The sequence below is a fragment of the Ailuropoda melanoleuca genome, chromosome 13 (genome assembly GCF_002007445.2).
Source record: "Ailuropoda melanoleuca isolate Jingjing chromosome 13, ASM200744v2, whole genome shotgun sequence".
Lineage (NCBI taxonomy): Eukaryota > Metazoa > Chordata > Mammalia > Carnivora > Ursidae > Ailuropoda > Ailuropoda melanoleuca.
The window spans coordinates 13,336,962-13,481,140 of NC_048230.1; the positions used below are offsets into that span (position 1 = coordinate 13,336,962).

At 43.8% G+C, this 144,179-nt stretch overlaps 2 protein-coding genes across 4 annotated transcripts in view; both read right to left on the reverse strand.

The window, feature by feature from the left end:
• Nucleotides 1-39,456: 39,456 nt before the first annotated feature.
• Nucleotides 39,457-99,745, reverse strand: YPEL2 (yippee like 2). The gene is made up of 5 exons (XM_034639909.1): nucleotides 99,522-99,745; nucleotides 79,635-79,948; nucleotides 48,270-48,313; nucleotides 47,187-47,295; nucleotides 39,457-43,263 (listed from the first exon to the last, which is right to left on the reverse strand). The coding sequence occupies exons 2-5, from the start codon at nucleotides 79,749-79,751 to the stop codon at nucleotides 43,174-43,176; spliced, it is 360 nt and encodes a 119-aa protein (XP_034495800.1). The 5' UTR covers nucleotides 79,752-79,948; nucleotides 99,522-99,745; the 3' UTR covers nucleotides 39,457-43,173.
• Nucleotides 99,746-142,551: 42,806 nt separating this feature from the next.
• GDPD1 (glycerophosphodiester phosphodiesterase domain containing 1) overlaps nucleotides 142,552-144,179 on the reverse strand; it is a 50,409-nt gene continuing 48,781 nt past the window's right edge. For 2 of the 3 annotated variants that reach the window (XM_034641014.1, XM_034641013.1), the window contains one exon: nucleotides 142,552-143,877. In XM_034641014.1, the coding sequence (XP_034496905.1) occupies nucleotides 143,755-143,877 (123 nt within the window). In that variant the 3' untranslated portion in view covers nucleotides 142,552-143,754. The remainder of the gene's footprint in view (nucleotides 143,878-144,179) is intronic. The other variant, XR_004619754.1, reaches the window with a different exon arrangement.

Here is a 144,179-nt window from a genome sequence, read left to right on the forward strand (position 1 = left end):
AGTCCTTTCTGTTTCTGTTTCTTGATTATATGAACATTATGCCTATACAACAATACAAATTTTAAAAGAAAGCAAACACTATCTTGTAAATGGTGGGTATTTTATGGTAAAGACATCTCTGTACTTTTCATGTCTCTGTTTAGAAACTCCTTGCTTGGATCAACTCTAAGATTGGTTAAATACACGTAACTGTAACATGTGCAGTTTTCAGTGAATTTCCCAGATAACCGACTCTGAAATTTGATGGCGTATCTCGTGATTCTCTATCCTCCCCCCAATCCATCCTCATTCCAGAAGTCCTAGAAGTGACTGGGATATAGAACAGAAATGCCTACCATTTAATTACTGTCGTGGATGCTGTGACTTGCTGCCTGCCTCGATTCCCTGCTTCAGGACTGAGGAGAGTCAACTGATAGCTCTCCGATGATCATCTCTCCAAGAATTGCCCTTCCTCAGGTGAAGAAAGCGGCCTTGCCCTGGGGTCATGCCCCTCTTCTTGGTGGCAACCACTTCCGATGACTGGCCAATGATGGGTGGCGGTGGGAGAGAACCCAAGTGTTTGGGTGCTCAGTGTGCAGACTGAGCCTGGGACATGTGGGCTCCGGGTTCCAAAGTAGCTAAAGGTGCTAGGACAGGTCAAACTCCGTCCCCCTGGTGGCCCCACCAGCAATTCCAGGCATTCCAGCCCCCTTGCTTAGCCTTCCTCCGAAGAGACACTGTGCCCAGGAGCGTGGGAGCCAGGTGTGGGGTCCCCAGCAAGGCTGGGAGGGAGGAAGAGGACCTCACTGACTTTAGAGAGTTGGGTGGATACCGGTTAGAATCGTTTGCCTTCATCTCGAGCTGATGAAGCAGCATCTGCAGGAAGAGTTCTTTTATGACGTGTGGCTGTGTGCCAGGAACAGTCCTCCTGAGCCATTAAGATGGAGAACAACACAGTTTTACAGGATGTTTTAGGCTTTGTTTTTTATTGCAGCTTTCTTACTAAGTGCCAGACACTGTGCCAAAAGTTAGGCGTGCACTATCTCATTTGTGCCCTATCTCACCGAATCTTTACAAGAGCCCTTTGACACCAGGCTGGTATGAACTGATTAGAAAACTGAATTCAGAGAGATTAAGGAATTGCCCCTGGAATTCACCATAATAAAGAACATCTAGCAAGTGGAAGGCAGGTCTATCAGGAGGAATTTCAGAGTCTTGACTGCTGCTCTCCGCTGACTTCCCATGACGTTGTAGCCCACCAGAATGACTATTCAAAGAGCTCGTGTGACAAGCTTAAAAAGATCCAGCTACAATCTTCCTATCAGCAGCAGTGCCTTGCTTAGTGTTTCTTACATAGAATCGAAATGGAATTAAAAGGTGCTAACAGGGGCGCCTGGGTGGCATAGCGGTTAAGCGTCTGCCTTTGGCTCGGGGCGTGATCCCGGTGTTGTGGGATCAAGCCCCACATCAGGCTCCCCTGTTAGAAGCCTGCTTCTTCCTCTCCCACTCCCCCTGCTTGTGTTCCCTCTCTCGCTGGCTGACTCTGTCTCTGTCAAATAAATAAATAAAAACTCTTTAAAAAAAAAAGGTGCTAACATCTCTTTAACAATAGATGTCAATGCGATAGACCACAAAAAGGCAGAGTTGACTTTTTATTCACACTGTGGAAAAGGACTGAAGTCCCATTCTCATTCATCAGGGTCTAGTTCCTGTAATAAAGCAGAACTCGCAAAACAGGATCTCAAGGTGATGTGTTTTTCTCTAAATAAAAGTACAAATGAATCAAATGTTGTCATTGCTGTCTGAGACAAGTGGTTAGGTGGGCACATGCACCTGCGGGAACAGCCTCCTTCTGAGCAGTTCCCTTCCGCTGCCTGCTGCCCGCTTTGGCTCCCCACCGAGTCCCCAGCTGCTGACACGCTTCCTGGCACACAGGAGACTCTGGATAAATCTGTGCTGAAGGTCAGTGTGCTGTTCTGAGCAGAGTCTCCAGGTACCGGGTTTGGGAAAGAGAACACCCCCCTGAGCACTGGTACTATGCTAAATGCTGGGGGTACAAAGGTGGATTCGATACAGCCACAAAATGTGCAGGGCCCGGTGCACATTTCTGAATTTCATTCAGAAATTAAGAATTTCAAGACAGTGATAGCAGAGTGTTAAACCAAATGTGGGGCTCTTCCAAGTAGGGGGTCTTGTGTGACTGCGTAGTTTCCATCTGCAGGAAACTGGCCCTCCTAGGGGTGCCTGGGTGGCTCAGTTGTTTAAATGTCTGCCTTCGGCTCTGGTCATGATTCCAGGGTCCTGGGATCGAGTCCCACAGCAAGTCTGCATTGGGCTCTTTGCTCATCGGGGAGCCTGCTTCTCCCTCTGCCACTCCCTCTGCTTGTGCTCTCTCTCTCTCTCTCCCCCCACCCCGCCCCCACCCTGCTCTTGATCTCTCTCTCTCTCTCAAATAAATAAATAAAATCTTAAACTGTACCATTCAATAGTTTTTAGTATACTGACAGTGATGCGTAACCATTACCACAATCAATTCTGGAACATTTTCATCCCTCCAAAAAGAAACCCCATTCCCAGGAGCAGTCACTCCCCATTTTCCTCCACTCCCCCCAGCCCAAGGTCATTGCTAATTTTGTTTCTGTCTCTATAGATCTGCCTATTCCTAAGAGTGGAATTGTTGGTTGTACAGTGACGCTGTGTTACTGAATTTTTTAAATAACAGCTTTATTGAGATATAATTCATATACCATAAAATTTGCCCTCTTAAAATGTACAATTTAGTGGCTTTTTAGTATATGCACAGATCTGTACAACTGCTACTAATTCTAGAACATTTTCATCACCCCAAAAAGCAATCTCATACCCCTTAGCCGTCATACCCTACTTCCCCCTCCCTCCAGGCCCTGGCAGCCACTAATCTGCTGTCTCCATGGATTTGCCTATCCTGGAAATTTCATATAAATGGAATCATCATACAATATATGAAGTTTGTGTCTGGCTTTTCTCACTTCGCATAGTATTTTCAAGGTTCATCCATTCTGTAGCACATATATAATCTCCTTCTTATAGATGAGGAAACCAAGACTCTGAGAAGCTCAATGATTTGCTCGAGGTCACACAAGTGTTAAGCAGCAATATCAGGGTGACCAACCATGTCAGTTTGCCCAGGACTGTCCCAATTTCAGCACTGAATGTCCCATTCTTGGGAAATCCCTTGGTCAAACCAGGACAGGTGATCACCCTAGGTGGGATTCAGCCTAGTCTGCCTGCAATACAACTCAAATGGCTTCGTGGGATAAAGAGGGACAGGATTCTTCAAGTGAAACCAAACCAGTATATCCTAGAATAGTGTAGAGAATTTGGACATCATCTCAATATCCCTTAAATCAATCTTCGCACTCCTTTCATTTATGTATCTAAGTCTCCACTTTAATATTCCCCAACTTCTCCCCAACCCCTCCTCTACTATTTTTTTCCATAGTACTGCACAATTTACTTACTTACTATGTTTATTATTTCTGTCTGCACCCGCCTCCCCACCCCCCACCTCTCTGAATAGAAGCTCTACAGGACAGGAGATTGCTGTTTTGTTCATTTAAGTATCCCAGTTGCCTAAAATAGTGTCTGACTTGTACCAGCGCTAAAAATTTTTTTTTTTACTGATAATCCTTATGTGACACCTAGACCTTGCACCAGGATGTCTAGTTAGCATATCTTAGTATCTACCAGAAGGTGACTGTGACAATTGGTCATGACAACACTCTTGAAATGCCAAGGTATAATATGAAGTCCAAGATGTTTTTTTTTCTTTTTTTGAAAAGTTTTGAACCTCCAAAGAAGTTAAAAGAATAGTTTCATAAGCATCCTAAATCCTTTACATAAATTTACCAATTATTAACATTTTGCCACACTTGCCTCTACACACACACACACACACACACATACTTTTTTAAAAAGAAGGGGCGCCTGGGTGGCTCAGTCGTCAGGCGTCTGCCTTTGGCTCAGGGCGTGATCCCGGCGTTCTGGGATCGAGCCCCACGTCAGGCTCCTCCACTGGAAGCCTGCTTCTTCCTCTCCCACTCCCCCTGCTTGTGTTCCCTCTCTCGCTGGCTGTCTCTATCTCTGTCAAATAAATAAATAAAATCTTGAAAAAAAAAAAAGGATGCAGGGGTGCCTGGCTAGCTCAGTTGGTAGAGCATACAACTCTTTTTTTTAAGATTTTATTTACTTATTTGAGAGAGAGAGAGAGAGAGAGAGCGAGAGAGCACGCACACACCAGAGAGGGGGCAGAGGGGGAGGGAGAGGGAGAAAGAATCCAAAGCAGGCTCTGTTTAGCACAGAGCCTGAGGGGGTCTCAATTCTACCACTGTGAGATCATGACCTGAGCCAAAAACCAAGAGTCTGACGCTTAACTGGCTGAGCCACCCAGGTACCCCAGAGCATACGACTCTTGACCTCAGGGCTGTTAAGTTCGAGCTCCATGTTGGGTGTAGAGATTATTTTAAAGATTAAATCTTTAAAAAAAAGATTTTATTTATTCATCTGAAAGAGAGAGACACACACAAAGAAAGCACAAGCAGGGAGAGAGGCAGAGGGAGAGGGAGAAGCAGACAAGCAGACTCCCTGCTGATCTGGGAGCCCGACATGGGACTCGATCCCAGGACCTGGAGAGCATGACCTGAGCTGAAGGCAGATCCTTAACCATCTGAGCCACCCAGGTGCCCCTAAAAATAAAATGTTAAAAAAGAAAGTAGGATGCAGTCATCATGACACTTCACCCCTAAATGCCTAAAATATGGATCTTCTAGAAAAAGAACATTCTAATAAATAGCCACAATACCACTACTATCACACCTAAAAAAATTAACATTAATTCAATAATACAATTGAATATAATACAATTGAATATAATATAATATATTCTTTATATAATACAATTGAATATAATATAATATATTCTTTATATTCAAATTTCTCCAATGGTCTAAAAACTTTTTTTTTTATATAAAAGATTTTATTTATTTATTTGACAGAGAGAGAGCACAAGCAGAGGGAGCAGGAGGCAGAGGGAGAGGGAGAAGCAGGCTCCCCACTGAGCAGGGCGCCCAATGCCAGGGCTTGATCCCTGCGATCATGACCTGAGCTGAAGGCAGACACTTAATGGACTGAGCCACCCAGGCATTCCCCCCTTTTTATTTTAAGATTTTAAAAATGTCTTTTATAAGCAGACTTTTTTCTCCTCTAACGTGCTGTCTAATGAAGATTTACACATCACATTTGGTTATTACCTGCTCACTCCCTCTTAGTCAAGAAAAAGGGGGCAGGGGCAATTCCTTAATCTCTCTGAACTTCAGTTTTCTAATCAGTTCATACCAGCCTTTTGGTGCTTTCCATGACATTTTAAGCTAGTTGTCTTACAGGTTTTTTCCCCCCAAATTCTGGATTTGCCTATTTCCTTGTTTAGATTCGGCAAGAATTCTGCATAGGGGGTGTTGTGTACCTCTTAGTGCATAGGATCAGAAGGCTGCCCATTGTCTTACCACTGGTGATGCCAAAGTTGGATTGCTTGGTCAGGAGATACATTTTCCTTTTGGAATTAAAAACTGATCTCTGAGATGCTACTTTGAAGCCATGTGATTATCTTGTTCCCTAACATCCTTTCACTTAATAGCGTTAGCATCTGTTAATGATGGTACCCTGAAGCAATTACTATATTGGCAGCTGCAAACTCCATTATTCATCTGCATTTACTAGCTGGCATGCTTTTGAATCACTGTGAACTCATAGATTTTTTTACATTTCATTTAGTGTGTTATAATCCATTATCATCAATAATTTTTTTGATGCCCAAATTGCCCAAAATTTGGCAACTGGGTCCTCCTAAAATTCAAGATTTGTAAGGTCTTTATAAGCCAATGTATATGGCCCAAAATATGATGGTTTAGGGGCCATGAAACTCTAAAAAGTAGACCATACTCACATATTATTAAATACTTTTTGGATAGTTTGTTGGCATAAAGCGTTTGCTACCGAAAACAAGTTCAGAAATAATCTGTTGACAATACCTTTGATATTCTTAGAAGCTATGTTGTAGAACATTTTCTTTGAACTTGATGTATTGTAATAAGACTTCTTCCTAAGAATACAAACCAATTTTGATCTTTATAAATTATTTCGAGTTTTGTAACATGATCTTAAATGTCTTTAACCCAACTTTTCACAACGCAACAGGAAGAGTCGGAAAATTAATACAACTAAATTGGGTGCCGGAAATTTCATTTTCCGAGCAACGTTGATGGAGTATAAGAATAGAAGGAAACTCTAAGCAACCCCCAAATAGATAGAATTGGGTTGGGTTGCAAGTAACAGAAAGCCAGACAATGACTCTACCCCACGGGGACTATATTTCTTCTCATGTAATAAACCCAAATGTGGTCAGTTCAGGGCTAATGAAGCTGCTCAATGACATTGCTTTTGTCCCCATGTTACAAGATGGCTACTGAACTTCTAAGGTATTGTATCTATGTTCTAGGTCAGGAAGAAGAGGGAAGGGATAAGAGGTCAAACTGAATCAGTCCCTATCAGGAAATGTTCTCAGAAGCCCCAAGCGATACTTACGTTTGTATCTTGTTGGCCAGAATTGGAACACGTGGTCCCTTTCCCTGCAAGGCAGTCTATAGTAGAAGAAGGTGAGGGAGAAGGGAGCTACCAATAAGCTTTTGGCACCCGATACAGAGTATCTACAGGTGTGTGAATAGCTAGGTATCTTTAGTTAATATTTCACAAAAGTAACATCTAAAGAAGTGACCATGGCCAACAGAAGTCTGTTGCCTTCCATTCATTAGGCAAAACTTTTTGTGCATCTTCTATGTACTATTACTTCACTGAGAATATAAAGATAAAAGTGATATATCGCTTCATTTGTTCTCTTTATAACACCTTTTGGAAAGTTCCACGTAGTTAGTAAGTCCCATAGGACTGGGGACAAGCAGGTGTGGTCAGCTTTATGTTATCTCTTCACAACAGTTATACATGCAGTCAAAACAGGAATTGAATCACTCCATTAAGATAACTAGCTCAGTCAACTATTCAATATTCTCTCATGTAAATGGTTCCCTTTCTGAAAAATTATCCTAAATTAAATTCATATTCAGACAGTTTTGCCAAACTAACTTTAGTAGCTTGGTTGGACCAGCATTATTTCCAACGTTTAGGGTCACTTGTTTATGTTTATAGAATAATTATGATAGCTTGTATTACACTAAATGATAATAGAGAAATATTTGGGGTAAACTACTTACAAATACAACTTAAAAACCATAGCGATATCACCCCAATTCCTTGTCTGAGAGGCAAAGCATAAACATGTAGATTTCCTTAAAGAAAACTGTTGCGTTAGGCTTCAAATTCACTAAGATTTTCTAGATCAGAGAGAAGCATACCATAGCCAATGGGCCAAATCTGGACTGCTGCCTGTTGTAAATAAAGTTTTATTGGGACACAGCTACACCCATCTGTTTATGTATTGCCCTGGGCTGCTTTGTAACTACAACTGGCAGAACCGAGTAGCTGTGATAGAGACGATTTGGCCCTCAAAACCTAAAATATTTGCAATCTGGCCCTTTACAGAAAAGGTGTAACTTATCATTACTTAGCATCTACTAGGTGCTCAATCAATGCTATTTGATTTATTGAATGAATATATCCAAGGCTTTCGGCTGGATATGATAAATCAACAAACCAATAAATCCGAATGCAAAGCATTTTGTACTCCCCCAATTTATCCGATATTTACTTGTTTGATTGTAGTTTGCTATTGTTGATAGACCATGTGCCTCACGAGGAGCTTATTAATGCTTTGAGATTCCAGAATACAAACTGCTCCAGGTCCAAGTCTTCAAAAGAGTTGGCCTTTGGGCTAAATATGTCTCATTGACATGTTTTATTTGGCCCACACAATGTTGCCGCTGTTTGTTTTAAAAGTAGCATTAGTTGCCAACATTTAAAAATAAGGACGCTTCACATAATCATCTAAATTTCCAGCTTCTCTTAAAGATTCAAAAGATCAGGCAATGTGAGCACACGGTTTGGTTGGGGCCATAACCACCTAGGGCTGAGCAGCTGTTGCCTCCCCAGACGGGGTAAGTGCTCCCCAGGTCCCCGCGGTCCTCCACTCACGATCGTCTTACCCGGGGCCGACCGCAGCCGGGCACCTTATCCAGCTGGCCCTTTTGTAGACATTGCATTTGGGAGCTTCACTCTGGGGGTATCATTTCCTACAAAGGCCCCTGAACTAGAACACTAGCCGACAGCTATCCACTTGCTTCATCTTCTTGGATTGAAAATAGACTGGTACATCTGAAGACAAAACAGGAAAGAATGACAAGGTTATTAAGAATGTTACCTTCATTCCTACTAGAACACAACTTTATTCCACCCCCTCTTTCCTTTTTCAAATGAGCCTGAGGACTCAACCTGCTTTCCTTCCAGCTATTCAGCTCTTTCCACCCACTCCATCCCCTGGAGTTGTTGACCCCAACCCCCGGAGTGCTGTCTCCCCCAGTTCCTTGCTTCGTTGCTGCCCTTGAAAACAAACACCTTGGCCCTTTTTGTTTTTAGAGTTTTACTGTTAATCATTACAGGGAAACAGGAAATAACAAGGAGGAAATCACCAAGTTTAAAAAAAAAAAGGTTATGGTTCTTACAGTCACAGCCCCTGATTCCCGGGATGAAGTGGCACCTGCAAGTATCCTATGTTTATTCTCTCCTCTGAGGTTCTCATTGCTGTTGGATTCTGTTTTATAAAAGGCCTAGAGATTCTGTAATAGCCAAATGGTGCTGAAGAATCGCCTTGAGAGAACTGGAGCCATTAGGTGGCAGCACAGGGCATGTCTTTTCAAGTGTTTCTATACCAGGCTGGCGGGTGCGAGGCACCGAATTGTCTAGGAAAGGATAACTTAGCGCCTGGTCAGGACAAGCACCGGGGCTGAGACCGGCAAGAGGATACGAGTGAGCCAAGAGGTTCCCAGTCACACTGTGCTGTCACGTAGCCAAGTGCGGAATTCTTGTCTCCTGGGCCTTTCCCTGATATGGTGACCAGAAGCACAGACTCTTAGCACTGATAAGAAGCTTCCAGTCCAACACCTTGATTTTACCGATAACCACACGGAGGTCCTCAGAGGTTGGACTGGCCTCCTATCCGTGCCAGGCCATGAGACCAGTCAGACATGTCTGCAGCTCCTCTTGTGCCCTCCAATGCTTCCAGTCTGAACCTCCTGGGTCAAAAGCATTTATTGAGGTCTGCTTAGTATAGAGACTGATGTTCCTAGTTCTACAGGTAAAACTAAGGTGGGGTTCTTTGCTTCTGACTGAGCAGGACTTATAGGAAACAGAGACCTTACTGGACACAGGTCAACAAAAGTAAGCTTGGTTTCTGCCTCCACCTACTTAGCCCATCTGGGAGAAAAGCGAGGGCCCCTTATGCAGAAGGGGAGTTATGGCTCTCTACACTCTATGCAGGCTAGCGTGTGCTTTCAGTTATGCGATCAGCTAATCGTAGCCCTTATCAAGAGTGGCCCAGTGTTTCAGGGCTGGGCCATGCACACCCAAATAATTCACCAGTCCTCTCAAATGGCATTAGTAAAGCCACTCATACTCCTCGAATTTAGACACAAATTCAAACAATTGCATTATAACAAAATCACGTCCTCAGGCTTCAGTTAGAGGGCAGTGTCATGACCGAAGGGAAGAGGACTTACCTTCGACCGCGAGGTAGCATTTCCTTGGAGCTGTCAGGGCCTCACAAGGGGAATTTGGTTGGGAACTACTACCAACACAGAGTTGTACTTGTTTCCATTGAGGCACCGTCCTGGGTGTTTTAGGGTCTTGCTTCTCTAATGGTGGTCTTCCAACCAGCAGCAACACCGGGCAGCTGATCAGAAATGCAGAATCTCAGGCCCAGCCCATTCCTGCTGAATCAGCGTGTTCATTTTAGCCAGATCCCCTATGATGCCCACGCATACTGAAGTTTGAGGAGCCCTGCTTTAGGACAGCCTAGAGATATACACCTTCAAGCAGCCCGTACCTCAAAGAACTTACAGTCTAGTTTAGGAGCGGAAACCCTACATGTGAAAAATGTCTTGAAAGTGACCACTAAGAAATGTGTCATTAATGCCAGGTAGGCTGCCCTAGGACATATAAAATACACACATTTTGGTGTTTTTATTTTTTATTTTTATTTTTTTAAAGTTTTATTTATTTGTGAGAGAGAGAGAGAGAGAGAACACGTGCTGGGGGAGCGGCAGGTTGAAGGAGAAACGAACTCCCTCTGAGCAGGGAGCCCGATGCGGGACTCAATCCCAGGACACTGAGATCATGACCTGAGCCGAAGGCAGATGCTTAACTGACTGAGCCACCCAGGCGTCCAAAACACACACATTTTGAAAGGGTGCAAAAGAGCGATTATGGCTAAGAGGTGTCAGTCTGTGAGGTGTCGGGTGGAGAGATTTTGATAAGCATGTATTAACGGAGAGGGAAAAGGACAGGGAAAGGCATTTCAAGTGGAGCGATCAGGATAAAAGCAGGGAGGAGGCAAAGTGTAAATTCTAGGCAGTGGCCTACAGATATTTTATGATCTTCTGCAGGTCCCCAGACTTTCCTTGGAAAGGACATCACATGCTGCTGTGACCCCACATGCATATAACCTCATCACATGTTATGTCTTTTGGTTTCGGCAGTGGTTCTCATGGGAAGTCTTCAGTGAAATGTGCTTACCAACATGCAAACTTTTTTCCTTTGGAGTCAGACAGGCCAGTCCTCACCCTTTCCTTTCGTGTGCAGTTGGCTATGATTTCTAGCTCTTCTTTCATAATCGGGTAAAAGGAAATTCCTTACATGTGCACTCTCCTAAAATGCTTGAGCCTTTCTAATGTGGTGCAAATCCTCGCTGTAAAGCTCTTAATCAGATCCCATAAAAGATTAGCCCAAATGTGTTTTCAGTTTCTAGATAAAGTTAATCATCCTCTAGGGCCAGGAATTAACATGAAAATTGGAAACTTGTGTTGTTCCCGTCTTTGTCTTTACATCTAGATTTAGTTTCAAAGCAAAAGTGATTGCACAGAAAATGAAATCCAGAGTTGCAGTGTTTATTTTCCAAATGAGCTGGTGTGATCGTAACCCTCTCTTCTTCACACACATCTCTGATAACCCAAAGAGTTGACCCAGGGGTGAAACACAGTGGGCCTGAAATGGATAGTGTAAGAGCACCCCCACTGGATGTCTGAGGGAAAGGTGTCCCACCAGCTCCCTGACGCAGCTCAAGGCAACTGGGGACTCCAGAAAAGGAATATGATTAATCTGAGGAGAAAACGCGCCTTTATCTAATGCTTTAGAATAAATCCACCATAAGCTCAGGGCCTCTTCCTCTTCTCTGAGCGCTGTTGGGGGTCAAGGAAATCAGGCTGGAGCCCTGAGCCTGTCCAAGTGGGTGTCTGTCCGCCTCTTGGCTTCAGGGCTGCCAATTCCTTTGACCAGCCACACTGGCAGGGAGGACCTTGATGGCCCAGCAGCAGCTGACTGCTCATCTCTGTCACAGCCCATCAGCAAGCAGCTTGTCACCAGCTGCCCAGTGCACCTAGAAAAAAAATGGTTCCTATATTCACAGAGATAATTTGAGTTGATAGGAATAGCATCGGGGGAGAGAATGGCGTCACCAAATCATTACTTGAGATTCACAGATTAATGTCTTGGTTCTGGCTCGGAGTTTATATTCAGGAGGCCATTGCTCCCAGACGGAGACACTAAACGAAACAGACATTTCATTCCCAACAACAGCAAATTCCCTTTTCCTAATGAGGAGTCAACTAGAGACTTGATATGTTAAAGAAAATTCATTAAGAACATCCATTAACTGTGAATTTTATGTTTATTGTGGCACACCTCTAGGAAATAACGTGGAGATGCTGGGAGAGGGGAGCTGCGTGCCTGGTATGAATGCTGATAACAGGAATGCAGCTTTCCATACCCGTATTCACAGCGGCATTATGCACGATAGATAAAACAGAAGTAATCCAAGTGTCCATTGATGGATGAATGGTAAAAAAAGAAAATGTGGTAGATACATACAATGGAATGTCATGAAGGCTTTTTTAAGGAAGGAAAACTCTGATACAAGCACAACATGGATGAACCTTGAAGACATTATGCTACGTGAAATAAACCAGACACTAAAAGGACAAATACCGTACGATTCCATTTATATGAAGCACCTTGAGTTCAGTTCAGAGACAGATAGTAGAATGGTGGTTTCCAGGGCCTGGGGCAAGGGGGCAATGGGATTTATGATTTAATGGGCACAGAGTTTCAGTTTAAGATGAGAGAGCTCTAGAGATGGATGGTTGTGATGGTTGCACAACAATGTGAATGTACTTATTGCTACCGAACGGCACACTTAAAAATAGTTAGAATGATAAATTTACGTTATGTATATTTTGTCACAATAAGGGAAAAATGAATCTTTTATCCAACAGTCAGAGAGCAAACCCTTTATTTAAAAGAATCTCAACGTCATTGGTTCCAACGAGATTTCTTGGAAATGTTCAGTGGAGCACAAGTGGTTTAACCCCTGATTGAGCTTACTTTGGGAGATAAATTTATAATCATAGAGCTTGACAAACTGATTACATATCAATCAGCCATGCAAAACAGCACAGATTGCAACATGGTGACATAAGATTTACCAGATAAGCAGTTTTCCTATCTTGTAGGCCAGGGTTTTATGTACTTGAATGTGTATGGGAATCACCTAGGCATCTTGTTAAAAATACAGATTCTGGTTTCGTAGGCTTGGGCTGTAGCTTGAAATTCCACTTGTCTAACCAGCTCCAGGTGCTGCTGCTGACTGTGCTGGTCCAGGGACCCCATTTTAAGTAGCAGGAGTGTAGATCTCTCGTCAGTTAAGATTCCTGTCCACACCTTGCAGGTAATGGCCCCCTCCTCAAAACTGAACGTAGGCATCTCCAGGTTTGGGCAAAAGGAGAGTCTCTGGGCGGTATTAATTATTTCTGGGATCCTCTCACTTTGCTTATTACTACCATCAAAATTCAGGCCTCTGGGATCTACAACCCCTTCTTTTTCTTCAGCCCAAGCATGGACAAAACATAAATAAATCACTTGCCCTTTAGGTATAGGCCAGATCAGCTGCAATTTCCAAAATAATGCTTACAGGAAAGAAGGAGGAAGGGAGGCAGGAAGGAAGGAAGGAAGACAAGCTGTCAAAACAGAGAGACGGACGGAGGGAGAATGGGAAATAAGGCAAAAACTAAAACCACAAGAGTTCTGAAGTTCTCCATAAGAATCCTTTAGTGACTATCCACTGCTTTCAGGCTAAAAGTTCAGACTCCATAGAGGGGCTTATCAGGGCCTGATGAGGTCCCTCTCCACCTCTCCTAGCTCATCTCTTGCCATTCCCCTCCATGTTCAGCCACAATGAATTCTATTCTTCCTTGCCTTTACAGTTGCTCTCTTTTTTTTAAATAAAGATTTTATTTATTCATTTGACAGAGAGAGACAGCCAGCGAGAGAGGGAACACAAGCTGGGGGAGCAGGAGAGGAAGAAGCAGGCTCCCAGTGGAAGAGCCTGACATGGGGCTCGATCCCAGAACTCCAGGACCATGCCCTGAGCTGAAGGCAGACGCTTAACGACTGAGCCACCCAGGCGCCCCTACAGTTGCTCTCTTCTTGATCTAGAACCCCATCCCCTCCTTGCATCACCTCGCTCAGGCATTGTCTCTTCTGAAAAGACTTCTCTAACCATGTTGCCACCCTCATTTCCTCCCCTCTGTGCCTGGTTGTCTCTCTCTGCCTTCAGCTGCACTCAGAGCTTACCTATCTTAATACTTCACAGTATGGTTTAATTGTATTGGACTGTGAACTCTTTGAGGGGTGAGAAGATGTCCTTTGTCCCCAGCACAATGTCTAGAATATATGAAGTGCTCAAACAATGTTTGTTGAAAGAATGAGCAAATGCGAAAGAACTGTATCATTGTGTGACATTTGAAGACGACTTTGCTTGGATCCTAAAACACCATGACGTGGCCCTCAGAATGACTTTCCCAAAGGTCAAACACACTGACACCAGTTTCTGTGTTCCAGCAACAGCAACTAAACTCCCCTAATTCTGATAAGCTGTATTACCCCAGCTTCCTTATTTTATAGTATCCTTTGGAAGACCAAATGCAAAGAAATACACATGGTGATAACAGTAGTTTTTTTTTTTTTAAAGATTTTATTTATTTATTCGACAGAGATAGAGACAGCCAGCGAGAAACAGAACACAAGCAGGGGGAGTGGGAGAGGAAGAGGCAGGCTCACAAGAGGAGCCCGATGTGGGGCTCGATCCCATAACGCCAGGATCACGCCCTGAGCCGAAGGCAGAAGCCCAACCGCTGTGCCACCCAGGCGCCCCAGTAGTTTTTTTTTTTTAATGGAATTTAGTGGAAGGCTAGAATCTCTTTGAATATTAGCATGCTGGCTGCATTCTTCTTATTGCCAGTTTTGCCCTAAAATAAGTCTGTAAAATTACAGAGGCTCCAAATTGGAGGTCTCAGGGTATCTAGGTGTTACTAGCAACCTCCAAATTGGTATACTTATGTATCTGTAGACTTTTACATAGTTTCTGCCTGCTTTATGCAAAGTACCATTCCAGGGGCTGTACGGATGGTCAAACTCCTACTGACCTCAAAATCTTTGCCCTTTAGTGGCCTGGTCTGTGCTATTTAATTTCATGGTCTCAGCGCCCACCTATCCCTGGTCAACCTCTAGTCTCCATTTCTCCTGTCCACCCCAGAGAGATGTTTCTAATAGCGGAGCTTGCCCACGTGAATGTCATGCACACATCTTAAAGGCAACATGTTCTTATCTTTCCTCCCAAACCTGTTCTTCTTCTACTAGCTACTCTGGTTAATGGAACCCTCATTTCCTTATCGACCCAGGCTATTGATTCCTAAGTCAGTCTTAACTTTTTCCTTTCTGACGTCATCCCCTATCAATTATCAAGTCTTATTGGTTCAATGTCTCCAGTCTTCTTGAACCCATTCTGTTCCCTCTTTTTCAACCATCAAGACTTTGTCACTACTCATCTACATTATTGAAAGAACCTTCCCATTGCTTTCTTTGCCTCCAGTCCTTCCCTAGGATAACCCGTCCTGCAGACTGCTGCTAGAATGTCTTTCTAAAGCCCAAACCTAATATTGTCTTTCATTTACTTAGTCCTTCAACCACAAATCCCTTTTATCTATAAAATAAAGTCCAAAGCCCACATTGAGAGCTACAAAGCTCTATGTGACTTATCATTTACCCCACTTCTCTTCTGACACTCTCCCTACATACCTTAAGATCCTTCCAGGCCAAACTCCTTAGCATTTCCTCAGCACACCACACTGGCTCCTCCTGCAGGGACTTTCCAGATACTCTAAAATTTCAGCCTAGAAAATTCCTGTTATCTTTAGATCAATTCAAGTATCATCTCCTTTGTGAAAACTTCACCTCAAAGCACTCAGTGTATGCTTCTGTGAGCGCTTCTCACAGAGTATTATCATTATTTTTTTATATGCCTCCTCCTCTCCAGGACTGAGCTCCTAGAATACAGTGACCATGTCTCACTCTGTTTTGTATGTTGGCCTTTGACACAGTAGTTGGTGTATATCGAGCGTGCCCTAAATGTCCAATGAGTGACTGACCAAATAATTGAATGAATAGCTGACTGTGATAGAAGTCAGAATAAGAGCAGTAAGAAAGGTCCAAATAGGGGCACCTGGGTGACTCAGTCTTTAAGTGTCTGCCTTCGGCTCAGGATGTGATCCCGGAGTCCTGGGATCGAGCCCCTCATTGGGCTCCCTGCTCCCCTGGGAGCCTGCTTCTTCCTCTCCCACTCCCCCTGCTTGTGTTCCCTCTCTCACTGGCTGTCTTTCTCTCTGTCAAATAAATAAATAGAAAGAAAGAAAGAAAGAAAGAAAGAAAGAAAGAAAGAAAGAAAGAAAGGAAGGAAGGAAGGAAGGTGCACATAAACTGCTGTTCAGGAGACTGGGTCATATTTATTTGGGAGACAAAAAAAAAAAGTCTGTGTAATTGACTGTAATCTTTCAATTTAATCGTATACATTTGTTTATGCCTTAAAGCAGGACACACTTGTCGTGGCCCACTCCTCCTCCTCCTTCCACCCCCAAATGACACTAATTTTACCTTCTGCCTCTGGTGTAATAGACCTTTAGTTCACATACTATATATGATATTGCATATAATAATCTGGACTCATAATAATTGACTTATTTATAAATGGAGAGCCTTTCTTTTTCTAAGGGGGATCAAAGGGGCGACCTCACAGCTGCTTATGTGCTCCTACTGTAGATTCTTGTACAGAAGGTGCCCACATGTCTGCCGAATGAAGACCTAAAGCACTGCCCGGGCCCCACTGGTACTTTTGAGTTGCTTGGCAAACACTCCTACCTCTTGAGAACTACCTCTGGTACTAAAGCCAAAGCAGCCTCTCTACCCGGCATGTCTGACTGCACTTCTGTCCATTTTCAGTTCACTTGGATTGCATCTTGTTTCACATAGAGCTTTTGAACTTAGAACACTGAAGGCCTGTGTATCTTCATGGCTCATAGCTCCCGCAGTGCTCATCTGCCCCAGTGTGGTTAATGTTTAGCCCTAAACCACTGGTTGAATATCCTTAAGACTTATTTAGCGACTTTGTGGACAGCACCTCAACGATCAGTTTCGCGTTCCCCTCAGACACATGTCATTCTCCTTTCCAAAAAGAGAAAAGGAATCACAGAGCTGGAGAATCCAACCCAAGCACAGTTCCTAAGGGGCCTGATCAAGAAGCAAAGTCTACTACCCTCCAGAACTTTCCTACGGGTCTGTTGTATATAGGGTTCCGGCACAGAATCTGGAACCCAAATCTCTGAATTCCCAGACCTGTACTTGACTCACCAGGTAGTAATGTAATGTCTACGTTTTCTGCAGGTTGAATTTTTCCCTCACAGCAGAATTATCCTTTATTTATTGTCTTTTCCTTTTGTCATGGACAATTATTGGTTACTTCCCCTCCTCTCTTCCTAATAGGTCTGCAAATTTCTGAGCCACGTGGGAAGGGCCCAACTTTCTTTCATCTGGGGATGAGTTCCACTGGCTATCAGCTCATCCATGTATCCTCTCACACTGAGCCCGGTTGTGGCTTTAGGGATGGCCCATGACCTAAAATGGTATAATCAGAGTGGACCTTGGGAGTTTGCAGGGAATGTTGGGACTTGGACTCTTTTCAGCCTGGTAAATGGTAGGTCTTATTTCTGCTGCAGCCATAGTGAAGAGCTTGAAGCTGGCAGGAGAGAGGAGGGGTTGCATCATGCGGCGACAAAAGAATAAAGCCACCCAGAGGAAGCAGAACCAAGAAATGGATCTCTGTTGTTCGAGTCCTGGATCAAATTGTGTCTGGATCCCCAGTGAGCCGATAAATCCTCTTTCTGGTTAAGCCTGTTGGAGGTTGTTTTACTTCACTACTTGGAACATTAAACTTTCTTTTTCCTTTTATTTTTTTTTTAAGATTTTATTTATTTGAGAGAGAGAGTGTGAAAGAATGAGCAGGGAGAATGGCAGAGGGAGAGAGAGAAGCAGACTCCGCATTGAGCAGGGAGTCCGATGTGGGGCTTGATCCCAGGACTCCAGGATCATGACCTGAGCCGAAGGCAAATGCTTAACGACTGAGCCACCCAGGCGCCCTGGAACATTAAACTTTCTAATTGATATACCCTAGTTAGATGATAAACTGTGACAGCAGAGACTGTATCTATCTTGATCATTGTAACCCTGGACACATAGTAGGCATTCAATAAATAAGTTTTGAATGGAGACATTCCGGCTGGGAGGGACACCTTCTAGAAACTCCCCTTACTCATTTGACTGCTGAAGAAGCCCTTGTTCTTTTTTGTTTGTTTTTTAATTTTAATTTATTTATTTGAGAGAGAGCACACGCAGGGTGGTGGGGTGGCAGGCGGAGGGAGAGGGAGAAGCATGCTCCCCGTTGAGCAAGAAGCCCAATGTGGGACTTGATCCCAGGACCCTGGGATCATGACCTGAGCTGAAGGTAGACACTTGACCAACTGAGCCACCCAGGCGCCCCTAAAGAAGCTAATGTCCTACAGGAAAGTAGTGACATGGACCTGGAAGCCAGGGTCTTACCTCAACACTAGGCTTTTTCTAGCCAAAAGGAAGTCTCTCAGTCTTTTTAGAGGCCCCAGCATAACAGCCCCCCCACTTCTCTCCGAGTTTTGAACTGAAGTAGAGGGCCAGATGAGGAGCAAAAATAACCTTTATTAGTAATAAAGCTGATATTAGGGGATGTGGCTGATACTGTCAGACAAATGAGCTTTCCAACATTGAAGCTCAGAATTGGACAGATGGGGCCACTCAGTGATAGGCAGATGGGCCAGAAGGGCCTTCCCTTCTTACCCTGGGGGAGCAGTGTTGACCCCCAAGAAGAAAGGAAGAGAAGAAAGTATAAGACACAGTTTCTCCTTGCAAGCTCACCGGCCACATGAAACCATTCCTCCTTCCCAGGGAAAAATGAGGGGATGGAGAGAAGCCAGGAGTGTTATGCTAACTGGGCTCCTTTCACAAGGATGAAAACAGCTAGAGTAGGAAGACCAAGTCTCCCTAGCCCTTGTCAGGTCTGATTTGGTCAGGTCAGTTGATTCTGCCTTGTTTTCAATCAAAACAGTTTATTTTTCAAAGTAGAGGAATTAGCTGTCTAAAGTACCATTCTCCACAGAATAACTTGCACAGTACGATAATATCAAGCTCCAGAAGGAGTCAGAGATCTTCATTTAAAAATCATGCAAAATTCACAGGAAGAAATAAAAATTCATGTTAAAATCACACAATCAGGGGCACTAGGTGGCAAACATCCTTGTGCTTCCTCACCATGCCCATCAAAGGCATTTCAAGAGCACTGACACCTCACACACTTCCCACACTGACTGTCAGTTTCTCGCTGATCTCAGAGCCACACGGTACCTATTAGTCACCAGGAGAGCAGAGCCAAAGTTTAACTCCTTGGTGACACAGGGGAAACGGTACTTCAAATTGGATTCCAGGAAATCTGGGGAAATACTAGACAGGAAGTCTCTTACCGTGTTCCAAATTTCCCCAATGTCAAGGCTGGGGCTGGGAGCATTTTTCAAAACAAACGGTCAGTCTAGCAAATGATTGTCTGCCACTTGCTTTTGGTTTCACTCACCAGGGCACTTTTTCCTTTCTCTGTTTTTTGGGCTGTTTTTGTTTTTGTTTTTAAGGTAAACATTTACCATCAAGGCTCCAAGAGGATTTCCCCAAAACCCATTGTTTGTAAATTTGAAGTTTGGTGGACAGATGAATTACCAGATCAACTAGACATTTGCTACATATGGTACATTTAAAATTCAACAAGTTTTACTGAAAACTGTAGTGTTGGCTGTTTAATGTGACTCTGAGCACAGCGAGAACCAGGATACCCTGAACCCTGCACGGATCTCCTCTGACTGCTAAGACAAAGCTTTGATCTCATCCTGCCCAGCTCCCTGGTGGACTTTTTGCTAGAGGTCACACTAAGTAGGTTTTGCTGGCCAGTTCTGGGAGAGAACCCAAGCTAACAGTGGAAACCCACAACACAGCAGAGTGAGACAGTATGTTTCCATCTTCTCTTCTCAAATGCAAAGCTATTTTCTCATCTGTTACCTGCCCCTATTTTTACCACCAGAGGCTCTCCGATGCCACTTTAGCTATTGATAACTGTCAGTGAGTTTTGCAATTTAACAGCTGCCCACAATCAATTCCAAGGAGCTGCACAGAAACCACTTCCAAAAAAGCAAATTTGGGGGCTACTCAGCCACTTACCTGCCCTCCAATCCCTTTCTTAGCCCACACATCATCGGCTGGAAGAACCTGAAACTTGAACCGCGTGCCTAAACGCCCAGTTCTGAGTATGCGGTAGATACTTGAGAAATTCTCTTATTGATTGATGATTGACTGCTGTGTGCCTACAGGAAGGGAATGGGCAATTCCATGAAGAGCTGCTGTGTAATCCAGAATGAAGGGCATTCCTGCTGACTCACAGCTCCTTTCTAATTTCAGTCCAAAGGCCCCAGGGAAAGATTTGGGTAAGAAAATTGGCCTCAGGAAAAAGCCAGTGAAGTATGTTTGTTCCCCAGAAGAGAAACAATAGGGAATTGCCAACTGTGATGAGCTCACCTCCATCTTTGATGGTTTACCCCGCTCATCAACAGTACCAATGAGGGGTCCTCTGCGAAACTGAACTTCCCAGCCCACCCAAGCCAGTTGGAGACATAACCCAAGGCTCTGGTTAGCTTCTCACAGCTTCTGCTCATATGCAGCATGGAGGGAGCCAGTCCTCTCACTATGACATCTAAATGACACTTCCTAATACTCAAGCAGGTGGGGTCTCCAGTCACTTGAGAAACGGGAGGCATCTATTTTTAGAGACATTCTGTCATCTGGACAACCTTGAGGAGGTGTTTTTTTCTGTCTTTCCTCAGCTCCTAACCTGGTGTGTTTGGGGCAACCTTGGAAGAAACGCTTGCTAATGCAGGAGGGAGGGCAAGGGGGACAGCCAGATGGAGCCTAGAGCTGCTCAAGCTCCCGGAACCCTCAGCGCGCTCAGGCCGAGATTGATGGGCCTGCCTTTCCCTCGTGATTCCACATCGTGCTTCTTTAAACCGGCCTCAGCTGAGGAGCTATCACGGGGCCTGGAGTTTACAGTGGTGCCTGGGACGGCACAACCATGGCGATGCCAGCCCTATTTGTATACTAACCTAATGGTCAAGGATCATTCCCTGGGCCCAAGAGCAACCTCTGTTCTGTTTCCTTTGTGCAAAATGCCAGGATGCCTCTGCCTTGAAGAGGTTGACTCTGTTGTCAGCTGTGGGAAAAAACAGCCAGAGTTGCTATTTACACCCTGAATTGCAAGCTGGGTAAAAATAGCATTAGCAGCTTGGTCCAGCTTCAAACCCCACTACAGAAAGAGATTATTTTTGGAAGAGAAGCTTTTCCTCCCCACCCACAGATCTGAAAATGGTCACCTCCCGGGAGGAGAACAGGAGAGACAATCCCACGCAAAGGTGAAAAATACCCCCTTTTCCACCCGCCTGCCCAAGACAGCACACCAAGAGCCAGGCTAGAAATGCCTTCCCCTGACAGCCAGGTCAGGCCTCAGCACAGACCTGCAGGTGACCTACTTCCAGGTACAGTGGGAATTAACTTTGACTACAGCGAGAGGAGGCAGCTGTCTGCACCTGGATGCAGCCACCTGTCTTCTGACCGTTATTACTGTTAAGCTATCTCTTTGCCTTTCCAAAAAGGAAGAAAAAAGAATTGACCAGGGGCGCCTGGGTGGCTCAGTTGGTTAAGCGTCCACTTTCAGCTCAGGTCAAGATCCCAGGGTCCTGGGTTCAAGCCCCCACATCGGGCTCCCTTCCCTCATGAACTTGCTAGAGTTTAGGAGCTGGGGTCTGGTGTCCTGAGGGTCTCTCTCAGGTTCAGGAAGTGACCCATATGATAATCAGTGGAAGGATTTTCCATGAAAAAGTATTTGATGGATACACCTGAGTGTCTGAGGTATTTATTATGACACCTGTGTAATTGAAGAGATCTACCCCTGTGGATTGTCCCTAGGATTTGTGAAAAATAGTACAGAAAAAGGCCACATCAATAGTGTCTTTAAATTATTCTATAGTCTGAAAGTGCCCAAGCCATGCAGAGCTGAGCCGAATAGGTGCTCAGTAAATATTTTTAGAAGGGACAGGAACAAATCTTCCACATCCGTTCTCCACCTGACTTTCTTTCCTCAGAGATCCAGAAACCAAAATGCATCTCCCGGGGCGCCTGAGTGGCACAGCGGTTAAGCGTCTGACTTCGGCTCAGGGCGTGATCCCGGCGTTATGGGATCGAGTCCCACATCAGGCTCCTCGGCTATGAGCCTGCTTCTTCCTCTCCCACTCCCCCTGCTTGTGTTCCCTCTCTCGCTGGCTGTCTCTATCTCTGTTAAATAAATAAATCAAATCTTTAAAAAAAAATGCATCTCCCACCTTGAGGAAACACACCTAGACATGCCTAACCAACTGAAAGAACAGTGAGAAGACTACAGCACCTCCCAGCAACACACTGCCCTCACCGGACTTGGTGTGAACACCAGCGTAGCGCCAGAGGCAGGGACGGCTGGGTCTATGTAGAAAGAAAAGATGGGGACGTGCCGTGGGCACAAAGGCAGCTTACTGCAGCCTGGCTCTTCCTCAGGCTGCAGACAGACCTGGGTTTTAGTCCTATCTGCCACCTTCTAGCCCTGGGACTGTCACTGTACCTTTCTGAATCTCACTTGTTCCCTCTGAGAAGAGGGGTGATAATATGCACCTGCTGGGCTGGTGAGGACTAACTGAAGCAACATACAAAGCGTGTTTCCACGCCAGGTATGGAGTCAGGGGTAATCTGAACCCAGCGTCTGGGAGCAGCTCTGTTCCACAGTTCCTGTGGCACAGCATGGGCCAGATGGGGGGGATCTCTCCTGCTTCCAGCTGCTAGGTGATGGCACGTCTACCGAAAGGCTGAAGCCTTAACCCCCTGAGAAAGGCACCACATTAACTGAAATGACGGAAACTTTCTGCCACGTTATCAGGCCTGTCTGCACCATGCCGTTCATTCGCTGTGGACCTTCACCTCTTGCCTGCACCTTTCTGTAACACCCACTTCCCGGAGCCTTATCAAGAAGCCAGAAATAGAATCTCCCTCCTCTGACATCCCTGCCAATGGGGAGCTCTGGCCGGCTACCTGTCAGGGAAGAGTTACAGCTCTGCGCATCGTAGCTAGTTAAGTTCTTTGTGTTCAGGGCTTGGAGACTCCGCAAGGACCCGGGAAAGACGGCTGCATATCCCTTTGACCAGGACCGCCTCAGGTTTCTATTCCCAAAGTTGAGAAATCCAGATCGTGCTGACTCCAGCCCAGGAGCAAAATGAGCTCAGGTCTGTCTCTCTCGCTGACCTCTCGCTGAGGATTGTAGGCCAAGGTGGCCAGGCTCTCCCCTCCAGCCTAAGTCAGCCTCCTCCTGAGTCAGCTTTCTTCACCTCCCTATTAATAGCCACTGCTTTGGCTGGCTCCACTCACAGTATGATTACAGTTTAGTAATACATCTCAAATAAGGAAGCAGCAAACTTCCTGGAGCTGGGTTGCCGAGGGCTGGGAGAGCTCACACTCGGTCCCAGAAGGCAGAGCTAGGGGCTTGTTTTCTGCAGAAGGGGAAGCTGGATAAAAGTTGGGGTGACTACGTCATTGGCCTCCAGGACAAGTCACTGCTTTGGGATTTCTGTTGTGCCAAGCTGCCCTGGTTTAGGGTAGGAGACAAGCATGCAGGGTACTTTCATTTTATTGGAGGCTTGATTCCTGTAGATATTCCTGGACAGGGCTGCAAAAATGTGGCTCTTATGCAATAAAAAAGAGTCAGCTACCCAGGACGGAAGTTCTGGTCCAAGCTGGGGTTTGGTCCAAGCTACCGACCGAGGTCACCTTTTCTTTGACATAATAATAACACGGTGGCTTTTTTAGAGAGGCTCTAATTAGATGGAACGAGGTGCTGAGAGCAGGCTGAACCCCAGGAAAGAAATTGTTTTCAGGCTACCCCCCTCTCCCTCCTCTGTGTCTCCCCACTAAAAGCAGATGTGCGCAACAATGTTTAGTGTTAGATTCATACTATTTACAATGTAGTCAGGTCACCCTGTTATGTGTTCCAGCATTTTTGTTCTTTGTGAACCCAGGATGGGAAGAACACACAAGGTTAGGGGTGAGATGCCCCAGGTTCAAATTATGACTCAGCCTCTTGGCTGAGAGGTCTTAATAAATTTATTCTACTTTTCTGAACCTCCATCTTCTCATGCATATAAAGCGGATAATAATCTCTCCCCAAATGGTTCTAATACAAGTGAAATGAGGCAACTTTGGAAAAGATGCCTAGTTCAGTACCGGGACACAGTAGGTGATTACTAAACTCTTAATTTTCTTTCCAGAAAAATAAAAGGCAGGAAACATGAGGGCAAACCAAGGCCATCCAAGCCTCTCAGAGTAGTGGACAAAAATGACCAACATCTCTAACTGTGCAGGCCCATGACGTAAACATCTCTGATATGAAGGCTCACAGGAACAAGCCAAACTCCACTTCCCTTCTCTAGATTCATACCACTTAGAAGTCCCACACTGAGGCCCAGTGTGGCCTGTAGTGCATCTTGCTGAGGCCACAGTGAGGAGTCTCCTGGCTCCATTTATCTTCCCTAGGAACAATGGTCACAGTTCATAAACGAAGGATGGCATCAGGAAGAACCGGTAGGCGACGGACAGGGAGCGGCATATGTCTGTTCCACTCTCGTGTGCTTATCTATATTTCAAGGTCTCCCTGAAAAGAATCAGGTCAACCAAACCTCACGAATGAACTCTGCTATCAGCAAGGCCAAAGGAGAAACAAAATATCATGCACGCCCTGTTTTCCAAGCTGCTGAGAAAAAATCTGCCGGCACCCCCCTGAACACTTGTTATTAGGTGGCAAATAATGGTCTCTTCAGCCTGGTACCAGCTGGCTTCCCTCAGCCGATGGCTTTGAGTCTGGGGGGGAGGGAGTGGACTTCGTTCCTGCTACAGCTTGCTTCCTTCCTTCTTGCCAACAGCCGGCATATATCTGATGGGAGCCAGCCAGAGCTCCCGCCAGCACGAAATGGGGCAAGCCTTAGCATGACCTGCCCCACCACAGTCTGCCCCCAACTGGGCACTGACTGGGGACTGGTGTGGGGGTGGAGAGAGCTGGGGCTAAATTGACTTAGGCTCTTTCCATAAAAGCAGCCCAGAATTCCCTTCACCTCAGTAGGCCAAGGAGCAAGACCTCCCCTGACACCTCTTGGATAGCGATCCTTAATTCCGCTTTGAACCTATCCTTGGTGTTAACTCTAATCTGATTTTACCTACATGCACCTGTTGAGGGGGACGGGTACACCATGATTTATTCACATGCCACAAAGACCACCAGATTTAAGGATCAGCCACCTGTACAACATTCACCCCTTCAGCTGAACAAAGAATAGTTCTTAAATATTTCCCTCACACCATTCTAGGTTCTGACTAGACACTGGTGAATAAAACAAAGAGGGTCTCTGCCCAAGGGCGACAGCCTGACAATGATTATGAGAATTAATAAATACGTGATTACAAATTGTGAGAAATGCTATTGAAAGAAGTGTCAGGTACAGTAATAGAGAGTCATGGGGGGAGGGGTGTCTCATTTAGATGAAGGAAGGCCTCTCTGAGGTGGTGACATTTAAGGACTTGGGGTTTCAGTGGCAGTTGCCCATGAAGGTCTTCCCTCGCTGCTCAGCTGAGCTCCCTTGTCTCTTAGTGAAAGGCTCTAATAAGAACGAAGTGTATCTCAGCCAGGGATGCAGGGAAGAGCGCCCTGGGAGAAGGGCAGGGGCTACAGACCCTTCGTCCAAGTCTCCTGCTGTGGATGCATTTTCTTCTCTTCCCTTTCTCCCCCACCCCCACACCCATCTGTCTTCTGTCCAGGGCCTTTCTAGTAACACTTTTTGCTTCCCTACAACCTCTTCCTTGTTCCTGTCCCCCAGCATGTGCTCATCACTCTGAGCACACTACCTCCCTGACACAGCCCAGGGAAGCCCTTCCTGTCTTTGAAAACAGTTTTCTCTATAGGCCCTATAGTCCTGTCCTTGAGTCCCCAGATGCCAAATTGCTCTGACCTACAGGAGATAAAACTCGCCATTCCTGTGGAGCCAGCAGGCTCACAAGAGAGACTTCATTCTAGAACTCTTTATGTCAGATTGTTCTCCTAAATTAGCATTAGCTAGGTCCATATCCACATCATCCACTCCCCACTTCAAGGAGCTTGACCCTCTGGACTGTTGTGGAACCAGCCTAGACATCAGAGCCAGACAGACCAGGGTTTGAATCCCAGCCCCCCTTATTACCAGTTTTGTGACCTTAGACAAGTAAGGATTCCTCTCTGGGCCTCAGGTTCTGCACATGCAAGATGAGAAGGATAATATCTACTCTGCAGAGTCGGTATAAGAATTAGTCAAGAAGTACGCTAGATGAACGGTTATGTACTAGGTGCACTACCAGTAGGAGTCTGTTATTTTATCAGCTATAAAATAACCTGTGTAGAATTTTGGCATTGCCTCTTTTAGGAAGGGAATTGATTGCTCTGTTAAGAATGATGGCCAGGTCTTCCTTTCACCAACCACTTGGCCACGGTAGCTTTTTCATCTGTGTATTGCTAAGAACCAGGTGAAAGGACACTTCAGGACATGGTGAAGGGCATGGATCCCAGAATCTCAGATTGGAAGAAATCCTGAGAAAATTCTAGTCCAAGTTCTTGCTATCAGGCAGGACTGAATTTAACTCTCAGACAGATGGGAATCTTTTCTAATACATCGTTGAGCAGCTGTCACCATGCTGCCCCAGCAGTATTGTTCTTATGATCACACATTTTTTACTGGAATTACTTCATTCAATCATTAATTTAAAAAATATTTACGGAGCACCTACTATGTGCTAAGTACTCCTCAAGGCACATGGGTATGGTGGTGAGAAGACAAAGTCCTGTCCCTCATGAGACCAGCTATATGTAGAAATTGAAGACAGAAAGAAAAATAGAAGAGGGAGGGAAGGAGAGGGGGAGGGAAAGAGGGAGGAGGAAAGGGAGGGAGGGAAGGGAGGACAGAGAGAGAGAGAGAGAAATGATATGAAGAAAATAAAACAAGGTTAGAGAATAGAGTGATGGGGGGACAGGGGTGATGAGGTGTGGTTGCCAGAGCTGAGCCAGAGACCGACATCTGACCGGAGACTGATGGGCGAGAAGCAGCCAGGCATGGGAGGATGTGGAGAAGAGCATCCTAAACAGTGGAGCCCTCAGTGCAAAGTCCCTGAGCAGAAACAAGCTTGATGCATTCAAGGTACAGAAAGAATTTCCACGTGGTTGTGGGCAACGGTGCTGCACGTGCAGAGTATGTAGGACTTTGAAGGTTGACTTTCATTCTCATTGCAGCATTTAGGTGGAAGACCAGCAAAGTCTGATTTATGCTTTGAAAGGATCCTTGTGGCTGTTCTTGGAAATACATTGTTAAGGGGCATGAGTGCAAGTAGGGAGACCAGCTAAGGAAGTTGTCGTAGGAGTCCAGGGAAAGGTAGATGAATGCTCGCACCAGGTCATAGCCTAGGAGATGGTGAAAACGGGCCAGATTTGAGATATGTTTTAGGGGTAGAGCTAGAAAGACTTCCCTATGGGTTAGATATGGGGGTGGAAGTTGATAGAAAAGAGAGGAATCAAAGATGATGCCTCAATTATGAACCTGATAAACTGGGAGGAGAGTAGTGCTGTATAATGAGATGGAATTGTTTGGGAGAAATTACTTATTCATAGCTTTCTCCTCCTCTAGACTGAAAGTTCCATGGGGCCAGGGCCCCTCTTGCTCACTGCTGTATGCTCAGTGCCTGGCATGGTGCTTGGCTTGCAGAATACTCAAACGAGCGACCAGTAATCAAGTGGTGGTACATGCACGGTGCTGTGCTCCATACTTTACAGTGTCTCATTTCAGCCTCACAGGAGAATTCTGAGGAGATACTTGGTGGGGTTGTTTGTTTGCTTTTAAAGTAGACTCCATGCCCAACATGGGGCCTGAACTCAGGACCCTGAGATCAAGAGTCACAAGCTCTACCGACTGAGCTAGCCAGGCACCCCCGGAGATACTTGTTTGAATCCTCAGTTTACAAACAAGGAACTGGGTTCAGAGAGGTGACAGGACAGCTTCAAGGTCTCAGTGCTACTAGGTAGTAAAGCTTAATAGTGGTGTGCCCGGCTCCAAATTCTATGTTACTCATCAGTATATCACATGGTGTGGATGGGTAGATGGAGGGGTGAGTGGATGGAGGGTTGGGTGGGTGGATAAATGGACCAATGGGTGGGGATGGATGGATGGGGATGGATGGAAGGCAACATACTTATTGAAAATCTTTTATACTAAAGTGTCTAGGGGAAAAACATAGAAAGTTCTAGAAAGCTTTGTTAAATTTATATATATACATATATATACATACATACATATACACACACACATACATATGTAAACTTATAGAAATTATCTTCTCAGAGAGCATTTCCAGTACCTTTTTCAATGACCTGGGATGACTTTCAGAGCATTGGGATCACACGAAATATTTTTGATGTTTGAAAAATATCTTTGGGGAAACGTGATCAGAATAAAGGCAGAAAATATTGCTGTGAGTCAGGCAGCCCGGAACCTGGTGCTACTCAGAAGTGTCACTTTTTATTTCCACGGCTAAACAAACACAGCAAATCTTGGTTGTGGCCTATTAGGTTCAGTTCCACAGTGTTTCTAGTAGGTGCTCTGTTAGACTACGGCTTTCTCAAGGACAGTATCCTACACTTACTTCGTGTTGGCACAGTGACACAGGTCAGGAACATGGGGCCCAGCCTAGTTCCTTCCCTTCTTATCACTAACATAATGAAAAGAAAAAATTTGTTGAGCACTTACTATGCCAGACACTGTTCTAGGCACATGGATCTCATTTGATCTTCACCATAACCCTATGCTATAAACACTATTATTGTCCTCATTTTATTGCTAAGGAGGCTGAGGCAGATGGCTTAAGTAACTTGGCCAAGTCACACTGCTAGGAAGCTGTCTGAGACCACAGCCTGTGTACTTAACCCCCATGCCACCTCACCGAACAATGCTCAAGTCCTGTGGATTCGGCCTTAGTCATACTCTCATTCATCTCATCCTCTCTATCCCCACAGTCACTTCCCTTGGCTAGGCACTGCATCCTTTCTCATCGGCACTATTACTACGTCCTCCTAAATTACCTCCATGTTCCCATCTAGCCTCTCTGCCTTTCTCTCGTCCTTCCTTCTGTAACTGACCAAGTTGGAATTTGATGCCCACCTGGTTGTCATGTGTCTGTTCCAGACCTGGCCTCACCCACCTTATTATGCAGCCTCTTCCTCCTCTCCTGCTGTTTACCTTGAACTCTGTTCTGCAGGCATCAGCGAACATGTGTTCTCTCAGGTTGGAACAGTGGGGCTGGACTGCCCTCTCTACTCACAATGCTTCTTCCTTGTCTCCTGGGTGCAACACTGCGCCCTCCCTTATGCACTTGGATGCACACATACCTTTCCATTTGTGATTCCTCTTTATTCTTTGAGACTCAGCTCCTAAGATGCCTCCTCTATGAAGCATTTTCTCACTCTCACAGCCAGATTCAGGCACCTCTTCCTCTTCTCTGGCATTGCCCCTTCATCTCTCTGATGAAATCCATCTTTTTTTTAATTGCAATCTTCTCTTTACAAACTCTCTCTTCATGGTGGTAAGGTCCGTGTGGGCAGGAACCATAATTATCCTGTACTGTTGTATCCCCAGCATTTATACATATTCAAAAATCATTGTTAAAGGAATAAATGAACAACTTGTTGGAATGAATTGATTTTCCAAGTAGATTTTAAAATCTGGAAAACATTTTGTTCTCACACTTTCCCATTGTCACACTGATCTACCTGGGGATTTTTACTGCAATGGGGCTCTAATGGTAGTTATACTATAGAGTGGTTAAGAATGAAGACTCTGGAATCACATTACTTAGGTTTAAAACTTGGATCTATCATCTGCTAGGTGGGGGCCCTTAGGAAGTCACCATCTCACTAAGCCTCAGGGTGTTTTTGATTTTCTTTTTTTTTTTAGATTTTTTTATTTTTAAGTAATCTCTATACCCATTGTGGGGCTCAAACTCACAACCCTGAGATCAAGAGTCACATGCCCCACGGACTGAGCCAGGTAGGCATCCCAGTTTTTTGTTTTGTTTTACTTTAAAACTAAGTTAATAATAGGACCTACATTATAGGGTTAATTGGAGGGCTAATGAAAAAAAGAACATGTGGAGCATTTGATGATTGGTACAGAGATAATGCTCAATACATATGAGCTATTATTAGTAGCTATTTTCCCGACAGCTTCACCTGACCCCATTGTGTCACCATCACTCTTTGAACCAAATGTCTGGAGTCTGGTTCTCAAACATGGACACTCAATTTCAGCAGGTTTTGCATTTACTATAGTACTGGGTCACCCTGGAGACAGGGCCTTGGGGAATATGGATCCAGATGGTAGCTGAAACCAGGAGTGGCCTTTTGCTTGTAAGATATGATTTATTGCCTAGAAACCAAAAGTAAGCATTGCCAACCAGTCAGCAGATTACCTCAATTCTTCAAAATTCCCATCCTTCTCCCTTCTTGCTCTCTCTTGCATTTGGAAAAAGAGAGGTCACTGGTATAGGCAGTTCTAGATACAAACAGCAAAAGGAAGGAAGGAGGAAAAGCAGCAGGATGTAGAGACTCTTGGGGTAGACGACTCAGGGTGTTTTGTTCCTCCTATTGGCACACAGAGGAGTGTAAGGAGCAACTTCTGGGTAAATAGATACCCTGGTGTGTATTCCATACACACCTGGAAGAAATGCCTTCTTTCGATTCTTATGCAGAAGGAAGGGGTTGTACTCACCATTTCAGTTTTCTAGATGCTGATTCTAGCAGCCTCTTTTAGAGGTCATTAGAGTTTCACTGGGGCCTTGACCTAAATGGCCACGATTATAAATTGCAAGATTATCTTGAAAATGTGTGTGCCAATGAAGCGAATGAGGAGTAACAAGGAAAAGAACAAGATGATTCCTCAAAAGGTTTCAAAGGCTTCATGGCAAATCACTTTCCAAAGAACTAACATAATTTGGGATCAAGGGTGAGGTTTTCCTTTGAATGTGCAATCCTTCCTTATTATTTTACATATGGCTATTTTAGCAATGCTGTCACCCCAGCTGTCTTTCTTCAAAAGCTCCCATTTCTGGTTTAAAGGAGACTAGGTTAGAACACAAGAGTTATGCCCAGAGCAGAAGTGGATTTTTCTAAACGAATTCATTAGAAAATTTGGCCAAACTGTTTCCTACCTAGATGGATGACTAAAAGGAGTCACTCTGGAGAGCTTATGAGACCCTATACCTGGGTCCCCCTTTCCAACACCTGCTTCCTTACTTCTTCCATTTTTTCTTTCTTGTCTTTATGTTTTCTTACAAAGTAAAAGATATTTTTGTTTAATATATAAAGCCACTTTTAAATTTCTTCCTTGCTCTTTTCCTTGTTTGGTCAGATAGGAATTTCTGTACATTTATCCCATGGAAGGAATGTGGCAGTAGAAATCAGGGGAAAAAAAGAGAGTGAGAGAGAGTATACAAATGTATCAGAATGACTAAATTGAAAAATAAACAAAGAGAATTTTCATGGACTGCTAGTAGATATGCAAAATAACACAACCTTTTTAGAAAAAGTTTTGTTAGTTACTTCTAAATTTAAACAGCCACTTGCCATATAACTCAGCAATCTGATTTTTTCCAAGAGAAGTAAAAATATATACATAATATGCACAAAAACTTGTCCACAGATGTTTATAGCAGCTTTTTCCTAATAGCCAGAAACTGAAAACAACACAAACGTCCATCACTGGTAAACATACTGTGGTATATCCATACAAAGGAACACTATTCAGCAATAAAATGGAATGACCTACTGATTCATGCAATAACATGGAAGAATCTCTAAGTATTATGTTAAAGCATTATGAAAGAGGACAGTTTGGGGTGTCTGGGAGGCTCAGTTGGTTAAGTGGCTGCCTTTGGCTCAGGTCATGATCCCAGGGTCCTCGGATCGAGCCCCACATCAGGTTCTCTGCTCAGCGAGGAGTCTGCTTCTCCTTCTTCCTCTGCCCCTTCTCCTTGCTTGTGCACGCTCTCGCTCTCTCTCAAATAAATAAATAAAATCTTTTAAAAAAAACCAGATTGAATGGGTTACATATTATATGACATTCTGGGGGAGGCAAAACTACATTAATGGAAAATAGATCAGTGATGGTTGGAAGCTGGAGATAGGAGGGGGCTCATTAGAAAAGGGACATGAAGGAACTTTTGGAAATGATTTAACTATTCTGTATCTTATCTGTGATGGTTAGTTACATGACTGTATGCATTTGTTAAAACTCGGAACTCTACATCTCAAGAGGGTGAATTTTACAGTCTGTAAATTATATGTGACTTGAAAAACTATTTGTATTTCTTTGGCTTTGAGTTTCAAAATCCTAGGCCATCAAAGGTAAGAAAAAAAGATTCTAGGCAAGAACAAAGCATTTGGGAATAAATACCATAAATGAAAGCAAGATGTGCCCACCTCTATCCCTCACTTGGAAGGGATTCCCTAAAGAGATAGGGATGAGAGAGGGAAAGAAAATGATCAGAGAGATTAGTGAGGTCTGGAGACAAAAAGGTTAAACCTAGAGACCCCATGGAAAGGGTCAGAGCCCACGTTCACTGACTGCCCAACCTGTGACTGAGCGAGTCCATATATGGCCTCACTGCTGAGGACTTTCCATGGACAGCAGATTGCACATCACCCTCTGACCAGCCAGATGAAATGACTCATGTCTGTGCCCCCAAAACCTTGCTCAGCTCTCTGTCCAACATATCCCATGTAGAGAGACCCTTTTCCTTGCTATTACATGAATGACTGCCAGCCATCCCAAGCTGCCCACCCCTTGTACTCAGGTTGGACTGAACAAAACCATTTGAGAACCTTCACTCCCACCGTGAGATGTGAAACACTCCTGCTTTAGTGACCTTTCCTATCTTCTAAACTTCTCTCTCATTTGCCTTATTGTTTCCAATGGAATGAAGGTAAAAGCTAAAATAATCTTTCTTTCCCCCCACAACAGTCAATAAATATTACTAGTTTCCTCTTGGGTTGGAGTGGAAAGGAGTAATTCTTTTGTTCAATGACAATCCTTACATGCACATGAATATTTGTTCATCAAACATTCACTGAGCTGCTAGTGTGATCAACTGTGAGGAGTCTGGGTTCCAGCCCCGGAAGGAGTCAGACAATTCAATCTGGCAAGGACCACAGGACAGGCCTGGGTCAAGAGCTGGAGGGACCTACTGGAAGACAGACAGTAAGGGACCTCTGGGAAGTCTTTCTGTAACTGTACTTTCCAGTCCAAACCAGTAATTGCAGTAGTGGCTCTGACCTTCACTTCACTGGACAACTACCCACTCCCCCTCATTAAACAAGTACTTCCCGAAGGGACTGAGAAGACTCCCTGAGGGCAGGATCCTGTCCATCTCTAGCACCGAGTCTGGCTCATAAAGACTCGTTGAAAGAATGTGTAAGTTATTGTCTTTGGGGATATTTACTATTTGCCAAATAAGAAGAAATATAAACTAAAATATGCTTAGAAAAAGCATGCAAAGAAAAAGGATAGTTGTAAATCACCCTACTAGGATTCTTCTCATTTGTCCCGTGATTCACATACATCTTCCCGTTTGCTTCACCACGACCATGGCAACAATCACCTACATTTCTTTAGCTCTAGGGTGCCAGGCTCCATCTCAGCACTCGATGCACATTGTCATACTTAGTTCTTACCGCAACTTTTACAGGGCAGTCCACGGAGCCTCAAAAGTTACGCAACCTATCCAAGGTCACAGAGCTCAGGCGACCCCGGAAGCCTGCATTTTACTGCCCACCTGCCCGTTAGTGTCCTGGCCACAGGCAGAAACATCTTTACAGTCATTCTCAATGTTGAGTTCTGCCTGCCTCATGGCATAGCTTTTTCGGGCAGGTCTCCCTCAGGCTAAACCTGGGTTCACCCCAGGCAAGATGAAATATCTGATGCATTGGACACAACAGGTCCAAACCAGTTATCTCTGTGGTAACTCTGACTTCTCCTTTGCAAGATGACTACCCACACCCCCTTGTTAAACAGAAACTCCCACAGGAGTTCTTCTGATAGGCAGGGTCCCAGAAGGTCAGTGGCTCTTCCTTTCTTCAATCCTCCTCCCTGAGATGGCTGGCATTCTCACTGGTGCTATTTCTTTACAAGATCATTGAGATCTAAAATGAAATGAAACCAGAGTCTTGGGTCTGTCTCGTCACCATGGAAACAACTTCCAGCCTGAGTGCCTCCAGGAGAAGTGGGTGCTGTTCTTCCAGTGGCCGTGGAAATCAGGGACGGGGAACCGGACGAAGCTAAAAGAAGCTCCTGCTGGGTTGGTGGCAGTTTTGGTCATAAACACAGCATGTTCAACATAGGATTATGTCATCAGCAGCATTATCAACCTATATTCTGAATTTTTGACACAGTGCTGGTTTGGTACAGAACATACCAGGCAGAGGAAGGACAGCTCAAATTATCCTACTTTTGTGAAGGGACACGTTAAAGTCTATTAAGGTGGCTCAAAGAATGTGGCAGGAAAAAAACAAACATTCTTAAATTTTAAGAACATTCTGTGGATGAATTTTTGCTTCTGGGAATAGGAAACCAAAATTTTCCCAAGAGACTCCATTATTAAAGCCATAAATAAAACACCCCTGCTTGCTGGCTGTGCAGGCGGGGTCTTGCTCTGGAGAACTAGTTAGAGGCAGGCAGTCCATCCAGGAGAGGCTGGGCAGGTGAGACTGGAGAGCATTCTCCTTCCACACGGTGCCCGTGTCTCAAGGCCAGACTGCAAGAACAGAGAGCACATGATGCTTGACTGAAGACCAACGATGGTTACTATAAAAATTCTCAAACAAGATTCTAAAACTCAAGCATGCTTTTCTAGCTGATGCCCTTCCTTTTTCCTTTCCATCGATCTTCAGCCCCTAGAGCTAAAAGCAAGTAATGTGGTTCAGGGACCACTGGCCTGATCACCTGGGGGCCGGGTTCTAATGTCAGTCCACTACTTCCCAGGCCCATGACCAGGTGTTGACTTAGCCTCCTCTCCTCCGTTGTAGAGGTGGGTTAGAGGGATGAATTCTGTATCCTAACTACCCTATGTGCTAACAGCGCTCAGCAGTGGAGGGAGGCAGTGACACTTGGAAAGGCCCATTTGATCCAGGCACTTTATGGCTATCACTTGATCCTGACAATAACTTAGAGTGTAGTTGCTGGTATCCCCGATTTACAGATGACAGAAACTAGTCCCGAGAATTGCAGGGACTTCCTCGAAGTGATCAATATATGAGCATGCAGTCAGGCTTCAAATCCCCATCTGTCCGACTCCAAAGCCAACCTTCTTTCTACTTGACCCTGGTAATTTCTGAGCTTGGAATAAACCATTAGCATGATTTTAATTCAAAATAAATATAACTCACTAGTTCTGTCACAGTTTTCAAATGATTTGCTAACGCCTTGAAAAATTCAGCTTTCCCTGCCATCCTGTCTCTCATTAAAATGATCCCATTATCACCTCGGTGGGGGAGGGGAGAGATTAGAACTATCTTCCTGCCACGTGAACTTTTATTAATGTTTGGCTTGTTCCAAGCTGGCCTGGAGAGTTACCCCCAAACATCCCCACAGAGATGGTGTTGTATGTTAGGGTACTTTAGTCACTTCCACACGGGCATGGTTTTCCTTTCCATCTTTTCTATCACTCTGAACAACTGAAAGCAACGCTTTCTCCTCTTAAAATCATAGCCCTGCCATCTCAACAGGTCTGAAACCCTATAAAAATAAAAGGTATGATACAACTCAACCCTTCATCAGTTCTGAGCTCCTGGCTTCCAATGGAAAAGCCAGACTTTCTATTTCATGAAAAAAGAATAAAACGGGAGTCAACACGACAGCCATGACAGTTTGGGTGTGTGCTTGGTCTGATCTGCCCGCAAGTTTCCTACTTGGTGATTATTCCTGCTTCCTGAATGGCAGGCTGGGGCCACAGAATGGAGGGGGCCTGTGGTGGTGGTGGCGGGGGGCTTCGAATCAGAACAAGAGTTTAAAAATCCCAGCTCCTCCATGAATATGTTATTTACGCTCTGAACCTCAGTTTTGTCTTCTGTAAAACGGGAGTACTTGCTTCACAGGAATGTTGCAAAATTAAGCAAATAATGTACATAAAGATCAAATATAATAGCCTACTTCATCCCACTCCCAATTCGAAATAGCACTGTGTAATCATAACAACCACTTTATTACTGACTCCTTACTATGTGCCGGGCACTGGGCTAAGCCCTTTCCGTAGTAGATTACCTTTTTTATAAGTGAAACCAGTATTTGAAACCAGGTGCACTAACGCCAGAGACTGCCCTTGCCCTGTTCTAGGTTCAGATGAAAGGATTTATGAGCAATTGCTTCTGCAGGAAACAGCTGCTGGTGAGGGCGGTGGCTGATGTGGCTGGAGATTTGGCCAACAGGGAGGGCCATGCATAACCCTTTGTTCTCCCACTCAGCACAATTAATACCACTGATTTTCTGCTCCCTGGGGTTAGTTTCCTGACTAGACTAGGCACACAACAGACGTCCAATAGAAATGCTTGTTGAAAAAATGCATGCAAATAGTAAACTGTTCCTGATGTAACCGTTTACCTTATGCAGGAAACATTCAATGCTAATGTCCTCTCTTCTCCTCTTAGGGATACTAACATATTAAACAGATTTTGAATCCACATTAATTCAACATTCACCAAGCAGTTGTTAAAACACCTACTATTAATCAAGGGGCCAAGGATTACACATATGATCTACTGCAGAGTATTAAAAAACCAACAAAGCCCAGCTTACATTCAGCTAAGGAATATACAATACATTTCAGGTAGCAGTGACCTTTGTGGCTCTGCTTATGTTAATTTGCTAATTCACATTCCCTGACTCCTTAAATATTAAGCAGTCACGATAGGCAGACTGAGAAAAGTGTCCTGTGAAGCCACACAAGAATTAAAAAGGCTGGAGGGAGAGAGAGGCTGACATTTGGAACACAGTGCAGGGAAAGAACACAGGGCAGTGAAGCCAGGCTATATGATTCCTGACCCTGTCATTCCCATGAAACCTTCCTGATCTCAACTGCTTCGTCTATAAAATGGGAATAATTGGCATCTGTCATTGCTTTCCCATACAGTGGTGAGGACTCCTGGGATGACGTGAGGAAGTGCCTCATGATCTTAATTGAGGATCTTAAGTGAGGTCACGTAGGCAAAGCACCCTACCCAGGGTCTGACCTGAACCTCTGGACAGCTACGGGGGTGTTAAGAGCTTGGAAGGGTGAGGACCCAAGGATTGCTGGTTTGGAACTGGTTGTCTTCCGCACGTGTTATCTTTTCTCTCCTCCCGGGCTGCCAAAGGCAAACAAGAATGAAATGATAACAGACACATCCACTGAAGCAAAACAGGTCAGAGGAGTAAGATAATATGCTCAAGGACAAATCAAAGTCAATTGCAGCTCGGCCCAGAATGGGTAGGTGAAAATTCATGGGAAGAAAAAAAGGTATTTCTTATTTTAGAGAGAATAGGCTTCATTTTTTTAATTTTTAATTTATTTATTTAAAAGAGTGAGGGACAGCCAGCGAGAGAGGGAACACAAGCAGGGGGAGTGGGAGAGGAAGAAGCAGGCTCCCAGCGGAGGAGCCTGATGTGGGGCTCAATCCCAGAATGCCAGGATCACGCCCTGAGCCAAAGGCAGACGCTTAACCATTAAGCCACCCAGGCGCCCCTAGAGAACAGGCTTTTAAAATACTTTCACCAATGTGAAAACACACAAATACACACATTTGTGTGGTTTTAATATCCTCTTTCTTCACTATTTAAGTTACCTATACAAAGTGAGAACGCTGTAAGTTGTGGAGGCAAGCTTTTGAAAAAAGTTGATGTCTAGGCAAAAATATTAGTTTGGCTTGTTCCAAACTGTTAACCGAAGGCACCAGAACACAAAAGTGCATATGCTGACTGGCTATGCAAGGTATGCATATGGAAGATACTGGAGGAAAAGAAAAACAGCCAATTTATTAGAACAGTTGAACTGCCTCACCCAGTGCCTGGAACCTAACAGATGTTTAATAAATATTTGTTCGGTGAGTGAGAAGACTTGATTTTCCATATACTAGAACTGTGACTACTTCTTTCCCTTTGTTACCAGTTATTCCGAGATAATGCTGCCTCTTTGTGACCTAATTTTGTGGTTTTACAATTCTTTTATCTCTTCGCTTGGTGCAATCCGATTTCCCCAAAAGAAATTGGTATAAACAAAGTTTGCAGGTTTAAGAATATGGGGTTTAGTAGACAGAAATCCTAAAGGTCACTCAGGCATTTCTGACATCTAAAGATAAGAGAAACATTTCCAGATAAGCAGGAGACCTGATTTTTATTCATTAATTGGCCACCTGTCCTTGGAGCAAACAACCCTGCAGGATCGCAGGGTCTCAGTCAAGAGCTCTGTGAACGGGGTTAGGGGTTAGACAGATGACCTCCTACAGGCTTTCAGTTACTTTCAATGTTAAAAGTCAAGATAAAACATGCTAGGTCAATTAAGACAGATGAGCCCTCCGACGAATACTTGAAAACTTTATTTTCTCAAATGAGCACCAACACAGATTGGAAATATGACAGAAACAATGCACTTTTCTCTAATACTGACTCGCTATGTACAAATACAGGAAAAGGTGAAGACAAATTATTTGAAAATAATTATCTTTGTTATTGAAGCAAAGTGATCTGAAAAATGTCACACACACAAAAAAAGATAGGGAAAATAACAAAACCCAAACCCAACAAACACAGTTTGTAAACACAAGCATAAATAGACAGATTCCATATTGAAAGATCGTCTCTGCAGGTTGGAAAAGGGAACCGACTCTCACTTTCACCAAATGTTATATAAAAACATACAGGCAGATCGAAGTTGGTGATGGGAATAGCTTGTTTCTTCTTGGCTTTACCTTTCACTGCTGGCAGATTTCATGACTGTATTTTGCTTAAGAAAATAAAACATCTCTTTCCTCTACCTTAACCACTAGCATGTTTTCTCACTCGAGGCAGACTCTTTGTTAAAATATCTAAGTTGATTGTGTTCAAGATTTGATTTCCCAGCCTCTCCTGAACCTGAGGCAATCTGACCTTAAAATAAAATAAACTATTTACCTATAAGGTATGTGTATTATTTTACTGATGTTCTTTCAACCCAAACCAGTGAACGATGTGGCTTCTACAACAACTAGAACCCTGGGGTACGCAAGGAGTACACGCACATCTCAGAAACACACAGACTTGACTTTGCTTGATCTTCACAAACAACAGATTTCCTTTACAATCTGGGAAAGTTGAGCACACAAAGAAAAAGGAGCAAAGTAGCAACAGCTCCACGCTCAGAAAAATAAATTCCTCATGGTTTGTGCTGTTGGTCCACTCAGAAACAAAACAACCAGAGAGAAAGAGAAGAAAGCCTTATGTCCCCAAGGTGTAAACTGTAGGTATAGTGTCCCCAATAAAAAAGAAAAAAGGAGGCACGGTCCAAAGTGCTTTTTACACACACACACACACACACACACACACACACACACACGCAGGCATACACGCACACACACGCATTAAAAACAAGATTCCGATTTGTTGGAAATTCTTCCAACAAGAGGAATCACTAAGTTGTTACTAAATCTGATTTTATTTATTTTCTTTTCTAGCCAATATTGGTGCAAGAAAATATTTCAATTATCAACCTGGTAACGTACTGCAGAGTCTGTTCCATCGGGGAAAAAAATGCAGAGAGCCATTTCTTTATTGCCTCTATCCAGACTAAAGTGATACAGACCTCTTTTTTTTTTTTTTAAAGAGTATATTGGTGATCACCATTTCCCTTAAAATATACTTCAAGAAATGCAGAGGAAACCACAGAATTTAAAAATGAAAATAAAAAGTGCTCTCAGGGGATCTGAGAAAACAGCACCAAATATATTATTTAAAAAATTAAATATTATTTACAAAAGTATATTTCACAAGCAACTTTTTTTCATATATATATCCACTTGAAAATCTTTTTATAAAGGGGACACCTCTTTTTCCCACACTGACCCACCAGTCAAGATTTACTCTCTCCCATCTCCAGGATCGTGCTGTCTTGGAGTTGGGGCAGCACTCCGTCAGGCCCAGCTGACAGTCTGTGGGCATCAGGTCTGGCTGTATTTGATTCATGTCAAATCAACCCATCAGCAGCCTGAGACTAACATCCTGGGGTGTGGGTGTAATCCAGGGCCACCGAGGCCACATGACCTAGAACAGCACAGGGGAGACGGACCTAGAGAGTCTGCCGGCTGGACTTCAGTTGCAAATGAAGGCAGCTGTTGGCTGAGGTATAGAACTTCATGCCTTCCCTTTCTCACTTCTCCCTGCATCCCGCTCTACTCCCTGCGCCCTGCCTAGGCTTTACCATCGAACTCCAATTCCCTGAACCCGCCAGGGGTGAATGGATGAGGTCTTTGGTTATGCTCTGAGTCAATAATTTGGTGAGGAAATTAAAGAAGGAACTGACTGAGGCCATGAGTTGATGTGCCTCCATCACTCAGCTGCGGTCTGTCCAATACTGCTAGATGTTAGGTAGACAAGCCATGAATGGAGCTAAGTTATAAGAAGCACTTTCGGTTTCATTGACACAAAGGGAAAGCCTAATGAGTTTTTTTTTTTCCCCCTGTAGTTATGGAAAAACCAACATTCTACTCAGATCTTTTGCACCAAGTATGGTGCCACACCCATTGGATGCTCAATGGGTAAAGAACTGGAAACAAAAACAAAAAAGCAAAAAACCAGAACCTGGGTCTAACTGGAGCCTGCTCTGATCCATGCAACAGTCAGAGGTCTCATCCCCAAGGAAGAACAGTGGCACATTGGTCTCCTCTGCCCCTTGAAAATTCTAGGGCACCCCGTGTCTGGCTTCTGTCACCACACTCCATTTTCAGTCTCAAAGACAAAACACCTACCCATGCTTAACCCCCATTTTCTTTCTATGGAAAGGAGTATCAACAGCCAGGACATTCCCTGAGCAAAGGGACTAATCAAAATCTCTAAGTGAAGGCCACTACCTTCAGGGCAGATAGAAACGGGGATCTAGGATCTCTGTGCTGGGAAGCCAGCTTAGGAATGTGAAAGTTGAAAATGCTTTCTATTGAGATCTTGGCCCGCGGAGCCAGAAGAGCTTTCTCTCTGGGAGCGGAAATGAAATACTTCTTCTGAACCTCAGTCTGCTTTTTAGTAATGTGGGGAGCACTTAATCTCTCAGGGTTGCTAAAATACCAAAAAATGTGGCTAAAAAGCCTCTGGAAACAAGATTCAATATCTAAGAATCCTTTTGTGTTACAGAAGCGGTCTACTGCTAAACCTGGAGCCACCCAGCTTCCCCTCAGTCCTGGGTCCATCACTGTCCAGGGCAGGACCACGCCTAGCTCAGGTCCCCCCCCCCCCCCCCCCCCCCCCCCCCCCCGGCAATCAACCCACAGACATATGAAAAGGCATTTCCACCATGGACTCCCTCTCTATGGGAATTTGTCTAAATTCTGGAAATGTCCCTGGTTGGCTGCTTGAATCCTGATGAATCAAATTTTACAGATTCTTACCTCTACAAACGAACTCTTCTATGACTTTTAAGGTGATTTTCCTATAGGATCAGCCTACTTAGAGAATGAGATGCTGAGAATTAGCTAACATAACCTGCATATATCTTAACATTAATTACATTTTCGGTCTAAGCAATAAAGTTAACTCAGTGAAATGAGTTTCGGTTGTGCACCGTGTACTGGCTGAACTGCTGGGAGAATACACTTCACAGTGCTGGGTAACTGTAACAAACTCCTTTCTTTCATTAGCCTTATTAAGGATTTGTTCTCTGAACTTTGGTTTGGTTTGCGAGATGGGAGGCAGGGGCTAATATTGGAATTTGTAACTTGATGTCGGAAATCGTATCTAGGCCCTCCCCACTGCTAGATCACTCTGACCATTTCTCTCCACACAAAGCATTCAAGTCCAAGGAGAACAGGTAGGGGCATGGGGAATCTACCGGCCAGGTTATCACTAAGCTCAAAGCCTTGGGACTTTGTTTTCCACAATCTACAATGATAGAACTGGAGAAAAACACCCAAAACTCTATGTACAAAGAATTGCTGATCTCACTGAAGCCACTGCATATACCAAAGGGGAAAGATGCACTAACCTGTAATGGTTCAAATCTAAACTATTCCCAGCACTGCCCCACCCCACCCCCTTCCTTGCCACAAGGCTCTTCTCTTACTAAGGGTCAAGAAAAAAGGTTAGACAGTCAGAATTGCTAACTGCTTCTACTTTTTATTTTTTCTGGCCCAGTATCTGAGCCATTTCTGCAGGAGCTCCCCAACTACTGCCCCCTTTGTTCCCTGTCCTCCTCAATTACTGATTATAGTTGGTTGGGGGCCAAAGCCTTTGGGATGTTTGGATCTTGCACCCATTGCAAATAGCAGTCCTCCTCTTCTCACCTACGGTGGCTGAAGAGGCAAAGATTACCTGAAGGAGCAGTGAGGCATCAGAGTTATCAAAATCACCTGGGCTTTTCACTCTCTGCTTCCACGACACCCCCAACTCAACCCAGAACCAGGACCCTGCCCTCCTAGAGTTAGGGCCAGTTCTTGCACTCACACCCTAACCTGGCACAGTCGGTGTCAGGAAAAGAAGCTTCTGATCAGAGAGAATGAAGTCATGAGGTATTTTTTTTTTCTCTTTGTCCTTTTAGACAAGTTGATTATTTCAAGCCTAAGTTACCAGGACTCCAGAAGCAGCACAATTTTGTTCCTACCTCTTAATGGCCCATCCCCTGCCCACCCCTGGGACCCTCAAGGCTCCCCCTTCCCCTCTTCCTCACACCCTCGTGCTGTGCCACTGCTTTCCTGACAAGAGGCTATCAGGCAGCTCTTACGTGGGCCCTAGGGCCCTATCAAGGTGGGCTGCCGCCATGCGGTCAGGCATCTGTTCCTTTCGTTGTTTTGTTTTCAGCCAACACAAGAACAGAGAGAGAAGCCAGGATCAACTCACAAACAGATACAAAGCAAAGAGACAGAGAGACAGCGATTTAGAGGCCGGTCACCAGAAAGACGGCGTCAGGGTGGGAGAATGCCCCAGATGGCAAGGCCCCTAAATGGATGGAACCAAGTGTTCAGTCACTCTCTCACGCTTGGGTAGAATGTTCGGTTGGATGGCGTTCACGTGGACACTGGGTTAGGTGGATACCCTCCGATCAGTCCCAGCCATTATCCTTGATCATGTGTGCTAGCTCAATGATGTATTTGCCTTCTTTATATTTCTGGCTGCTTTCAAAGGCATGTTCCTAGGAGACACAAAGGAAGAGAAAAGACACCAAATGACCAAAGCAAATAGGTGACTTGTAGTAATGGAGCGATCAGGACCAGCTTCACCTGGGCTGAGAGAATTCCCGCCACTCAAGACACGCCACGTCCTCTTCACTGAGTCCAGCTCTGAGGCAGCACCAGGACTTCCTCAATATTTACAACAGAGTTTCAATATTTTGCAATTTAAATATTCTAAACATTCTTCTCAATATTTACAATAGAATTTCTTCAGGATCTCTGCTCATTTAAGGCTTTGCCCAAATGTCACCACCTTCGTAAGGTCTTTCCCTACTATTCTACTTTAAAAGCACAACTTCCACCCCAGAACTCCCTCTTCCTGCTTCATTCTTCTCCATGGCACTTACCATTTTCAAACACACAGTACAACCTGCAGTCTATTGTGCCTACTGGCTCGCACCACAACAACACGAATTTCATGGCAGGGAGAGGTTTTCATTTATTTTGTTCACTGCAGTATCCCTCATGCCTAGAAGACTGCTTGCCAGATAACAGGTCTTCAGTAACTGTTGAGTGAGTGAGTGACTGTGTGTGCGTGCACGTGAGCACACACACGTGTACATGTAAAAATCTTAGGGGAACTTGGTTTCAAATGCTAACCAGAAATGTGCTCTATGGATGTATCCATGAAGTTTCTATGGCATAATTCTCAACTTTACTTTGTTACACTTAGAGAAAAGACACTCAAGGAAAGAACAAAGTATTGTGGGGCCAAACAGGTCTGTCTCTTATTTATCTTGCTGTTTCTATGTCAGGTGTGTTAAGTCTGTTTTTCCTTCACTGCCTTTCTCCAGGGAGAAAGGAGCTACATGAACTCCAGGCTGAAGAACCTGGCAGCCCTCATGCCCCACCCAGCTGCCAGGCCTCCAGAGAGAAAATGCAATAGAAACCACCTGGCAGATTACCATCCTAAATTTACAACACTGTGGGTGGGCTTGCAGGCTAATAGGCCCCACGGCGGCGGCGGCGGCGGCGGGCGGCGGAAGGGTATTTTATCCCCAGACGCAGATGTATAAAAACATCTTAGTTTATTATATGAAAAACACTGGTCATCACAGTCATTAGACGGCTGGGCTCGATGTGCAGAAGCAGCGGACATCAGCTCTTTTTCTGAGTCTTCCAACTCAGTAAGCAACTCAACCCTCCTGCCTGTAGATTCTGGGCAGCATCTGTATGAACTCTGTCTCTGTTCCTAGAGCTCCGGGGATTTGGGTCTCCGAACAAGAGCTCACACTTGAGCCTCTTGCTGAGAGAGGAATCATTCCACAAAGTGGAGAGGGGAGAAGTGAGGGGAGGGGCACTGAGCAAGAATGTGCAAACACATCACACACACATGCAAGAGCTGTGGACTCAGCAGTCATTTCCCTGACATTTCATTATTCCTCAGCTCCGTGTGTGTGTGTGTGTGTGTGTGTGTGTGTGTACACACAACAAAGGAATGTGGTTTGAGAATAAGACCTATTGTTCCGTGGTGGTAGTGTGTTCACGATAGCAGGGAGGTAAAAAGAAAACTAGGAAAGCAAGAATATATCCCTATTAAACAAACAAAAAAAGCCAAGAGAAAAAAAATTCAACAGCCCCCAAGCCCCAAGCCAAAGGGCACTTGCAAAATGTCCTAACAGGACTCCAGTGGACAGAACACTATCTCTGGAGTCTGCAGAAACACCCCAGACTGAATCCTGGCCCCAGAATCATCACTTAACCACTTGCGTTTACAACTGCAAACTTTCCATTTACAAAACGGGGATAATTAAAAGTACTTCACAGGATTACTGTGAGGGTCAGAAGAAATAATGGAATGAGAGATTGGAGCACTGGCCTGAGACTTGAGAGGTAATCAATAAATATTTGGGGGAGATGGGGTTTCTCTACTGTCCTGTGTATATCACTATGCCCGTCAAGCTGTTTTGTCTGTTTCCCTGTAGCTTTCCTCCCTGCTATCGTGACTGTAAACGCCCCCAAGGGCAAGTATTAGATTGAGTTTACTTTGTACCCAACACAAAGGCTTTAAATAAACCTTTGTCAAAGGCTTTAAATAAACCTTTGTCAAAGGTGTGAATCATTTTACCTGAAGGAGCAAAACCAAGAACTCAGATTTACCTTCTCTCTGTAATCCTGCACATCAGTCAATGGAGTAAGATGACCAAGAGGTTGGGGAAACAAAGGGCAGAACATTTCTGAATAATTAAAACCAGAACTGTGGCCCCCAGATCACCCAGAGGGGCCACCAGCCATACAGGGGAAAACAGGCCAAGGCTAGTTTTTCCCACAAGAAGCAATCAGGGAAACCATAGGGATCTGTGACCATCTTGGCATCGTGAAACACGCCACGTAGGGTTTTTCCTTCTAATTCTGAACATTTCAAGGGAGGTGTGAAAGATGGAATCTAAAGGCAAGGCTGCTCTGTAGCAGACCCCACCTGAGGCAGTTAAGATTTGCGCGTTTTTGGGGGCGCCTGGGTGGCGCAGTCGTTAGGCGTCTGCCTTTGGCTCAGGGCGTGATCCCAGCGTTCTGGGATCGAGCCCCACATCAGGCTCCTCTGCTGGGAGCCTGCTTCTTCCTCTCCCACTCCCCCTGCTTGTGTTCCCTCTCTCACTGGCTGTCTCTGTCAAATAAATAAATAACATCTTTTAAAAAAAAAAAAAGATTTGCGCGTTTTTGAACTTCGGTTAAATGGAATCATACTTTCATGTCGGGCTTCTGCTCAACATCTTTTTTATTTAAATAGACTTCTTCGTATTTTTAGAGCAGTTTTAGGTTCACAGCAAAAAGGAGCAGAAGGCAAGGAGGTTTCCCCTGTACTCTCTGCTCCCACATAACGCACAGCCTCCCCCATTCCCGGAGCCCTGCAAAGTGGTGTATTTGTCACAATCAACAAACCTACACTGGCACGTCATTTTGACTCTGCGGGCAGTTGGGACGCCTCCTCCGGGCTCTTCCGAAGCTAACAGCTAACTAACCACAGGTCATATGAGCCAGCCCCACACTGGCCCAGGGCAACTGACAGGACAGGGAATTTATGGCATTTTACATGGCATAAACTGTCTTCCCAGAGACAGTAAGACTCATTTTTCAATATCCCCACCATGACCAGGTAGAAAAAAGCACATGAAAATATCTGCCAATAATAAATGTATCTACCAGCAATAACAACAAAAGTTTATTTTCACCCTGGAGAAGGACTTCTCACTCTATCTGTTGAGTTAAACAGCGAAGGAATGAATGAATGAACAGTAGGGAGAGTCCAGCCATGACTATATCTAACAGTGGACATTAACATGTTTGATGATGTCTAGCACAGGGCCTAGGACCTGAGAGATGTTTCAGGGACATTTACTGGAGCAAAGTGCACGGGCTCAGCAATGAGACTCCTGGAAGCCTATATCCTGGTTTGGCCATGTAATGGCTAGATAACATCGGATGTACTATTCACCTCCCTATGCCTCCGTTTCCTCATCCATAAAATAGGGAATAAAATATGACCTACCTTCTAAGGACGCTGTGAAGATCAAATAAAATAATATAGGCCTGGAACACAGTAAGTTTGTGGAAATGTTATGTGCTGCTATTATTACTATTATTAGTTAAACTGTAAAGCAGGTGTGTGTGTGTGTGTGTGTGTGTGTGTGTGTGTTTATCTGTTTCAGGGGCAGGTGCAAAGGAATGAGTAGGAGAAGGGGACTGTCAGAGAAAAGAGAAGAATGAATGTGGCAGACAGGAGTGTGCCAGGAACTGCTCTTTGGATCCAGCTGCCTGCTCCCTGGACTAAGATAATCCCGCAAGGTCACAGGAAGCCAGGAGAAGAAAGCAATCTTCCAGCACAAGGCTCTCAGCTACTCACTTCACCACCCTCTCGCCACTGACCAGACTCCTTAGTACTCACATATTTCCAGCCCAGCGTGGTTTTGCAGTTTTCACAGTAAATGTCTGCGACTGCATGGAGTCCTGTTAGCAACACTCGCTCTTCTGCGGGCCCGCAGCCCACATTAACTCTGTGCCAAGGGACAGAGAGAGAGAATGGGTAGTTAGTCACACATTCATCCTCGGTCGTTCAAGCTGAGCTTGCAGCGAGAAAATAACTGAGCACGGACGCCTCATGGGAAGCCAACACTGAGAACGGCGTTGTTTGTGACCCAAAGTGATAACAGCCCCTAAAAGGTAGCCATGTGGAAACACCTCCATTGAAATGCATGTGAGATCTGCAAGTTCTGACCGAGTCTATGAAAAAGTCTTTATGGTTGAGACTTTGCTTAGAAGGTTTCTAACTAATGCTTCTAATCTTGTGACCTAAGGGGACCAACTGATGGCCACACTGTGAAGAACACAGCCGTCAGCATGGGTCCTCAGCTCAGAGCTTACCGAGGACGGAATGCAGCCGAAGATGTCAAACACGACATCCACACAGTCTTGTCCTGATTACAAGACTGAACGAGCCCTGTATTATCTCCAGCTCAACATGCTACATTGCCATTGTCACACTTCATCACACTTGTGTGAGCATCACCTTCCTTTCTCAGGGGATAGGCTATAAATGAGAGCCCTGTAGGCCACGACTGTAGTGGGGGAGGCTCGTTACTAACGGGGCCCTTTCCTCCAGCCCCTGCTCCTGCTGCGATCTCTGTGTCTTTTGTTCGACCTCCTCTCTCTTCCCGGATGACTCATCTCAGATCTGGTTATGAAGCCTCCACGATGAGGCTCTCGGAAGAACTTCAACTTTTTCCCTATGAGGCTATAGCCCTCTGATGTGCCTACTGTGGGTAGTAAATGTATTACTTTTAGCCAAAGATGCTGCCCCCCAAAAAATTCCCAAAGATAATTGGCTATCTACTGTGGAGAGTAAAGTTTCGTAGGGCTTTTATTGTCGAAGAGGGGTAGGGGCCATTGTTGAATGACCACTGAGTGGTGCTCCCACCCCCCTCCCCTGGATAAAATTTGCACCAAACCAGGGATTACCAGAGACACTCACACTGAGTTAAAGAGGTATGCTCGTCCTTGACTTCCTTGGAACGACTGAAATGCAAGAAAACAAATCGATAGTTAGATATCCATTTCACCCACCCGTTCGGGAAACCAGCCCCACATAGCAATAATCATGACCTTCAAGGATTGACACAGAGAGAGAAAAAAAAAAAGGCCCTGAGCCATTTAATACTCAAGCTGACAGCTAGCACGGGGGAGGACAAGAGGAGAGAATAAACAGAGCTACAGAGCTTGGGCCGGCCCACACTTGGACTGTTTTCACCAGCCCAGGTGAGGAGATAGAAAAACCAAATTCCACAGTATCATTGAAAACTTTTTCCCTCCTGACACCGTCTGTTTTTTTAATCCACCCAAGATAATCCACACTGGCCTTTGCTGGACCCACTTGATTTCAGGCATCTGTGGGGGCCACAGCTTTCCTCGTGCTGGTTAGGGAAACCAGTGTGAGCACTTTGCTTGCCCTCTTGGTCCAGCCCTGAGAAGATGGCAAAGAATGCCCAAAGCAAGAAAGAATAAACCAGCAAACCTACACTTCTCACTTCTTGTAGATCCTAACTGCCCCACAGTAACAGTCCTCCTCCATGGGAGCGTGGGAGCTCTCCTGAGGTGTAAGCAACTTGATCTCTAGATCACAGGAATGCTCATTAAGCAGCAATCCCATTTTAAATTCTAGCTTAAATATGAGCTGCTCTCTTCCGGCTGAAGGGTGGCAGGGAACAGGAGAAACATGAGCCAAAGCTGGCCATGCAGTTTGGCTTTTACTTCCATTAACATAGGCCCTCGCCGTGTTTCCCTCCTCTGGTTACACTGAAATGTCTGGCTGACATGAGCCATCCGTGTTCTGCTTTGCTGCCTGCATTTTTAATGTGAATCGTACTCTGAACCAAACATCCTGGTGTTCTCTGAAAACCACTCTAAAAACAAACAAATAAATAAGGGACTCTCCCATGACCTCTATTACTCAGTGGCTGGAGAAATCCAGTGGTGACTGGTTAACACAGGACCAGAGGGTAGGAGAGAACCAGACAGGACACAGATCACCGCACACCAGACAGCCATTGTCAGAAATACAGGACTTTAGGGATCAGTGCCGCCAGCCAGAAAGAAAGGCAAAATTTCTGACTTGTGGAAAAACTGCCTTTAGGGCAGCTGGATTGTTGGTTGCCTCCAACATACAAATGCACCAGAGGCCTTTGCTCCCAGGTGGAGCTCCAAGAGGCAAGCAGATGTTCCCCAGCAGCCGTTCAGACTGAAACCAGCTCTATCCTTTGGGTTTTGAAACATTCCTGGGGAACGTAAGAATGCCCAGGTTAGAAGAAGCAGGAATAGGAGTGTCCCAGCCTTGAAAACCTGGAGGTCTATGCCGAGTGTTTGGAAGAGACATTGTCCCTGTGACACAGACCAGGGACTTAGACAACCTGTTAGTTCAACCCTGGAGCAGAAAGACACCTAGCACTGCAAGGAAGCCAAGGCTTCACCGTCTGGCCTCACCAACTTCCGCGGTCTCTCACTACGGTATCCTTTGCTCTAGTTGGGCCAAACCACCGCAGTTCCTGGAACTTGCATTTCACCCATTTGCCCAGGATGTTCCCTCAGATGGGGAGGCTTGTCCACCTCACCAATGCTAGGCCTTGGCTCAGCTTCCTCTCTTTCGTAAGGCTTTCCCTGACCTCCCCCGGAAGAGGCACCCATTGGCACCCACGTTCTGGATTCCTCCTGTCCCCTGTCTGTTCCTCTTTCTTAGCACTGAACATACTGGATCTAATTTATGTTTATTTTCTAACTCCCTCACTAGACTGTGAGCTCCCTGAAGGGAAAGGCCAAGTCTTCCCACTCTCTGAACCCCTAGACCAGAGCACATGAACCTGGCACACTGTAGGCATTTATTAAATAGTTACTCCACTGGGGAATTGCCCTTAATTTCCTTTATTTAAGTGGCTTTATTGATGTGTAAGTGACGTTATAAACTGTACTTATTTAAAGTGCACTGTTTGTATCTACCTGTGAAAACATCACCACAATCAAGACCATGACACCCAAAAGTTTCCTTTTGTCCCTCTTCATCTTATTGCCTTCCCTTCCCTCCTCATCCACCAGCAGCCACTGCTGTCACTGTCGCTTGTACTCTCCGGCTTTTTATAAATGAAATCACACAGTACATAGTGCTTTTTGTCTGGCTTCTCTCACACAGCGTCATTCTTCCAAGATTCATCCACGTTGTTGCATTTTATCAAAAGCTCATTCCCTGGGGCACCTGGGTAGCACTGTCAGTTAAGCTTCTGACTCTTGGTTTCAACTTGGGTCATGATCTCAGGGTCGTGAGATCGAGCCCCGCGTTGGGCTCCGTGCTCAGCGTGGAGTCTGCTTATCCCTCTCTCCCTCCTCATCTCTTTCGTTCAAATAAATAAATATCTTTTTGGTTTTGGTTTTGTTTTTTTAAAAAGCTCATTCCCTTTTTATTGCTCGGTCGTATTCCATTCTATGGATTTAGCACAGTTCCTTTATATTTGGTCTGATTTTCATAAGGGATTTGGACTAGTCAACCTCCCAAGCCCCTTACAGCTCCAAAATTACATTCTCTTGTAATTCCTGGTTCTACATTATGGATAACCAGGGGCATCATCTTCTAAGAAACACTTGTTATGAACTTCAAGTTTGCAGCTTAGAAGAATGTGGCTATGGGAAAACAAATTCTAGAAGAAAGCAGACAGGAAGGTGACAACACAAAGCAACACAGCTCTACCATTTGTAACAGGACAAGGCATTTACTTCCCAACACACACAGATCTACGACACCCACAGAGAATCGGGAATGCAGGCAGAGAAGCAGCACTGTAAGACTTTCCGGGATAGAGGAATCGCCAGAAGGTATGTCAGACAACCAGAGTAGGGAAAAAACACTGAATTTTTAACCTATTTTTACCTTTCTTTCTGTTATTATTATTTTCTATTTTTATCTTTAAAAAAAAGTGTCACTAAACAGTCATAGCGATTTGCCACAGGGATCTTCCCTGGGCTAGCATCATGTGTGCACAGGTATCTAGAAGGAAGTTCCACATTTTTCTTTTGTAAAAAGATGAGCATTCCAAACTCTCTGGCCTTTGCTGTAAGAAGTAGCTGGCAGTAGTATGGTACTCTTATTCTGCAATATTTTCCAAAGAATAAACCACAAAATCTGTCCCTTCAAAGTACAGGTGACATTTTAACAGGGAATGGGAATATCAACCTCTTTTCAAAAGGAACTTATGCTATGGAGAGAACTGGTATCTGACAATGTATTCATTTTATATGATCTTTGTAGTTTAGAATTGTTATGGCTGTACAAAAAATTGATTCAAAACGAATGATACTTAGAAGAAAATGCAGGTGGAAATCTTTGTGTTAGAAAAAATTTCTTAGATCCTGTCCCAGAAACAATTTATAAAAGAAAAAGACTACTAAATTGAACTTCATCAAAATTTCAAACTTACTTTGAAAAACAAAGAGAAAAGTTAAGCCATAGACTGGGAAAAAATATCTGGAAATCATATAATAGACAAAGCACTTGTACCTGAAATATACAAAGAACTCTCAAAATTCAACAATAAGGAACAAAAACACAATTTTAAAATGAACGAAAGAGGCTCTCTGCTCCTAACCCATTCAAACAGACATGAGAATCTTTTGGTGTAGTGCCAGCCACACCCCCAGACACAGTGGTGAAGGTCAGAGTAAATGAGTTTAGTCGTATTCTGTGCCTGGTCACCAGGGCTGCTTTCAACTCTGGCAAAGTGGATATTGTCACCATGAGTGACACCTTCATTGACCTCAACTACGTGGTCTGCATGTTCCAGTATGATTCCACTCATGGCAAATTCAACGGCACACTCAAGGTTCAGAATAAGAAATTTGAATGGAAAGCTCATCTCCATTTTCCGAGAGCAAGATCCCTCCAACATCAAATGGGGTGATGCTGTGTTGAATATGTTGTGTAGTCCACTGGGGTCTTTGCTACCACTGAGAAGGCCAGAGCTCACCTGAAGGGTGGGGCCAAGTGGGTTATCATCTCTGCCACTTTCTGCTGATGCCTTATGTTTTTGATGGGCATGAACCGTGAGTAGGACAACCCCCTCAAGATTGTCAGCAATGCCTCCTGCACCACCAACTGCTTGGTCCCTCTGGCCAAGATCATCCATGACAACTCTGGCATTGCAGCCTCATGACCACAGTCCATGCCATCACTGCCAACCAAAGATTGTGGAGGCCCTTCTGGGAAACTGTGGCGTGATGGCTGAGGGGCTGTCCAGAGTATCATTCCTGCTTCTACTGGCACCGTCAATGTAGGCAAGGTCATCCCTGAGCTGAATGGGAAGCTCATTGGCATGGACTTCCTGTCCCCACCTGCAACATGTCAGTCATGGATCTGAGACCTGTGGCCTGGAGAAAGCTGCCAAATACGATGACATCAAGAAGGTGCTGAAACAGGCATCAGAGGGCCCCCTCAAGGGCATTCTGGGCTACAGTGAGAACCAGGTTGTCCCTTGCGACTTTAACAGTGATACCCCCCTTATACCTTTGATGCTGGGGCTGGCGTTGCCCTCAATGACCACTGTGTTGAGCTAATTTCCTGGGATGACAATGAATTTGGCTACAGCAACCAGGTGGTAGACCTTATGGTCCACATGGCCTCCGGGGAGTAAAAGCACCCTGGACCACCAGCCCAAGGGAGAGCAAGAGAAAGAGAGAGGCCTTCAGCTGCTGGGAAGTCCTTGCCCCAACTTGTCCCCTGACACACTGGGAATCTCATGACCTCTAGACAGTTTCCATCCTAGACCCCCTGAAGAAGGGGAGGGACTTGGGGAACCCAACCTTGTCATGTATCATCAATAAAGTGTACTTGTACCCAGCCAAAAAAAAAAAAAAAAAAAAAAACCAACAAAACAAACCTCAAAAACATTTTTAAATAAAAAATAAAATGAGCCAAAGATTTGAACAGCCTTCACCAAAGATAAACTGATGGTAAATAATCACATGAAAAGATGCTCAGCAAATTAAGAGCACAATGAAATCAAAACCACAAGGAGATACCACCTCACATGGGTCAGAATGGCTAAAATTAACAAGTCAGGAAATGACAGATGTTGGCGAGGATGCAGAGAAAGAGGAACCCTCTTATACTGTTGGTGAGAATGCAAGCTGGTGCAACCATGCTGGAAAACAGTATGGAGAGTCCTCAAAAAGTTGAAAATAAAGCTACCCTATGACCCAGCAATTGCACTACTAGGGATTTACCCCAGAGATACAAATGTAGTGATTCGAAAGAGCACCTGCACCCCAACGTTTATAGCAGCAATGTCCACAATAGCCAAACTGTGGAAAGAGCCCAGATGTCCATCGACAGATGAATGGATAAAGAAGATATGGTATATACATCTACAATGGAATATTATGCAGCCATCAAAAAATGAAATCTTGCCATGTGAAACAACATGGATGGAACTAGAGGGTATTATGATAAGCGAAATAGTCAGAGAAAGACAATTATCATATGATCTCACTCATATATGGAATTTAAGAAACAAAACATAGGATCATAGGGGAAAGGAGGGGAAAAATGAAACAAGACAAAACCAGAAAGGGACAAACCTTAAAAGACTCTTCTTAATCATAGGAAACAAACTGAGGGTGGCTGGAGCGGAGGGGGTAGGAGGACAGGGTAACTGGGTGATGGACATTAAGGAGGGCACGTGATGTAATGAGCACTGGGTGTTACATAAGACTGATGCATCGCTGACCTCTACCCCTGAAACGAGTATCACATTATATGTTAATTAATTGAATTTAAATAAAAAGTTAAAAAAACAAAACAAAAAACTCTGGAACAATGAGATTCTGAGAACTTTCAGGTTGGTGAACACATCAAAGTGAGCTTTGTGCCCTGAAAGGGCAGGAAGGCGCCACCCTCCCCTCTACCCTCATCCTTTGCTCTACCTATCTCTACCATTTGGCTGTTCCTGAGTTGCATCCTTTATAATAAAATGGTAGTCATAAGTGTGGGGGGAGAACCCTAGCACAGTGAGATATCACCACACACTTATTAGAATGGTTAAATTTTTGTAAGCTGTCAAAGCCAAGTACTGTCAAGAGTGTGTAGCAACTTGAACTCCCTCATACGCCCCAAAACTGTGTAGCCACTTTGGACGGGAGTTTGGGGGTTTCATTTACCCAAGTTTAACGAAAACCTATGTTCATGTAAAAACCTGCAGGAGAATGTTTTTACAGCAGCTTTATTCATAATTGTCCCAAACTGGAAACAACGTAAATGTCTCTCAGTTGGTGAACGGATAAACCGATACCTCCCATATAATGGTAGTAACCACGTGTTGATACATACCAACATGCATCTGGAATGCATCAGGCTAAGGTAAGTGGTTACCAAAGGTTATGGGTAAGGGGAGAATTTGACTGCAAGGAGTAACGGGGGAGACAGAACTGTCATCTTCATTATGGGTGTGCTTGTAAGACCAAGTATTTATCAAAACTCATCGGACTGTATACCAGAGAGTGAATTTTACTTTGTAAAAAATTTTTTTAAATTTTAAATCCAATAAAAATGTTAAAATAAGCCATCTCTATAATCTCCCATCTGTACACTGTATTTCTGTATTTAGACAATTAGGAAACAATTTCCTAATCTACTCGAAAGTATGCCAAACAAAGAGCCAACTGCAAAGTCCTGCGAGAACCTTTGTGTAATTGGGTAAATGGGGATCATGATTTTCATAGGCACAAACATGCTGATGTTGCATTTGAATTTACCTTTCTTTGTAAGAACTTTTCAGCAAGGGAAATTGTTAAAGTACTGAGAAATACTCTCATTAGGACATACCTCAAAATTACTGTATCAGAAAGTGATAAGCCAGTAATTTTTTTAAAAGAGCACATTAAATCACATACCCTCAATAAATAAGATTTGAAAACCAATTTATAATTGTTCTTTCTTCCTTTTAAATTATGAATCATTTCTTTCAATAAATCTTTATAATGTATATATTACATAACAGTACGTGTAAACCACTTCCAAGTAACCATATATTCCTAATATATACTCAAACATTTTACTAGTAGGAATATGTGATTTTGAAAGTTTGGAGACCACCCTGAGTGTTTCTGTCTGCTTCCGGGCAGGGCCTACAAGTAATTTCCTCTAAACTGGCATAGCCCAGGATTCCTAGAGAGTAGGGGATGGAGAGGACACATGGCAGAAAAGAGAAATGCCAGCCAGGCCCAGAGGTCCCGCCCAGGGCCACTATGGTTCCTGCAGGCCTGTTCCACGAAAGCGCGCTGGCCAAGGCCCACACTCTGCAAAGGGCTGTCTCCGAGGCACCATCTCCTCAGGTACGCTTCTGGGTGACGGTGAACCTGCTGGCTCAGCCTGGCTCTCAGGACCTGCTGAATTTCCTGGGACAGATCTCTGGAAGCTCTTCCACCATGGCTTCCACTCTGGGCCTCTGCCAAGGCAACATTAATGATGGGAAAAACAGCCACTGAGAACAACAGGCATCTTGCAAAGAGACACAGACGAGAATAGCCACGGCTGGGTCACTGTATCCTGTGGGGCCCAGCCCAGCCTGGCATACCCAGGCACGGGCTGGCACTCCTTTGAGTGAGCGTGGTACCAAAGGTGGGGAGACTGAAAGGAAGTTAAGGAAGCAATTAGAATGAAGCAAACAGAATTTCAGACCAAGAGATCCCAAACAGACTGTCAGACACATTTGTTTGCTGTCATTACTGCCAGGCAACAAGACCGCTCTTTTCCATGTTGTGTATCAACCAAGGCTGGTGTTCAGGACTCCAGGAAAGGTTTTTTTGTTGGTTTTTTTTTTTTTTTTAATAAATTACACAACACTTTTCTTCTGTCCTTTAAAGGAAAGTTATAGTTCCAGGCCCAGCCCTTCCAGCCAACTCAAAGGAACGGAAAGGGCTTTGAGTTTCCTGTTTAGTATCCAAAACCACTGATTTCTGGCCCCTTTGAAAGTCTGAAGGCAACAATTCCGTTTAAAAGTAGGAGGACCACTGAAAATGAATACTTTTCGGGGGGAGGTGGCAAAAGAGCAAACATATGGGTTCCCCCCCCCATAACAGGCACAGGTCCTCACCCTTGAGCAGACTCAGGCCTGAGGTCCTCCTAGCATGAAGCAGAGCCTCTCCAACTTAGGCCCTCTACTCCCACTGGGAAGGTCAACCGTTTCCTTTTTCTTTTTTTTAAAGGGGGTGGGAGAAATGGAGCGGGGGGAGAGGGGGAGAGAGATAGGCAGAGGGTGCAGGACAGAATCCCAAGCAGGCTCCACATCCAGCATGGAACCAAAGCGGGGGTCCATCTCACAACCCTGAGATCATGACCTGAGCCAAAACCGAGAGTCTTGACGCTTCACAGACTGCAACTCCCAGGCGCCCAAAGGTCAACCATTTCTAATGGAGCATGTGCCTCAGGAGGTGCAGAGAGATGAGGGAAGCAATGTTCACCTGCCCACCCAGCTGTGCTATCTGGGAGCTAGGTGCCTATCTGTGTATGATGAAAGGATCTAGCCTTGGCATCAGATCAGGAGCGAATCCTGGTTTTACAACTACAACTTATTAGCTACTTGACGTTGGGAGAAATATTCAGCCTCTCTTAGCTTTGACATCTTTTGTATCTGTAGATGGAAACCATGCCTATTTATAGGGTTTTTGAGGATAAGTAAAACAAGGTAAATGAAGTCCAGAGTAAAAGGAAGGTCAGTTCCCTCTCTTTCCTCTTTGGCCTTTTTAGGAGCCTGGAAAAGAGAGATGAAAAGGCTGATTCTAATCTACCTGGGTTTTCAAAATCCTTTTCTTTGGTGACTTTGATCTCCCCCTTTCTCTACTATTAAAACAAAGGGCAAGTGTTTCATTCTTAGCAACTCAACATCTCCATAAAAATGGAGGGATGAGGCTGAAGCTCCCCAGGATCCTTTCCAGTCATATTCTGTGAATCCTTTAAAGCACTTAGTGCTTGCTTCTCCCACCTACCATCCACAGGCAGTGTGAATTACACGGGCTTCAAAGAGGCAGACTGCCAGAGTATGAGTCCTGACTTTGCCATATACCAGCTACACTACTAACTTGAGAAAGCCAATTAACTGCTCTGAGACTTGATTTCCTAATCTGCAAAATGGGCACAATAAAACAGTACTCACACCAGCTTTCTATGAGAAATAAAGGAGATACTGTGATGAAAGAAAGTGCTTCATAAACTTCAAGGCTTTATATATATTTTGTTGTTGTTACAATTTCTTTTTATCATACAGCTATAAAAGAACTTATTAGTACAAACGTAAAGTTGAGTTCTTTTTAACTGAAATGTAATTCGCATTACCATAAAAGTCATCCTCTTAAAAGTATACAGCTCAGTGGCTCTTGATACATTCGTAAGGTTGCGCAATCGTCACCACTGTAATTCCAAAACATTACCACTCTCCGAAAGAAATCTCGTGTCGTTATACCAGTCATCTTCCACGCCCTGCCCCAGCCCCCCCACCCCGGCCCACACATCTACTCTCTGTCTCCAGGTGTTTGCTGAAGGCACCATATACTATATTATACACCATCTCAGAAAGAAGACAGCAGAAGTATTAGGTAGAGATACAAAGGAGGGTTAGCAAAACCTCTGCCCTTAGGATGCTGGCTAAACATCCCGCCTCAGCAGATCTGACATTCTGCTGGGGAGGGCCCAGTCAGTCCTTTTTTCTTTCTCATTCTTTTCTCCATCCATGGTCAGGCCCAGTGGAGTTTCCCATTTAGGGTCAGGGTAAGCCACAGGCTCCATTCCAAAGAACTGAAACCCATGCAAAGTAATACTGGATCCTGTTTGGATTTCACCCTTGAGGAAGCATATGGAGAAGGTGGGAAGGGTGATAATAAAGAACAATGAAAATGATGAAAACTTCCAGAATCAGAACCCAAGTGCAATTTAGAGCCAGTAAACCTTTAGCTAAGAGTTTCTAACTCTAAGAAAATAAGAGTAAAGGGGATTTCTTCCATTTTCTCTGCAATAAGAGGAGGAGGAAATGGACATAAATGGAAATGAGAGACTTGGGTTAATTATCAGGGAAGAATTTCCTGACTTTGTAGGACTTCCACACGAGGACACGGGTCACTCGGAAAGATGAGGAAAGAACAAAGCCATTTATGTGTGTTTATGGATTACAAAAAGCTTTCACAGATCTGTCTAGAAACCTTGAGATGGACTAGGAAGCCATGTGTGCTGCCTAGGGGCAGAAGTATGGCCTCCTACAGCCCTTGTACCCTAACTTTGAGCTTTGGTAGGTCTCAGTTCACCCTCACATTCCCTAAACAGATGGAGGGAGGGGCTGAGAAGGGACTGGCTCTCAAGAAGGAAATATCTGCTGTGTGGAGTCATAAAATTCCAAGGGCATGGGAGCATACATGATGCAAATGATGCCAGGAACCAACGGCAAAAACAAAAGGTGCTGAGCAGTCTGGGCGCCACGTTTTATTGCTTAAAGGGGGATATTCTGGGATCTAAGGCACTTAACGATCAAACCATTCAAATTCACCTTCCTGTGCACCTGCATGAAAACAGGCTGCTTTTAGGGATGGACCTAGACGAGAGAAATGGAAGGGACACTGAGAACGGACAGAGAAAGAGCCTGCAAAGTCTGCTCCCTTGCTGTTGTGTCTGCCAGCTGTTCAGTAGAAAGGATGCAGGCTTTGGAGCAAGCTGTGTAACCTTGAACGAGTCACTGCATCCTTCTGAGCCTCGGGGCCCCATCTACAAAAGGGAGAACCTAACGCCTATTCCATAAGGACCTGTTCTAAAGGGATGCTGTGTTCAATGAATGCACAGTGCCTGGCTCATGAAACAGCACTTAATAAATGTTTATTTCCTTTCACCACCACGAGCCTTCCAGATTTAAAATGATGTGGGACTACCCTGGAAGGGCTGGGCTGTCTTACCAGAGCTTCCCCAGACTCTCTTCCAACCCCCTACAGCCACAGACCCCCACAGCTCCTCTCCCACACCTCTCCCAGCTGTTCTAAGAGCCTCAGATGTGGTTTGGGGCCGTGGGCCTGTTCTCTATTGAACCAAGAGCAGATAAGACTCCCTAGTTTGTGGCAAAGGGTTAGGACAGTAGATGCCAATGTAAACATGCAGCCAGTGGGAAAACAGATGCTGGCAGCCCAACATCCTGCATTTGCTCCTTGCGCTCCTTGCTCTCCATAGAAAAGGCCCAGAAAACTCACATTCTTCCAAAAGATGAAGAACAGGGGGTTTCTGTAATCAGACAAGACCCATCCTCTACAGACGAAAGCTGGACATATCACTCTCACTAGGTCTGTTCAGGGAGACTGGCTTCTGAGTTAAGAGGATAGAGGTTGAGGAATCAGAATGTAACAGCAGGCAGTGATTAATACTGGGGGCCTTTGCAGTTTAGCTCAAATATAAAACTAAAACTTCAAGGGGGCTGAAATAATGGAACTCAATTTCTCTTAAAACCACCAGGTTCTTGAAAATAATTCACTACGAGCTGCTAAAATTAAAAAGATAATGCAAGTTGGGGCGCCTGGGTGGCACAGCGGTTGGGCGTCTGCCTTCGGCTCAGGGCGTGATCCCGGCATTATGGGATCGAGGCCCCACATCAGGCTCCTCTGCTGTGAGCCTGCTTCTTCCTCTCCCACTCCCCCTGCTTGTGTTCCCTCTCTCGCTGGCTGTCTCTATCTCTGTCAAATAAATAAATATAATCTTTAAAAAAAAAAAAAGATAATGCAAGTTAACATACCTAGGAAGGACAAATACCAATTTCTTGGATTTCTGTTTCAACCTACACTTCTGTTTCCAAAGCCAACTGGACACTGGCAGAGGAAATGTCCTTATACCACAAAAGATATCTGATGTCAGTGGGCAAAACCTACAGACTAGTCAAGGGGAGAATGAAGATGGGGTACCAAGGACGTTGTCCAAGGGACTCCCTAAGAGAAAGGAGCCTAACACAATTAGACTGATACTGACATGTATATAGGACATCAGAGGACACAAAGCACTTTCACAAACATTAACTCATTCAATCTCTAAAACAGCAGAGGAAACCGAAACCCAGAGCTGTTCAAGTGACTTTCCCAGTTTCACATAGCTTGTAAGTCAAGGTCAGAACATAAATCTATAGCTTTTGACTCCAAGTCCCAAGATTTTTCTAGAGTGTGTTCACCTGGAAAATCTGTCTTTTTGATGAAGAAGGATGGATCAAGCTGTCAGAATTGATGAAAATCTCTTAGGCTATTCAACTTCCTCTGCTCTGATTCCATATTTACTTAGCAACTGCCTAAATTTAATTCTCTCACTCAAGTGGGTTTACCTTCAAGGAAGACAACACACAGTCCAAGCTTTCAGGAATATCTGTTCCACTGTAAATTAATGAATTACAATTCCGGTCTACCAATTAAATTCCTGTGAGTTGTGCTAGGTGAACTGCTTCACCAGAGCTTGGCCACTCTTGAGTGAGAGGTAAAAATTAAATTTGTAAACCTACAATGCTTAACGCTGACTGAAGACCACCAAAGGAATGTTCTCTGCTACCCAGCCTGAAAACAGCCTTCCCAGCTCACTCCTGAATGAATGATTCTCATTTCACAACCTGTGGGAAAAAGTAATTAAAGGCAAAGAAGCCCCTTAAAATCCCTTCTCTAGCACCTGGTCGTCATGGCAAAGAATGAGCAGAGAATCCAGAAAAATGCTTGGGGAGTTAGCTTAAAAAGACAGACAGACTTAACTAATTGCAGTCTGCAGGAATCTCATATAGTGGATTACAGTCTGGGTATAGTAGAGGATCTCAAGACAAAACAAGACATACATACAAGTTTGTCCAGCTTTCATTTCAGAGACTATTGGGGTTTGAAGGATCTCCAAAGATCAGCCACTCATCAGATACATGGCTCTTATCCACGTTTCTACCAAACCTCTTCCAGGGATAGGGAACTCGCTACCTCCCCAGGAGGCCCATTCTACTTCCAGTCGCTCTGACTCTACAAAAATTCCTTGTATGAGCTGAACTCTGTCTCCTGAGAGCTCCCTGAATGCCCCATTCTTTATATCCTCCAGTGCCAAATAACACTTCCAGTGATAGCTTTAAAGCTGTTATCTTGCTCACATCAAGGTTTCCTTGTACTGGGGGAACTCCTCCCAGGTTAGTAAGCTTGGTATGATGGAAGAATTATGGAAGAATCTGAACCAGATTCAATTCCCAGTTGTGGGACTTTCTCTACCATGTGCTCTTGGGTATGTTCACACCTCTGGCCTCAAGTTCCTCATCTGCCAAATGGGATCCCCATACCCACCTCACAGAAACTAAAGCGGCTGGCACAGACAGGCTTTTATAAATGGCGGCACTCTCCCACCACTTCCTTCAAATTTCTGTATGTGGCCTGGCTGTACCCTTACGAAGTTTACCACGATCTTCTAAACTTCATTTTTCATTTCCTATTAGGTGTTCTCGAAACACCTTCAACACTTTGCTCTCCTGGAAATGCTCATCATAGCACAGGGCCTTAAACAATTGGATTTCAGGTGGCACACACTACAGTATGTTAACTAACGTGTTCCTCCCCACTGAGGACACTATCCAGCATCAGGCTTTCCTCCAGTGAGCATATTAGCATACAGCTGCATTTAACCCCTATGTTCATACACCACCGCCTCCACCCAAGGGACTGGGCTTAGGAGTAGAGTTATAAGAAATAGTAATGAAGGAAGAGGCAGTGTTATTTAAGAGGGCCATGGTGGGGCTTGAAGAAATCATAGCCAAAAGCCGCTTATGAAGGAGACAAGAGCATATAAATGAGGATAAGGTGCTTGCCAAAGTGCAAAAGCTGGGCACTGGTGATTCCAGGTACTCCTTCTAGAAACAGAACATGACCGGGTCAGAATAACCAGCTCACTCACTCCCACCACTGCCAGACAAGGTTAGATCGTCTGCCTCCAACAGCATGATGTCCTTGGGCAGATCCCTGATCCTCTGAACCGGGAGTTGCATCATCTGTGAAATGAGGGGGTTGAGTAAGGTCTCTTCCAAGGGTGAACATTCTGTGAGTCCACGTTCTCAAGAGAGTAAACGCCTCACACATTAAACCAGCATTTCTGACTCAGAGTTAGACCTCTTCTCTCATGTTTTTAAACTTCCTGTTTATCTGCATAAAAAGTCTTTTCTGTTCATCAGCTGGCCTATCTTATCTGACAATTCCTATTTAAGGACTCTCATCCTGAAGACAGAGACTTAAATCTTTTTCACATATTCTGGTGCTCAACCTTCTTCCCTGGCCAACACAAAAGCCACAGGCACATTGTGAAATACCAGGCATTCAAAAATCATTTCCCCAGCAAAACAGTTTTGTGTCACATGAATGTAGTCTACGATTCAAAAACTGGGGGTAAATCTAAATGTCCAATAATAAGGGTGTTGCTTAGAATCCTGTGATATATCATAATGAGGAATACTGTGCCTCCATAATTATAAGTCAAAAACTACCTAATGAGCAGCTATGTCCCAGACTTTGCTGGGCACCGAGAACATAGCAAGCCAGCTCTGCCCTGAAGGTGCTTGTAATTTAGCTAACTAGAAAATAGGACTAAAATACACAAAATATGTATCTAACAATGTATACCACTGTGACACATTATGGATGTGAAAGAGTTTTTGAGAATGCAGATGGAACTGAAGAGGATGAGAACGTTCTAGGGTTGCGGGGGGGGGGGGCTTTCCACTGAAAACTAAGAGCACTTAGCAGTGTCAGCAAGACCATCTCCATCCCCATCTCCTTCCTAGGAGAGGCTAAAAACTCCATGAGAACTCAGCAGTGGTCCCTAGATGTTTGCAACTTTATCTTGTGTCCTCCATAGTCTGATACCACCTCAGGGCATTGTCTCAAGTATTATCTGTGTTTCATAAGTGAGGAAAGACAACAGCTGATGGGGACAGAACCACTCCTGGAAGCCAAGTCTCCAGAAATCCCTGCCTCTCTTTTGGCTGAGTGTAAGCATTGTCTATTGTGCACATATCTAACACAGGGCATTCTTACCACTCCCCTTTCCACTAATTTTTCCTTACTGATGGGGGTGGAGAGGGTGTGGGATCCTTAATAGCACCGGGCAGCAAATTTGAAAGCAGAACTTGTTAGTTTTTAAACAAGGACCAGCCAGTTGGACCACAGAGTGGGTGTTTCCATGCAAATTCCAGCACTTTCAAGTTGCTCCATGAACTGAGCCCAGCCCGGACAGCAAACCTTGTTTTTCTGCAGCCAGCTCTTTGATTAGGTCTAGAGAGGGACTCAATTAGCATCATGGAAACACGGAGCAGATTTCAGAAAGGAAAGGTCAGCTGCAAGCCCTAGCATTTGCTATCAGCCATCTGCCAAGCAGGAAGTGCTACTCAGATCTATTTTTAATCATCTTCCCTAGGCGAGGGCTCCTGGGAGAATGCAGAGGCCAGGCTTATTCCAAGACAAACATTTAATTGCTACCTTTCTGTACACATTTTAAAACAGTCTCTAGATACTCAAGACCAACTTATCCATCCATGCCCCATTCTTGGGTTCTAGCATGCTGGCACCTACCTGCAGGGTTCTGTTTGGAGGCCACAGCTGAGGACCTCATCTTGAGGAAATTTCCTGACTGTCTGAAATATCAACTAACTCCACATAACGTAATAATCCCTACATCCGGGTTCCAGGGACTTGTTCTGGTTGCAGACAACCGGGAAGAGAGAAGATGTGTAAGTCTAGGAGTACATTTCATTCCCTACGGCAGTGAGCCAGGCAAAGCTAACTGTGCAAACTTCCCGCTCATTTTTATTTCAAGTGCATCTCTTCAAAAAGGTAAATTAAAACCAGCTCATCTGGAAGTAACTCATCTGTTACTCAAGATAGGGGCTGGCTAAAGAAAGAGGAAAGGTTTCATCTCAGCTCCCAGGGACTCAGCCTGTGCCGTGGCTGGTCATCCAGGCCCAGGAACATTTTGTCTGCTGGCGTCTTCCCCCCTCCTGACCAGTAGCAGCACTCATGTCTCAGTTCCAGCCAGCCCAAGGACTGAAACGTCTCTGCAAGGTCTGGACAGACAGGGTGTCAGGCAAGGCCACGGAGGATCATGCAGAAACAGAGCCTGGCTCAGGAGCCCCAGCATTCTCCCAGCCCACACATCAAACACGGAGTTTCCTGGTCTCTTGACACTTAAAAACTTTCAGCCTCCAATTTCCACCCTAACGTAAAGTCTAAGCATATGTATAATTGTGCCTCAGCCAAGTGAAGTCCCATCTACCAATAACAGACAGGGGTTGGATGGCTAGCCATCACCACCCCAGGCCTGCCCCATCAAACATGACACTGGGGAGCTGCAGGACCCATTATGCCGCATGACAAAGGGACAAAGGGGTCTGCTCCAGGTTTTACCCACCTCTCTACCCTCCCTCTTCCCTCCTCTTAGGAGCTTATCTGTCAGAGAGCAGCCAATGGGAAAGCTAAGCCGAAAGGGCACCTTGGCTGTGGGATCTTTGCCTGAGGATGTGAAATAAGAGACTGAGTATTTGGGGCAACTGAATACCAGCAGGAGCCCAGCCAGAGGGTCAGGGAGGAAGGGACTGAATAGGCAGACATGTGTTTCACAGGAGATCTAACTCCCAGGGTGGAATCCCTCCCCTCAGTGCTGTGGAACTCTGCTCTAGTGAGCTGGAGCACACATGTCCCTGAAAGAAAGAAAAAAAAAAAAAAGCCACTGCATAGGGTCACTCTCCCTGACCCAGTTGGACCACAAATTAATTAGGGCTTCTGAGCCCTGCTGACTCTTGAGTTCCTCTTCTTTCTGGTTTCAGGGGCAAAAGGAGCTAATCAGTAAACAGCTTAAGAAAGTATAACTCTTCTGCCGCTGCTGAGAATCACCTATGCTCTTTCTCCATCCCTTCCCGTTTGCCATGGCTCTATGGCTCAAAAAACCCTGTTTTAAAAAAAACAAACAAACAAAACAGGGGCGCCTGGGTGGCTCAGTAGATTAAGCATCTGCCTTCAGCTCAGGTCATGATCCCAGGGTTCTGGGATCGAGTCCCATCCCTCGGATGCTTAAGCCACCCAGGCGTTCAACATTTCTTTCTTTCTTTTGGTATGGAGTCCCATCCCTGCATTGGGCTCCTTGCTCAGCGGGGAGCCTGCTTCTCCCTCTGCATGCCACTCCCCCCCACTTGTGCATGCTACTCTCTCTCAAATAAACAAATAAAACCTTAAAAACAAAAACAGCAACAAAAAACCAGAGACCACAGGGTGCCATATTTGGTGCAAGTTCGAAACCCCAGGAATAGGGGGTTACCTGGAGATTTCAGAGCCAGGCATACAGCCTGAGAAGCACCAAGAGAGTAGGAGGGCTGGGTTTCTCTGCTAATTTAGAGCAAGAAATAGTGTGGTAGAGCACTTAGGGGTATGAACTGAGGGTCATGCCTGAATTCCAATTCTGGTTCTACCATTTCCTAACTGGGTCCCCTTAATCAATTCAATTTGGCTAAGCCTCACTTTCTTCCTCCCAGCATGGTCACAATGGTAGTACATCTCTCCCTGGGTAGGTATGAGACAAAAGATGCGAGTCACATAAACAGTGCCCAGCACTGTGCTAATATTTGGTTAGCACTCAGTAAAATGATGACTATTATCATCATTATTAGAAGGTCTCCAAAGAACTCTTTCCTTCTTCAAACAAATGTTAGTCAAAACCACCCTTTGTGGAGTGCCTGGGTGGCTCACTTACGGGGTCTGGTTCAGTGCTTGGGAGGCAATCTGCTTGCCTTGGGCTTTCTCTCAAATAAATAAATCTTGAAAAAAACAAAAAACAAAAACCACATACACACACCCTTCGTGCCTTCAGGGAGTGGAAAGGGCTGGAAGGTAGACAGCAAGCTCTGGCTACTTTCAAAGCGCTGAGGAGGCTGGGACTAGGGGGGAGGCAAGCCAGGAAGCAAGCACAGCATTTTTAAGAAGGGCCTTGCTCTGAGGTGCTGCCCCTGCCCTTGGACAGCCCTGAGAGTGGGTGCCTCCTTAAATCTTACATCCTGAAATGGCTTGTTTCCTTTCCCTAGGCAGGGCCTTCATTCCCTGTCACACTCAGACCTACAGAATAGGAATTTCTGGAGGTAGGTCCTGAAGAGAGGCATGTTTTATCCCAGGTTATTCTGATGTGCCGTCAGATTTGGGAATCTCTGCCCAAGAATCCCCATTTTCTCAGGCCAGTTTCCACCACATTCAGGTGTATGCTCACATACAAGAAGAGTGCAGAAGCCATCTATCTCCCCTTCACTCTGCCCTGTTCCCAAACCCCATGCCTACACCACAAGCCGTGTGAGTTCTGCAACTCAGTTCTCACTTGAACGTAACAGAAAAACTCATAAATGTGGGCTTGCAACTGCCACGTAATGATGACTCAGTGAGCTTCAGGAAGCCAGCCAAGAGGGTCACAACGAAAGGGAATACCTGGCCCAGCAGACCAGAGAACTCTGAGAGGCCCTCTTCTCAGTTATGGGTGCTCGGTGTTTGCCAATGATTTATTTGGCTGCTGTTTAACTGAAGGCATCACCAGGGAGGAATCAAGCCTGCCTATGAATGACACCACTGGTTTAATTATTGGTGTTCATTAACTTTATACAATATCAACATTCCTGTCCATACAAAGCTCATGGATATACAGTTTCTAGAAGATGGAGAAGTTGACTTTATGAAACAGGCCATGTTATAATATTCTAGTCTAATCTCAAGCAAATGCTATCACTCCCTTGCCTGAAAGTGCTTTTCATGGCTCCCCACAGCATACAAATCAATCTAAATTCCTTAGGGGCACCTGGATGGCTCCGTCATTTTAAGCGTCTGCCTTCGGCTCAGGGCGTGATCCCGGGATCCTGGGATCGAGCCCCACATCAGGCCCCCTGCTCTGCTGGGAGCCTGCTTCTTCCTCTTCCACTCTCCCTGCTTGTGTTCCCTCTCTCACTGGCTGTCTCTCTCTCTCTGTCAAACAAACAAACAAACAATCTTTTTTAAAAAAATTTAAATTCCTTAGCCCGGCCTTCTGGGCCTTGTGCAACGCACCCCTGCTCACCTCCTGCATCCCCCTCTCACCCTCTCCATCTCTTCCTGTGGTTCCTTAGGCTTGATCTCCTCTGGGCTATTTCTCTGCCTCTGCTCAGAATGAACCCCCCCCCTTTTCCTGTTCACTTAGGAAAAAACTCATCATGCTCTTTGCTCCTACAGCATCCTGAGCAATCACGTCCTCAAAGCCTGTGTTTCACTACATCTTATAATAATTTATCTGTCTGTCTTCCCCACTAGATCATAAGCTACTTACGGGCAAACATTTTCATGTGTCTGTTGCTGTTTCCCCAGTGCCTCCCGCAGTAGTGTTCAGTACGTGCTGAACGGTCAGAGAGGAGACATGACTTACTGGATGATACACTGAATCGCTAGCGGCTGAGCCAGGCCTCGAGCAGAGGTGGCTTAACCCTTCACTCAGGGCTTTAAAATGATGCCATGGATGCTCTGTCTGCAGGGCCCCACGTGGTTTTCCCATGAGAGTGATGAGACTGTGTGAAACTATGCACATCGTCTGGCTTCGTCACCTTGGAACCTCTGGTGGGAACCTGGGGGTGCTCAAAGGCCGAGGCCCAAGTTTGGCCTGAGCAGCTAACTGACACCAGAGCGTCACATGGGGCTAGTCCATGAGCAGGCACGGCACATCGGCTCCTACACCATCCAGACCAACTGTAACCTCCGTGTTCGTTTTAGAATCCTCCTGAAATCACATAAACCCACTTTTTCAACATTCACTTCACAACACTCATTCCTGTTTTGCAGCCTAGGAATCAGCAAATCACGCATAAGGGCTACATTGAGACTCTCACCTGTTTCGTAAGTATTTAACTGGAACACAGCCATGTCCATTTGTTTATGTATTCTCTACAGCTGCCGAGTTGGGTGGTTGAGACCATATGGCCAGCAAAGCCTAAAATATTTACTACCCGGCCTTCACAGAAGTCTGCAGACCCCTGAGTTAGCTGAAGGCAGAGGGAATGAAGACTCCAAAGAGCCCCTCCCTTCTACCAAGGGACTGGTTGCCCCCACCCTGGAAGTTAGTGGACCAACTGGCTTTTGCATGATGTCATTTCTTTTTTTAGCACCGGTTACAGGCCTGGGATCCAGGAGGAGAGTTTTGCCTGACAGACACACACAGGGGCCTGAAACACCTAGCACGTAGCCTGGGATATAGTGGTGCTCACAAGTGTTTAGTAAGGAACGAACGAAGGCCTGGGAAGTGAGCCTGTCTGCGCCCTGGAACAGAAGTCCATCCTCCCTCCTGTCAGTTTCAAGGTGACCAGTCACACAGGTGCCTGGCAGCAGCCTGGTGACCTAGATTTGTCAGACCTTATCTTATCGGCTTTCCTTCCTTGTGTATTTACCCAGCACCTGCCCCCACAGTGCCTAGGGCAGACTGGCCTGTTGTTTTTACAGAGGAGGAGACAGACAGGGAGGAGCTTTCCTCCCCCACAGATATATACTTTGCTTTTTCTTTCTCCTGCTGAAGTGGGGATCAAGAAACATGGGGACTTGGAGCTTAAGGAGCTCCAGTAAGTCTGGTTTCTCCTGCTTCCTCTCTCCTTCGGTTGCCTGGGTGAATCTGTCTGGGGGCAACCTGAAAGGGCTCTCCAGAGCCCTACCTGTCATTTGGAACATTCTGCATCTAGAGGGGAGGGGCTGAGGGTAAAACTGCAGTTTTCAGAAGTAAACAAAGCAACCACCACCCAAGGGTTAGAGGCCTGTTCCTGAGAACAGACATTCCTCCAAAGCCACATCAGAGAACAGCGGGTCTAATTCACGGGCCACCTTGAACTTCAAGAGCCTAGCTGGCACTTTTACTTGCCTGGGATAACCCAGGCTGACACTGCAGTGGAGGACCAGGGCAGTCAGGAAAAAAGCTGTGCACAGCGGGGAAGCTCATGAAAATCAGTCAAACTGGATGGAAAGCAGTATGGAAATGTTGGCTTCTCAGCCGCCCCAGACAGCCTTGGGGACCAGGTTTAGGATGGGGATCCCCACTTGTACTGCCACCAGCTGCTTCTTCAGAAAATGGACTTTCCAGTGACCAAGGGGTACTGGGCACAAGGTGGGTGAGGGCAGAGCATACACCTGTGTGCCACTGTGTTCCCAATCTCTAACAGGTAAGAGGAGTTCACGAATCATGGAACAAACTGCAGGGTCTAATGCAGGAGGTTTCACTCTGGGATCTTTTGTTTTGGCAAGGAGAAACTTTTCTGTCCCCTCATGTATCTGTCAGAGTTCAAGTTACAGCACATGCTATTGGTGGGACCAGCCCTAACAGGGAGGAAAATGAGTTTTCCCCAAAGTTACATCATTTTCCCTTTTGACAATATAAGCGGTCCCTTCAAAGGCCCAAAGGTGTCGGGTGCACAGGAGAGGGGAGAGCCAGTGCCACCTGCTTTGCCTCTTGACATCACTGTGGTCTGGAGGGGAGGTTGTTCACGGACTGATTAGATGATGTTGTTGTTTTTAGCGGCAGCTGGTGGAGCCATCTCCTCCTCTCTTCCCCTCCTCCCCCCTCTGCCCCTGAGTCACAGTCCAGCCACTAGCAATAGGCAAGGGAGGGGAGGGAAGCCCAGAGCTAAAGCTCTCCTTGGCTTGACAGCCCTGACCTCAGAGACAATACTCTGTGTCACCAGGTCAAACCCTCCCCTCAAGAGCTAGCTGAGTGCTTTGGAAAAAACAAAGGTATCAGAGATTCTTTTTGGGCTTTGTTTTTTAAAAATAATGAAAATGGCTTCTTCCACAAGAACCTCACTCCATCCCCACCAGGAAGCATCACAGGGTGAACCAAACTGACAAGCAATTCTCTGGCTATGGCACCAACACCCAAGGCTGCCTGGGCTGCGCTCACAGCAGTCTGAGGTCTGTTGCGACTGGTTGCTGTGTGGGGCGGAGGAAAAATCACCACCTGACAGACTAGAAGGGAAGGGGGCAGGGGCAGACTTTTCCATTTAAATTCTAGAGCGGCCTCAGAGCTGCTTGCAGGGAAGCCCAACCCCACCACTGTCTGAGAGCTGAGGCTACTGTGATTATTTCATTATCTCCAGGGACCTCCTGGTCCCTTCGGAATTACAAGGAACAAGACATTCAATGATTCTAGAGGTCTCAGAAGACCACTGGCAATGGTATAGCTAAGAGGTAATAGCTGAGACTCAGAAAGAAGGAAGGAGCCGATGCACCAGGACAGTGAGGGGAACCAGCAACTGGTTATGTTTGCCACTTGGTTTTGCTTTAAGAATGCATAGGTAACCACTAGCAACCTTTACGGAGCATTTCCTATTATGTCAGGCACTGTGAGAAGTATTATATATGGACGACCTCTGCTAATTTCTTCAAAATCTTAGAGGTATCTAGTATTAATATTATTCCCATTTTCCCAATGAGGGCATTAAGAAAGACACAGAGAGGTGACTCACCTTGCCTAACTACTAAGTGAGGAAGTCAGGGTTTGAACCCAGGTAGTCTGGCTCTGAGACCACATTGTTAACCGCTAAGTTATGTTGCCTTCTATCATCTGCTGCTGCTATATGAGAATCAGAAGATGGGAGAGGTGGAAGGACACCTACTCTAATGACAGTCTGATCTACTGCCTCATTTGGGTGGCTGAAGAAACAGGAAAGCCAAAAAGAATGGTCTTGCCCAAGATCATACAGCTTGATACTTTCGTGCTACCCCCATCAGCCCTCTCTTCTAGGCCTGCCTCCAGCATATACAAGCACCAGTTATGTGCACGGCAGTAGGTGGTGTGGCAGAGAGGAGGTGGCAAAGTACAAAGTCAAGAGGTACTCAGTTTCTCTGGGCTTTGGTTTCCTAATCTGTAAAATGAGGAGCTGAAGCAGAAAACCCAAGTTCAAAGGCCCCTCTAGCTCTAACGTTCTGAAGAGTCTTTGACTCCAGGTCATTTAGAATATTATTAGGGAGCAAGACAATTATGTGTAAAAAGTGCATGTATCCACAATAACACAGACCATTATTATTATAAGCCAGTCATTATTAATTGCCAAGTGAACAACCAGGCAGTGAACTTCCACAGGAGTTCAGCAGAGGGAGAGAATCCTATAGTCCAGCAAAACATTCTAGAAAATACTTAAACTACTCTTCAGGAATGGGTAGAAAGTGAATACAAAGAAAGACAGAAGGACTCTTCAGGCAAGGGAAATGATAGGAGGAAAGACAGGGTAGATTTATCACCAACATTACTGAGAGACTAGAAAACAGCTGATGCTGGGGAGCCTGGATGGCACAGAGGGTTAAGCGTCTGACTCTTGGTTTCTGCTCGGGTTATGATCTCATGCTCTGAGATCGAGTCCTGCACCAGGCTCCATGCTCAGCGCGGGGTCTACTTGGATTCTCTCTCCCTCTCTCTCTGCCCCTCCCCCGCATCGGGCATGTGCTCACTAGCTCTATAAAAAAAAATAAATAAATCTAAAAAAGAAAAGAAAATAGTTGATGCCAAAAGGAGCTACCTAGGTATGACTGTCAACCTATGGTAAAGAGCGCATAGACCTATCTACATCTGTATTCCACACAGCTACTTGGTAACCTATAACCTTAGGCAAGTCACTTTAATTCCCACCTTGAAGGGATGTTGTAAGTTAAGTGATGGAGTAATAAGGAATCCCTAGCACATGATAGATGTTTGATAAATAGTAGTTAAGCAGTGATGTACATTTTTCATCCTGTGTTTTTTAGGGCACCAACACAACCACATCTGTAAACGTGTCTTCCGCCCTCTACAGTGAGCCTTACATTCCCATGCACCCTGAAGATAACAGGATAAGTACAGGAATCATGGTGACTTCATCTCCCTATCCCTAGCACCCCGTATAAAGCCTGGCTTGCTGTTTGAAATAAAAAAAATATTACGGAACTGAACAACCAGAATATGACGGTGGATTCTGTTCAGGGCCCCAAAAAACAAAACAGCTGAACCAGCAATGGAGCAGCTTTACCATTCCAGAGACAGACTGAGTGCTTAGGCTCAAATAAAAATATAGGGGGAGGGTCCTGCACCTACTGCTTGTTTCCTGGAGAAGACACCCTGCTGAAAAGAGTTTCTTTGGATTTTGAGCAAGTACACAAGCTTGCAATCATCAGCATCCTTACTGAATGCCAAGACACTAATGTACAAACCAATCTTATGATTGGAACCTTACTGGCATTTGCAAACCACAGAGTTAATTTTCAGGGTACGCCTCATAGCTCAAGTCAACATTTCCTTTTGGTATTTAAAGCAACCACATAGAAAGGATCACATTTGAGCAGATTCATGTTCCAGCTGCCTGCAGTCTGCAGCAAAAAACACAGATGATTCACCAGACTTGGTCCCTAGCAGCTCCTCTGATAATAAATGGGTGAGCAATTCTACTTGTGCCTACATCATTAATTTTCACAGGTAGCAGGCTTGACTATGGGATGGGTCTGCCTCCCATCCAAAGAGTGTGACCTCCCGAACTCAATTCCTCTCCCGTGACTATAAATGACAGAATTTTTTAAACCCTAGAATGCTTGTATTTCTTCCTCAAGCAATGCTCAACAAATCTTCAATGAACAACCATCATGTGCCCCGAACACCCACAGGCCACAGCAATGCATACGCACCAGTTCCCCCATCTCCAGTCTCTCTTCAGCAGTTCGCCAGCCACCCCGTGACAACATATGCCATCTCAAAGCAAAGCTCTGGTCGTGTCATTAATTGCTCAGAAGTTTCAGTGGCACCCAACTGCCAGCAATGTAACTTCAGGACTTTGATTCTTCCAGAAATCTGGCTTCAACCTACTCCTCCTGTTTTCACACAGCTCCTCAATACCTAACCCAATAGAATGGGCTGCTCCCCGCATGCTTCCTGCCTCCACTTCGTTGTTCACGTTGCTCTTTTTACTGGCCTTGCCCGATCCCTTTCTACCTGTATTTCCACAGGTCTCGGTTCCTGCTTCAAGGGACATCTCAAAGTCACTTCTTCCACCAGGTCTTTCCAGATGGATCTTAAGGTTTTATTCAACAACCTTTTGAGGAACCTGAAGAAAGCTATGGAACCCTCCCTTGAAAAATCGACATACACACAGAATTAAACATACGATTTCCAGGATCCCTTGAAGCCAGTCCACGGACCCCCAAGTTAAGACCCTCTATGTCGTCTCTCCAGTTTAGAGTACTAATAGTCATTCACTCGTATATTCACTGAAAACCTACAGCAGTCTTCAGGAGCTGTGTGGAGTGCTAGAGAAACAAAGATGGTATCACCAATTATATCTCCTTAAGCAGTTCACAAGCTAATGGAGACATGCACTGTTCCACTGTGATAACTGCTCGAAGATAAACATAAGGTGAAATACAAACTTCAAGAAGGGATGACTTATGAACCTATTATCTCCCAGCTAGAGTCCAAGTTCCTTGAGGATAAAATCCTTGAGGGTAATAGTCTAATACCTACTACGGTGCTATGCACGTGCACACACCACACACACACACACACACACACACACAGAGTGCATATTTAGTATATGGGCTATGACGGAACAGAGCCAATGAGACAAAACAGCAAGTATAAGCACATTGCCCACTGCCATTATCCACATAAGCCAGAGGCCTCTGAGATCCAGTTATGGTGGTCCCATGTTTGAACAATCATGCCATACAAACAAATTATCCCAGCCTAATTCATGGCTTATCTCACCCTGAAGTAATTCAATCTCTGTCCCCATGGAGAGAAGACAGCAGAAGGTATAACACCTTACAGCTTCAATAGTTTTTCATCAAGGAACACTGTCATCTAATTTTAGGTTAGATATGTCATTTTTTCCCCAAAAGCTAAGCTGATGGAATGTGGGGGCACTTGGGTGGTTTAGTCGGGTAAGTGTCCGGACTCTTGATCTCAGCTCAGGTTTTGATCTTAGGGTCCTGAGTTCAAGCCCCATTTTGGGCTCCGCGCTGGGTGTGGAGGCTACTAAAACAAACAAACAAACAAACAAACAAAAACAGATTGAATGTGTTTTTAAACGGGGCTTATTGGCTTACTCTGGAACTCTTCCATAATTTATCACTTCTGTCTTTGTCATACCTCAGAAATGCTCTTTAGGAAACCAGCAAACATTCAACAATGTTTTACAAACATTGCAAAAAAAAACAAAGGTACCCACAATGGTGTGGGTCCTACCAGCATGATTGTTCTCAAGCTGGTTTTTCTTAAAACCCATCAGTCACTCTTGGTACAAGTTGTAGGTCCTACTATTTTAGAAACAAAATTTTCACTTTTTATGATATAGACATTTATAGCGTTACATACAATCTGGTTTTTTCCCCTCCTACTGGAATAGAAATACTACTTTACTGAATTATAGTTTTTGTAAAAATCATCGTCACATATCCATTGGATACCAAAAATCTCTCAATTCATAAAATTAGAATTCAACATATATTTTGCAAGTTGGAAAAACTCAGAACGCTCTTCAAGATCCACACCCTTTTCTTGTACATATTCTCCGTGAATTATGCTGCTTGATGTGACATACCAGTCTTTAACACTACTACATACAATCCAAACTTCACTATGACATTTCAAGACACTCAGAGAAAAAGGAATAAGTGACTTTTTAGAAATTTTATTCATGTATTTATTTTTTACATCAATTTTCCAGGATATTTATTATACATTAATGACAAGCTGGTGGGTGGTATAAATTAAGAGAAACACATCCAAGATAAGTAGAATGGAAAGGACGGAACAGATCTCTGGCCCTCCATACCAGCACCCCTCCATGTCTACTACCTCCAAGCCACTGTGTTAGGGGTCCAAGTCTTTTTGGGAATCACTGGTGCGGAACACTAGTGCTCAGATGGGAAATGGCGGGCAGAGTGGGCCTCTCGGTAACCGTGAGACCAACACACGGCTTCAGAACGTCTTCCTCCCTGCCACTTCTCTCAGAGCAATGCTGCATCTTACATCTAGGCAAACAGGGAAAACCAAAATGCTACTACTGTAAGCCCAATGGAGCCTGATAGGGAACAAAAGGAACCATCCTCCTATAAGCTCCCAGCCTCAGGAGGCCACCCGGTGCTTGGAAACAGAGCTCCTCACACAAAGCACAGGTGAGGAGGTATGAGATAGAGAGGTCTGGCTCAGAGGCTGTGGAAGCTCAGGCCAGTCACTGAGTTGCCCATGGCCTATTTGTCACCAGGAGATAATCTGACCCGAGGATTTGACAGAGCAATAATTTATACAGCTTTGGATGGTAGAAAGATTTCTGCCTTCCCCCTGCACTGGACACCCACTTTACAGCCCCCCACACCACCTTCCCTCCAAGGCCCCAGAAGACTGGAGCAAACTGTGTCTTGGAATGAAGCCACCATCCCCACAGTGAGTTTGTGAGGGATAAATCCAATTCACCATTCCCAAACAGCCTATTCCACAATGCCCTCAAAGGGTGATGGGTCAGCAGGAGAAAGGCAAAGGAAGGATCACAGAGACAGAAAATTGTCGTGGAAAAGCTTTGTGAAGATCCAGTTTTCCATAACAGCTAGTTTCCACTGAAATAAGCATGAGATTGTTCTCGCTTGGGGCAACTAGCTGTTCCAATTGAAACTATTATTATTTTATAACCAAAGTATATTTTTATAATGGGGCTTGCACCATTAAGCAAGAAACAACAATGTGAGCAATTCCTCGTGCCAACTTAAAATACCTCCGCATGCGAACACTCCAGCATCTAGACCACAAGAACCCCTAAGAAAGAAAACGCAGGATGTCTCAGCACATTCCCTAGATAGCTCTGTCATCAACTCCAAGAGGCCCCCTACCCCCATCCTACAGAGAAAATGCTCTGTTACCTTTGTGCACACACAACTTTGCTTCTACGGCCTTTTGAGAAATCCAACTCCTGGGCTCCAGGTTCTAAAGTGAAACTATCTTGGTTAGACCAAATATGCTTGGGATCAGGCAAGGACAATCCCCGCCACGATCCCCAGACTCCTTTGGACAGCAAAACCAAAAGAAGCAAAGGGACTACTTTATATTTGCATAGGAGCTTTTGTGATTTGCCAACCACTCCCCCACACCCATGATCTCATCCAGTCTCATAACAACCCAATGAGGTAAACCGCCTCACCCTACCTTCAAATAAGGTATGCCTACCTCACCAGACTGTAATGGGGATGGCACATAGTAAGCGCACAGTAAGGGCAAGCTACTAGGCAGGACATGCAGCAGCAAATATTACTTCACTCATTTTATGAGTGAGAATCTGAGACTCAGAGGTTGGACAGTCAATTCCAGGCAATGAGGCCTCTGGATGTGCATAGCAACCTGGGAAGGCAGAAAGGCTAGTGCCAGATTCTTTCCGCCACATCAGTAGAGACCCTAATTGTTCAAAACATTACAACTACACATTTCCATGACAGCCCAAAGTCCTGCTTCTGTCCCAGTTCTCTACCAGCCATATACTCAGAGCTTTAGTTCTCTGGACCTTTGTGTTGCCTTCTCCATAATGAAGTCAGACTCACTTTTTTTTTTTTTTTTTAAACCAAACAAGGGAATGTCAGGCTTCCAGATGAAAGGCTCTATTACAAGTACAAAGTATCGTTTAATTACACTGCTACTCCAGTTATCTGCTTCCCAGCTCCCAACTCCCACTGGGCAGATTTTGAAACCGCATAGGAGATTATGTCAAGAGGGGAGAACAGGAGAAACATTCTCTCCCTGAACTTTCTAAAATGGAAGAGAGAAACAAAATGAAAAGAAAGGCCTATTTTCCAAGGAGGGGGCTGGGGCAATGATCTTTCCATTAAGCGGACCTGCCTAAGAATCTATAGATTATTTAACGCCGGGGGTGGCTGTGGAGTGAAATAAAGGCATCTTTGTGCAGTGCCAGCCACAGCTCCCTCATTCCCTCCCCACAGCCAGGCATTTAACCCAACTCTTTAAATCATCAAGCTCTAATGCACCCCATCTGTGCACCGGTTGTAGCCAATGAAACTGAAGCCTGTGCTGACTTTGGCCTGGCCTTGTGAATGAGCCTTTCTGCCCCAGAAGGGGCAGGAAGGAGGACATGAGGCCAAGAAAGACTTTCTTTGCTCATCACTTGTCTTCTCCCAAGGCTCACGATCCACCCATCTATCTGATCATTTAGTGAGCTCTTGGCTATGGGTCGGGTTCTGACTGGGGAGATACAAAACTAGGAGACGTCGTCCCAGGTGAAAGAGGATGTAGAAAAGCTCCTGGGAGAGAGGAAAGAGGTGAAGGAAAAGGGCTGCTGTTGGCTGAGGCACAGACGCCTGAAATACCCCCATCTGCATATTCAGGGATGTTGCTTAGTTCCAAGTGCTTGGAACATAAAGCAAGGAACTGGCAAGAAACCTCACTCAAAAAGGCCAGATTGTCCAGGGCCCTGAATACCAGGCTTCAAACATCAACACTGAAGGCCACTACCAGCTCCACATGGTCCCTCTGTCCATCTTACAAGGCCCAGCTCAATACTACCTCTTCCAGAAACCCATCTTAAACATGCTCAAAGAAACTGCTCTCTCTTCTTTGAGCCTACAATTTGCATTCTTGGACAGCCTGTCTGAGTCTCAACTTCTCCATTCAGAAAATATGATTAACATCACCTACCTTAAAGTCTTCTTATGAGGGTTAAGTGAGGTAACATTTATAAAGTGTCAAGCAGCAGTTTTTAGTACATAGAAGGTGCTAGAATACATTTTATTGTTACCTCAATTTCTTATGATACATAGCACTTCCTCCTGGTATTAAAAAGATGTCCTGGCTTCCATTTTCTCTGGAGATTTCCAGAAATAGGACAGCTCACATTTTCCCTCCAAGTTTGCAGGCCCCCTTCCAAAGCAGAGGGGACTGACTCCCTCACTGACACAGCCTCCCCACATCCAAAATTCCAGACTGGAGGGGTTCCCAAAAGATTCAAGAGGAATCTGAGACAAGATGAGTCCGCTGATAGAGAAGGAAGCTAAGGCTGGCTGGAACACAAATGGCATAAAGGAGAGCAATTAGCAGAAGCCTAAAGAAGTGAAAGTAGGCCAGAGGCCAAGACCCTGAGGGCTACAGGGTTCAAGCTCTGTGGTAGCCCTAGAGCTTGGAATAGGCCTAGAAGGAGGACTTCTGTCCTCAGTCCTGATTTGAAAAGCCCCACAACCACAGACATGTTGTCCAAGCAGCCTCCTTCACTTCCTGACAAATCAGCCAGCTGGACAGGACTGTTCTACAACTACTGATTTTCACCCCTCTCTGGCTGGGACTACAGAGCCAGAGGCAGGGAAAAGTGATGCCACCTTTTCTAACAGTTCTTTAATTTAGTCTGGGTATGTATAAAGGTTGGTTTGTTTTTTTATTTAATGGCATGAAATCCAGGTTCTGAGGAAGGATGCTTTTTAAAGGTAAAAGGTCCCCATGATCTCTTTCTCCTTTCCATGCAGCCTAGTAAAACCTGTTTCCCCTCCCATGCGAATTTAGGACCAGGAGGGAGGGAGCTCCCCTGAAAATGCTGCCTAAAGGAGCCAGTTCCAGGACTGCACAACTGGAATATTGGGTTTATTGATTAACAATCCCCCCAACCCAACTTTAGGAAGCAGTTGCTAAAGCTTTTCAGGGAAAATAGGGTTCCATTCTTTCTTCTGATTATGATCAAGTGTCACACCATATTTTACCCCATGTAGAAGCCCTAAAGATCCCTGAAGCCAGTGGGTCCGCTCTTTACCAAGCCACTTTTGGTCTTCCCCAAAGGCCACCCATTTTAGTAACTAAACAGTCTTATAACCTTCCCAGGGATCTTGGAAGGCAATATCCTCTCATCTCAGCCAAGAAGCCCCCCTGCAAGATATCCTGCCCCTACAGCCTTTCCTAGAGTCCTCTTTCCAGGCAGGCAGCACTCTGCATGGCGTTCACCGTCCAACTTGAGCTAAGCCAGCCAAGTAAAAGGTTCCAATCACTCCTCAGCCGCCCCCCCTCTGGGCCTACGAGCCACCAGCCCCTCAGCCTCCAACAGGAATGACATCTAATTTCCAACATTACAAATTAAACTAGTACACCCTCCCTCCAACTCAAAGTTATCTCTCGGTTGAGTGAGATAGCCATGCAGGTTAGCCCTCCCTGGACAAAAAATAAAGTATAAATATCCCGGTCTCTTTGGGAGAGCTTGTAGCCTGTGCAACCTTATGAGCCAGAAGTGTACCCCCACACAGAGGGGGGAAAATATGGCCTACAGGGAACATGTACCTTGGAAATGAGTTCATCATGATTGGCCAAGTGAGCTCTGCAGTGAATGCAGCTGTAGGTCCGGTGGCAGGAGGGAAGATATGCCTGGAAAGTCTTGGATCTTGTCATCTTCACCATTGGCGCCGCTGAACGTGGGGTGAACTCTGGAGTGGCCCACGAGGCACTCCCACAGGATGGGTCGCACGGGAAACACCGGAAGACACAGGTAAAGGCCGTGGTTTGGCAGGGGGTGGGTGTGGGGCAGGCTCCACACACTGGTGATGTCTTCAGAGGAAGGACCCTCACGCAGAGGTCGAGGGCTGGTTCTCAGCAGCCTGCAGGGCCAAGATAAGGGGAATATCGTTAGCTGATGGAACAGGGCTTCCGCAAAGCAAGTAGAATCCAACTGCCACCCAAGAGAGGACAACATTTACAGGAAGAAATACCCCTTCTCTGTTTCTTACCATCATTGCCAAGATGCCCAATTATGAGAAAGAAACTACTGGAGATCCCACTGTTGCTTCTTTTCCGGGGTTGGAGGTTCAGTATCAACCCAGGGTTCTCAGCAGTTACCTAGGTACCTTCCACCAACATTCAGAAACTGGCATGATCACCATTCTTAGGGAACCCAAGAAGAGCCCAGGATTATGGATGGGCCACCTATAGCCCCAGGGAGAAGACTCCTAACGGGCCTCCTCTTCTGAGCCCACCAAGATGAAGGGCTAAATGAAAAAGTTTAGCCTTTGCAAAGTCACCGTATCAACAGTCACATATGTATTTCTCATCCATCTCCGGATGCCAGGAGTCTTCCAACACTTAAAAACACCACCTACAGGGGCGTCTGAGTGGCTCAGTCAGTTAAGCAGCTGCCTTGGGCGCAGGTCATGATCCCAGGACCCTGGGTCCTGGGATCACGCTCCGCAGCAGGCTCTCTGCTCAGCCTCTCATCAGAGTCTGCTTCTCCCTCTGCCCCTGCTCCTGCTCTCTCTCATGCTCTAACAAATCAAATCTTAAAAAAAAAACAAAAAACAAAAACCCACCACCTACAGAGGTAACAAACCCCACACCACCCTTTGCTTGGGACTAAGCATGATACAAAGATCAAGTTCCCAACCAACAGGGGCCCTCAAAGCTAGCCAGCTCTTTTGGGAGAAATGATTTCCTTTGCCATACCTTGCCCAGAAATAGATGCTCAGTACTTTTTTGTTTGAAAAGTGAGCAAGCAAATGAATGAAACAAATGGCATAATCAGATTCCTGCATCTAAAATTCACAATGACAGTGAATTTTTACCAGAATTTGTCCTCAACCCTCAAAGTTTCCATTAGTCATCCCACAGCACCAAACATCTCTCCTGCCATTGCCTCAGCAATTTTATTCTACTGGGAACCAAGGACACTGAGAAAGTGGATGGTTTCCGGGCTATGTCCAAGTAAAGGTCTGAGGGCAAAGCCCCAAGGTCCAATACACACTCTGCTTCTCTGGCTTCCCTGCCTAAAGCTTCTGGACCTGCCTATTCCTTGGGCTTCAGTAACAGGGGTGGTGTTCCCACTTGCCTACCTCCCAGGAGAGTCACAGTGTTAATTAATGCCTGCATCATGCTTTGAAGACGAAATTATTTAGAGAGACGGGGGAGGAAGACAAACAAAATCAGATCTTCTTTGCTGGATTATGTCTGGGATCCATCTGGATGTTTAGAGAAAGCTGCAAATCATAGTTCTCTTTCTCCTCTAAACCTTACTAACCAAATCTTTCCAAAGGGATGCTGGATGCTGTCCTCCTCTCTGACATTCTTCCCACCACAGCAGTCACTGAAAGTCACTGTACCCCTGGGACTCTGTACATCTTCCTGAGTGGCCAACAACACTGCCCAGCACTAGGCTGAAGGATAACAGTGGTCACTACTCTTACCCTGCATGTCCCATGTGCAGTCCTGAGCCATGCAGGGTGACCAATTACACGTGAGATGTCCAACTGTTAAGGGATTCAGACCTACATGTGGCCAGGCATAGTGTCTTCCCTGCTTGGTCCACCCACCGCTTTTTTTAAAGATGTGAAATCAGGTGACACTGAACATTACAGAAATACTTGGAAGAATATGGAGGGGAGAATTAGTTTCCCCAGCTTTGCCTCAGAGTTAGGCCTGGCCATAACAGGAGATGAGGAAGGAAGACACATGATCCTTTGGGTCCAGAGCCCTTCCTTCTCACCCTGGACATCCTCTGATAGTGAGTGTGGTCAAACCAAAGCCCATGGTAGAGCAATGGTATCGGGTGTTGAGGGCACTGAGCTGTTACAGGTGGTAGAAAGGGCCAAGTACCCTCCCTGAGGTTTCCTGAAATACCCTTGAACTTTCCCTGTCTCGCTCTCAGGAAGGGCAGTATCTTTAGGAAACGAAGGGGTGGTAGGTCAGGGTAAGGAATAGGAAAGACAGGCAGGGAAACGAGCTGGAAGCTTGCCCCAGGCCAGCTTCTGAAGTCCACAGCCTTCGCAGCCCAGTGGGGAGCACTCGGAGAATGGGTCTCATCAGTGTTATACAAACACTAAAGGAAGAAAAGGAAACAATGAGCCCTGGCTGCCAGTCTGGGTTTACAGAGCAGCCACAGAGTCTGTTTTCTTATACATGCAGACAGCTTCTAAATTATGCATTTCCCCAGAGTAGAATTATTTCTTCTCTCACTTCTTTTCTGTAGGAAACAAAAAAAAAAAAAAAAAAAAAGTTTGCAGGCAGGGGTTTCTGGTTATGCTCAGCTTCAAATCTGAATTCCAAAACTTGTTCAAATCTACCTTCTGAGGAAGAAGCATTTATGGTCTGTCCTAAATGTGAACATGTCACATACAAACACACACCCATGCATACATTCATCACACCCCAAAGCTCTAAACTTAAAAAGACAAGAGAAGAATCGACCCCATAAGCAACGTCCCAAGCTGCTTGGTGCTGGAGAAACCCGGGAGAGCCTAGCCAGCCGGCATGAGATTCTGCTGTTCCAGGGTCACTCTGCTCCTCTCCCTCTTTCACAAGAATTCACAGCCATCCAAAATGGAACGCCTTCCCCGAGAAGCAAGGAAAGAAAAAGTGGCTTGTTGAAATATGTATCTTGTCCAACCACGACAGGGCAAGCTGGAAGCACTGAGAGGAGTGAGTAGAAAGCAAGTTGAAGCATTATCAAGAGGGGCCTCGTGCATGAGAAGAGAGAGAGTAGGCTGTCACAGAAAAGAGGTGACAGCTTGGTCTAAAAAATAATCACCTATTACTGTCTTCTTCCCTCCTGAGGGAAAATTTTAAAAGCTGCTTCTTTGAGTCAATCCTTAGGAAGGAAGGTAAAATAGATGGATTTTTTAATTTTTAAGTTTTTTAAAAAGATGTTATTTGAGAGAGAGAGAGTGCGAGCATGAGCAGGGGAAGGGGCAGACAGAGAGAGAGGGACAAGCGGGCTCCCTGCTGAGTGGACCCTGAGATCATGACCTGAGTTGAAGCTGTCAGATGTTTAACCAACTGAGCCACCCAGGTGCCCCTGAGTTTTTTTCTTTAAAGGAAGAAATGAAGGGTATGGGGCTGCAGAACTCACCACATTTTGACTTTTAGACTCTGGTACTTGTAATGGGGCCATAGGCTCCATGGGGCTTCATGAGTCCAACTCGTGGAGTCCAACATACTGTGGAGTCCAAATTGATTTCCAACAATAATCAAATGAGCTCAATATTTAAAAGCCTCAGGGCACATGTACAAATTAAACACCATTTTAAGTGAAGCAATAATCCATCACAGTGGAAATTAAAGGAAGATTTGCTACCACCCCCAGCTGCTCCTGCTGATCAGCATGGAAAGAAAAGATGTGAACTATTATGATTAAAAACAAACGCCTCAGATACTGCACTTTGAGAGCCAGAAGCACAGGGAGCACACAGCGAACCTGGCTGTCTCACCTGACAGGCCTTTTCCACAGGAGCCACAACGGCAGCTGGAACTCAAAGGAGAAACTTCTGCGTGTCCCCAGGATGGAGGGATAGGAAGTATGGATGCTCTAGGTAAGCCATGAAGGAACTGGATGAATGAGGTGGGAGACAAGGGGCCACAGAAATGGGGGGGGGGGGGTAGGGCGCCCAGGTGGCTCAGTCAGTTATGCATCTGCGTTGGGCTCAGGTCGGGATTGAGCCCCGCACTGGGCTCCCAGGTCAGCAGGGAGTCTGCTTCTCCCTCTCCCTGCCGCTCCCCTTGCTTAGGTGCCCTCTCTCTGTGTCAAATAAATAAATAAAACCTTAAAAAAAGAAAAGGAACTGAGAAGGTGGAACTCACTAGGGGAAGTAACACCTCTAGCCACAGGAGGGGACCATCCCTCTGTTGTTTTTGTTGAGTGTTTGGTGGAGTGTGAACGAAGACTGCCTGGAAAAGAAGTTGGCTGTGGAATCAAACCGCATCTACCCCTTTCTAGCTCAGTGACCTTCGGCAAGTTATTCAACCACTGGACCCTCAGCGCCCCCAACCAATACCAACATATGCAGGGTTATGAGCAGCAGACGAGAGGCTGTCCGAGCATACACAGTGCAGACACGCAATACACACCACAGTTATAACTATTATTACCCTTAGTGGTCAATTAAAAAAAAAAAAACATGCTGCTGCTTATAAAAGGAAGAAAAAGAAAAAGGAGGCCTGACAGTTACACTGCTACTTCTATGAGGACACTCTAGCTTGTCCTCAGGCATCAAAGGAGATGGTACTGTTGGGGTGACGTTTCTCCACACCTAGATCTGACTTCTCAAGGTGAGACAGGAGGTGACGACACTGGAGGAGCCATAGGAGAGTTTCCCTAATTGCTACTTAGGTCCTTCTAAGAGGTGGCTTCCTCAGTGGCCATGCTCCCACAGGCCCTAGAGGAGTACCAAGAACATCCCATCTCTGACTTACACAGCCCTAGCACGCCTCTTTTCCCCCTGAAATCCGCCTTCTGCCTTTTAGCCAGTCCTACTTAAAAAGCAGATTTGACCATGACCACTCTCATGGCCTTCAGAAAGGCAATACTTGGCAGTGGTTTAGAAGATGGGTTCTAGAAACTTACTCAGGGTTTCAAATCTCAGTTTTATCCTATACAAGCTGTGTGACCTTGGGAAAGTTTATTTAACCTCTCTAGACCATGCTTTCCTCACAAGAAAATAGGCACAATAATATCAACGTCATAAGGCTCTGTGAGGATTAACTAAGCTAATACCCAGCATGTGCACCTGGCATATAGTAAGTGCACAATAAAGTTCCGAGTGTGTGTTACCACTGACAACCACCTACCACTGACACCCATGAACTGCTTCAGACTCTTCACTGCCACCTCATCCTCTACACTCCCATCTTTTAAACTGACATTTAAGGGTCTACCATGTGTCAGGGACTCTCCTAAGTGCCCCAATTTGGCAACCAAACTCTTTTAGTTCCCCCAATAGACCACACTTTATATACCTTTGCATAGTTTCCTTGATGCCATGCCCTCAGCCTGAGGCATCCTTCCCACCTCTCCTCACCAGGCCCTTTAACTTCTCCATTAAGACTCAGCTCAAATGCCACCTCCACATGGGGCTTATCGGTCTTTCCTCTGGGCTCACCTCTATCTTAACTCTCATCCTATGGAAACTAAAATTATCCTTTTCTGCCTCTGTATCCTCTACTAGAGGTAAGCTCCAAGAGTAGGGACCACATTCTTGTACTCCCTGAACTCAGCAGCACACAGCATACGGTAGCAGCCATTACTGAACTGAACTCCCTCTGCGTCCCATGGGGCTGCTGACTAGACCTGTCCTACACCTGTGTGGGTAGCAGACATGATTGAGGCCTCTCCCTTCCCCATCCAAATAATGAGGTAGGACGCGAAGTTACTCTGGGTCCCCAAGGCCCATGAAATACTATTCTCCGTGACTGCCCCCACTCAGATCTTGTGCCGAGATGCCCAGAACTATAGTTCTTCTGGGCTACAGAAGATGTTCTAAGTCCTGGGTGTTAATCAAATCACTGACATCCAGGCCCATTTTTGCCTTGTAGGGGCTAGGTTACATATATACATGTATTGGGAAAGGGAGAAGTCCTGATTAGAGGCAATAAAAGGCAGGCAGTGGTAAAGGACCAGGTGAGCCATTGCTAGGACTGGGAGGCAGAAAAGACACAATGTCTGTGGAAGGCCTCTATCCCAGGAGGAAGGTCCTCCTTCCCCATTCCTAATCTCACCAGAATCCTGAACCCAGACCAGGGAGCCAAGAGACCCAGTTTCCCTGGACCATCAGGTGAGTGGCTGGAGGTGTCATCCACTCTAAGGGATTACAGGATCTAGAGGCCGACGGACTTGGGGTCCAGGCTCGGTTTTTCTCACTAGCTGTATCACCACTGGGCAAGTTGCCTGAAGAGGAGTAACACCACTGCCTACCTCGGGGAGGAGACAAAAGGAATCAAATGAGATACTGCAAGCGGAGCAGCATTCAGCAGGGCACCTGGCACCTGAGTTAGCATTCAATAACCCTCATTAGCTGCAATCGTCCTCACCAGCAAGGGAGAGAAAGTGCGGGAACGGCTCCTAGGCCCAAATGAGCAGCGTTCTGTCTCCCATGCTGACTCCTGGTGAGCAGAGGGTTGGGGCCTAAATTAATGCACTTAAAGGTACACTGTGGTGTCAGCAGGTTTTTGTGGCTTAGCGGGGGATCTGATTGCTGTATCATTCCAAACAACAGGCCACTCCATCACTTAGCACAGTGGAAAAGTCACCTCTGCGGCCCACACCGACTCAACTACTCCCAGGATGGGGCCACTACTGAAAACTCTACTGAAATGCCCCTATTATAACTACTGTAGGGCTGATGAGCAAGGCACACAGGAAAATCACTGTCATCATTTCATAGTTACCCACTGTAGAGCACCGGACCCAGGTGGTACTTCACTTCAAATTCATCCAGATGATAAAAGACAGCGTGGATAGTCAGGGAACCACTCTCTTTCATAAACAAAGCCAGCCATTCATCTGTACCCAGGACACAGGGCCTAGTCTTGACTTCACAGGGATTATCTGTCAGATGATAATCCTACATGAGCTCTAGGATTCCTTTGGCTCTTAAAGTCCTGATTCCACATTGTAATGTCGTCTCTGCCAGCCACATCCTGCCCCAGAGCACACTATCCACCCACCACCCTTCACTATGGTTAAGACCTTGATTTCATCGAGGTCAAAGAACATGTTAGTCGTGCGGAGTCCACTCAGAAATGGCTGCTGGACGGTGCCTTTGCAACATCTGTTAGCAGAGCACTATATTACCACATGGCCCTTAGTGCAGTACTCTGCCTAGGGAGGTCCCCACATGAGGCCTGCATCTGTGTCCACATAGAGAAGAGGTGAACATCATGACACTTGCATGTAATTCACTAGATATCAGATAGAAGTAGCTGTTACTAGCTGGCTATGAAGATATCAGATATTACTTTGGGTTGTTTCTACAATTTCAATAAAAAAAAACAATGTAAAAAGCCCAACCTGTCTGAAGATTCATTACCAAGGACACTTGGCTAAAGTTCATCAATGGCTTCCTTCTTCTTCTTACACAACTCCCAACTCCAAAAAGGATTTAAGGTAACTTACAAAAACATAAGCAACACTTTTAAAACAGATGAAGAAATTACAGAAAGAAAAAGAGAAGAACACAAGGAAAGTCAGGACAGAGAAATGCATGCTATTAAGTTGACAGATATTTACTGAATTTCAACTGCGTATTTGGCTTTGAGCTCCCCAGCAAGCAAGGCAGAAAAGAAAATCAGTAGTTACAAGATTTACAGTTCCTATAAATCTTGGTTGTTCAAGCTACAGATTTTCTAAGAGACATTTCTCCTGTGGGTGGTTGCAGAGGAGATGAGCAGTGAACCCAGGAGACAAGATCCTCAGCACAGATCAACCATTCCTACCATAAAACTCTTCTTGCAAGACTGTTTCTTAGAGGTCCCTCCGTGAACATGCACAGCGTAACAGTTAACACCACAGGGCAATTCAGTAAAAGGGACTCTATGTGGGGGTCAAATCAGGGCAGCCCAAGAACACGGCTTTCTGATGATCTGGCTGGATCCAGTGATATAGACTCTGAGAGGAATGGAAGAGCTACAGAGCCTTCTGGCAAAGCTCCATGAATATCATTTATCACAACCAGGCTTTTGAGTTACAAAAACATGGGCAGCCTCCAACATGCGAAGTCCAAACACTAATACTTCTGAATGTTAACACTATTTGGCCCTGGTGTTGCATTCAGTTAGTTCTCTTGTGGTTGGTTCAGCCTACTTTTCCCCTTAAACTCTTCCCTTCTGCACCTCATCGTGCCTCTCCCGCTTCTTCGCTCCCTCTAGGCCTCCATCTCCTGGCTGCTCTTCCTTCCTCCAACTCCTTGGAGGTGCTTCTACCATGTGCCTGACTGCCTGCTCCCCATGGACATCCTCAACCACAACCAAGTCTTCTAAACCTCTGCCTCCCGCCCCTGAAGCCTGGATCCCTTTCTAAAGGAGGCCTCTAACTGGCTCCCAGGAAGGCACTTCAAACCAAACGCATCCAAAGCCAGCACCATCTTTCCCCTTCCCCTGGCTCCTACCACCTTCACGCTAATTCTGTTCCTTTCTCTCTGAAGGCCCAGTTGCCAAAGCAGTCAAGACCCTTTAGTCTCTCTCCCTTCTATGTCATACTTTGTCTAGGGGACTGATGGTCCTGGCTCTGTAATCCAGTCTACCTCAAATCATCTTCACAGCTACGGCCAGCAGCACTATGTGAGCCCTACTCTCCCTCATTCTGAACTCACATGATGGCTTCCTAAGCTGGTCTCCCTGACTCAGCTCTTACCTCTCCAGCACACTCTAGAATTCTATTTATACAACACAATCTGATCACATCTCTCATGTTTCAAAACTTCCAGTGGTTTCCTAGCAGCCTATAGGACAAGGTCCAACCCCACAGGAGGCACCAAGAAACTGGGCTGATTCTCCTTATCTTCACCATCACCTTCCCACCTCACTCCAAACCTGTTTCCCCAGCAGACCCAGCTTTTTCACTACCTTTTCCCAAGTTGGTTCAGCCTCTTGCAAAGCCTTAACCTATCTGCACTGCCTGGTAAATGCCTGCTCATCCCTTAATACCCAAGTCAGACCCTAGGCAGAGGTGGTGGCCCCCTTTTTTCCAGCATGCAAAAAACTCTTTTCTCCTGAATGGTGTCCCATTACACTATTCACATCTGTCTCCCAGACTGGGAGCATCCTGAAGTTCAAGGCCAGTCTTTAACGCCCCTTGGTTTCCCCAGGACTCCTAGTCTCAGGCACAAATCAGTCTCTTTTTTCCCCTCCGGAGAGTCTTGATAAATGGTAATTAACTGATAGGACGCCTGGGTGGCTCAGTTGGTTAAGCGTCTGCCTTCAACTCAGGTCATGATTCCAGAACCCTGGGATCAAGTCCCACATCGGGCTCCTTGCTCAGCAGACAGCCTGCTTCTCCCTCTGCCTGCTGATCCCCCTGCTTGTGCTCTCTGACAAATAAATAAATATTTTTTAAAAAATGGTAATTAACTGAGTAAAATGAGTGACCATCAGTGAAACTGTGCTGCCCTGTAAAGCTGATATTTTTAATCTTACTTAAACACTTGCCAGTACATTTAAAATATCTAAATCTGGCCATTACATGGGACTCACACACCATTAATGCTCCACAAAGTTAAAAAGCCAGCAAACTCCTGTGACGTCAACTCGCTTGGGCTAGCAGATGGGAGCATGACACTCGGTACTGTGGAGCCATGGCTCCAATGTGACAGACAAGAAGGCCCTCCAATGCCTTTACTTGAGTGCTGTCTGATGGCAGAAACATTTCCCATTTCACCTCGCCTGGCCCTTCACACCATCTGTGTGCCACTGGGCAGCTTCCCAAGGGACCCTCCCCAGACTGGCATGGACTTCTGACCCCTGGAGAAACCCTCAGACTTCTAACCCATGAAGCTTCTTTCTCCCAGGGTGGTCCCCACAAAACCCCCAGGGCAGTCTGAGGAGGAGAAAAATGAACCGTCAGATTTGGTTCAGGCCAGCAAGGAAAGGGGTCCCTCGACCCTGCCTCTCAACTCCATGTTCAAAACAAGGCCAGATCTGCCCTTTTCCTCCAGCCCCCTGAGACTGCTGCCCTCAGCATGGGTCCTTTGTTTTTTATCTAGCCAGGCTCAGAGAAGATGACCCTGGTTAAAACAAAACAAATACATTTTTCTCATGATCTGGGACCCCAGAGAGGGACTGGGTCCATCCCTCTGCCCCCAGACAGGGCAACACTTGAACCACAACATAAAAACAGTCATTTAGATGTATCAAGAAAACAACATTTTGGGAACACCTGGGTGGCTTAGTTGGTTAAGTGTCTGCCTTCAGCTCAGGTCATGATCCCGGAGTGCTGGGATCGAGCCCCACATCAGGCTCCCTGCTCATCAGTGGGGAGTCTGCTTCTCCCTCTCCCCCTTGTTCATGCTCTCTAATAAATAAAAAAAAAATCTAAAAAATAAAGAAAAAAGAAAAGAAAAGAAAGAAAAGAAAAGAAAGAAAAGAAAAGGAGATGGCAGCTGATCTTCAGAAATGACTTCACCAGGGAACCCTTCCCTTAGCCTCCACCAATGCCCGCTACCCAGGTTCCTCTTCCACAGAGCACTCTTCACAGCTGCAGTTGTATTTTACTGGGGAGATTATCTGATTGTCGTCTGTATCTCACACTCTGAAAGATCAAATATTATTTACTAAATAAATGAACGTCTTTGGACCCTGAGCACTGTGTGACCTTGATTTCTCTTTAACTGCTGCTCCCCCAGGGCACAGTTGGGGCCCCAATTAGTTACAAACCATCCCTCCCCAACCTGCCAATACAATTCTGTTGCTCAGCTGTCAGCAGGCCTTTGGCGTCCTCACTTTAATCTCCCAATTCAAATAAATCCAGAACTCTAGATTCTGACATCTGTGGCTGGGCTCCCCACCTCTCCACAATTGGAATTTGGAAATTGAACTTAACAAGTCGAGAGGGGAAAAAAGGGCAGACGACTTTCAAAAGGATGACTGTATTTCTAAAGTCCCAAGCATCCTCAGCTCGAAGATGGATGTATTTTGTCCTAAGAATTATTAAACTGCCATCTAGTATTGCCATCTATTGAAGAAGAAAAGGAGGAGGATGGGAGACAGACTGATTCTAGAGCAGATTTCTGGATTTGTCCTGCTATGGGAATGGCAGATAGATTTTAGGAAGAATTGTAACTTCTTTTCCTTTCAGGCCTGGCACATCAAGGGGCGCCATGCACATTGCCCAGTGCAGCTTTTTCATATAATTTAAGAACCATTCACCAAGCTGGTTGTTTATGGGTCAGTTTTCCCACTAGCCTGTGAGCCATCGCTGGTTGAAGACCACATCTGGTTAATCATCCTTCATACCCAGGGCAAAGCCTGGCTTGCAGAAAGGTTGGTGGAAGGAAAGTGGGAAGTGAGGGCAGGAGGGGAGGAGGAGTCATCTGAGGCCCTCCAGCAACTGCCGTAAGACTCCAGGACTCTACAGTTTATTAATTTCCTATCATGGTCCCATGAGGGGCCAAGGACTTGATAAGCATTTTCTCAACTAATCCTCACAACAACCCAGAGAGGCAGGCATTATGATGATTACCCTTGTTTGAAAGATGAGGAAAAAGTTCAAGAACTTAAACAATTTGCTCAAGATCACTCCGCTAGAAAGTACCAGAAGCAGAATTTGAATCCCGGGACAACAGCCTCCCCTACCCCCCATGGATCCTTAAACCCAGATGAGCCAGAGAAGAGTCTGAAGACTGGCATCCTTGGTCCTTGAGCCCTTTAGAGCAAGAAGCAGAATATCTTCCAGAGGAAGAGTCTAAGTCAACTAATTATAATGCAAACAAAAATGTCAAGCTCTCTTAAAACATCTTCAAACTCTCAGGGTTGGCTCACTGCTTCAACTTTTAATTACAGAAACATGAGAAAACAAATGAGGGAAGGGAATAACCTCAACCAGAAGGGAGGACAACAAATCAGGCATACGAAAAAGCCAGTTTTCAGTTCCTGTCATATCTTCCTGCTAAGGCGTTTTTAGCTTTAAGGTGGTAGTCATACATAGTGAGTGATAGTTTGTTTCCTTTAGGATGAGGGGAAAAGAAACACGTAAACAAAACTAACCAAAAGCCCTATTTAATTTGCATTTATACATAGTACACGTTTATACCATTAATACAACAAATACCGAAAGAGAATTCATTCCTACTTTATGGTCCATTTGGCCCTGGATCAATTTAGGGAGGGACCCTCAACAGACAAAAGACCAAAGTAGTAAAAGAGATAAACAGGAGGCAAATATAATGGTTGATACATGCAGCGGCGATACAAACAAGAGAAGAAAAGGAAGTGGCAAAAATACAGTGAGGGAAAGGAGGCCAAAGGTCAAAGATGCTTAGGAGTTGGTTTCTGCTAAAGAGATCAACTACCTCAGTGATTTCCAGACCACAGACATGTATGGGTGGGCTACCTTAGAAAAACTTGGGAAATTTTGGGGGGCAGGGGGTTATTATTTGCTTGCTCTTATTAGATTCCCTACCTTGAAAATTCTGATTTTGTAGGCCTTTGGTTGAACTAGAAATTCCTGCGGCAGCCAGGTTTGAGAATCTCTAGGGATAGTCCCATTTTTTGAGAAAGCCTATTATCTATATCAACTAATCATTGTTCACAGACTTCTTCTGTGAATGGAAGCAACAGTCCATTTCCATGGAGTTACTCTAAACTGTAGCAATAGTGGGGTGCCTAGCTGGCTCAGAACAACATGGGACTCTTGATCTCGGGGTCATGGGTTCAAGCCCCATGTTGGGGGTAGAGATGCTAAAAAAATAATAAACTTTTGGGGGAAAAAATAAGTAAACTGTAGCAATAGTAACCTGAGCAAAATCCCAATGTTCCCTTTCCAACATTTCATGCGCCTACCGAACATTCCCCATACATTACCTCTTAGGTTCATACCTCTGTGCCTTTGCACATGCTGTTCCCCCTGGGGTGTTTTTGCATGTTTAAATCCTCAACATTCTTCACAGCCCCATCTCCAAAACACCTACCTTCTTTCTGTTTTCCAAAATGACTTTAAATTCTTTGTACCTTATACTCTGGTTATTGACATATATGCCTTTATCACTCATATCTGAGTATATGCTCTTAGGGGAAGGGGCCATATCTCAACCCATCTTTATCTCCCAAAGGTCTTATATTATCTGTTGAATTACTGTTAGCCAGGAAAATAAAGCGAAACCAAGGTTCATTTTCAGCCGTAGGCCAGAGGTTCCTCTTCTGTAGCTCAAAATAGGAATCAAAATTTTACTCAGGCAGGATGTGCTCCAAGCCTATCCTCTCTTGCCCCAGGTACTCACAACCAGAACAGCATAGGAAAACAAAACAAATCATTGGGAAGGTCAATATTTCCTATGACTAAATTTCTTTTTTTTTTTTTTTAGATTTATTTATTTGTCAGAGAGACAGCCAGCGAGAGAGGGAACACAAGCAGGTGGAGTGGGAGAGGAAGAAGTAGGCTCCCAGCAGAGCACGGAGCCCGATGCAGGGCTCGATCCCAGGACCCTGGGATCACACCCCAAGCCAAAGGCAGACGCCTAACAACTGAGGTACCCAGGAGCCCCTATGATTAAATTTCTTATCAGATAAAATAATGCCACTTTCTTCAGTAGAACCAAACTCAACTCCTGTTCATGCCCAGAAGACCCTGTTTGAGCCTCAGTGGCACTGCCATCTGGATATCAAGCCTTCCCTCCCCAACAAGAGACAAGGGAACTCCAGACACTAGGGACTAATTTCATTCTAAGCTGGCAATCTAGTTTCAGATCAAAACCACTAAATCTAGACATACCACATTCTCAAGACCATAGGGGAAGGCTGTAGCTCAGGAAACAGAAGAGCACAGGGCTGCTGACCCAACCAGGAATGGGAGTGGTAGTGTTGTTACCTCACTGGCAGAATGTTCCTTTGCCTCATCACTGAGAGGAGGTAGGCTTTGCCTAGGATCAAGACATTATGGGTTATTTGGGGTTTTATTCAGGAGTTGACATTCTTCCAGAATGTACAGGAGTAGAAAGAACCCTGGGCCTGAAAAACAAAAGGTATGGTTTATAGTCTCTGCTTTGCCTTAATTAGCTCTGTCTTAAGCAAGTCCTTTTTGCCTACTTGAGCCTCAATGTTTGTATCTCTAAAATGTAAAATCTGAAATGATTTTAATACCCAAGTCAGAATCGATCCAATTAAAAAAGAATTATAAATCATTAACCTGAAATTAGAGAAAATAGAAATTACAAGGAAAAAATTAGGATGAGGGGACCTAAAGTTACCAAAGTCGGGCCACAGATTTGACTCTGTGCTTCCTGGAACCCAAAGCAAAAAGAGAAACATGATCAGTTATACATTACCAATCGTCCACAAAGAAATATCATGCCTGTTCCTCAGGAGAGGCAAAGCTTTTTCTGGCACTCGCTCCTGAAAGAAATTTCTCCTATTAACTACTTAAAGTACTAAGTGAAATTGTACTACTAAGTGAACTTGTAGTTTAAGGCTGCAGCAACATCAGCCCTTGAGAAATGTAGTAGCATTATAAAGCTGTTTTGGACTGTGTCCCTCCGTGAAAGCAAAGGGAAGGACACCAAAGTTCATCTCAGTGAAAATTATTCTGGAGGGGCTAAGGTGATGTGGCCCAAATATGCAGCTTTCAGTCTGCCCAGCTTAATCCAAGGATAAAACTAAGAATGGCCAGAGGAACAGGTAGACAACATGTCCATCCAAAAACTTCCATGACTTCTTCTACATGCGTGTTATCAAAAGTTGGGCAGCAATTTGTGATCAGATGATTACTAACTTATACTCTAGTCTTGATAGATCTAAGGGACATGTTTGGTCTTCATTTACTGGCACTAATTTAAGATCCGGTGGTTTTCTCCCTCTAACTGCACACTCCCAAACCAATGGGCTGGAATTCTTGCCAAAGAGAGGAGGGAAACCTGTGTTATTATTAAAAGCTAATAGCAGGGAGCCTGGGTGGCTCATTCGGTTAAGTGTGGGACTCTTGGTTTCAACTCAGGTCATGATCTCAGGGTCATGAGATCAAAACCCAAGTCAGGCTGAGCGTGTGGGCCAAAGTCAGCTTGAGAGTCTCTCCCTCTGCCCCTCTCCAGCACTCACTCACTCTCTCCATCTCTCTCTCTCTCTCTAAAATAAATACATTAAAGCTAACAGCAAGTGCTTATGTGCCAGGCTCTGTGCCTGGTTTCCTATACATCCTCTCATTTTGTCTTCCCATCAATTCGGTGTGATAGCCCTATTGTACAAAGAACAGAGATTTAGAGAATTTTTGCAAATTGCCCAAGGTCACAGAGCTAATTATCTAGATCTTTATGGTCCCAAAGCCCAGGTTCTTAGCCCTACTTATAGTGCTTCCTAGTATTAATGAAATGTGATTACTGGGAGAAATGCTTATTTGTCCGAAGAGTGAAAACAAAATAAAGGTACTGGGGGAGGCAAGAGTTGTTTATTAAGAACAACAGAATGACAACGGAACTTTTGGAGACCCATTAAAAACTATAAAAGGGGAAAAAAATATTGTGAAAAGCGGAAATCCTGAAATAAATTCCAAGGGAACACTATCACACCCAAGGAAAAGGGAGAGAAAAAAATCATTTTCCTCTTCTCCTCCTGGAAATAAAAGTATTACTTCCTACTCTTAAGAGTCTCAAAACCTTGGCTCTCTTTAGTCATTCATTCATTCTGTGGTAGGTTATGTATCCAGAGCTACCCATGCCAGGTCCTGTCAGCAGGTACTGTCAGCAGGCAGCAAGACAGACGCTTCCAATCCAGCCATCAAGTAGACAATGTATTTCTAGATGGTATTAAAGTGCCTTGAAAAAAATAAAGTTAAGGGGATTAAGAGAGACTGAGGGGCAGGGAAGGGAGGAGCTGTTCTAGATAACTGTCCAGAGAGGGGCTCTCTTGAGACCCAAGTGAGAGAGCCAATCATGTAAAAATTTGGAGAATGGCATTCTGGATGACAAAACAATGACAAAACAAACCATCCACGTTTTAGAAATCTGAGGAAAGCTGGCACACTTGAAGCAGACTGAAGCCAAGTGGACCAGGTAAGGACCTGTAGGAGAAGAGCGGAGAGAGGCTGGGGGAAGGGGACAGGATGTACAATGCCCACAGGGAAGGGAGCTGGATTATGTCTGAACGCAATAGGAAGCCACTGGAAAACTTTAAACAGGCAATAGCATAATCCCATTTATTTTAAACCCTCTGGGGGCTATATTCCCAAATCTCAGGGAAATCCCCATAGGTGTGGTCCTTTAAAGATGCAAATCTCATCTGCTGTTAAGGAAAAGATCATTGAAAACTATCAACTCTAACAAATACCTTTAGCCTGCAGGCCCTGGCTTTCCATAATTGGAGGCTCAAGTTTAAAAAAATGATTCCCTTTCCACAGCTTTAGACCCCTTCATGCTAAAGGAATGCAATTGTCAGAGCACCTAGTGGTTTGTGGATGGACCCTAGGGAAACGCCCGAGATAATTTACAAAGGAAATGGATCCTGATTCTCCATTTGAGTCCCCCCTGGACTTCTCTTCCCTCTCCTTTTCTATACTAGGATATCCTATCCTTTGCCATCCATTTGTTGCTTTCTTTTTTATTACAGGCTCAAAACTAACCATCCTAAATGTGAGTGGCTTGACCAAAATGAACATCATTCATTTCAACAATCCTACAGTTAGTATTCCCATATAAAGCATACCTTTGGCAGGAAGGACCATTGTTGAATTTGAATTTGGATTGAGTTCTATTTGAAGATAAATGCAGCTTTGATTAATGCAAGGAAATTTCTTTTACCAACATGTTTGGACTCAGTAAGAGGGAAACATCTAACATGTGGATTCATCAGGTGTGTGTATGTTTGTGCTTGAAGGTAGAGCTAGAGGTAACTGACAAGACTGACCTGCACACAGAAGCCAAGATATCATCACAGGAAAGAACGAAGGCTGAGGTAGGCAAGGTGGTCAGGGGAACCTGTGCCTCTTCTTATTAACAACTGTGACAGACAAACCCCTGACTTCCCCATACTCCCAAACAAAATCACCAGCCTGCCTGCCCTCCCCCAGGCCACATGGCCTGGAATACCCAGCTATGAAATATCAACATTTTCTGCCAGCCAATTGTTAAAACCCCAGGCCTAATAACTATGTTACTGCCTCAAAACTATCTGAATTTTCACTGTTTTAATGACTGTAATATCTATGAATAGTACAGCATACTCATCAGCACTACTCACAACCCCAACCCCACTCACCTAGAAACATCCAGCCATACAGAACACTGAAACAGCAGCCCTCAAGTGGACTGGGCAGGGTGGTGTGGGAGGGATGGGGGTCTTATGACCAAGCCCTCATAGCAGCTCAAAGCAAACAACTTGGACTTTTCAAAGCCTAGGCTAGTGTGACTAGCAGATGAGTGATCTTGGGTTTGCACAAAGTAGGTCACATACGTGACTAAGGCTTTGCATGCTTCATATCGAGTTAATGCCTTTCATTGTTCATTGCCCCCAATTTCCTTTAGACCAGGGTTTCTTATTGACCACCTGCATCACAAGCTCATGGTCCACTTAATAAAAATGCACCCCACTGAGAATAAACATCTCCAGAGTAGACTGACAGACTGCCTTTTTGAACACTATTCAGGTCATCTTTGCACACATTTAAGTTTGAGGACCTCTGCCCTAGAGCAATGTTTCTTAAACTGTGGGCCATCAACCATTCACCCATTTGGTCAAGAAATCAAATTAACAGGCCATGACCAGCAGTTGGGGTTTTTGTTTGTTTGTTTAATTAAGAAGAAAAAACTATATAGAGAGCACACTGCAGGTAGGAGGGCAATTGTTGCCTGGAACTTATCACAGCTGTGGACCTCAATGCAGTGATGTAAATAAAAGGTATTCCTTACTTTGGATCTCAAACTTTGAAACCACTCTCCTAGAGGGAAGAAGGAAAACAGTACTCTTGTGCATGATGTTTTGCTTTCCATTTTCCACCCCTAACTCCAAGCTTTTTTATTTAGTTCAACCGTAAGATACCAAGACAGATCCCAGAAATTCTATTATCAAACCCTCAACCAATAAGGCAAATAAATTAAGGAGAGGTAAGCCCAAGGCCCCCACTCTTGCCTGAGACCTTCACCATGAGCTGGTGATAAGGGACGGTGCCAAAGGGGAAGTCTGCACAACTCTCCTCAGGCTAGACCTGTTCCTTGGTAAAGGACTTACATAGCCACTCATATCACAGTTCAGAGGAATTACAAATGTTCCCCTTCAGGGCCAAGACTCAGCCTAGTTTAAGTGCTAAGGAAATGAGAAGAGGAATAGACTCAGATTCAGCCCACCTTTGTATCCTGTGGCAATCATGAAGTCAAAGGAAAGCTAGGGAGTGGTCATCCAAGCCCACTGATTACAAGGCCTGGAGTTCCCACAACCAGGAGAGTATTGAAGAGCATCAAGCACGTGAGGTCAAGACCCTCCCCAGAGCCAGGAACAGGAGTTACCTCTGGCAAGTCGTTCCTTGCTCTGCCCATGTTCTATCACCAAATGGGGTACAGAGAAGCAGACAACTTCCTGCTTGCCCAACGCTCTAGGCCAAGCAACCCCATCTTGCTGGACCAGAAGACAAGGAACACGAGAGGAAGAGCAAAGAAAAGATAAATAGCTAGATGTCTTGTTAGCATTTAGATGCACCAGAAGCAAGGACACGTAAAAGAGCCTCAAGACTCCAAGACAGCAAATTGACAAGAAGGCCGAAAAAGCCAAAACCCCAGCAAAGCCAGGAGCAGTTTCGTGTGTGGTTCAAGGCGGTGGGACTGTGGGAGGGTCTGCTACTTGGGACAGAGAAAAACGGAGGGCTCTCACTCACTTGGCTTTTTAAGTGCTTGTAAGCTGAGAGTGAAGTCAGAGGTGGCAGTCTCCTGGGCTTCGTCCAAAAGAACAGGTGGTTACCCCAACCCCCAACGGGAGAAAAGCCACCACTTGAGTCAAGACACCCAGAGGAGGTCAGCGGCCAAAGAGGGTGAACTTGAAGGAGTGAGAGGTCGGGGCTGCCCCTCTGCGCCAGTTCCTGGGAGGTACTCGCTGGAGAGGCCTCTACATTCTGTCGGGCAGAAGAGAACTCGGCGCCCACCCCCTTGGCAAGGACACTGGGGAGGCTCCGGGAAGCGGCCAGGCAGGAACTCGGCTGCGGTTACTCGGCCCAGGGCCGGCCAAGCGCTTCTGGGAGTTTCGAGGGCTGCCAGTCCCCCACAGGCGGGGGCCCCCGAGGGCTGCGCCCCCGAACCCAGTCTCTCCAGCCGAGACCCACCGTCACCGGAGACTGGAAGCGTTCGAAACACCCCCCCCCCGACCCCCACGGAGCCCGAGCCCGCAGAAACTACGCTGAGAAGCAGAAGCGACCCGGTGTCCAAGTCCCATCCGCCAAACCACGCACTCTAGACTTGCCCGGCTCCTCGCACAACTCCCCGACCCCGACCCGGGCACCCGCGCCACCACGGGTCCCTCCGCAGGCAGCCGCCGGTGCCCGGCAGTGTTTGTAAACAAACCGGTCACGTGGCCCCGGCGGCCCGCTTCCCGCCCCCCTGCGCCCGCGGCTCCCACGGGGACCCCACGCCGGACCCCGCCTCGGCGGCGCAGCGCAGAGGGCGCCGCGCGCTCCGCCGGGGCCGGACCGGAGGGGCTACGGGACCGGTGCCCGGCGCTGGGTGCCAGGCGTCCGCGCTGACAGCGCACCCCACGCCCACGCGCGCCCGGCCCGCGCCGCGCTCCAGCTTTGCTTACCCGGCAGCAGGCTGCCCCGTCCGGCCAGCGCAGGGCTCGGCTCCGCCGGGATGCGCAGCAGCGAAGGACCGCCCGGCTGGCTCACGGGCTCCGGGCGCGCTCTTAAAGCCACAGTCTCCGCCACCGCCGCCGCCGCCACTCCGCATCCCTCCGGGTCGGGGCCGGGGGCTGCCCTGTGACGGACGCGCCCCCGCGCCTATCCCCTCGCCTCAGCACATAGCAACACGCCGCGGGTTGGCTCGGCACGGCCGCAGCCCATCCGCCCCAAGCCAATCAACGAAGGACGGAACTCCGCCCCCCGCTTCCCCAACCACCCACCCCCCACCCCTCTGCCCTGGCCGGGCTGGGGTGCGGGGAGTGCAGCGAGTGCTGGGTCTGGCCCGCCGCGGCTGAGCCGGCGGATCCTGGGTAAACAGGGCAACTGGCCCAAGGAGCAGAGAGAGTGATGAGGATGGTTGGCTTTCAGTGTCTGGGAGGAGACCGTTTATTTGCGTTTGGGGTTTGTCCCCAGGTCAAGGCTGGGATTCCTAGAACCTAGGGTTAGGAGTGGGTAGGCTGTATAGTACTTAGACTGGTAGGGCCAAGACAGTAACTCCCTCCTTACACCTTAGCCATTTCTAACTCAGAGCCTAAGTTACCTGAAGAGGTTCTCAGGACCCCGGCCAGCTGAATTGAGTAAGATAATGCCAAACCAGCCCAGGCCCTAGTCAGAAACAAGGCGTTTCTCCACTTTTCTCTGTTCTGCCAGTAATTTCAGCGAGTTAAAAGTGGGAAAGATGTGGTAGGGGAATTGGAAGGCGCCCAGCCCCCTATTGCTGCTGATTTTCCAAAGCTTATAAAGGGAAATGCAGATGGTTAGCCTAGAAAAGTAAGATGGTCAGTGACCAGAGGGGAGGAGCCCACGTTCTGGATCAGTGTTTTTTAAGGAAAAGAAGGTTAAAAAATAAGTCCAGGCAGTCAGGAAATCCAGGAAGGCACCAGGTGGGTGGAGTGGGGCAGTCTCCCTGCAGGAAAACAGGTCAGTTTGAGAAAGAATGCTGGCAGGGGTGAGGGGAAGAGAGCAGAGCCGCCCAGCCTTTTCACTTCACTGCTGAGGTTCTGCAGTTCCTCAGCAGTAGGAAGCCCCATGTTTTATTGAGCAGCTCTCAGGATCTGAGATGTGCCTGGAGGTACAGCTAATTCCACCCCCTTCCATATACTGGTTTGCACAGAAACTGAGAATGTTAACTGGGGTAAATCCCCAGGTGGCTCTAACTTCACCTGCAACTATACCCAGCTGTCTTTAAAATACATCTGATTTAGTTACTACATTGCATTCATATCATGTTCAGTTACCTTGCATGGTTGGATGTGAATCCAGTCCTAATGTCAGTAAGATGTTCGTAAAAACAAAAATACCTCAAATTCATTCATTACATATGTATCAGTCTCAAATTTGCAGTTTGGGTGTAAGCAGGAGCACCAGATCACTGTCACATGTTCACATTTGACAAACTTGGAAAGTCTAAAGCTGGAGGGGGAAAAAAAAAGCTTTTCAGATAAGAAAGAATCGTGAACAAGAAAGGTTTAACAATCCTTTATGTAAAATGTGATGGACTCTTTAGATTATCAAGAAGTTGATTTCGAGCCCTGACGTGACTTCTGGGCAAATTTCTTTGTCTCTCTAGGCCTTCGTTTTCACAGTTGAAAACAAAGAAGATAGAGATAGCATAATCTCTAAAGTCCCTTCCCTTCCAAAATTCTAAGGCAGGCCAGGAAGTCAAACTTGTTACAACATTTCAGCAATATTCTCCTAGTGAATATTTGTGTTGCCAGATCAACACCCCCCAACAGTAGATGCTGCATTTAACACCCTAGGATACCAGGATGTTATGTAACAAGATTGGTGGCTACTGTTTCTGTTTAAATAAAAGATAATGTTAGCTAAGGAGGACAAGCCTGGTGCAGTGGTTCAGAGGGAGATCTGAGGACCCCTGCAGGCCTGTGGTGTGTATGTCGTGGACAGAAGAAGGGAACAGTACAGTGCGACCAGGCGACCATAGAACCAGTCAGCCAGCCAAGGAAAACAAAAAAATATTTAATAAGCCTGATCATGCCTCCTCCCAGTCAAAAGGGCCAAGTACGGTGAGTTTGCTAAGCATGAAGGTAGAAGTGGAACAAAGTGGTAGAAGCAACTTCCGTCTCCCTCTGACAGCAAGCCCCTCTCCGTGCCCCTCAGCACATACATACTCAGTATTATGTGCAGAACTTCCTGCTTGACTTGGCGAGAGTTTTCTGAAGAATCTACCGAGGAGAGAAGCTGGGGCCAATGGAGAGTGTGTGAGAATAGACAGATATTTCTCCTGTAAGGCAAAAAAAAGAGATGGAGAGAATGTAGGGAAAACATAAATTTGTTCAGATTTAGCCAGAGAGTTCTTGAAAAACAAAACAAAACAACAGCAACAACAAAAACCCTTGCAGTAAAAGTTTGAGAGGTTCCTGGCCTCACAGACAGTTTATCGGCCTGGCTTTGTTAGTGGCCCTGTACACTTGTCTCCTCTGTGTGAGGCCAAATTCATTCATTCCCAAAGCCTTAACAGCCATTCTTTTCCAGCTTCTTCTCTCTAATCCCATGTTCCCACTGTTGCACATCCATGTTGCAGCATTTGATATGTTTACATCTTCCTTTCCCTCACCCCACACCAATCCGTCAGCAGGTCTTGTCATCTCTACTTCAAAAATGTGTATTTGCTCTGAACACGTCTGTCTCTGCTGCTATCACCTGCTTGGAGCCACCAGCATCTCTTGCATAGGCTAAGCAACGGCCTCCCAACTGATCTCCCTGCTTCCAACGCATTCTCTACACAACACCAAATGGTACTTTTTCAAAACAAACTCCTTACGATGACCCATAAGGCCCTACTACCAGGTCTGCCAACCTCCCTGGTTTTCCCCTATCACTCTTTCGCTCAGGCTGCTCCAGTCAAGGTGGCTGCCTTTCTTTTCCTCAAATACACCAAGCCTAGGCCTGTTATAGTATTTTTATTTGCTGTTCCCTCCATCTGAAACACTTTGCCCCAGAAGGCTGCCTCCTTGCCACTGGGTTCCCAGGTCAAATGCCTCCTCCAGAGAGGCCCCCTGACTACCCAATCTTCATACCTCCCCCCAAGGGTACTCTCTATCATATCTTTTCCCATCTTATTTTCATCATAATGCGTATCACTCTCTGAAGATACCGGGTTCACTTATTTGTTTTCTGTCTCTGTCCCATCCAGCTCTAAAGTGCAACTCCATGACAGCATCGGGGACCTTGTCTGTCTTGCTTCCTGTTGTTTTCCCCATGCCAAGAAGAGTATCTGACGTTCAACCAATATTTGTTTGTTCAATAAATAACTGAACAAATGAATGAATATGCCTCCTGCCTCATCCCTTGACCCTACAGTTTGCTTCACTTGGAATGTTATTCTCTCCTTAACCACTCCCTTCCCCCTCTGCTTTTTTCTCTCATCATTCCATCTCACAGCCTTTTGCTGAATGACTCAGGCCAAAGATCAGATCAAATGTCACTTCTTTGGAGGAGTTTCCCTTAACCTCCCTAGAAAAATTTATTTTTTCTCCTTATACCCTCACAGCACTTTATTCATGGCGCTATTATGTCACTCAACACTCTGCACTCCCTATTAGGAGTTATCAGTTACCATCCTTCTGCCAGTCCCTCCTGGGCTGGAACCTTATCAGATGTCATTGTGTTTTCAGCACCTGACACAAGGTAGGCCCTCTCTCAAGGTTTGTATCTGAATTGAATCCAGTAGGGATCCAAGCAGGAATGGACAGGGTCCGTCCTCAGAGGATACTGATCAACAGATAGTAGTCTTACTTTGTAGTATGACAACATTAATCCTGAAACTTCAAGGATATTCTATAATAAGAGGGGCAACCTGCATTTTAAAATCACAGTACAATAGAAAGTTCTTGGAGGCTAAACTACAGGCTCTCACACTACCATATCACCTGGGAAAACATTCCCCTCTGCCTGTGTGGGGAGGGGAAGAGGCTCCTCCCAGGCTTCATTGTACCCCCTCCTCCCCCAACAAGTTAAATCCCATGACATTACATCACAGAGGAGGGCCTGATGCCATCTTCCTGTGGATAGATCATGGTAACAGTGCTTTGTTTCTTTATGTACAATAAATGCTTTCTCTGATCCTTGTCCAAGTCCCTCATTTTCAGTCATGAAAGTGGCTGATTAAATGCTTTTCAGACTGTAAGTGGGTAAGTGGTGTACCTAAGCCCTCCTGAACGTACTCCAACAAAACAGCCACCATCATTTTTCAGTACGTAATGTGTATAGAGCAGTTTCTATCCTATCTAGTTATATTTAATCCTCAAAGCAACCTGGAAGATAGGCAATTCTTGCCCTCTCTCGCTTTTTGTAAAGCTGAGCTTATGGAATTTGAACCCTGATCTATCTGGCTTCAAAGTCCATTCACCTTCTTTCTTCTACACCTCCAAAGAATAAAAATGCTTCTCTCCTCTTCTCCTCAAATATGTTCTAGGAGCTGGTATTGACACTTTACAGGCATTGTTTCATTTAATCCAATCTTCACAACAACCTTATGAAGGAAGATCCCACCTTTCTATATACCTGCAGCACAGTTCAAAATCCAAAAAGCTCTGAAAATCAAAAGTGAGTTCGACAGAACTCATATGGAACAATAACAGAGCAGTAGTATTCAATAAGTAAAATCTGCAGGGTAAAAAAAAACACTTGACAGGATACAAGCAATTATATTTTTCTTCCTTTATTTTCACAAGGTACTAATAGCACTCTCATTGAGCTTCTTTTCATTCCCTGTCCTTCCCATGTGGGCTAGTCTCACTATGTCTAATCAATAGGTTGTATCTCCCAATTGGTTACAATACCATGGAGGATGTCTCTCTTCTGCACAATTTTTAACTTTCAGCAAACTAATATTTAAGTTTTCTAAATTTTCTCATGCTCCACTTTTCAAGAAAGAGAAATTGATGCAGCTCATTTGATGGCAAACTTCAACAGATATGAGGTCATTCATAGGCTTCATTAATCCCATCTAGTATATTCACGTGTTTCTTGTAGGACTATTAATGCTTGAAGAGCTCACGCCCCCTAGGGTTTTATGTGATACACAGTATACATACTGAAAGCTCGTAGAATTTAAAACATCTCTCTCAGGGTTCCAAATATGGGATTGAGGACTATGTTATTATCTCTATTTAACAGATGAGTAAATTTAAGCTCAGAGATGTTAATGAATTTGTCCAAGGTCACACAGCTAGTAAACAGTAGAGCTAGGATTAAAAATCTGTCTAAAACTGTGAAAACGAAACAAGGCAGAGGATCGGAGGGGAAGAGAGGAAAAAATGAAACAAGACAAAATCAGAGAGGAGTCTCTTAATCTCAGGAAACAAACTAATGGTTGCTGGGGTGGAGGAGGGTGGGAGGGATGGAGTGGCTGGGTGATGGCATGGCTGGGTGATGGACACTGAGGGAGAGAATGGGCTATGGTGAGTACTATGAATTGTGTAAGACTGATGAATAACAGACCTGTACCCCTGAAACAAATACTACATTATATGTTAATTTAAAAAATAAAAATAAATAAACAAAAAGCAAAAAAAAAAAGTAAATAAAACTGTGAAAACAAAATTTGGAACACATATGATGGATAAGGGCTCATATTTCTGAAGGCAAAGATATGAAGTGACAATTCATGGTAGAGGAAAAAGAAATAACTTGTAAAGATATGAAGAAAATATTCAATCATAGCCATAACAAGAAAAAATTTAAACTGAAATTGTAATGAGGTGCTATTTTTATCCTATCAGATTGGCAGGTAGTAAAATGCTCGATCACATTGTGTTGGAGAAGATATGAAGAGACAGCCATTCATACGTTGTTCATAGTGAGGTAAATTGGTATGATTTCTATGAAGGACAATTTGGTAACTTCTCTTAAAGGTAGAAATTAATATACTCAGAAATTTCACTTCGAGGGACTTACCCTTAAGATACACTCACACGTGTGCACAAAAATGAATATAAAAGGATATGTAGCATGGTCAGTATTAGCAAAAACTCTCTCTGGAATTTGTAACTTTGCAGTTGATGAAAGCCCAGACATTTTACAACTCTCTAAAACTGATAATGAGGGATGATTATTTCTTTTGTCCCACAGAAGAAAACCTCAAAAACTATTTTTACCCTGTAGGCCTTTAGCCAGTTTTGTATAAAAATTAAAATTTTGGGGGTGCCTGAGTGGCTCAGTCAGTTAAACATCTGACCTTTGATTTCAGCTCAGGTCATGATCTCAGGGTCCTGGGATCAAGCCCCACTTTGGAATCCCTGCTGATCAGGAAGTCTGTTTGAGGATTCTTTTCCTCTACCCCTCTTGCTTGCTCTCTCTCTCTCTCTCAAATAAAATAAATAAATCTTTTTTTAAAAAAGAATTTCTTTTTATCCATTGACTACAATTTTCAACTTTTAGATTCTCTTTTTCTTTTCTTTTCTTTCTTTCTTTCCCTTTTTTTTTTTTTTTTTTTTTTTTTTTTTTCCCTTTTTTTTTTTTTTTTTTTTTTGAGAGAGAGAGAGAGACTGTGTGTGTGTGCATGCAAGAGGGGCGGGCAGGGGCAGTGGGAGAGAATCTTAAGCAGGCTCCATGCCCAGCACAGAGCCCAATTCAGGGTTTGATCTCATGACCCTGAGATCATGACCTGAGCTGAAATCAAGAGTCAGATGCTCAACCGACTGAGCCACACAGGCATCCCTCATATTCTCTTTCAAACCAACTCTGTCATCCAGGTGGGTTCTTCATTATAAGTTAAATAAAACTCGAATATATGCTTTCAATGCATTTGAATTATAAATATGCTTTTCATCTTTGAGACTGATGCTTTGAGATGACCTAAATCCATCGTATAGGACTGGTTAAATAAATCACAATGCCTCTATACAAAGGAATACAATGCGACCATTAAAAAGAGGCAGGTCTAGGGGCACCTGGGTGGCTCAGTTAGTTAAGCCCCTGCCTTTGGCTCTGGTCATGATCTCGGGGTCCTGGGCTCCAGCCCCATGTCAGGCTCCCTGCTCAGTGGGGAGTCTGCTTCTCTCCCTCTGTTTTCCACCCTGATTGTGCTTTCCCTCTCTCTCAAATAAATTAATTAATTAAATCTTTAAAAAAAAAAAAAAGAGGCAGGTCCATATGTAGATCCTCCATGAGGGGGAGGATCTTTGTTTGGTTCCCTAATGAACTTAAACACCTAGAAAAGTGTCTGGGCATAGCACATAGCAGCATTAATTTGCTTCTGGCTGTGACCCCAAAACATTTTTTTTCCCCTCATTGATATGTAGGGCACAGCTCTAGGCTGAGGGTCACATATTAGGTTTAGACAGGCTTCTAGTATCTTCTCATTTAGGAACCGGGACCACTGCTGTACAAGAAGTACATGAAAACATATGATGCCCCTTAAAGCCTCCACTTTGAATGACACACTGTCACTTCTACCCACAATCCATTGGCCAAAGAAAATATGGCCAAACCCAAAGTCAAGAGAGAAGTATATTATAGCTTCTTAACTAGAAGAGCCTCCCAAGTCAAAGACAGTAGGATGTATAGCCCTATCATGAGTAGTAGATAACAATACTGCAATCTATCACAGTGCTCGATAAATATATATTGAATAAGAGTGAACGAATTCCAAAAATTAAGTTTAAAAAAAAGCATAGTGCAGAACAATTATACAAAGCATGCCACCATTTGTTTTAAAATATATATTTACATGTAATATATATACAAGTATGTTTTGATACGCCTTTACTACCTCTAGGAAAATGCACAGGAAGTTTGTAACTGTGGTTGCTGCTGGGGAGAATTAGGGGAGGGGAGCTTAGGGATGGGGGGAAGCCTTACCATTTAGTACCATGTGTATGTGTTACCGATTAAAAAATAAAATTAAATTCTCTGTGGAGGAAATAAAAAGAACAACCCAATGCTGTCTGACTATAAAATCCAAATTTTAAAACTCTATGCTATAATATCCTTAGGATAAAACATGGATCACAATTTTGTTGTTGTTGTTCTTAATTCATTGCAAACAAACTGTACAGGAGATATCCTTTGTCTCTAGTTCCTGCAGTTTTACTTATAACACAGCACTAATTATAGCAAAATTCCAACTCAACCAATTTTTTAATGCTCTAGAGCTGTAATTTTCAAACTCTGTGGAAGGCTTCCCATTTCTGAGAAGCCCTGCAGGTGAAATCTCTGAAGACAGAGGTACAAAATTAGTTCATCCTGATCCTTTCAACCAAATTAACTCTCTGTTCAGCTGTTTTGCTTCTGAATTTAAATAAAACCATTCTCCTAATAGTAAAATAATAACTGTGGCTCCCTCGTACTCATTTTGTGGTTCTTACAGAGCAGTAGAGTCCCTAGGTACCCCTAACACTTGAGATATAGTCTCCCTCAGGGCATAACAACAAGCAGAATCAAAATATGATGAGGGGCGCCTGGGTGGCACAGCGGTTAAAGCGTCTGCCTTCGGCTCAGGGCGTGATCCCGGCGTTATGGGATCGAGCCCCATATCAGGCTCCTCCGCTATGAGCCTGCTTCTTCTTCTCCCACTCCCCCTGCTTGTGTTCCCTCTCTCGCTGGCTGTCTCTATCTCTGTCAAATAAATAAATAAAATTAAAAAAAATATGATGAAAGATATCGAACATCTACACAAAAGACTCACCTCGTCAGCAAATGGGTAGATCGAGATTTAAGAGTGCCCATATCCAATTAAGGATTAGGGTGTAATTTCTAGAACTATTGTTCTAGAACTTAAAACTATTGTTCTAAGAACTACTGTATATTGCTATTGTATCTAAAGCTGTAAAATATTCTAGGCTCTGAGTGAATGCACTGTATTATACGTTGTCTAAAGAATAGCCTCATTCATTACTGAGGTATCCCAGAGAAGAATGGGAATTCCACAACTGGAGGGCTGACAGTACACCTTACTGTTTGCCTCTCAGCATATATAGTGTGTGGCACCTTGCAGTTTACTAAGCCCTGTTCAATGGATTTACAGATCATATTATGTTAATAATATTATTTTCAGTTTTCACTTAGTTGACTCTCATGAAATGGACAAGGGCCTAACAAAATTCCTGCAAAGAAACCACAAATTAAAGATATTACTAATAATTAAAGCACAAGCAAACAATAAAATGGTAGGGTTGACATTTCTCTTACCTTTCATATAAGCTGTCAGCTACGTTATTCGGTAAAAGCAATAACCTTCTTGTCAGGTCTGACAAGAAGATGATGCCAAAAAAAATCAAAATTATCTGCAAATCATTTGAAAAAGTAGATTACAATTTTTTTTTTCCTGTTAGGAACACACAACCAGAAAAGAAGTTTGGAGATCTCTGGTTTGAAAAAGTTACTGCTGAAGAGCAAGAATTTGTCAGTGACTCTCCAACGTGATCCAGACCAAAGGTGCCCAGCCAGAGTCTGGAGTATTTCATCCTACTTAACGGGTCACCCTTACAGAGAGACGGAATGAATCCAGCTACTATAGCTTGATGGTATACCATCTTTAATGATCAACCAACTAATTTCTTAATTATATCCTTGACTTTCAAGTATAGTTTATGGTTCAAATGTGATTCCAAAATGTTGTCTTTCTTACAAGTAGAGAATGTACCATCCGGAGTTAATGTCTGGTCATTGTGTAATTCAGTTTTGGGCTTCTTGTGAACTTGGTTAATGTGGGTTTATCCCCAAGAGACTGCTCACCTCTGAGTGTTACGACGTAATAAGTTCCTGGGTTTGTTAAGGTGATGCCCAGACCCTAGGTGACAAGGACCCTCAGTCCCCCCAGATGACTTCTCCTTCTCAGTACTCTCTCTTGGCAGTGTTTGGCAGGAAGCTAAATTCTTTCACCGAAGACCCTGAAGAGCAATACATTTAGGAAACTGGGCCTGTTTCTAAAAGGGGTTTTCTAGCTCTGAATTACATTAATTCTGTAACACACCTAATGTTGTTCTTGCTCAACAGCTTTTTCTTCTATGGCCTCAGGTTTTGAACACTGTTAATTCGCTAATTTGTAAGCTGATTGTTGCTTTGGTCTGCCAGGCACCAAGGCCCAGGATCTCAACAAGGGCCCTCAGACAGCATGATAGCCAAGATAAACTAACGTGCAGAGCCAAGTTTGCAAAGACTTCGGAGCAGCCTCTCTGCTAGCCAGGCTGGTGATTGTGGCAGAGTGCTAAATAATCGCAGTGCCGGCCTCTGTAGCATTCTCCCTCTGGACTCTTCCTTCTTTGAATAAAACTGAAATAGATCTATTTCCTTTAGTCAAATGACAATATCATCAGCTGCTCTAGCAGCTTGGCTGACCAGACTTTTACTTTAGCCTCACTGCCTGATGGTAATATTCCAACTCCAGCAATTTCAAGGAGTGAGGAGCAGCCTAGGCAGGAAACCCATGGAATTGGGCTGACTTCAGTTCAATTAGGATGGCAGTTCTCAGCCTTTCTTGCATATTATTTTTTTTAAAGACTTTATTCATTTGTTTGGTTATTTCTTTATTTATTTGACAGAGAGAGAGAGCACAAGCAGGGGGAGGGGCAGAGGGAGAGGGAGAAGCAGGCTTTCCACTGAGCAAGGAGCCTGATGTGGGGCTCGATCCCAGGACCCCTAGGATCATGACCTGAGCCAAAGGCAGAGGCTTAACTGAGTCACTCAGGTGCCCCTTTCTTGCATATTAGAATTACTGAGAGAGCCTTTTAAACACAGCACTGAGCGTGCCCTATTCAGCAATTGTAATTTAATTGGCCTGGGGCTGAACAACCTAGGCACCGATGCCTTTGAAAGCTCCCCAGGTATTAAGTGCAATTAGTGACGAAGACCACAGACCTGAGATCTTACATTCAAAGGGAGGATTTGAAGCTGACACAATACTCTTGTAAGCCTTCTGCTCTGAAGCTCCCTTCAATCATCTGCTCACATTCCATTTTGCAATTAGCTCACAGACATGTTTGCAAAAAGCTGCAGAAGTATAAATGTGTTAATGATACAATGCCACACTTCACAGGTTGCAAGACATTTTCTCATATATTCTTTCATTTGACTCTTAAAATAACCCTGTGAGGTAAGCAGGACAGGTATTATTATCCACGATTTTCTGGTAAGGAAATTGATATCCTGAGCTGACTGAGGCCCGAGACTTCTGTTTTTTGCTCAGCACTCTTTTAATTATGCAATACTTAACTCTACAGTGAAGGTTAATAGCCTCAGCTGCCAAGTATAGGCAGAAAATAATGCACAGGAGTCGAAAGCAAAGACTTTAAAGTCAGATGTAAAAATTTGAATTTTAGTTTTGCTGCTTACTAGCTCCATGATCTTGAGCAAATATATAATCTCTTTGAGACTCAATCTTCCTCACCTGAATATAATACTGGACTATAGCACCAACTTCAAAGAGGTATCGATGAGATATAAGAGTTGATATTCTCATTATACAATTGTGCCACATTTGCCTACTTGTTAGTATAGAAATAATCTCCAAGAATTTTTTTTTAAGTATTTGGGCTCCTTTATTCTATTAAGTTGTCTTCAGTATCAGTCTTTGCTTTTCTTACCTGATACTGCAGCATAAAGTGAGGGGCTTGATTGGTTCATGTTGGTGGCATTTCTAATTATAGTCACCAAGTGATTCCTTTTACTTTTTTTTAAGATTTTATTTATTTAATTGAGAGAGACAGAGAACATAAGAGCAGAGTGAGGGGCAGTGGGAGAGCAGACTTCCCGCTGAGCAGGGAGCCCTATTCGGGGCTCCACCCTGGCACTCCAGGACCATGACCTGAGCCAAAGGCAGACACTTAACCAACTGAGCCACCCAGGTGTCCCCAAATGATTCCTTTTAGATTAAAAATCAGAATCATAGAAAATCCACCACTTAAAAAACTTTTTCATTTTACCAAGACAGCGCTTGATCAGATGCTTTTCAAAAAATTAAGAGACTTAATTTTGAGCAGTTTTAGATTTACAGAAAAAATAAGCTGAGTACCAAGTTCCCATATAACCCTGCCACTGCACACAGTTCCCCTTTATTAGCATTTCATATTAGTGTGGTACATCGTTACAATTTAATGAGCCACTATCGAAACTTTTTTATTAACTTAAGTTCACAGTTATTCAGATTTCCTTAATTTTTACCTAATGTCCTTTTTCTGCCCAGAATCGCATCCAGGACACCACCTGAAGTTCAGTTGTCATGTTTCCAAGCTCCTCTTGGCTGTGACAATTTCTCAGACTTTCCTTGTTTTTTTTTTTTTTTTTAAGATTTTATGTATTTATTTGAGAGAGATAGAGAGCACAAGGGGGGGAGGGTAGTGGCAGAGGGAGAGGGAGAAGCAGACTCCCCGCTGAGCAGGGAGGCCCCCGCAGGACAGACTTTCCTTTTTAATGACTTTGACAGCTTTGAGGAGTTCTGGTCCGGTATTTATAGGATGCCCCTCAACTGGAATTTGTCTGATATTTTTCTCATGATCAGACTGAGATTATGGGGCTTGGGGAAGAAGATCGCGGAGGTAAAGTGCCATTTTTATCACATCATTTCAAGGGGATATACTATCAATATGATTTATCAGTGTTGATGTTGACTTCCAGCACCTGGCTGAGATCCTGTTTGTCAGCTTTCTCCACTGTTGTTACTCCGTGCTCCCCTTTCAATACTGTATTCTTTGGCAGGAAGTCACTGCATACAGCACACTTTTGGGATTTATACTCCTGTCCTTTAGGATGGAATATCTACATAATTTATTTGGAATTTTTCTTCACGGGAGACTGAGCCAATCAATGCTTTTGTTTGTAAACCTTTTGTGGTCACCACCCACCCAGTCATGACAATTAAACTATTTGATGGTGGCCATAGCCCCATAGTTTCCAGAGTAGAATCATAATGAGGTCTAGGGAGACCTCTCGTGGTTAAATTAGGGCATAACTGGCCAACTACAGGCTCTCACCTTAGGCCACTGACATTCCTTCAGTCCAGTGTTTCTCAACCAGGATTTTGCCCCCCAGGCCTTGGGAGCATTTGGCAATATCTGAAGATGTGTTTAGTTGTCACACTTTCGGGAGGAGATGCTGCTGACATCCAGTAATAAGAGGCCAAGGATGCTGAGGTTGAGAAGCCTTGTGGTCAACGGCAATATACAGGTGTATAAAGCTACAGCTATGCTCAAAGGAATACTGTTATAATGGGGTGGGAGAAGACCCTGTTTGGTGAAAAAAAAGAGGACAAATTCTTCGATAAAATGTGCAGCTCAACACTGTCACAGCACAGAAGAAATGGTCAAGTGACTTCTGGGAATGTGCAATTTCTATTTGGGTCAACCTTGTTCACATGAGTATGAGTGGCAAGAGCTCATGCTGTGCAGCTGAACAGAAGAAGCAAAGGATAAATGGAAAGCTGTTCTGAGCAGAAGAGGTGCAGGTAGAGAGAGAAACTGGACTGGGGCCAGTATGTTGAGAAAGTGATTATGTGATAAAACTCTTCATTTCAGATAATTTTTTAAAAACTGATTTTTTTTCATATCCTTAGAGTCTCCATTATCTTTTCTAAAGTCTGTGATAATCCATTTTGAAGGTAAACCATACTATAGCCGTTCTTCTATTGTTAGACAATTATATTGTTTCAAATTGTTCTCTTTTCTAACATTGCAATATAGTGTTTTTCTTTAAAGTATTTCTTAAGGGTACCTTTCTAGGAGTCCAATTCTTAGGGTCAAAAATGTAAACAGTATATGGCAACACAAAATGAGTAAGAACACAGAATTTTGAATTAGGCAACCTGGGTGCAAAACTCAGTTCTGTCCATTACCACCTATGTGACTTGAATGATTTGCTTAAGCTCCTGATCCTTTGGGGACTGTGGTATTGATTAAACAAAATTATGTATACCAAGTACATCATATAGATCACGGCAAATGGACAAATTACTGTTGTTATTCTTTTTTTTTTTTTCTGTTTCCTTAGGTCTCTTGATACTTATTGTCATGTCATGTTTCTAAAGGCTGTACCAGTTTCCAATGCCACAGGCAATGCAAAACGGGATCACATTTAAAAAGTGACCGTTTTTACTACGACCCCACAAGTCATTTTAGGGTTAGCTTAATTATTAGGAATTATTGGGAGGAGGGACAGAGGGAGAGACTCCCCGCTGTGCTCGGCATGATTACAACCTGAACTGAAATCAAGAGTCATATGCTTAACCTGAGCCACCCAGGTGCCCCATATGCTGCTTTCATGCGTAAATTATCTTCCTAAAAATGCAAATCTGTAGGTAAAGAATGTTTTCAGATCACTTTCACCAGGAAAAAGTGTGTATGGTGGGAGAGAGAGAGAAAGGCCTTGGATTTCATCACTCCTCAGAGAAGTCTCAGTGAAGTGAAGGAATGTACTTTCTAGTGGCAATTACTCAGAGCCTTCAGCTGCATGATGACGGCTTGGGCTTCGGTCTTTCTTCCCTGCTAGTGCCACCACACTTGCAGCTATGGCACCCCAACCCCACTTCCGTAAATGTCTCCATTTGGCCCTTCTTTTCTCTCCTGCAGGCCTGTGAGGCTCCACTCATTGCCGGGCACTTTTGTAATCCCTAAATATAACTGAGCATTTCAATTGAGAACATAGATCCTCTGGTTCTCATTAGAATCTTCTAAGTGCTTTCTCTTGGGCTGCATAGGCTATAATATAAAGAAAACAAAATATAAGAGTCAAATTGATAGCCTCTACTTTGGGTTTTGCATTAAGAAACAAAGGCTTGGGCCTGAAAGTCTTTGCCACCTTCTGGGCTAGTAGTCTGTATTTCCAGAGTAAAACAAATCCCACCTGTGTGGAGAAATGAATAGTATAAACTGGATACATGTAATAATAAAATAGTAAAACTAGATACATATAATTTCTTTCTTTTTTTTTTTTTGTCTTTGTATATTTATCCTGGAGACCATCAGATTTATATAAACTGCCTCCTCTTTCTGACATTTCTAATATCATACTTTGCTATAACTGTAGAAAATTACAGGAAAAAAAATCTAACCACTATTAGCCCTTTAAAGTATTTACCACCAGGGGCACCTGGGTGGCTCAGAAGTTAAGCATCTGCCTTCAGGTCATGATCCCGGGGTCCTGGGATCAAGCTCCACGTCGAGCTCCACGTTGGGCTCCTTGCTCAGCGGGGAGCCTGCTTCTCCCTCTGCCTGCAGCTCCCCCTGCTTGTGCTCATGCTCGTGTGCTCTCTCTCTCTGGCAGATAAATAAATAAAATCTTAAAATAAGTAAATAAAAGACTACTTACCACCAGTTTTTTCTATAAATATATAATGATTTATGATTTTTAAAATGAAATTTGAATCATATGGAATATACAGTGTTATTTCCTGCCTTTTCTCACTTACTATTATATTGTGAAACACATACCTAGATTTTCAAAAATATGATTTTTGAGGTCACAACCAACACCAATGAAATTGGAAGGATTATTAGAAACTTTTATCAACAGCTATATGCCAATAAATTAAGCAATCTGGACAAGATGGAGGCCTTCCTGGAAATCTATAAAAATATGATTTTCACTGACACTTTATAAATATATTTCATTTAATGATTCTGCTATTGTTTATACATTCTGGTGACTTCTAAATTTTCATAATTATAAATAATTCAAGGAGAGGTGGGTGAGGGATGGAGTAACTGGGTGATGGGCATGAAGGAGGGCAGGTGATATAATGGGTACTGTGTTTTATATGCAACCTATAAATCACTGAACTCTACCTCTGAAACTAATAATACATTATTTGTTAATTAACTGACTTTAAATAAAATTAAATAAATAAATAAATAATTCAATAAGTATCCTTGAACATTATTCTTATTAATTATTCCCCAAGAATAGTGTATTACTTTCCTAGGGCTGCTATAACAAAATACCACAAAGTGGGTTGCTTAAAATGTAAGAAATGTACTGTCTCACAGTCTGAAGACCAGGAGTTCAAGACCAAGGTGTTAGCAGGGCCCCAATCCCTCTGAAAACTGTAGGGGAAAATTCTTCCTTGCCTTTTTTATTTGATCCTGTGTTGATTGCTGGCAATCCTTGGCATTCCTTGGCTTATACAGTAGTATAAGCCCCCTTATCCATGGTTTCACTTTCTGTGGTTTCAGTAACTGGCAGTCAACCGCCTTCGGGAAGCTGATGATCCTCCCGGCGGATCCCGGGAAGGTCCATAGATACCAGCGTGCCGTCACATGCCTGCGCCATTCCTCTCACTTCGCCTCCTCACGTCACCATGGTAGCGTCTCACATCACCGCCAGAAGCGTGAGTACAGTACAATAAGGTATTTTGAGAGAGAGATTTACATTCATGTAACTTTTATTACAGCACATTGTTATAATTGTTCTATATGATTATTAGCCTTTGTTGCCAATCTCCTACTGTGCCTAATTTATACGTTAAACTTCATCATAGGTATGTATTATACAGGGAAAAAAACATAGTTTTTATGGGGTTCAGTGCTATCCGTGGTTTCAGGCATGCAGAGGGGGGTCTTGAAACATACCCCCCACAGATAAACGGGGGACTACTGTAGATAAATAACTCCAGTCTCTGCCTCCACAGTCACACAGCTGTCTTTTCTCTGCATTTCTGTCTTCACATGGTGCACTTCTCTCTCGAGACGCCTGGGTGGCTCAGTCGGTTGAGCATCTGCCTTTGGCTCAGGTCATGATCCCGGGTCTGGGGATAGAGTCCCACATCAGGGTCCTTGCACAGTGAGGAGGCTGCTTCTCCCTCTGCCTCTGCTGCTCCCCCTGCTTGTCTCTCTCTCTCTCAATGTCACGTGTGCACGTGTGCTCGCGCTCTCTCTCTGACGAATAAATAAGATCTTTTAAAAAAATAAGTAAATAATTTTAAAAAATGAAAAAAGAACTAGCTTTCAACAAATACTATTCTGTCACCAAGGATGGCTTGGAATGGGAAGAGAGAAGACGGGAAAGACTGTGGGGAGTCAGATTGTGAAGGGTGTTGCGTGCCATAGGGAGCTCAACCTACGGGCAATGGAGTGACGAGATCCAATAAATAATAAAGTGGTAAAATATGCTGTGATTAAACATGAATGGCCTAAATAGTAATACCTGTGGGCATGCAGAAGAGGGAGTTATCACCTCATAGGAAGATGATCTTGTCCCTGAAATCAGAGCTGGGTAGGAATGCCAGCTCTTCCACTCATCATCTGTGAACAAATTTTGTCGCTCTTTGAACCTCAGTTTCCTGACCTCTAATAAAATAATAAAGCTAATAATGCCTACCTTAATGCCTGTTTCAGGGACTAAGTGAGAAAAACCTATTAAATACTAAACACTTAATAACAAGTACTTGATAAATGTTATTTCCAGCCATGCCAGGTCCTACCTTTATGATTAAGCTTATAGATGAAAAGGTGGCACTTTCACTTATCAATGTTTTCATGTCCCTGTACTTCTCAAAATCCTCTACCCATTTCATTTCTCTTGTCTATGTTCTTCCTACCTGATTCCAGGGTCAAAAATCTCAACTATAGCACAAGCAATTTTGCTTAGGGAGACAATAACTTATTTATTTTCCTTTTCCAGGTTCTGAGAAAATAATACTGAACAACTCAACAATCTTGGGAGAGTGAGAAGTGTGAACCGATATCCCCTGCTCTTCTGCCTTCTTAGTTTTGGGCGCAGAAGTCACTCAGCTAACGTCTTTGTCAATAAAACCTTGCAACTCCACCCAAAGATTGACATCATTGTCCCCAAGCCCATTTCACAATCTGTAAGCAGTTTGTTAATTAGTCATAGTGCTGATTATAGGGAAAGAAGAGTATCTCATATTCCAGACAAAAATTGATTTGTAAGGACATCCAGAGCTGAAGCTACAATATAGCAATTCATTTATTTAACAATCTTTATTGAGATCTTCTATGTGCCAGGCATTGTTCTAAGCTTGAAGATACAGCAGTAAATGAAACCTAATCCTCCCTCTCATGGAGCTTACATCCTGGTGGGAGAGAGGGATAATAAATAAGGCAATACATTAATTATATAAAATATGTCAGCTGGTGATATGTGCTATGGATAAAAATAGAAAAAGAGGGAGAAGTGATGAGAAGGTAGAAAAGGCTGTTTTAGTTAAGTTAATTTGCTTTCTTTTTCTTTTTTTTAATTTTACTACTAACATATAATGTATTATTTGTTTCAGGGGTACAGGTCTGTGATTCAACAGTCTTTTTTAAATTTAATTTTATTTATTTATTTGACAGAGAGAGACAGCCAGCAAGAGAGGGAACACAAGCAGGGGGAGTGGGAGAGGAAGAAGCAGGGTCCCAGTGGAGGAGCCTGATGTGGGGCTCGATCCCAGGATGCTGGGATCACACCCTGAGCCAAAGGCAGACGCTTAATGACTGAGCCACCCAGGTGCCCCTGTGATTCATCAGTCTTATACAACACCTAGGACTCCCCACAACACATACCCTCCCCAGTGGCCATCACCCAGCAACCCCATCCCCCCACCACCCTCCCCACTAGCAAACTTCAGGTGGTTTCCTGAGATTGACTCTCTTATAGTTTGTCTCCCTCTCTGGTTTTGTCTTGTTTCATTTTTTCCTCTCTTCCCCTATGATCCTCTGCCTTGTTTCTTAAATTCTACATATCAGTGAGAGTATATGATAATTTTCTTTCTCTGATTGACTTATTTTGCTTAGCATGATACCCTCTAGTTCCATCCATGTCATTGCAAATGGCAAGATTTCATTTCTTTATGGCTGCATAATATTTCATTATATATATATATATATATATACCACATCTTTATCCATTCATCTGTCAATGGACATCTGGGCTCTTTCCATAGTTTGGCTATTGCGGACATGGCTGATATAAACATTGGGGTGCAGGTGCCCCTTCGGATTACTACATTTGTATCTTTGGGGTAAATACCCAGTAGTGCAATTGCTGGGTCATAGGGTAACTCTATGAGGAGCTCTTTGAGGACCCTCCATACCATTTTCCAGAGTGGCTGCACCAGCTTGCATTTCCACCAACAGTGTAAGAGGGTTCCCANTATATATATACCACATCTTTATCCATTCATCTGTCAATGGACATCTGGGCTCTTTCCATAGTTTGGCTATTGCGGACATGGCTGATATAAACATTGGGGTGCAGGTGCCCCTTCGGATTACTACATTTGTATCTTTGGGGTAAATACCCAGTAGTGCAATTGCTGGGTCATAGGGTAACTCTATGAGGAGCTCTTTGAGGACCCTCCATACCATTTTCCAGAGTGGCTGCACCAGCTTGCATTTCCACCAACAGTGTAAGAGGGTTCCCATTTCTCTGCATCCTCACCAACATCTGTCATTTCCTGACTTGTTAATTTTAGCCATTCTGACTGGTGTGAGGTATTTTTCTTTTTTTAATTATCAAGGTAAACATACATGCTCTAAAGTATGTAAACTATACAGCTGTGCACAACTTGATGAATTTTTACACACACTCATATAACCACAGCCCAGGGCAAGAAACAGAACTTTTACAGCATCCCAGAAGATTCCCTTGTGCCCCTTCCCAGTCAGTGCCCACCAAGAGCAAACTACTGTTCTGACTTCTTCACCATTGATGAGTTTTATGTGTTCTTGAACTTCAAAAAAATGGAATCCTTAAGTTTGTATGCATTTGTGTCTGGCTTCTTCCACTCAACATAATGTCTGTGAGATGAATCCATACTGTTGCATATAAAGGAAGCTGTCCCCTTTGTTGTTATATAGTATTACATTTCATGATTATATTCACAATTTATCCATTCTCCTCTTTTTAAAGATTTATTTATTTTACAGAGAGAGAGAGAGAGCACATGAGCAGAGGAGGGGCAGAGGGAGAGAAGCAGACTCCCCACTGGGTGCAGAGCCCAACACAGGGCTCGATCCCAGGACCCCAAGATCATGACCTGAGCCAAAATCAAGAGTCAGCCACTTATATGACTGAGCCACCCAGGTGCCCCTATCCATTCTCCCCTTGATGACAGTTGGATTACTTCCAGTTTGGGGCTACTATGAATAAAGTTGCTATAAATGTCTTCTGGTAGGTGTATGCACTCATTTCTCTTGGGTATCTGCCTAGGAGTGGAATTGCTGGGTCATGGAGTAGGCATGTGTTTAGCTTTAGTAATTAATGATGAACAGTGATCGAACCAGTTTACACTCCTGTCAGCAATGTATGGGAGTTCAAGCTCCTTCACATCCCTGTCAACACTTAATTGTGTCAGTCTTTTTCATTTTAGCCATTCTGTGTATTTGTTAAGTGACTTTTAACACAGACCTGAAGCAGTGTGCTCTGCTTGGAATATCTTGCCTCTGGAAGAGCAGTACAAAGGCTTCAAGGCAGAAGTGTGCTGTCAGGGAAGCAAAGGGGTCAGTGTGGTTGGTATTGAGTAAGCAATGGAGAGAGTAATAGGAGATGAGGTAAGAGATGTGGGGGCTGGGGAGGTTAAAGTAAGCCATTTTAAGGCCTTTGGCTTTATGCTGAGATAGAGAAAAAAATCATTGGAGGGTTTTAAAAAGAGGACAGACGTGATCTAACTTAAGATTTAAATGGACCACTTTGGCTGCTTTGTGAAGAATACTCTGAAGGAGAGCAGGGGAGAGCAGAGTGGGGAGAAGCAGGGAGAGCTTTTGCAGTAATCCAGGAGCGAGCTGGTTTGGACTTGGGTCAGGGTTGTGACATTGTATGAAGAAATAAGAAAGGATCCAATTCTGGATACGTTTTGAATGTAGACATGACAGGGTTCTTGGATGGGATCGGGATACAAGAAAGAGTGTCAAGCCTGAGTCCAGGTTTTCAGACTTGAGCAGAATGGGTCTTTTGTGCAAACGTTTTGATACAATTGATCACACAGAGAATCCAGCAAGGGTCACTCCTTCAAACCTCAACGTAGTAACATCAAGTTTAAGAAATAGCCCGTGTGACAAAGCTTTGCTGAAATAGCCTTGAACCTACTTACGTTGTAATCAAGAAATCGTTCCTCCTGGAAGAATTTAAGCCAATTTACAATTATAACTGACAAAGATTTCTTTGTTTATAAATCTCCTCTGAGGGCTCTATACACTTTACAAATGCCCTGTGGCCAGTTGCTTTACCTCAGAAACAAAGCCATTTCAAAAGCAGAGAATTAAGAGATGTGAAAGAGGCAAGGGAATCTAGGTCAGGAAAACTAATGCTGTCTCATAAGAAAATAGCACAAAGCTATCTGAAGTGCTTAGCTAAGGTAAACAGAGCTCTAAGTCTTACAAAAGTTCTTGGAAATGACCTAAACAGGAAACAAAAATACTCTTCTTTTTTTTTTTTTAAAGATTTTATTTATTTATTCAACAGAGGTAGAGACAGCCAGCAAGAGAGGGAACACAAGCAGGGGGAGTGGGAGAGGAAGAAGCAGGCTCATAGCGGAGGAGCCTGATGTGGGGCTCGATCCCATAACACCGGGATCACACCCTGAGCGAAGGCAGACGCCCAACTGCTGTACCACCCAGGCGCCCCCAAAAATACTCTTCTTATTTCCCAGTACAAGAGCAAAACTAAGGGAATGGCTTAGGGAATTCCTAAAGGACTTGCTTCATTCACAGAATGAAATGATCCTGGTCAATAAAAAGCTCAAAATTAGTATTAAATATGCTCAACACAGCTGTCTTGCTTACTCAGAGAATTATCCAAAATGGTTACAAGTCAGTTTTTCTACACGACAAGATAGATTTCTGCCTTTCCTGCCTTAATAAGAGAGTGAGAAGAACACGCAACAATTTGTGTCACCTTACTTTGAAAAAGTGGAAAACTTTCAAGTGACAGAAAAAGTGTGAATAATCATTGGTAAGCTTTGCTAGAAATGAAAGCATGAGGAAGTGGCATTTTTCACTGGCTTCTCCTGGTGACAACTAAGGGCCCACATCTTCAAGCCACTGGCCAGAACTGAGGGTAGAACTTGAAATTGCAGCAGGTTCACCACTTTAAAGTTGATGTAATCATTCATGTGAGGATTAAATCAATAGCCTGGTCCACGTCACCAGGTCCTAATTAACTGAATTAAGCAGTCCTTCATATGAAGGACTGGCCAACTATGACTCATGGGCCAAATCTCACCTTTTATATGGCCCACAAGCTAAGAATGGTTTTTACATTTTAGATGTTTGGGGGAAAAATCAAAAGAAGAATAATATATTGTGATATGTGAGAATTATGTGAAATGTAAATTTCAGTGTCCATAAATTTTTTTGGAACAAAGCCCTACTTATCCATTTAGGTAGAATCTGTGATTGCTTTTGCATTGTAACAGCTGAATTGAGTACTTGGGACAGAGAACCTCTAGCTTGAAAAGCCTAAAAAATGTACTGTCTAGTCCTTCCCAGACAAAGTTTCCAACTCCCTGCTTGATGTCACACAGAAGTGTAAAAGATAGAAATAACAATTGAAGGAACTTGTACTTCCAAAATGCAACGGAGGACACATCTTGGAAATGGCAAAGCACAGAAGCAAAACTGGTTCGTGTTGCATGTATATAGCTTTTACCTGCAGTACATGGCATTCCTTTTTTCCAGGCAGTAGAAAGGAGAATGATCACTTTTCCAAGAAAGGAAAGGGATACTAATCCCTTTAATCAGCTAGAATCAGATGCTATTCAAATTTTCTGCTCTTACATTGCTTTTCTCCATGGAGAGTTAGTGAAAGAGAAAAGGTTGCTTAGAGTCCGATAATACACAACGGGGATTCAGTCAACCCGCACGCATTTGGATTAAAACTTGCGGAATGGATTCTCAGAACAGAGACCTTGCATGCGTTTTTTGCTACTTTGTCTCTAGAATCTCCAGTGTGAGTGCTCAAATATTTGTTGCATGAATACATCATAATAAACTCTCTGCACATGCTTAGGAAGAAAGTTGGCTGTTCTATCTCATGTTTTCTTCAAGCTGTGGTATTGAACAGAATTTTGTGGTACCATAGCCGGGACACAGGGATACAAGAGCACCTGGCTCCCAGGAGCCCAAACAGACCAGGTGTGGCCACTCACTGTTGACAAAATCCAAACACAAAGAGAAAGGTAGTGATGAAACAAGAAAAGAATTTATTTCAATGAGGCCAGTACCAGGAAGACAGAGGATTAGTGTCTCAAAGACTGTCTCTAAAATGCCAAATATACTTCCAAGTTTATAGAAGGAAAATGTGGAACAAAGGTCAGTGGGTACATGCAGGTGGGCAGTAAAGGTCAGGTCATCATTATCTTGGGGTCAATCACTGGCGATATCTTGCTGGCTCTGGGCAAGGGGGTAAGGGATGCTTTGCCTGCAAGGTCTTTTGCAGGAGTTTAGAGATAAGCTGGAAAGAAGAGCTTTATCAGTTAAAGAGTTTGAGGTCAAAATGAAGGTAGCTGAAGTCCTCTTTCAGGTTGGCTAACATCAGACAGTAAAAGCAGAGTCAATGCTTACAACCTCGCTCAACCTCCGGATTACCTATTCTGCAGTCAAAGCTTTTTTCCCCCTTCAAGTGTTTTCCAGACTGCTGATTACATGAGAAGAAAATGCTGACCGAAACAAAACAAAACCCAAACCAGAATGCTCTTACTTACACAAAGAAAGTTACGTGATCTTCATTCCCAAAATACTAAAAGAAGTTCATAGGTCCCCTAGCTGGTTTTCCTAATTGCAAATATGGGATTAATTAAATTATCTGAAATAAAAACCCTGAAGAATGTTGTTGTTATCCATCCAAAAAGAATTTTCATAACTCAGTTTCTCTTTTCGTTCCCTTTTCAACTCGAAGTTTTAATGAGGATTGATCATGTACCTCATATGCATTTCGCCAAGTTGGGAAAGAGGGAAAGAGCAGAGGTGAATAGGACGAGCTTCCTTCACAACAGAAGCTCAGTGTAATAAAGGACTTTTGTATATGACCGTAACACCTGAAGGGAAAGTGAAATTCATATAACTACACTACACATTGCAGACAAAAAGAAAAATGTAAGAAATCTCTGCTGTACTGGAAATTATTTAGTTTTGTGACAAAAACAAAAATCCCAAGAGTACTTTGGAGTTGTTATGCTATCATTTAAGATCTTTTAAAGATTATTGCGTAAGTGGTCTCAAAAGATAAATAGCCAGAACATGAATGGTTCTCCAAAATATTGAATACAAATGCACTTCTGGCGAAGAATGAAAGTTTCCTTTGGCCTACTATAAGAAAGAAAGGAAATACAGAGAAATAAGTCAGATCTCCAGGTTCTCTCCAAGTTCAGACACTAACTATTAATCCTTGTATATATCATGAGCTCTGCCATCAGAAAACCTGTTAGGATAGTCAACTTTGGGCACTTCTTGGAGCTCTCTGAGCTTCTGTCTCTTCATGACCACTTCGCAGAACTTCTATAAGAATCAAGGAAGGAAATATATATAGAAATGCCTTATAAGTTATAAGTTCCTGAAAGAGGACTTCAACTACCACCATTTTGATCTCAGTCTATACTTTCTAATTGATTAAGTTCTTCTTTCCAGCTTACCTCTCAATTCAGGCAAAAGACCTTTCAGGCAAAGCATCCTTTACCCCCTTGCCCTGAGCCAGCAAGATATCGCCAGTGATTGACCCCAAGAAAATGATGACCTGACCTTTACTACCCACCTGCATGTACCCACTGTCCTTTGTCCCACTTTTTCCTTCTATAAACTTGGAAGTATTTTTGGCACTTTAGAGACAGTCTTTGAGATGCTAGTCCTCTGTCTTCCCGGTATTAGCCTCATTGAAATAAATTCTTTTCTTGTTTCACCACTACCTGTCTCTTTGCCTTTGGATTTTGTCAACAGTGAGTGGCCACACCTGGTCTGTTTGGGATCCTGGGAGCCAGGTGCTCTTGCACTCCTGTGCCTGTTACATTCCCACCAATCTCTCTCGAAAGTAGGGACTGTATCCTATTCCTTTTTTTTTTTAAGATTTTATTTATTTATTCGACAGAGATAGAGACAGCCAGCGAGAGAGGGAACACAAGCATGGGGAGTGGGAGAGGAAGAAGCAGGCTCATAGCGGAGGAGCCTGATGTGGGGCTCGATCCCACAACGCAGGGATCACGCCCTGAGCCGTAGGCAGACGCCCAACCGCTGTGCCACCCAGGCGCCCCTGTATCCTATTCCTTTTTAAATCTGCAACATCTAGGACAGTGCCTGGTGCGTAGAAGATGCTTCGTTTTGACTGAAGGAATATTTTACCAAAGAAATATCAGCTGTTCCACAGCAACTTTTACACAATTTCTAGATTAATATTAGTGTAGTAAATGAATATAAAATGCCAAGTTAAAAACTGTCCTTGGACCATTAAACTCTTAGTCTAAGTCTTTCTCTATGCTTTTCCCCGATGGTAGGGCCCAACCACAGAGTTTTATACTCATTAGACACTCCACATGTGTGTATTAACTAAAGAAAATTGAATGTGCATATTAAGTAAAAAAATCACTCCAAGGCTGATAATGTTGGTGCCTTTTATTTTGAAGATAATTTTATCCACGATATCAGTTGGGTATGGTGCTTCACATTTTCTCAACAGTTTGCAACGAACCAGCCATACCATTGCTCTCAGTTTTCCTGTGAAAGATGACACACATTTGCAAGGCACTGCCAGGGTTCAGTTCTGTTCTTTCTTATATTAAACAGTTCTCAGCAAGAAGTGACATATTCTACTGGGGGTCAGAAGTCACGCTGGTATCTCATTAACTCAGGTTCCAATTATTTAAACCAACCAGACTATACAATGCAAAGGTATCAGGCAATTAAAAGACCAAGTAAGGATCACAGGCTCTGGAAAAGAGAAGCAGCACAGATGAATTCTAAACTTTTGGTTTAAAGCAACAACAAACATCAAAGCTTTTTGTTTTTCTCTAACTTGCCTATTTATATTATTTGCCCCTCTTTCTTTTGGATTCTTCATCTTTTCTTCATTTGGATGAGGTCTACATAAAATAAAGAACTTAACCCTTCAACTATCATATGTGCTGCAAATATTTTTCCCAGTCTTTTGACTTTAGAGTATTTTTGGATATATGGTCCAAATTTTCAATAGCTCATTGAGATATAATTTATGTATCATACATCCAAAAGATTTCATTTTTTATATAGTCAAATGTATATATATTTTCCTTCTTTGCTTTTTTTTTTTTAGGAAAAGCTTTTACAATGTAACGTTAATTTAGCCTATATTTTTTAAAGATTTTATTCATTTGAGAGAGAGAGAGAACATGAATGGGGTGGGGGGGAGGGGCAGAGGGAGAGGGAGAAGCAGACTCCCCGCTGAGCAGGGAGCCCAATGTGGACACTGGGATCATGACCTGAGCCGAAGGCAGACACTTAACTGACTGAGCCACCCAGGGGCCCCAATTTTTATAAAAAAACTTTTTATGGTTTCATTTTCTGACACTTAAATCTTACTTCATTTTGAATTTGTTTTGTAATAAGATACGTGGCAGGGATTCTTTTTTATTTTTTATTTCCCAGGTGATTAACAGGTGTTACAATACCATATGTATAATCCCATTTTCTAACTGGTTTGAAATACTATCTTTATAATGAGCTTAATTCAAATCTGTATTTTTCTAGAAACTGTAGTTTTTATTTCCAAACAAAAAATTAGCTTTTTGTATTATAAAATCAGTTTGTGAGCATTGTAGAAAATTAGAAAATGTAAAAACATACTAACACAACCAAAGATTATCTTACTGTATATTCCTTTGAGATATTTTTTTTTTGGTGAAATATATAGATACTTGCATTTTTACCAAAATGAGATTGTATACATGTTGCTTTACAACCTGTTTCAATTTAGTGATCTTGACCTATTCATTTCAGTAATTGTTCATCTCATTTAATACCCATATACAAATTTCAACAATGTCCAAATGGCCATTACAGCTGGCTTATCAAAACCAGAATTTAATACAGAACGATGCATCTGGGTGTTATGTTTCGTAAGTCTCTTAATCTTTTTTTTATATATAAGTCTCTTAATCTTTTTTTTTTTTTTTTAAAGATTTTATTTATTTATTTGACAGAGATAGAGACAGCTAGCGAGAGAGGGAACACAAGCAGGGGGAGTGGGAGAGGAAGAAGCAGGCTCCCAGCGGAGAAGCCCGATGTGGGGCTCGATCCCATAACGCCGGGATCACGCCCTGAGCCGAAGGCAGACGCTTAACCGCTGTGCCACCCAGGCGCCCCTAAGTCTCTTAATCTTGATGCTGTAGAAACACAGTGCTGATCTTCTACAGTAAAGTTCCTGGGAATACTCCTCCAGTCCTTGAGATTTTGCTCATAGCGTACACACTGACATTTCCACCTAGAATCTGAGTGACTATATGTCAGAAATATCGTAGAAGTTATTTCCTTTTTTTAAAGATTTATTTTTAAGTAATCTCTACACCCAACATGGGGCTCGAACCCACAACCCCAAGATCAAGAATCACAAGCTCCATTGACTGAGCCAGCCAGGCAGCCCATAGAAGTTATTTCTACCAAGCCTGGCAAAATCTCAGACTTTACCCTAAACCAGATACCAGTTGCATAGGGAAGTACAGGTCAGGTAGCAAAATATGAACAACATTTCAGATGGAATGCAAAAGGAAGAACATGGAACAAAGAAGTTCCTGCAAGAAGAAGCAATCAACCCCAGTTGGAAATAGGGTACTAGTGAGGCTACAGGACTTCTGTTGGCTAGGGCTTTTTCAGGAATTAGTGCTAATAATTAGTTTCAAGAACCCTAAAGAAAGACAACAGAAATTCAAAATACAGTAAAGCTCGTTAACTTGTATGTTTGCCTATAGACCTCTTCAAAAGCAATTTGCCGGATTTTAAGTTTGTTTTACCAGAGCTCATGTTTAGATATTAGTCAGATCAAATCTTTGAATTGTGAAAGCTTTCACAATTGGGATAAGGAAGTGGCAAGACAAAAAAATCATGAAAATCCTTCACAATCCGCTGTTGTAGCCTACACTGTGTTTTCACTAATGCCTCAAAATATCCTGTGAATAGAATATCTTTGGATAATTAAATAACACAGAATAGATTACAAAATGAGAAAAATAAGCTATAGAACAATATAAATAGTGTGATATCATTTGTGATTAAAAACAGAATGATTTGTTTATACTTGAAAATATTCTGAACACATGACAGACGATTGTCATCTCTGGGATGTGGAACTGGATGAGGAATGAAAGAACCACTTTTTTTTTTCCCCTCTACAGGTACCTATAATTTTGGGATTTAAAAAACAGAACACTTTTACCCTCTGACGTTTCCTGAAGACCAGAAGACATGTACTGAAAAAGTAGAGTAAGTTAGAACAAAGACACTAAAATCACATTCATTAACAAAGTGTAATCATTTTAATGGTGGTATCAGGATAGGGCTAACTCTGGTGCAACAAGATGACCATTTCATTGGTCTTCTCTTGTAGATTAAAGGTGGCAAAAAAGCAAAGCATAGGGAATTTGAGTTGCAAACCAAAGTGGGCATCAAGGTCTGCTTTCCATGGCTATGAGACATCCCAATCATTAGAAGAGAACAATTAGAGAATAAATATTCTTCTATTGGGGATAGAAGTATTTCTATTTGGGTACGTTTATTTATTTTTTATTTATTTATTTTAGAGCCATCCAGGTGCCCCACATCCAACTCATGATTGCCACTTAGGTCATGTCCTCAGGGTTGTGAGATCAAGCCCTGCACTGGGCTCCCTGATGGGCATGGAACCTGCTTAAGATCCTCTCTCTCTCAGGGTGCCTAGGTGGCTCCATCAGTTAAGCACCTGCCTTTGGCTCAGGTCATGATCCCAGGGTCCTGGGATCGAGCCCCACATCAAGGGGCAGCCTGCGTCTCCCTCTCCCTTGGTCTGTCTCCCTGGCTTGTGCACTCTCTCTCTCTGAAACAAATAAGATTAAAAAAAAAAAAAAAGATCCTCTTTCTCCCTCTCCGTCTGCCCCTCTTTCCACCCCATGCTCACTCTCTCTCAAAAAAAAAAAAAAAAAAAAAGAGTCAGATGCTCAACCAACTGAGTCACCCAGGTGCCCCTATTTGGGTATGTTTAGAATAGGGGATCGATAAGTGCTAAAATTCTAAAAATATTAAAAATATAAAATATTTCATTCATTCAAATTCTAAAAGACAGGTGAAATACACATTTGTCTTCCCAAGGAAGATAGCTGCCAAGGTCTTACTAGGCCTTCTAAATACCTTTAAAAAAGAATTTAAAGAAATTTTAAAATTGTGGTAAATTACAATAACATAAAATTTACCATTTTAATTTGTTATGGAAAAATTTGTGTGGAACCACAAAAGACCCCAAACATCTAAAGCAATCTTGAAAAAGAAAAACAAAGCTGGAGGCATCACAACTCCAGACTTCAAGCTATATTCGTAGTCATCTAAAGCTGTAATCATCAAGATAGTATGGTACTGGCACAAAAACACACAAATAGATCAGTGGAACAGAACAGAAAACCCAGAAATGGACCCACAGCTACATGGTCAACAAATCTTTGACAAAGCAGGAAAGAATATCCGATGGAAAAAAGAGTCTTTTCAACAAATGGTGTTGGGAAAACTGGATAGCCATAGGCAGAGCCTCTGTAATGACTCTATAGATAGAAAACCCTAATTATCCACCACCAGAAATTTCTTAAAAATTTATTTTGAGCTTATTTTTTAAACCGTATCTTTATTTAATCTGTCCTAACCATTTTTTTTAAAAGATTTTATTTTTAAGTAATCTCTACACCCAACATGTGGCTCAAACTCAAAACCCCAGAAATCAAGAGTGGCACCCTCTACCGACTGAGACAGGCAGGTGCCCACATCCTAACCATTTTTAAGTGTAATTTCAGTGGTATTAAATATATTCACATTGTTTTGCATCCATCGCTACCGTTTATTTCCAGAACTCTTTTAATCTTGCAAAACTGAAACTCTGCCCATGAAACAAACTCCTCATTTCCCCCCGTCCTAGTCCCTGGCATCCACTGTTTTACTCTCTGTCTGTATGAATTTAACTATTCTAGGTACTTCATATAAGTGGAATCATACAATATTTGTATTTTTGTGACTGCCTTATTTCACTAAATATAACGTCCTCAAAGTTCATCCATGTTATAGCAAATTGCCCAATTTCCTTCCTTATTAAGGCTGAATGATATTCCATTATATGTATACCATGTTTTATTTATCTATTCATCTGTCAATGGACACTTGGGTTACTTCTGCCTGTTGACTGTGGTGAAGAATGAACATAGGTGTACAAGTATCTTGATGAAAAATCCCTATTTTCAATTATTTTATATATGTACCCAGTAGTGGAATCACTATAGGATAATCCATTTTTAATTTTTTTTTTTTTTTTAGGAATTGCCCTACTATTTTTCCATAGCAGCTGCACCATTTTACAGTCCCACCAACAGTGCACGGGGGTTCCACTTTCTCCACAATCTCATCAACACTTATTTTCTGAAAAAAATTTTATGGTAGCCATTCTAATGATTGTGACTTTGTTGTTGTTGTTGTTGTTGTTCTCATAACTTTTTTTTAAATTTTATTTTTTTTAAAGATTTTATTTATATGAGAGAGGGAGAGCGAGCTGGAGCAGGGAGAGGGGCAAAGGGAGAGGGCAAAGCAGACTCTCCACTGAGCAGGGAGCCCGACACGGGACTCATAACCTGAGCTGAAGGCAGATACTTAACTAACTGAGCCACCCAGGCACCCCTGTTCTTGTAACTTTTTAAAACAAATTATTTGGGAGAAATTCCAAAAACTGATGAATTTAGAAAAAGACATCCTTTTTTCCTGAGAAAAATATTGCTATATTTCTTCTCAGCATTTCCCACCTGAGCCAAGAGGTATTTTTCTTCCATGATGATATCATTTGTCTAAGTTTTGGATAGGTTAAATTCAGATTGCGCTAAGTGATTAAAAGGGCCGGATGTATCCTGTTTCATTTTGCAAAGCTGCCTACATATTTCTTATTTCATAATCACATGACCTAAAAATGATGACTGTGGGAATACCCAAGAAAAGGGGAAATGAATCAGCTACAGAGAAGAAGGGACTAACTGGGAATGACTCTGTGAGGAGTTACAGAGTTCATCTGAATTTTACTGAAGTACACAAAATTATAGCTTCATCATTGGTGAGCTTCAATATTTGATCTCAGAGATCACAGAGGACAGAAAAAGTGAAGCTCCTGAATTTTTTACAACTCAAATTCCTGGGGCGCCTGGGTCAGTTAAGCATCTGACTCTTGATTTCTGCTCAGGTCATGATCTCAGGGTGGTTAAGATTGAGCCCCACATGGAGCCCAGCGTCTGGCTCTGCACTGAGTGTGGAGCCTGCTTAAGATTCTCTTTCATTCCCTCTGTTCCTCCCTACCCTGGTCACACGCGCATGTGCTCTTTAAAAAAAAAAAAAATGAGTTATTGAAAAAAAAATCCTCTGAGTAACACCATACAGCATTTAGGGCCCAGCCCTGACATATATTAAATATTAATTTGTTTATTCAAAACTCTTGCTTGGAAGATAAAGGAAAACAATTATATGAGACACAGTATGATTGTTTTTGTATGTTTGTTTTTGTTTGTTTGTTTTTAAAGTAGGCTCCATGCCCTACATGGGGCTCAAACTCACAACCTTGCGATTAAGAATCCCATGCTCAGGGCACCTGGGTGGCGCAGTCGTTAAGCGTCTGCCTTTGGCTCAGGGCGTGATCCCAGCGTTCTGGGATCAAGCCCCACATCAGGCTCCTCCACTAGAAGCCTGTTTCTTCCTCTCCCACTCCCCCTGCTTGTGTTCCCTCTCTCGCTGGCTGTCTCTGTCTGTCAAATAAATAAATAAAATCTTTAAAAAAAAGAATCCCATGCTCTACTGACTGAACCAGCCAAGTGCCCCTTAATTCCTTTTTGCTACACCCTTCCTATGGTCATATTTAAGAAGTTCAGTGACTTATGGTTAGGGAGAAAGAGCCAGCCTGTGAACAGCAGTGTTGTGTGGTGAAAACAGTGTTGATCCTGGTTTCTGAAGAACTAGGTTTGCATATCAGGTTTGTCCTCTCACTAGCTGTGCAATCTTGTGTGAGTCACTCAACCCATTGGAGGTCCAGTTTCCTCATCTATAAATCAGAGATGAAATCACTTGTTTCACAAGACTGTGATAAAGATTAAATAAGATGATAGGTGTGAAAGATGCTGGATAAAGGTTAATTCCATTCCTTTTTCCAAAGGAGGGTTGGAGTTGTCTAGCTATGTTGTACAGCTTAAAGCATCCATACCTATGCTCTGGATAGTGTTTCCCAAAGAGTCACTTGATTCAGAACGTTTCATATTCCCTCCAGAAATATGTTTCTTTCTCATTTTAGTCAACGGCTCTGCCATCCAACTCTTACAGTTATATAAGCAAAGCTTACCAATCAACCTAAAATTCTTCCCTTTTCTTCACCTACTGAGTCTGTTGTTTCTACCTCCAAAATAGATCTGAAATCCAGCCACATCTTACCATCTCCACTCCCACTCCCACTGCTGCATCTCTGCTTTTTCCAATCTATTTCTACTCAGAAGGAAGAATAATCTTTACAAACATACTACATCACTGGTCTGCTTAAAACCCTTTAATGGCTCCTCATTGAACCTAGAATAAAATGCAAATTCTTTACCGTGGCCTGTGGGAAAAGCCTTTATACGTCTGATTCCTGCCTAGGTCTCTAGCCTCACATTGCATCTCCAGCTTACTTGGCTCCGAGCACACTGGTTTCCCTTCTGCTCCTTGAAAACACCAAGCACTTTCCCACTTGTTGCACTTCTTTTGCCTTAAAACACTCTTCCCCTCATGTTGTATCTCATACTTCAGGCTGAAATGTCACCTCGGAGAGACCTTCCCTGGTCAATGAATCTGAAGTTGCCCCCTGCCCCCTTAACCCTCTATCACATCATAATTCGCCATATATAAGTTGCCTCTTTATTGTTAGTCTTATCCCAAATGCAGGAACTATGTCTTTTTTTTTTTTTTTTAAGATTTAGTTATCTATTTTAGAGAGCAAGAGCACGTAAGTGGGGAGAGGGGCAGAAGGAGAGAGAGAGAAAGAATCCTCAAGGAGACTCCCCACTGAGCATGGAGCCTGATGTGGGGCTGGATGTGGGGCTTTATCCCAGGACCTGAGATCATGACCTGAGCTGAAATCAAGAACCAGCCACTCAGGGTGCCTGGGTGGCTCAGTTGCTAAGCGTTTGCCTTTGGCTCAGGGCGTGATCCTGGCGTTCTGGGATCGAGCCCCTCGTCGAGCCCCTCGTCGAGCCCCTCGTCGGGCTCCTCCGTGAGAGGCCTGCTTCTTCCTCTCCCACTCCCCCTGCTTGTGGTCCCTCTCTCGCTGGCTGTCTCTCTCTGTCAAATAAATAAATAAAATCTTAAAAAAAAAAAAAAAAAGAACCAGCCACCCAACTGACTGAGCCACATAGGAGCCCATGTGTCTTGTTACCACTGTACACATAGCACCTTGCCCAGTGACAGCACATGGGGCACTCAAATATTTGTGTGTTTTTTTCAAATATTTGTTGAATGAATGAATAATTAAGTGAATTAATAAAAGGAAAGGGAGAAAAAGTCTTGAAAATCTACATTTTGGCTAGCTTCCCAGGTGAATTGGTCAGGGAACAAGCAGGAAACAGATTCATACTCAACTTAGAATAATTTGAGTATTGTTTAATAAGAGATCATTTACAAAGATATGAGGAAACAAGGATAGTAAAATGCCCAAGGCTCTTCAACCCATGAAATGTAGAAATCTTGGGAGCTGTTACTGGAACCTAAAAGGAGAGAGTCCTGGAGACACAGCCAACTTGAAATAAGCTTGCCCTTCACTCAGGGGACTCAGTCAGCCCAAAGCAATTTTTTAAAAAAGATTTTATTTATTTATTTATTTATTTGGCAGAGAGAGAGCGAGAGAGCACAAGTCGGGGGAGTGGCGGAGGGAGAGGGAGAAGCAGGCTCTCCGCTGAGCAGGGAGCCCTATGTGGGGCTGGATCCCAGGACCACGAGATCATGACCTGAGCCAAAGGCAGACATTCAACTGAATGAGCCACTCAGGCACCTCCCCACCCAAAGCAATTTTATAGAGAAAATCGATACCAATCTCTCTCTTCACTCTCTCCCATTGGCCAAACTGGAAGAAGAACGAGACTGATAATAGGACTTAGATAACATTTGTCTGTAAGTTTTTATTTTTTCCGTTAGGAAAGACAAAGGCTCAGGAGTGCCTGGTTGACTCAGTCAGTGGAGCATGTGACTCTTGATCTCAAGGTTGTAAGTTTGAGCCCCAGGTTGGGTGTAGAGATTACTGAAAAAAATAAAATAAAATCTTAAAAAAAGAAAAAACAAAGGCTCATATAATAATATATCAATGGTTGTCAATTCTGGATGTTAGACTCACAAATATTAATTTACTTTTTGTTTTTATCTGTGATTTCTCAATTCCCAAAAAGTGGTGGCAGTTTTCCATCTGCTCCCACTGTCAATAGGATCAGTTACTGATAGGAATATCGACCATCGATTCCCATTTCCATGGTACTAGCAATATTGTTGAAGCCATGTCAGAGAATAATAAATGCATTTGACATGTGGAGATTTTCCTATTTTTAGAAGATTTTTATCTATTTGAGAAAGAGAGAATGAGAACACGAGATGGTGGAGGGTCAGAGGGAGAAGCAGATTCCCCACTGAGCAGAGAGCCCGATGCGGGACTCAATCCTGGGACTCCAGGATCGTGACTTGACTGCTTAACCCACTGAGCCACCCAGATGCCTGAGATTTTCTCCTTTGTAGCTTTTATTTAGAAAGTTCACTTTTCATAGTATCACATTAAAACCTTCCCTTCAACCTGGTTTTTGATGTTTTTCTCAGTATTGAATGGTGAATTGAAGACGAACTAGAAAAATCAGAGTGAGTGGGAAGGTTAAGACGCAGCCACACCAGTTCTAGCTAGGTGACCATGTCAGTTCCCTAATTTCAGTTTCAAGTATGGGAATGTTGATCAACCTACTCTACCAGGTTGTTGTAAAAAATACATGAGAACATATATAAAAATGAACAAAATCTAAATACTTACATAAATGTAATATATTACCGTTATTCAGCAATACAAACTTTCAAATCACTGTTACTTGAAGCTTATTTTGAATTTAAATGTTTGAAAAAGTGTTGTTTTTTTTTTCTCTAGCAGTCTATGTGCTTGTTTGGTATCAGCTGTCTGTAAATCTCCAATTAGTTATCCTAGAAAACTAAGAAATAAACATCAGCTCCTTTCTGATAGTTCTGGGCCATACTAAATTTCCTGTCCACACATAATCGATCTCCAGCTCTCTCACTTTGCCCCATCCCCACCTGTTATGGACTCCCCTGAATTTTAGGGGGACTGAATTGTGCCCCCAGTATTCATATGTTGAAGCCCTAACCCTCAGTGTGACTATATTTGGAGGTAGACCCTTTAAGGAAGTAATTAAGATTAAATGGGGCCCTAAGGGTAGGGTCCTAATCTGATAGGACTGATGTCCTTTTAATAAGAGATTTCTCTTGGGGCACCTGGGTGGCTCACTCAGTTAAGCATCTGACTCTTGATCTCAGCTCAGATCTTAACGCAACTCAACCAACAGAGTCACGTGGCCGCCCCAACATCCTAGGTTGTTTTTTTGTTTTTTGTTTTAGATTTTATTTATTTGTGAGAGAAAGAGAAAGAACAAGCAGGGAGAGCGGCAGAGGGAGGGGAAGAAGCAGGCTCCCCACTGAGCAAGGAGCCTGGCATGGGGCTCAATCCCAGGACCGGGGGATCATGACCTGAGCCAAAGGCAGACGCCTAACCGACTGAGCCACCCAAGGATCCCAACATCCCAGTTTTTATACTCCCATTCTTCACTGTAGTACAACAACAAAAAATAACCTCTTCCTCCTTTTCCCTTAGCTCTCAATTGTCTACAAACTGGACCATAAACACTAAGGAGGAGAGGAGTCATTCTGTATGCTTCACAGCTGTAAGCCAGGCATCCAGCATGGCAGGGATTCATAAACATTTATTGAATGAGTTACAACCCCTTCAGTCTTGATTGAAAGAGATCTTTGCTCACGTGTCCTCTCTCTCTCAGTCTCTCCAGGTCTCTCCTCTACTTCCCTGTTGTTCTCATACATTAATAAGCCTCCCCGTCCAGAACACAACCCACTTAGGGGCGCCTGGGTGGCTCAGTCATTACGCGTCTGCCTTTGGCTCAGGCCATGATCCCAGGATTCTGGGATCGAGCCCCGCATCAGGCTCCTCCGCTGGGAGCCTGCTTCTCCTTCTCCCACTCCCCCTGCTTGTGTTCCCTCTCTCACTGTCTCTGTCAATTAAGTAAATAAAAATCTTAAAAAAAAAAAAAAAAGAACATAACCCACTTGATACCACATCGCCTTTTCAAATGTCCTGGTTCTCCAATTCCTTTGAATAAATGGCTGATTTTTACTAGCCTCATTTATTTTTTTTAATTTTATTTATCTGAGAGAGAGAGCACAGTGGAGGGGAGTGGCAGAGGGAAAGGCAGACTCCCCAGTGAGCAGGGAGCCTGACGTGGGACTCGATCCGAGGACTCTGGGATCATGACCTGAGCCAAAGGCAGATGCTTAACCGACTGAGCCACCCAGGCGCCCTTACTTGCCTCATTTAGTACCATTCAGTCCTTTTCATTGCTTTGCAATCTGCCATAAGTTCCATCAGCTATAGAGATAAATGAACCATAGTTAAGGAGGCCTCCTTTGAAACCAAATGCAGTCAGTCATCCTCACCCAGCCCCTGCTTTCCTTGATCTCAGTGTCCTATTCTTGACACTGCTGATAACCACCTTCTTTATTAAAATCTCTATTTTCATGGGATCAAGGACATTGTACTTTCCTACTTCTGTTTCTCAGACCACACCTCCTTTGTCTTCTTTGGGCATATCCCAAGGCTTAACTCTCTGCTCTCTTCTTCCCTACTCACTTCCTTCAAGAGGTTTTTGTTTTTGTTTTTATTCCCTTGGTCAACTCTTTAGTGAATGACCCCAGAAATTACAGCCAAGTTGATTGATATCATTTCAAATACAGAATCTCTAGCCTCAAATCAGCCCTCAGAACAGCCCAGGAACCCCGCTCTGTTTCTCTAATAGGAACACATTCCCACTCCCAAAGATGACTATGACAGAAAGCCTTCTCTTTCCTCAAGACTTTTGTACCTCTTTTTCCATTCTCAATTTTAGCAAAGACCTTGACTCAGCTGTCATGGAGAAATTAGAAACCACTGGATGAAAATTCTGATTTTCCCACTGCCCAAACTATAAAGCCCTGTTTTTAGTTGTACCTTGATTCTTTTCATTTACAATGGAGGAAAAGTCCTTCTTCCCATGAAAAGCTTGTCTCTCCACTTGTGTTCTCTCTCTCCTCTTCTTTTTATTCTTAGTGCCCTCCAACTCTTTCCTGCCTCGGGGCCTTTGCATTAGCTCTTCCAGCTGCTTAGAGCACTCTTCTTCATTTTTTTTTGCATGGTTCATTCCTCTTGCTTTAGACTCAGTGTAAATGCCACCTCCTCAAAGGGGCCTACCTTGACCATTTACCTGAAATAAGCTCGACTTTATTCTCATTGCAGTCCTTGTTTGTGTCTTTCGGAATGTTTGCTTCAACTTGAAGTTATATTTGTTCACTGTTTTTGTTTAAATTCTCAAATGGAATGTAAGATCCATGAGCCTATACACCATGTCTCTCTTGCTTACTATTATACCATACCCCCAGATCTACTAAGCAACTAACCTACAGGAGGTGCTCAATAAATATTTACTGCATAAATGAATGACAACATCAATTTCCTATTTTGTCCAGAGAGGGAATCCAGTGATTGGAGGATGGGAGGAAAGAGAAATGTCACTGTATACCCTTTCGTATTCTATGAACCAGTGACTATATTACCTATTCAAAAATAAATTACATTAAAATTAGAAAAAAGAAAGCAGTTGTACTGTTTCAGTCTAGAGGGGATGGTGGCTTGTACTAGGATGGTGGCAGTGGGGCTAGGAAAAAGTAAATAGATTCGATATCCAGGATTTCATGATTAGATGTGAGGGAATGAGGTGTACCTAAGAATGTCCATCACAGCATTATTTATACTAATAAACAATTAGAAACAACTTAAATTTCTAATGACAGGGTAATAGTTAAGTAAATCATGGCCCATCTACTTGATTAAACAGTATTCCATATTTTTTTAAAAATTTATTCATTTTACAAAGAGAGACAGAGAGCACACTGTTGTGCGTGCAAGGGAGGTGTGCACAGGGAAGGGCAGAGGGAGAGAATCTTCAAGCAGACTCCCCACTGAGCACAGAACCTGACTAGACTCAATCCCACAGCCCATGAGATTGTGACCTGAGCCTAAACCAAGAGTCGGACACCCAACCACCTAAGCCACCCAGGGGCCCCCAGCATTCCATATTTTTAAAAGAATTTATAACATGGGAAACTGTTCATTTTATATGAAGTGGGAAAAAACACAAGATGTGAGGGTATTTATACAATATATCATAACCATGTAAAAACCTCTAAAATTACGCACCGTGAAAAATAATGGAATAGAGCAAAAAATTAATAACAAGTAAATGTCTTTGAGTTGTGAAATTATGAATTTCCAAAAATTACGCATTTCCAATCTCTGGATCATATCCAAAGCAAAGCCATAATCCATTTCCTGATTTTTTGACTAAGCAGGAAACCTGGATTCTTTGGTTAATTCCAAGTTGGCAGTTAAAGGTTTCTTTTTTTTTTTTTCCCCAAAGGAAGTAAAAGTTTACTGAATACAATGCAAGGGAGTAGTGGGCAGGGCAGTAGAGAGGCTGTCTGCCCAAAGGTTTCTTTCCTTAAGAAAGAACGCCAGGGGAAAAAAAAAAAAGAAAAAGAAAGAAAGAAAGAAAGTAAGAAAGCAAGCCAGCCAGCCAGCCAGATTTGGAGAGGAGTCTCCTGCTAAGACCCTGGACACAAACAATTCTACAGTAGCTGGACAGGCTTTTATTTTTAAGTGATTTTTCATTAATTTTGATGAATTAGAATTGATGTCTCTTCATTGTAGATAAAGCTGGAAAACTGGACGAGTAAAATAAGTCACTCATAATCCCATTATCATAAAAATCACAACTGAAACTTTGATATCATTTCAGTTTTAAAAATGAATATGTATATTTTTGTTCACACAGTATACAACTTTATGACTTAGTCTTTTCACTGAATAATATCTGGTATTAGTAGATATAGAACAGTAATATGAGATCATTGTATGTATCTATAATTTAACTAGTTCCTTAATGTTGCAGAGTTAGATTGTTTCCAGTTTTTCACTCTGCATAGTTACCATTGGGGCACTTATCCTATTATTTTCTTAGGATGTTATTCCTAGCACTGGAATTTCTGAATGAAAGGATGTATTTAAAGATAGTGTCAGGGACGCCTGGGTCGTTCAGGTCATGATCCCAGGGTCCTGGGATTGAGCCCGTCAGGCTCCCTGCTTCTCCCTCTCCCTCTGCTCCTCCCTCTGCTCGTGCTCTCTCTTTCTCAAATAAATAAATAAAACCTTAAAAAAAAGGTTTCAGCTCAGTGCGAAGTCTAAGATTCTCTCCCTCTGCTCCACTTCCCCTGCCCCCCACCCCTGTGCCTACACATATTCTCTCTCAAATAAATAAAATCCAAAAAAAAAAAAAAAAGAAAAAAGAAAAAGGCTTGGAGTGAGTTAGGAAGTAAGGGGGGGAGGGAAGAAGGAAAGAGAGGTTCTATTCAATCCTGAAAGGGAAAAAGTTCTTAGATCAAAGATTTAAGAGCCAAGTTGGTTTTTTTTGCAGAAAACTCCTATTTTAAATCAAACCTTATGTGGAACTCACATGTGAAACAGAAAAAAAGTGGAGCAGTTCTGATCAAATTGGGAATGGGTAACAGAGAGCTATACCTGCTCAGCCTCCTCTTAGCGTAATCATCCCCATTCACCCAGCGGAAGCTATCTAGGCCCCATCTTGTTATCTTACGATGAAACCCTACATCTAAATTTTAAAACCACTGGACAAACGAGACCGATGTATGGCATAGCAACCTATTCGAGTTGCAAGTAGAATACTGAGAAGGAACTAACACCACTTCTAAAGTACTAGCTTTGCAAAATCATTCTATAAAGCATACAAAACTCCTAAATCTCTTTCTCCAACTATCCTTTCCTCCAAGGGTTAATATACTTAAAGCACAGCCACTCAGATGTCTTTCTGTCATTTCAAACTCTGTCATTTTAAAGAACTCAACACAGTCCTCATTTTTACCATCAGACTGGTTCCCCTCTTCGAGTTCCCCATTTTCTTACAGCTTTGGAATGAGTACTGACTTTCCCTTCTCCTTTTAAGCTCTAGTCATCGACTCTTGCTAATTCTTCCCTTCAGAGAAACGTAGATTCATTGTTTCCCTACTTACATTGCCACTACTTTCGTTTGGACCCTTGTTACCTCAGGCCTGGATTGCTGCAAGAGTCTCCCTTCTGTAGACTATGGCCAAATTAATTTTTGTGCAATTTAAGATTAACTAGATCTGGTTAGCCTTCTGACCTGATTTCTGGACTGTTCTCTGACACAGGCTTGTATCTTTCCTTCTTACTGTAGGATGTTCCTACTCTCCAGTGTGTCTGCTATGTAAGAGTTAGAAAAGCTAGACATCACTCATGGCTTTAGGAATTGTCTTGGTTTGCTCTCAGCATTCTGATATCTTTGATTCCTGGATCTGACTGCTTTAGTTCTGATCTTGTTTTGGTGCCTGGTCTGACGGCGAATTACATTTTCCTTTTGGTACTGAAGTGATTATGTCATATTAATGCCTAGCAGTTTCGGTTCTTGTTTTTAATGTCTTTTGAGTTTAGCCACCTACTTAAAAGAGGTTCTATTCGGAACAAACTCTTCAACCTGGCATTCATGACTTTCCTTCAATTGGAACTCTTTTTTTTTTTTTAAGATTTTATTTATTTATTAGAGAGAGAGCATGAGCAGGGAGGAGGAGCAGAGGAAGAGGGACAAACATATTCCCCACTGAGCAGGGAGCCCAACGTGGAGCTCAATCCCAGGACCCTGAGACCAGGGCCTGAGCCAAAGGCAGATGCTTAACCGACCGAGCCACCCAGGCGCCCCTCCACATATATCATTTAAATGCACCTTTCTAGCACCACCATGTTGCACAGCTCTAAGCAGAATCATCCATGTTATGAATCATTCTGTTAATGATTTCCCATACTACAAGATTCTACAATTTATGTTTTATGTTCTCTTTTCCCAAACCATTGCAGCCATTTTTCTCCACAGTTGTGGCTCATAGATGCCCACATGTTGTCAGGGCCCCACTCCCATTTCTAGAACCAGTCCTGGCTAGAAACGAGAGGTTTAATAGTTCTGGGACTCAGTACCAACTTATTTCTATAATTAGTCCAGTGTTATCACTCTGTTCTTCATTTCTATTAAATGAGCTTCTTTCTAAGACCTGGGTCCTAGTTCTCATACCTTGTGTTCTATTTTGCCTTGGTAACAGGCCCAGGACTTTAGTCCTACAGGGAAGCTCTCACTACTTCATATTAAAACACCCTCATCCCAATTGCTTACTAAAATGCCTGGCCAACTGTTGCCTCTTGCCATAAACTTGGGCTCCATAAACAGACCTATAGCTAGGCCTGTCATGTTTACTGCCAGCCTCATCCCAGCAGAAGGGTCTAATCACATCTTGTCACCACTTCTCAACCCTTCCCACCATGCTGTTCACTATGCCTAGCAATAGCTATCTCAAAATGAAAGAGTGTTTAAGCTCTTTTAAAATGTCATGCTCCGTGGGGCGCCTGGGTGGCTCAGTTGGTTAGGCGTCTGCCTTTGGCTCAGGTCATGATCCTAGGGCCCTGGGATCAAGCCCCATGTCAAGCTCCGTGCTCAGCGGGGAGCCTGCTTCTCCCTCTCTCTCCCCCAATGCCCCACCCCCCCACCCCTGCTCCTGCGTACAAGTGCACTCTCTCTCTAATAAATAAATAAAATCTTAAAAAAAAATGTGATGTTCCAGGGCATCCTGGCTGGCTCGGTTGGTAGAGTATGTGACTCTTTGATCTTGGGGAGCCCCACATTGGGCATAGAGATTACTTTAAATAAGTAGATAGATAAAATGTGATGCTCCAATCAGAAAAGCAGTAGCGAGATGTTATCTTGTCATGAATATCAACTCTCCTGTTATAGATGCTATATACTTATATTAAGTGAATAAAAGTCACCTTGACTATAAAATCAGCAAACTTTTTTTTTTTTAAGTAAACTACTCCCAACATGGGGCTCAAATTCACAACCCTGCGATCAAGAATTGTATGCTCTACCAACTGAGCCAGCAAGCATCCCCAAATTAGCAAACTTTAAAAATACAACTTTCTAAACATCTTCACCATATTGGGTACTTTATCTATTCTACTGATTGACACAAAACATATGCTGGCCCTGTAATATGAACTGCTCTGAATCATAAAAAAGCAAAATTCAAAAAGAAGGAATGACAAAAAGAAGAAATAACAAAAAGAATCATATCAAAGTGATCAAAATAATCCCCAGCAACTATAACCATAAATTATAGTAAGTGAAAGTAAAAATGACAGATTTAATGGATTACCTGCCCAAGGCATTTGTTCAAATGCCAAGACGCAACTTCTTACCATAAGAGTGTTTCCATATTTTCTTTTGCTTTCCTTACTCTAGAGAGAAATCTCAGGTGTGCTTACTCACATTATCAATTTATCACCTCATTAAATTCTGCCTCCCCCAAAATCTATAAAGCATATGTGGAATTACAACTGCAAAAAAGCAATGAAGAACCCTTATTTTGTTCTTGTAAAACTTTATTACAGTTTAAACAAACAAACAAAAAGCGCAAATGTTATTCATGTCATCAAGGGACAGGTGGAAGTATGGTCATCCTTCACTGCGGCTAGCTGGAGGGCTCCAAGTGAGAGATGCAATCTAGGTAAAAGACCCTTGTTATTCCAGAGTGTATTTCCCTCCCAAAGAGATAATGAAAATTAGTCAAAAAGATTAGAAAAAGATTTACATGGATTCATATCAGGAAAGCTGAGAAAGTGATGCCTAACGCTTTGAGAAATTCTGCTTCCACTTAAATATTCAGAAGAATTAAACCTTAAAGGTCAGAAACAGGTGGTTTATACAGTACGTATTAAAAACAATGATATGTACTTTTGTCAGTTTCATATGATTATTAGGATTCAAGACATTATTTAAAATATAGATGTAGGCCCAAACAGTCATCACCAAAAGAAGGAAAATCTTGTTGAGAGGAAACATAATGTTTAGAGGAAACACAAATATATGACTATTTGGGTCTTGTCTTAATTTACATTTAGTAAGTCCAATTTTAATGTCTACCAAAAGGAAAGGACATGGCAACACTGTGACACCTGAAGAAGATTCCAAACAGAATGTCCCCATTAACAACAGCAACCAAGAAATCTAATTGTCTATAGTTTTTATTTCTGATATATAGTCTCAGTTCTTTTTTTATTTTTTTTTTTGAGCCTGCTTTCTGTTAACAATGTAGAGCTTGTCACTGATTTCTAAGCTCTCCTCCCACTGTATTTTCTTTCCTTTTAAACTAAGATGTACCTAGAAATAACGAGACAACTCAGCATGGCTGTAGCGGCCTTCAATAATTTTGCTTTACTAATTTGTTGATCTTATTCCAGTGAAGGCTAATACCAAATTTATCCAATAGTTTTGATTTCACAATTTCTTATAATAGTAGAATACTGCATCATATACAGAGCTCGTATATCTCATAACCAGTTATCTTTCTAAACAAACTATTTACAAATGTAAAATATGCAATATTCTTTAAAATAAATATACAATATATAGTTTCTACATTCTCAGACAAGCTTAAAAATGAGGTAATAAAAACTTAAATGATTAAACCTTTACCATTCTGGAAATGGCTTAGGGAATGATGGCAAACTTGTTGTTTTTTTCTTTAGGTCTTTTCATCTTTTCTTTGCTTCTGAGTACCTCCTTTTCTATGCTGAAAAATTATGTAAAAAATCCTTAAGCTTTGTTGGATAGTCTGTCATCACCCCCGTTGCTCCCAAATCAAAAGCTCGTTTGTATTCTTGTTCTTCATTCAATACCCAAATATACACCTGAAAATCAGAAGCATGAGAAGTATGAAAGGTTAAAATAGAAAATTATTTTTATAATAGCCTTTATAGACTACAATCTCAGTGTACGTAGAAACAACCTTTTAAACCTGTAATTTTAGTAAATCATTGAACCCTTTAAATTTTTTTTTTTACTTTACTCATTAAATATACACTGTCCCACCCTCTGGCTTCAGGTATTCTCACCTATACATAAGTGGACTCCAGCTGCTAAAATGCCAATGCTTTCTTGTGAAATGTAAAACCCAGCTTAAGATCTTATGTGATCCAGTAAAGCAGCAGCA

Excerpts from the sequence above, each read along its gene's own strand:
- YPEL2 (XM_034639909.1), bottom strand. The coding sequence starts at position 79,751 with ATGGTGAAGATGACAAGATCCAAGACTTTCCAGGCATATCTTCCCTCC. Across the intron at positions 48,314-79,634 it reads ATGATGAACTCATTTCCAAG|TCGTTCCAAGGAAGTCAAGG; the intron begins GTACATGTTCCC and ends CTTGCATTTCAG. Across the intron at positions 47,296-48,269 it reads GCATACCTCTTTAACTCAGT|AGTTAATGTGGGCTGCGGGC; the intron begins GTGAGTGTCTCT and ends CCCTTGGCACAG.